Source organism: Lissotriton vulgaris, chromosome 4_1, assembly GCF_964263255.1.
Source record: "Lissotriton vulgaris chromosome 4_1, aLisVul1.2, whole genome shotgun sequence".
NCBI classification, from domain to species: domain Eukaryota; kingdom Metazoa; phylum Chordata; class Amphibia; order Caudata; family Salamandridae; genus Lissotriton; species Lissotriton vulgaris.
In genome coordinates this window covers 767,208,648-767,352,826 of record NC_141691.1, presented here as the reverse complement: position 1 = coordinate 767,352,826, position 144,179 = coordinate 767,208,648, and positions in this window count along the sequence as shown.

Genomic DNA, 144,179 nt, shown 5'->3' with positions numbered 1-144,179 from the left:
GAAGAGCAACCAAACCTGGCAGATTACTGCATAACTAGCCCGGGGGCAAGGGGGGGGGGGTGCTAGTGAGTGGGGGCTGCAAAACAAGACCCCAGTAACAACACTTTCTGCCACAGGTACAAAACCAGCCCCCCCCCTTAATAACCAAGTTCTCTAGTCTTCTCAGGTATTTCAAACAACATTTTTTACATTCACATGTCTGCCATTTCCTTACATCATGTATATGTTGATGGGAAACATATAGGCTAAAACTTACTTTACTACAAACTACTCCATGGAATAAGCAGAAGTATTCCTCCTTCTTGAAATATGCTTCTTTGTGGTATGTTAATATTGCATTCAATGTATTTGAAACGTAAGCCAGATAATTGTTCTCTGAAATGTAAACCATTGTAAGATAAATGTAGTTTGTTTTTGCGTCTGAGCTCATGTGAAAGCAGGTCTGAAGTCAGAGCTGCAGAATTATTGGTTAGACAGTTTACCCCCACATGCGTCTTCTTATTTTTTATCTGAGAAGTCTTCTTGAGTGGAGAACACTTCATTTCTCAACCAATGTGTTGCATGTTCATTGATTAAAGAAGTGTGAATTTCACTCAGATCTCTCAGAATGTCTTCTGCTCATTTCTTGATGGCTTTCAGGGACTTTACTCCACAATACTTCTACAACTCTGTCCAGGAGCATTAAGGGGGCCATGTGGAAAGCACAAATTGAGGCTTTTCTTTTCAGTGCTCCTTTTTTGAGGGAGAGTGATTGTTTCTAAAACATGTTGGCCAGCTGCTAGGCGGGAAAATATTGTGAGATCCACTGATTGGCCCTCTGCTCCTCCTTTCACAACATGTGTTTGTAAACCTGTATCTCATGCTTCTCTCTTTGTGCTCAAATCAATTTGAATTTGCTGAAAAGGAGCCTCAGGTTTTGACTTCATGAGAGGATTCTCCAAGTTTTTAGAGTAGGAAAGCCCTCATTTTATTAAACAAAGGGAAATAAATGAGTGATGGGTAGTTCACTTCAATTAGCCATTGGTTATGACGCTGGGCGTCAATACAGCTCATCATTTATTTGCCCATCGTGTCACCTCAGACAGAAACCTGCTACATACAAATCAGCCTTGGTCATGCTCCAATAGGAAGAGTCCAGCCTGAACTACTGGGAATCGTGCCCTGTGAACAAGACCTCAAGCAACCCCAAACCGGGTGAGGCCTCGTTAGTAGCGTGCAGCTCGAGTCCTGTGGAACAGTGATCACGTGACCCATGTCTGGGATCCATTGCACTTTGGATGTTGCACAGAGGAAAACAAAAAAGTGAATGGTGGATTCCGTGTATCACCTCTAGCTCTGTGCTCACTGTGCATTATTTGACAAGGCACAGAACCAGACCCTTGTAACAGCTCACATATGTTGCAGCCAGGGAGACTTGCACGTAGCAGGAAAGATGGAATGAGCTCTCAGAAAGTGGCCCGCTGTCCCAAAAACAATTTACCTTGGAAAAAGTTGGGCACCTGCCAAAACATTATGCCTCGTTATTCTGTCATACAAGTATGATTCATGATATATTGCTTTTAATATTACAGTAGGACATAGCTGGAAAAGGGCTTAGGTCAGGCAAACCATCCCTCGAATCTTGAGTAATTGTAACAATTATCTGAGAACCAAACTTTGCAGAAACGCAGAATCCAATTCATAATACCAGCCAGAGGTAGGCTGACCTCCACCAAGGTCTTTCCCACCAGAGGTGGAACCAGCACAAAAACATCAGATTGCAGAAGTAACATGGATAAACAGCGAAACCCTTAGCTCAAAGGTAACAATGCTGAGACAAAAAAGCAACTATGAGACAACTAATCATCGCCAAAACCATGAATCCATTAGAAATTAAAACATATAGGCCCCCACTGAGGTGTAGGGTAGCCAGACAAAGATGACAACATACAAGAAACAATGCCCAGCAAGCATTTAAACAAGGGCAGTATGGAGGAATAACAACATGTAACTTCAACCCAGAGGGAAAAAACCCTCTACCTTGATGCCTTATAGGTGCGGCCCGTAGCACGCTACACAATCTCAATATATGAGTGTTGTCAAAAGATGACTGTTAGAAATTGGATTTCTGGTTGGCTAAGGCTTGCGCCAAAGCCAGGCAGAAACCACCATTCTAGTCAGGGCAAGGGAGTTACACGCTGAAGATAACCCCTGCTCACCCCCTTGGTAGCTTGGCACGAGCAGTCAGGCTTATCCCAGAGGCAATGTGTGAAGCGAGCAACACATTCACAGCAACAACACACTAAGCACATCAAAAAAGGAACTCCACACAAGGATATATTCAAAATAGCCTTTGTATTATCATAAAACACATTAGAATAGTAATCACATGGGGGGCATGGCTTGTGCCCGGCGAGGATGGCGGCTGCTTTGTGACTATCTGGAGCCGACAGGGGTGTAAATGGGCCAATGTGACACTCTGCACACCCGCATTGATTCCAAAACGGAGGATGAAGTGTGCGAACCTGTCAAGACTCCAAGGAAGTCCATTTTGAGCTTTATCCAGCTCTGCTACTAACCTTAATTCCCGAATGAGTGATGGTACGGCTTTACGGAGGTTGTGCCTGCCATTTTGAGTTGTCAGAACTGTCGCTTCTAATGGGGTTCTCCTGTCGTTACACCCGCTGTGCGCGTATGGAGGATGAAGTGTGCGAATCACCAAGAAGCCAAGGCATTTTTTCCGGAGCCTCTCCCAGGTCTGCAATTTCAACTTTATTCTTCATATAGGTAGCAGCACGGCTTTATGAAGAGTGCGCCCGCATTTTACAACGACCGCTGACGGAGTTGTCTCCAATGCGGTTTCTGGGTGGCTGCATCCGCTGCTCGCCCAGAGGATGAAGTACTCGACTTAAATGTTTGTCAAAGGGATTCTATTTTAAAGCTTACTTCAGACATGTGAAACTTCGTCCCTTCACGTAGAGTGCATCTCAGCTCCGTTGAGCTTCTGCCTGCTACTTTGATCTTTACTCTCTTATACCGCCGATTGAGCCTCCTTCCAATGTGGTACATCTATTCTACTCTACATTTTACAAATGAGTGCTCACTAATTTAAAGAAATGCCTTCTACGATGTTTGTTTAGCATTGGGTCCATTGACTGTAACTCTGTGGTGTTTGCTGGAGCAGTTGTTTTCAATGAGATGCCTCTCACAGGTCTCGTCCTTTTCACAGATGATTTGTGTGCTCTCCAAGGCTATGAAAAGGGTCCATATTTACAGGATTTTCAAGGCCTGCAAGAATCTCTCTTATCACAAACTGGAAATATTATAACTTCGCTGAGACTTTGCTTGCCATTTTTGTTTTTTTTTCTCTTCTATTGTGGACGGAGCCTTTTTGCATCAAGACATTTCTATGTCCTCCTCACAACATCAAAGTGCTCTATTTAAATGATTTTTCACAAGTTATACTAAGTATCACCCCACCGTTTATAAGTTCATGGTACTCTGTGGTACTTTGTATATGAACTTGATAGAGCGCCTTGAATGTACTTTTGTCTCAACTTTATTTTGCTTCAATTATGCAGTCAACCGGTACTAAGGCTTAAATGAGCAAATATTTCCTTAATTGTTGATTGCTCTTTACTTAAACAGTGCACGTTCTGTATTTTTTTGTGTATAATAACTACAGCGCCTTTTCAGTGTGCCTACTCTTAATGCGGCATTAGTCGAATATAGGCCCATTTCAACACCTGTTTGATAAGTGTGCACTTTCTTCTTAAACCACTATCAGTGGCGCAATTGTATATTATTTTGTCTCTATGGGGTCAGTTGGTGTTATGTGCAGCTTAAGTTTTTACTTCAAACTAGTTCACGTTATCAGTGCCTAGCCATGGATGACTCTGCCACTAACTCATCCAGAACCTCAAGGACATCAGCGACTGCTGCTTCCTCTACTATAATGAAGACATCCACTAAGAGGTTGAAGAAAGACCCTCCTTCTCCTCCGAAACAAACTTCTTCGGTCACTATGGATTTACTGTTGGAAGATATTTGAGCTCTACGTCCATTTATTGAAGAGACCAACTCAGCGCTTCAGGTTCTCATTGATAAATGGTCCAATATGGAGGAGCGTGTCACCACGTTGGAACAAAGCGTTGACTCCTTGTCCTCTTTGAAGTCCAAAGTGGAGTCCCTGTCTTCTCAGGTACTGCTGCTGCATAAGCAAGTGGAAAATTTGGAGAACAGAAATAGAAGGAATAACCTTCGCATTTACAGTCTGCCCGAGGAGACGGAGGGTTCAGACTCTATCACTTTCTTTAAGTCATTTCTTCCTCAACTTCTTAAACTTCCGGAAAGCACTAATCTGAATATTCAAAGGGCCCATCGATTAGGTTCAAGACTACATACATCATCCTCATCTTCAGCCAGGAAACCAATAGGGGTGATTATATACCTTCTGGAATACACTGATTTGTTGAAGGTCTTATCTGCAGCTAGAGCACTAAATAGAATCACTTGGTCTGATAATTCCTTATTTTTTTACGCAAGATTGTGCCAAACCAGCGGCAAATCATCGCAAGGAATTCCTATCATTAAGGCCCCAGTTACGCTCGATAGGGACCTGCTATGGTCTCTTTCATCCCTGCCTTTTTAAGGTGACCATAAACAACAAGGCTAATACTTATGAGGATCCACTACAATTAAAAAGCTTCCTTTACTCATTTCAGGCTCACCCGATGGAAACTGCTCCGTCATCACATTCCAAATAGTTGTTTGCATTTGCATTTCTATCCAGTATATTTTTCTCTCCCCCAAGCCTGCATTATAGTCATGTTTTACTCATAACGTATTAAGTTTTAAGATGCACAGTAACTTATTTTCTTTTTAATGTCTTTTGTATCTGTTTGATATTTCTTCTTTTTCATTCACAGATCCTTCCCGCGTCCTTCTTTTTTCCCCTAGGTTGTGTGTCCTCCTCTCCGTCCTCCCTCATGGGTCTTGAGCATGTCATTATTCGCTGTGGCCTTTCATCCCTCCAGCTTTTGTATGCTTTGGATTTGTTGTAAGTCTTTTGTCTTCATATCTTTTCTTTTTCTATATATTATATTCTTCTTTTCTCTTTTCTCTTTCCTCCTTCCTTGGTGTCTCTAATCATCTACCTTAGCATTTTTGCTTACCTTTTCTTATCCTCCAATGCCTCATGACATGTTTTTCCACTATTACTCCTTATCTTACCTTCTCTCTTCCTATTTATCCTCATTGTCTTTTTCCGCATTATTGGTTCATTGCTCAATATGGTTTTATTTGTTTAAAACTTTGCTTCTTTTTGTATGCACCTTTGATGCGGCGGCTATTCCGCCGCAGCGCTAAGGGGGCGGGGGGCCGCGCGGCACGCCCATGCTGGTGACGGAACCGCTCCGTCACCAGCCTCGGTTGAGCTGTGCTCATGACGGAGCGGTTCCGTCATGGCCCCGCCCACTCAATAGAATGCGCCGTGCAGGCGTGTCGGGCGGGCCATGACAGAACTGCTCCGTCATCAGCACAGCGCCACCGCGGCTGATGACGGAGCGGTTCCGTCATCAGCATGGAAAAGGCTAAGAGACAGAGGGTCTTAACTCATTTAGCCAAACTGGACACTGACATTGCGTGCATACAAGAGTCTCATTTGTCAGCTGAAGAATTTGTAAAGTTGAAGAGAAGTTGGGTAAATGAAGTTTTCTTTTCTCCAGGTGATGGCAAACGTAATTGTGCCCTTATTTTTTTTCGCAAATCCCTTCCCATTAAGGTACTTTCCCATTGCTCTGACCCAACAGGTAGATGAATATTTGTCAAATTTCTGATAGATAATGTTCCACTCTCCTTGTTGAACATATATGCACCTACAGCAGGCGATCCCTCCTTTTGGAAATTTCTAGCATCACAAATAACACAATGTTATGAGGATAATTTTATTCTTGCAGGTGATTGCAATGAAATCTTCAACCACTTTATTGATCGACATTCTTTATCTTCTTTTATTCCTCGCAAATCTCACAAATTATTCACACAAATAGTAAAACAACACAAACTGATAGACGCTTGGAGACTTTGAAACCCCACAGTAAGAGAGTATTCCTTCTACTCCCCGTTGAACCATACTCAGTCCAGATTAGATTATTTTTTCATTTTCCAAAATGTGGCTCAGTCACTTGTGAGGGCAGATATTGGCTCCATTTTAATATCTGACCACGCACCGGTTTCTATGCATCTTTATGTGTAAGGCAAACCTAAATTTACTCATAAATGGCGTTTTAATAACTCTCTGCTTTTGGATCCAGTTTTCACATCATCTTTTTCTTCTTTTTTCACGAATATATTTTCTTTAATCAAACAAGCAGTACACCATGTAGTTTGGGACGCATTTAAAGCTTCAGCTAGAGATTTTATTATCAAATATGTTTCCAATAAATGTTGAAAAGCATGACATACTAGTAATGCCCTTTTAACCAAAATTAAAGCATTGGAACACTCCTACTATTCCTCTAAATCTAAGGACTGCTTATCCAATCTTCTTAAAGCCAAATTTCAGTTCAATCGGGATACGACCAACAATGCCTCCAATTATCTGCTAAGATCTAGTGCCAAATACTACCGTGGCTAGAATAAAGCAGGTAAATTACTAGGCAATTATTTAAAGGTTAAACAAAATAGGCTCAACATTGAACCTGTGTACTTGGAGAGGGTTCTAACAGCGAACCGATCCCGGATACAATGGGTCTGCCAGGTGGAGGTGTTTTTGGGATAGTATAAATCAGTGGTGTTCGTGGTTAATCCGGATTTAGGAATTCATGTTCTTTTTTGGAAATCCAACCTTTTTCTAAGGCATTGGCTGTTAGAGTACTGATAATTTTTCTCGGTCTTGTAGTGGGGTCTCTGTTGATTTTTTTGTAGAACTTGGTGTCACTCAATAATGTGAAGCATGCTGTTTGGTATGCGCCTATGTCTTGAATCGCTGTGGCTCCCCCTTTATCTGCTGACTTGATCTTCAATTCTGATTGCTTCTTCAGTTTTTCCAGTGCGGTGTGTTCATTATTGCTCAAATTGTTATAGGTGTTTCTCTGTGGTTCAAGTTCTTCTACTTCTTTTATCACTAGACCAGAAGATTACCATCGGTATTCGCCACGTACTCTCTCTTAACCTTAGTGTAGGTTCCCTCTGCCCAATTTGAACGGACCATCATTATAGTTATCCTGGTAGATCCCCTGGACATCATGCTACCTAATAACTATCTCATGCCACCTCCAGTAATAGTTTGAGCGGCTGATAAACATATACATTCTTTGTCGATCTTGGAAATGCAATAATTATATGCATCCAATTATTAACCACCAACAATTGGAAATGCGTAGAACCCTACGACATCCTATATACACATTGCCCATTTCATCAGTTACCACATGAAACTTTTGTGAAATAATTGGCCGTTCACTTAATCAGGCATCATGTGTGGTCATGTGTTATTAATAAGTGCTTAAATCCATCTCATACTTCAAACACCTATTGAAGCACGCTATACCATTTATTTAACGGTGCCACACGATGTATTAAAGCCGCTAGCAACATGCAATATAGTTGGAAGGGACACATCGAGAATATGGGACTACATCTCCCATAATTCCCACCACCCACACGGCACTGCCGCTGGCCATGACGTCACTTCCACAACAATGGGGAGTGACACACCTCCTCCCTGCTGTCCTAGGAAGCTTGTTTCGGGTCCAGGGAAGACATGGCTTGGCAGTTCGGGCTGGACTGTTCCCATGAGGCACAGGGTTAGACTGATTTGCATATAGCCATGTCTGAACTGGGGTGGCATAGTGGGCTAAAGAACGGTGATGGATTAAACCAAGATCTTTTGACTGGGTGTGAGTGTTTGATTGATTCAGATGCTCCGTCCATCACCACCCCCTTTTGTACCGCTTTTGGCCACCATAAGTGTGGCAGGGTATGCTCAGACGTGAGTCCCTTGCTCACTTTGCCACTGGATTCAATCAAGCCGGGCTGAAGACGGCTGGAATGCTAGAAACCGGTCCTCGGAAGCTTGTTTCCGGTCCAGGGAAGACATGGCTTGGCAGTTCGGGCTGGACTGTTCCCATGAGGCACAGGGTCAGGCTGATTTGCATATAGCCATGTCTGAACTGGGGTGGCAGAGTGGGCTAAAGAACGGTGATGGATTAAACCCAGATCTTTTGACTGGGTGTGAGTGTTTGATTGATTCAGATGCTCCGTCCATCACCACCCCCTTTTGTACCCCAAAAGAAATGATGGCCTAAATGTTGCAGCTGACGCTAAGTGCTGTGCAGCTGGGATGCAAAACGTGGACATGGGAACTCACTGTGCCCTAGAATCAATATTCCCCCAATGTTGCAGCTGCCTGCACTGGTGCGTCGCAGTTGAGGGCAAAATGAAGGGGCCCTGGCATGACTGTGCCCTTGGGGCCTCACTGGGGCTCTCTAAATCTAATTGTCCCCATCGGTGGAGCGGCCCACTCTCTGGCGGGCCTGCTCAGGCACTAGGCACTGTGCCTTGACTGGCACCAACAACTTGTGCCATGAAGTACCCCCAAACCCTACTCTGGGACTTTGTCGAGTAAATGGCCCGCACTCATAGGAGCGGCCCACTCTCTTTTGCGGGTCTGCTTGTTTTAGCAATGGTTAGGTTAAGCATTAGCAGAAGAATGCCTTCATTTGAGCCCCTGTGTGGGTATAAAAGGACCAAGCTCCTTCCAGTCAGTGTGCTACCTCATACTCAACCAAAGGGTGTTGTGTGAATGTAGTTCCACCTCATGAGGTTTAATAAACTTTCTCTTTTCTATTCCAGTTTCTGTGCCAACTTCTTGCTATTGGTCTAAGGACTTTGTGTAGAGAAGGGCGAATCCCTTGCCCTGGTAGGCCTGGCTGAGGCTTGCTACTACACGCTCAGAACTAGGAATTTGCACCGGCAATGTGCCATGCGGCAGCTCTACTCACGGGGATTGGCAGGCTCTCCTCCCTCCGAGCTCTGCTGCTCTCTGTACCTGCAGGGCTCTTCGTTTGCTGCTTGGAGACTCCGTGAGCTCACAGGAGCCCCGCTCTGGATCCGGCTGCATCCACGAAGGCGGGCTGTGCTCCTGTCTGCCGGAATCTTCTCCCTACTTCACCCAGGCCCCCTCCTGGGACGCCGAACGTCAACATGGAGCCTGAGAGACTCCGTACCGATCTCCAGCAGCGGGACTCCCTCCCCGGCAGCATCTTCCTGGTTAGGCCCTGCCCACAGTCAGGCAAGGCAGCCTAGCTTTATGGTCGCCGCAAGATCGCGGCGGCCGCTATATGGGGTAGGCACCTGCTCTAATTAAAATAAACATCGAGGTGGGGTGGCAGCACTATGCGGGGTAGGCACCCGCTCTAGTTAAAATAAACATTGAGGCAGGGTGTGCACCCTCGAGGCAGGCAAAAATGCAGGGTGGGCACCCGAAATTCGAATATCAGAATAAGCAGGGTGGGCACCCGCTCCTCGGCATCACAGGGTAATACCTACGATGGGGATTCCCTCTCAAAGGGACTGCAGCTCAGCGGTGCATAGCCCACGCTCCTTTTCTGAGGAAATCAAAAATAAAGTGCTCACAGGGTGCAAGAGGCAGTAACAAGTCCTGAATATCCTGGAAAAAGAACAAGCCCACGCAAAATGTTCCTCTAGGTCCAGAGGCACAGCTGGGCCCAGGGAGGCCAGCACACAGGGTCCTCCAGCAGGGAGGTATGCCCCCATGGCGGTTCCTTCAGGGCCCGAGCAGCAGCACGCCCCCAAGTCAGGTACAGCATGCCTGCATAGAAAGATTTCATGGGGTCACAGCCCCTATACTAACACTCAGATTCTCTTTGTTTGTAGAACAGGACATGGGGGAATCAGATGCAACTGGTTTAGGGGGATTTGGAGCACTTTGGGATTTGGAGCACTTTGCTTTCCAAGCTCCTCTTCCCCTTTGTCAGGTGGGGAGTAGATGATCAGACACACCAAAGGGGGCAAAGCCAGCATTGTCCAGGCTGAGCACAGTCCTATTCAGAGCCAGGGGATTACTTCTCCCACTACTCACAGCACAGATGTCCCATTTAGCCTAGTGCTGACTCACCCTGCCCCTCCTGGAGCCACACAAACCTCCCATTCCCTGTCACTCACAAGCCAGACAAGCAATTCGCATCAGGCAGGCAGACACATAGCACACAGAGATGCCAACTTATAAAAGTGGAATTTCTCAGATAGTCATAATAAATCTGTGCACGCCATTGCGCAGCATTTATTATTACATATTCATACATACTAAACTCGCCCACGCTGCTCCTCCCATATCAGGAATTACCACTGACACACTGATCAGAGAATCCCCAAAGCATTACCATGGGAGGGCCGGTCAGTTTCACTAATGTAACACGGAGAGCGCACACACTTTACACTGAACCACAGTGCTAAAGTGCCCAGAGGCCTAAAACCACTAACACTATGTCAGAGAAAAAGGCAAAAAGTTTAGGGATGAACTTGCCAAAAGGACAAAGTCCAACAATGGCCAATATGTTAAGAGCATAGCATGACAGCTACCTTGTTATTTAGTAATTAATGTTTATTTTCTGTTAGCTGTAACCGCCTACTTCTGCTCAATATGTTGAGCTGGAACTTTGAATGTGATGTTGTTGTTGTCCATGTAATATATAAATATACATGATGACAGTTTCTGATGCATTAAGTTTTACAGCAACAGTCACATTACTGTGTTTATCTAATGATGATCGTAAATTGTAATTTTATAAATGTTATACATTATGAAGGCAAACATCTGTTTTCCCATCCCATTCAAAAGCCAACAAAACTGATCTAACGTAAGTGTCAATTAAGACGTTTTTAAAGGGACCCAAACACTCACCAGAAGTTGCACTGCTTCCTTGATTCGAGGTTCCTGCAAACACAAAAAAATATTTAAGCAAATATCACTATTTTCACAAAACTCTCCCACTCTCTCTGTGTGTATGTCAGCACACATTTTTTTGCATGACATTATTCCTATTATAATGCAGTATAAAACAAAGGATTTGTTTTCATGTATGTTTTTTTTAAGATTGTTTAATTTTACAATCAGCTTCTAGAATTTTGTTTAATACACGATCTATTATTTTAGAGTCATTCTTTGTTAAGTAATAATAGTAACTATCTGTCAATAACAATTGTGTTTGATGGGCATGAGTTGTTTGGTTTTGTCTGATATTTTGCTTTGAAAAATGCATATGGGTAATGTAAGCAAGTCCTAAAGCCCTATCACATTCAACTATTCAAATCTATGTTATCACAGTCTTTTTCTTCTTCTTGTGGATTTGCACGTGGCCACATTTGACATCAGATTTCACAAATGTAGTGGTTACAAAGTGCTAGTGATCACTCGGGCACTAGGTGATAATTGCCAATGGACAGCACGTTTACCACATTTTTGCATTTTAAAAATGATCTATACAAAACTTATCCTACAATTCACAAAATAAAGTTTAAGATCATTTTTAATCCACAAGACCTGCTTAATTCTACTTACCTAGTGTTGCACTTAGGCCTTCTTTCTGAGTTGTTACATAGTCTAAAAATGAAATAGAAATGCAGTTGTTGATCATTAAACACAGATCTGCATATCTAGCAGGTTAGGAAAAGCCATACTCTTTTGTTGTGAAATACATTGTGCCCATAGAAATGCAATGGTATGTTCTATGAAATATCCACAAAGACAATTCTTGCCAAAGCCAATAGGGTTCGTGTTGGTTACCCGCCATTTGGATTTGTAATTGCTTCTTATGTTTAGTTATGGTCTTTGAAAATTAGTCAATTGACCAAGCTGTATGCTGTTGTGGCCGGAAGTACAATGTGAATGCTATAATAACAGGCCAATGAATGAAAAGGGCTGGCTGAAAGCCTCTTTATGCATATTACATATATAGAATGTTAGTAAAATGATTAGAGCATATGGTATCATTTTATTCATGTGTGTATAGCAATGTGGATGATCTGTGTATGAAATTTGCAATATTGAACATTCATATAAGGATACATCAGGATGCCTGTGGTACAGGGAAGCAAATATGATGGTCAATCATGTATTCTAACATATACATTAATCAATACACACGTGTTCCACTCTATTGAACAGACAAACAACCTAGATCTTTACTCTCTTCTGTATTTTATGATGAGTATTGCAATATTCATAATGAAGTCATGAAGCACTTATTTTATGACATGTATGTCAGGGAAAGAAATATCAAACGTTGCTCTGAAGGTGTTATGTGGGGTGTATTCATTGTATCCAACTTAAAAGGTACTCATGTAAGAATATGCCTCTTTTTGCATAATCACATGCATTGATTTTGACTGACGCTGTTGATTTTGGACTTTGTACACTGGGGCCTTACTAATCAGTCCCCAGTTAATGTGCTATCACCTCTAAACCGTGTCAAGGTGTATATAAACCTTAACTGGGACATATACCTGACCAATAAGTCCCTTGTATATGGTACCCTGTGTGCCTAGGGCCCATACGTTAAATTTAAATAACTTTGGTGTGATATGGGTATGTTCTGTTTGCAATACAAATATTAGACATCATAGATTGATGTGCCAGATTCCACTCCCCTCCACTCTCATCTCGTTTTAGACACGCAATCGCATGTGCACCATGAACTTAACCATTCTCACAAGAAGCGTTTTATTATTCTTTATATAAGTTTCCTTCCCTTTTGTTTCCTTCCCTCTTCGTTTCTTCCTTTTGTCTCTCCCGTTTTATTCTAGCAGGCAACTTTTTCAGGCTATACTTCTACGGTCCTGATGATGATCCCATTGTTGTGTGAGGGATCGAAACACCTTCGACCATTTCTCCTTGACACTGTATTGTTTATATACCTACTGTACGTTGTGCAATGGCACCCTCTATATGTTATAGGCCTCACTGTGGATTGTTTTAGGGACACTAAAGGCTATGCCTGACTTTTTTTAATCATTTATCTTGATTACTGTCCCATTTCCTATGTGTCCTTTTAATTTCATTATTTAAATAAATATAATCACTTATCCTATTGGGATCACAACAACGCAGTCTTTATTATATGACTGTGTAAATTATACCATTCATGTAGGTAGGGGACCGCTGTTCCTGGACCCCAGCACTTGTTGTGCCATGACTGAAGTGACCATGTAAAGCATGACTCAAAACCTGCCAGAGCAGCCTAGCTGCACAGTTTTAAAACTGCAAATTCAACCTGGCAAATACAGGACCTATTCTGTTGCATCCTTCTTTGCTAAATAATGACATTAAATATATGTCAACAACAATAGTCTTTGATGCAAATGAGTGCTTCATTTTGTGCAATGTTTGGTTTTTAAAAAGCAATTGGTTAATTTGTGTAAGTCCTTGACCTCTTTCACAGACAGTTTAATCTATGTTAACACACTCTTTTCCTCCTTGTTAAGAATTTGTATATGGCTTGTAGCAGTTGACAATTGTGATAGTTACATAGTGCAGGTAATCACTTGTCCAGTGGGCAAGGGCCACCAAGAGAACTCTTCTCTATCAAAAACGCATCTTATCCTACAATTCACAAAATTAACTCTCTAAATATAAAACGCATAATATCTCCACGTGACCCACTCCAATGTTTCTTACCTCGTGTTGTACTTGATGCCTGTTTCTGAGTCGTTACACTCCCTTAAAACAAAATGAAAATACGCATATTGATATTTAAGGGGCATATTACCAAGCAATAGCGATAATTATCGCTATTGCTTGGTTAGAGACAAAAAATTACCGCTGAGCTGCGGCGATTTTTATCCCAGATAAAGGTTTATCGCAAATGCGATAAAAAACGGCCGCAATGCATGAATATCACTGAAAAGTCAGCGACATTCATGCATTACCGAGCTAATGCTCTTAGCCATGTTATCCACCTTCCATTGGATAACATGGCTAAGAACTGCTCAGGGCAGGTGTTAGCTTTTGGAGATATTCGCGCTTAGCGCGAATATCTCCAAAAGTTGGTAATAGGAGATAGCGATGTTAGCAACTGTTTCCAGTCGCTAACATCTTGGCACGCCCACTTTGCATGTCATTAGTGATAAATATCACTGACATGCAAAGTGGGGCCCAAGATGGTGTTAGCGACAGCTAGGTAATAGGGAGATAATTTTATCTCCGCTTTCTTGGCTTTTAAAGCCAAAAAAGCGGAGATAAACCCCCTTGATAATATGCCCCTAAATTTGCACATCTGGATAGGTCATGGACAGCTATACTTGATTGTTGTAAAATACATTAAACCCATAAAATGTAAGGCTATGTTCGATTAAATATCTACAGAAACAGAGGATGGCAAAGCTAATAGATTGGGGGTTGGCTTCTCTCCTGTTGTCTCAAAAAGAAGACATGGTCACAGCAGTTCCTTGCCCTGAAAGGAACAATTTTTTGTTCTGTGCCCTCCTTCTGAGAGAACAGAATGCAGTATTTGACAGTGAAGTTAGCCAAATGCAGATTTTAGTTGACAAATTGATCATGCTGTAGTGGGCGGACAAACAATGTGAATGGTACAACAGACCAATGAATTAAAATTGCTGCCTGAAAGCTTCTTTAGGTATACATATCCAATTTTAGAAAAACAATAGATATCTTTTCTTTTTCTTACTTATGTGGCCCAGATATTTTCTCATACAGCCATTGTAGGAAAGCCTCCTTTTTTGTGTTCAAAGATTTTTATTAGGAGCTGCAAAGAGATACATCAGTACAAGAAAGAAATTAAGTACAGTACTGTAAGAAAATCATAAGAAAATGAAGTATAAAATTTGGTACTAGCAAAGCAAACCGATTCCAGTAAAACAAGCAAGCCCAGTAAAACAAATAAGGTTCCACATATAATGTCCAGCAGGCAGATAGAGGAGAGTTGCGTCCAAAGTTCCACGACGGCTTGTATAACATGACCTGGGGAGAAATTGGCACCACCACACTAGAGCAGAGGCATCATGAGTTATGCATTTGCGTAAACCAAACCTATATACATAGGAAAGATGTACATAACAGCTATGATATGAAACGCTCCGAGTACCAAGTAACCACATTTCAAGGAGGTTTGAATGAGTCAAAGTGATCGTCTAGTGAGGACCAAAGTTTCCTGAGTGGCGGTCTCCATGGGGTAGAAGTTAAGGATATGTTGTCCGCACCTCTTAAGTGGGAGACCCAATTCAACCACTGGGGAAAAGAAACTTCGTTTGTGCTTTTCCAGTTATTAAGTATGATTTTGACCCCAGCCGTCAGCAACAGGTCCAGTAGGGCTTTGTCATCATCATTGAGTGTGACGGCTTTGGCAAAACCTAGAACAAGCGTTGAAAATTCTCTTGGTAGGGTGACATGGAGGACTTTATTTATGAAACTAAAGATTCTGTCCCAATAGAAGGTAACACAGGGGCATTTGAAGATTAGGTGTTCCAGATCTCCTCCCTCACCCGTACAATTCCAACACGTGTCGTCGGACCTGATTTTATGTAGAAACAACCTCCTAGGCGTCCAGAAGGCCTTATGAAGGAGACAGAACTTGGTCTGTGACAGTGTAAGGCAAATTTTGTGGTGAGTGGTGGACTCCCAAGTGCTGGCCCAGATTGTGTCTGAGTTAGGTGTGGAGGAGAATGAGTCCCAGTATCGTTGGAGAGGTGCATTTAGGGTGGACGATTGTGGCCGCATTCGTTTGTACAGTCTAGAGGCTTGGTGCCCCAATTTGTTAAGAGAGGTGATTAAACCTGGGCGGGAGGGAGTGACAGCCTTCAGGTTAGCCTTCGCTAGTGCTACTTTAATGTGTATGAAGTTATAGAATTCGACATTATGGAGTCGGAACTTATCCTGAATTTAATTAAAGGTTAGTGGATGCGAGTTTTCGACGAGTTGGTGCGGGAATATGATACCAGGCGGGGTAGTTTAGAGGTTTCCCTTTGTATGTAATGGCAGCAATATGCCATAATGACTCCCAATACGAGTGACGGAATTGTTGCGGAAGGTAATTACTAACTTTTAGAAGAGCCAATTTAGTACTTTTGAAGATAGGGCCCGGACCTAGGCTGGGACGGGGTTTGACGGTGAGTAGGGCGCAGGTGCTGAGACTCTTCAGTATAGACTTTTCCACAGAGAGCCACACTGGGGTATAATCAGGATGGGAGGATATCCAGTGCGACCCTTGTTTCGCTAAAAAGGCGGTTTGGTAAATTTTGTAATCCGCCAGATTGACTCCTCCTAGTTTTTTATCTAGTCGAAGTTTTCTTAAACTGATTCTGGCTTTTTTGCCCTGCCAAAGAAATGCCGAGATGATTTTATATAATTTGGTATGGAATTCTTTGGAGAGGAAGAGTGGGAGCATCGCGACAAGGTAGTTAACCAGGGGGGATATCATCATTTTTATTGTTTCAATACGGCCCCACCAGGTGATGAAACGGGTTGACCATCCGTCCAACAGACTTTTGATTTTGTCTAGGGTTTTGTTTTCGTTATGTTTAAGGGTACTCAATAGCTCATCAGTGAACTCAATCCCCAAATATTTAATCACGCCTGTTTGCCAGAATAGGCCGGAATTGCCCAGCACTTCTCTTGAAGTGTGGATATTAAGAGGTTTTACTTCGGATTTATCTCTATTTAATTTGTAGCCGGAAAGGGAGGAGTATTTGTCTATTGAGGTCATTAGCGCAGCAATGGAGTTAGCAGGGTTTTCCGTCGCGATCAGAATGTCGTCCGCATACGCTGCTAACTTGACGCGCGAGTCCCCAAAAGAGATACCCGCAATGTCCCTGTTATTTTTGATATCTGTAAGGAGGGGTTCAAGGGCTAATAGAAAGAGAGCTGGTGAGAGAGGGCAACCCTGTCTGGTACCTTGGTATAGGCGGAAAGGGTCCGAGAGGGTGCCGTTTATAGCTATCCTGGCAGAAGGGGCAGAGTAGAGGGCCATCACCATCCTGATAAAGGGGTCGCCAAGGTTGAATGAGTGCATGCACTGACGTAGAAAAGACCACAAGACCTTGTCAAAGGCCTTTTCCGCGTCTAATGTTATCGCCACCATTGGTACAGGAGTGGACTTTGCCTTTTCTAGAATGTGACATAATAATCTCGTGTTGTCGTTAGACATCCGTTTTTTTAGGAAGCCAACCTGCGAGGGGCTAATTAATTTGTGGAGGATGGAATTCAGGCTGGTCGCTAAGATTTTAGCATATATCTTGCAATCTAGATTTATCAAGGATATGGGACGGTAATTTTTAGTGAGTAGTGGGTCCTTCCCTTCTTTGAGTAATACTATAATCGTGGCCTCACTCATTGAAGGGGAAACACTGCCACTGACAGCAGTAGAATTATAAAGCTTAAGGAGCGGAGGGCTAACTTGGTCTGCAAAGGCCTTATAGAAGGGTGCAGTGAAGCCGTCTGAACCTGGGCCTTATTATTCTTCAGGGTGTTAATTGCTGCTTTGATTTCTGAGCTAGAGATTGGGGAGCCCAGATGAGATCTGTCAGCTTCGGAAAGTTTTGGAAGGTGGAGTGAATTGAGGTAGTCCGCGCAGGCGGATTCGTCGAATATTTTGACATTTTTGTAAAGATCTTCGTAGAATGCTTTGAAAGTGTTGAGGATGTTTGACTGTTTAGTATATGTGACGTTGCTGGAATCTTTAATGGACGATATGGTAGTCAATTTCTGTTTGTGTTTGAGGTAGGAGGCCAACAGTTTCCCGGCTATGTTGCCCTCGCATAGTTTTAGGGCCTTGAAGCGATTAATCCATACTCCCGCCCGTTTGCTGGTGATGGTCTTGCATTCGTATTTTTTCTTGGTTAACGTATCTAAAACTATAGAATCAAGCGGGTTGGATTTGTGTTGGGCTTCTAGTGTGCCAATCTGGTGTTCCAGAGACTCTAGTTCTTTATTAAGCGCCTTGTTTGTCCTGGCCCTAATGGTGATGATGACCCCGCGAATTGTGGCTTTCAGAGCATCCCACAGGGTGCTAGGTGTAGTGTTGGGGGTGTTGTTTATGGAAAGGTATTCCTCAATAGCGTTTGATATTATTAATTTGTTTGTGGGGTCTGAGAGTGTCTCATCATTAAAGCGCCATCTCTTCGGTGGGAGGATCGATCTGGAACCAGCCATTTTGGTGCGGATACAGGCGTGATCAGAGACTAATTTGGGGGCTATTTCTGTCTCCTCTATAAGATGTGTGAAGGGGCTTGAGACCAAAATGAAGTCGATACGGGAATAGGAGTTGTGTGGTGCAGAATAAAATGTGTAATCCCTACCGTCTGGATTTTGTAGGCGCCATGAGTCTTTCAGGTGGTATCTGTCACATAGACGAAGGAGGGCGTCATGCGAGCGGGAGGGGTGCAAGGCACACTTGGATTGTCTTTAGAGAATTGGGTCAAGGGGGAGATTAAAGTCACCCCCCACTATCAACAAGTCATCCGTAGGGATAGGTTCTAATGAGCGGGCGACAGAGTCCCAGAATTCCAGGTCGTCTGCGTTTGGGCCGTAGATATTTAGTACATGAATGGGGTCGTCTTCCCTTAGAAGGTTCGTAATGGATAGTCTGCCTACATCGTCGTGGGAGTGTGAGACTAGAGTAAGGTTAGTTTTTTTCGCAAAGAGGGTGATAACCCCTCCTTTTTTGTGAGATGCTGGTGAAGACAGGATGTGTGACGCCCAGTGGATGTTCAAGAAGCGGGGATCATCCTCGGACAGTTTGGTTTCTTGCAGTAAAATAATGTCCCCCTTGGATTTGGAAATATACTTGAGAACTTTCCTCCTTTTTACCGGATGGTTGAGGTCCTTAACATTAAGAGAGACAATTGTGAGATCATCGGCTAGTGAGTTTGTCTTAGCCATTTGGGGTGAGGAGCATCGCTGAGAAAGTGCGCTGTGATCTAAGGGAGACAATGGGTAGCTCCCCCAATTGCTCAGCGCGGTCAGCGTGAGGGCCATTGAGTGAAGGTACAGTGGACTGCAACGAAATGCATTTGACAAATGTGGAACATAAGAACAAAACAATACTTAACATAAAGAAAGAGTAAGGCACTTTGAACTCTTTTAGCTCCATTTTCTCCCCTCCCTGCCCCCCCTCCCCCAACCCCCTCCCCCTGTCCCACCCTCCCCTCCCCCCTATACGTACATCGGGAGTGTGACGGCAGTCCTGTGCATGGCGGAAATCAGGGATACATAGATGGTAGCTAGAAGCTTCCCTAGACTAAGATAAGGTAATGTTGGTAATAGCTTCGGTAGTTTTACAAATTTTAACCAGTACAAGCTGCCTTGACGTTGAAAGGAGAGACCTCTTAACTATAACAGTGAACATGGGTGGTGATTGGAGAGCAAAGGCATTAAGCAGTAATGCGAAAAGGATATAACTATAGCACATATAACTATCCGTGTCGGTGAGCCATAAAGAGCAATACAGAGCAATAAAGATCAGCACTATTACAACAATATTACAACGTTATACACGAAAGAACATCAGAATATTGGGGCTCAAGGCCTACTCACAGTACAGATGTGGGTACCTGCATCCACAAGGAAATGTCCAGCAAAGGAAACATTGGCCCGCTACTATGAACAATTTGGCATATTACGCTGGAGGGCGAACATTGAGGCGCAGGGCAACATTTATGGGAGTAGGATATTAAAGGTGGAATTGAAACTAGAATGACAGTAACACATGAAATTGGGCCAGATTGCGAGTGAGATCAAGTCTTCCTTTTGTTCGAGAGGCCGGACGCCAGGTCCATTTCTTGTTCGCGACGGTCTTCAAGAAGATCAGCAAGAATTTTGAGGTCTGTGAAGAATCTCGGTTGACAGTTGAATACAACCCTGAATTTCGCTGGACCGGCAAAGGAGAAAGGAATGCTTTTGGATCTTAGCTTGTATCTGAGCTCCAGGAAACCTTTGCAGATTGCCACCGTATCTCTTGAATAGTCTTGTGTAAAGATGATTCTATGGCCGTCGTATGGAGTGGTTTCTTCTTGCGAATTGGAGGATCATCTCCACGTGTTAAAATCTGAGTGGTTTGCAAATCAGTGGTCTGGGGCCATTGGAACTCTTGGTAGCGAAGGTAGGGATCCTGTGCGCCCTATCCAATTTAAGGCCGTGTGGGAAGTCCAATTTGGTGATCATGGGGATCCATGATTCAAGGAATGCCACGCAGGAATCTGCATCTTTTTCTGAATTCTCCGGTACGCCAAAGATCTTGATGTTACCTCTTCTGTTCCTGTCTTCCAACTCCGCGTTGTGGCGTTTCAACTCTTCTGTGGTCTTTTCTAGGCATTTGATTTTGGAGACTGATTGTTTTGAGATGTCCTCCATGTCGCTTATTCGTTGTTCAGCCGCGCCCAAGCCTGTGTTAATTACGTTTATATCAGCTCTGATCGCAGTGAGCTCAAGTTGAATAGAGTCGGTATTGGATTTGGTGGATTTAGAGAGTTCATGTAGATCTGCCAGTTTCCTGAGAATCATTTCCATATTGACTGCCATATCGGCTTTACTTTTGATGGGTGAGTCCAAAAGTGAGTCTGGTTCCGCCTTTTTAGAATTATTCCTGTCCTCTCTGTTCGCCATTTTTGCCTGATGAGTGTTCTCGTTCGCTGGGAGCCTGCTTGACCCTAAAGTGCTGTAGGAGAACACCACTGGATGACAAGGCTGAACACCTTTGCGAAAAGAGTTGGTCTCAGGATTGCTATCTGCGTCTGGATTATGTTCACGTTTGCTGGTAACCAGCCAGACCGTAGGCGTTGTAGGAGGACACTGCTGGCTGATGAGACTGGGCACCCACGCAAAAAGAGAGTCGGCTGCAAGACTACTTATGCGTCTGGGAGCACCTGAGAGGATGGGACCAGGTTCCAAGGCATGAATGACACTAGTTACTGCCTACGGAAGGGCAGGGAGTGTACAGAGTAGTATGTAGGCGCAGAGACCAATCACTGCATAGTAGATGAGGTGCGCTGCTCTCTTAGTTCATGGGTGAGAATCTCCACTTTGGGTGTTAAGATGCAGCCATGTGGCAGTGAGGTCGGTTAAGGATCACCACGTGGGCTTAATGGCTCAGGCACAGGCATTTCACAGACAGAAGTGTCGAGGCAGGTAGGGGCTGCACATACCTTCACTCGGAGGGAGGCTAAGGCTCTGGATGGCAGTGGATGTTCTTGTGGTGCGTCCAGAAGCTCCCTGAGAGTCGGGGCATGTGATCCTCGTGGAGATCGTTTACAACGCCGCCGCCATTTTAGGGTCAGGTGCGTTGAGCCGGTTGAATTCTGCACAGCTGATCTCCTACTTTCCTCCGACGGCAATCGAACACTTGAGGGGATTTTCAGGGCTGAGTTGTCTTTACCGCCGGCTGAGGACGTCCGATGACATTCAGAGCACTTTCAGCGCGGCTACCCTAAGGCCAGCAAAGTCCCCAAAAAGCGTCCCCAGAGAGATCTCAGGGCATCGACGGGTGCAGCGAGGGTCCCGGCGCAGGTACCTTTGATTTGGACCGGATCGCGCCGCTGGGAGCAGTGGTATCACAGAGCTCGCTCCCCCTATCCGCGGAGCACTCGGTTTAGGCAGCCATTCCTCGTGCCGTCCAAGCCACGCCATCCAAAAGCCTCCTTTTTATAAGGTCGTCCCCATATGTTTTTTGCTCCAATGCTGACAGTTATTACTTTAAAAGTGCACTGGAGCTACTGCCAAGGCCCCAGTGCCAGTGTTCTCTCCTTAAACACGATGTACAAAATTGGTACTCCCAATTGGCTAGGACTTTAACCACTTGTAAGTCCCTAGTAAAGTGGTACCAAGGGTACCCAAGCGATGGGTGTTGAAGGGGTCACCAGGGCCTGAAGCAATATTTGTGACAACCTGAAGGATCCAAGTAAACAGATGACAGCAGGAGGTAGGGCACAGTATATTAAAGGTACGGGCATAGAAATACAAGTTTATTTGTCCCCATAGTAGCCCTTATCATTATGTACTACTATAAGTGATTAGCTGTCCATAGGATAACATGAACTGGTACCCGGTACATGCAAGGTTACCACTCCATTATGCTACTGCCATATATGGTTATCTTTGGACATGTCTGGACATGCCTCCTCAAACCAGACATGATTCCAATGTTGAGTTTGATGTGGCATGCACCCCGGTGAATATATTTCAGGTTGCCAACATGGTTGTCCCAGCCTTTCCTGTGCTCTGGCCTGCAGCCTACAGCTGCCACCTTCCAGACAGTAATCTGATCTCCAGGCAGTGTGAATACTCTCAGGAGTCAGAGAAAAATACCTGGCCAGAAAGGAGGTTACACTTCCCTCCGTTACAGGATGGCTAGTGAAGTGGCACATCAAGGTGGTGAGCTTCAAAGCATTTACTGCCTCTTATATGCACGCAGGCTCATTCCCAAAGGAAGGAGAGAGCCTCCCTCTGCCCCCAGGCACATTTGAACCCAGGCAGTCAGGAAAATTGGCTGGTCAGAAGACATACACGTTATACACCCTCCAGAAGGCTAGCCACACCCCTAGGGTGGGCTACCTGGTCTGTATAGCCATGTAAGGTTTCTGTCATTTTTAGAAGTAGCAGAACATAGGATTCTGGGTAGCAAAGTTGACACACCCTCAGTTGTGGCCATGCCAGGGGCGGACTTGGTGCTGGGGCAAGTAGCTTATTGGCCTTTTGAACCCATATCCCTTACGGTTTGATCTAAAGTACCTAGGGTGGTCTTCCTTGGTGTGGTTTACAAGGGATCCAGTAATTTGTTTATGAAAAAATATCTATGAGGTCCACAAAGATATGACTGAAGAAAAAAATACACAGTCACACTATGCCCAAGGAGAATACTTGTGATGTCTACAGAGATAAGCAAACGAATGCAGAAAGCTATTTAGTTTCATGTGCGTTCAACTTGGGTGAGGGGTTTAAGTATGCAGATAGGTTACACTGATACCAGAGAAATTTGTTGTGCGGTCTTTCAAGGTGAAATTTAATAAGCATTGTAATCAGAGATGTTGAAATACATTGAGTATTTGAGAGGAAAATCTGGTTGTGTGTTAGTTTCTTAACACAATCATGTTTGTAGACAATCAATTAGACAAAGGATAGAAGCATGGTAAATATTGTTAGTTAGGTAGTTTTTGGTATAAAGTAACAAACATATTTCCTCAGTTAATAAAGAATATTCAGAAATGTTTGTAACTGTGAAAGCTATGTTTTTGCACCATAACACACATATCTACAGCACAGGGCATGCAGGAATATGATTACACCACTCCCCCATCCTGATGGAACTTTGGCTCCCCTTACTGATCCGCATCATCTTCACTCACAAAACCATAATGACCAGCATCCCTCACCACCTACCCGGTCACAAGGACACAATCAAACGGCAGACTAAGAAGTGTAAAAAAAAGAAAAAAGAGAGCATGCCTTTTCAAATCTATATACACAGGATCTGGAACTACAGCTGTCCCATTTTAGAAAGAGTTGCAATATCAATTCTTAAAAAAGTAAAAACACTGCAGCACAATACATTAACTGCCTATAACTGCCTATAACTAGTCCTGGGCATAGTCTCTGAAGCAGCACAATACGTAGCTTCACATAGTATACTTTGAAGTACAGGTAGTACTGTGTAGTGTAGCTGATGGCACTATGTACTTGTCTGCACTGTTAAATAATTGCAAATGGCATGCTGCACAGTGCCAGTTATGATAAAATAATTATCTTTATATGCTAAAGAACATGTAGTACTTTCACAAAAGTGAAACTGAAAAATTAGCAAACAGTGAGAGAGGTGAGGATTTTGGGATCCTTCCTAACCTAGGGAGAGTACCAAGCTGATGCCTTGAAAATAATAAGCAAATCTTATTGAACGATTCGGTGGTGGCCCCATCCTCTTAGGACCACCCCTAGATCCTCACTTGTCCCAGTCACCCGAGGCGGAAGCCGGGTGTGGGCGAGTGACAGGCATAGCGCTGAACACAAGCGAATTTAAACAGTTTCACTCGTTTTTAACCTATTGTGATTTGCACTGTATTTTAAAAAAGCTGACTACACACAGCTGACTACTAGGTTCTGTGTCCTTTTTGCTGCTATTTTCGCACTCTGCACTTTAGTCTCCTGGCAGGCACCTGAGGCGGAAAGCCGGGTGACCTCAGTTCTCTCAGCACTGCATTCACTTTTCCCCTACCTCTGATTCCTTCGTTTGTTGGTGCCGTGCTGTCCTGCCTGCTGTCTCCCCAGCCTTCCTGACGGCACATCGAGGTGCTAGGGGATTCTCTGGGACCTGCAGGCGCGCGTTTCTGTGGCGGCCATCTTGGGGATAGGCAGTTTGACGGGCGGCTGACTAGTGGTGCAGACTCGCCCCGGATGGCCAGCGACGCCTTAATACTGCGAGAAGGCAGAGCCCAGGTTAGATCCTCACTTGTCCCAGTCACTGAGGCGGAAGCCGGGTGTGGGCGAGTGACAAGCATTGCGCTGAACACAAGCGATTTTAATCTGTTTCACTCGTTTTTAACCTGTTGTGATTTGCACTGTATTTTAAAAAAGCTGACTACACTAGCTTCTGTGTCCTTTTTGCTGCTATTTTCTCACTCTGCACTTTAGTCTCCTGGCTGGCACCTGAGTCAGAAAGCCGGGTGACCTCAGTTCTCTCAGCACTGCATTCACTTTTCCCCTACCTCTGATTTCTTCTTTGCTGGCGCCGCGCTGCCATGCCTGAAGTCTCCCCAGCCTTCCTGACGGCACATCGAGGTGCTAGGGGATTCTCTGGGACCTGCAGGCGCGCGTTTCTGTGGCGGCCATCTTGGGGGTAGGCAGTTTGACGGGCGGCAGTCTAGTGGTGCAGACTCGCGCCGGACGGCCAGCGATGCCTTAAAACGAAGTGCACTCCCCTCTGCGCAGCGGACGCGTGCTGCGGAGGCACCTAAGGAGCGCTGAAGGAAAGCCAGTCTGCGCCCGTTAGCATCCCGGAGGCGGTCGGGTGCGGGCCCGGCTGGGTGGGTTAGCATTCAAGATGATAAATATACCAGGGTGCTCTTCTTTCCCTTTGTCACACTAACAGTAATTGCATTAAGGTCTACCCCAAACCGTCCCGGTCAAATAACAGGTGTTCGGCCTGTGGCTGGCAACCAGGTCAGGGTCATATCGCTTCCCTAACTCCTCCGTCCAACAGCACTAGCTGCCTTCGGCTTAACACAAGGTCTTTAGGCAAGCACGCGCTTGATGTTTATAACCTTCTGATAGAATCCAGAGCCGACTGTCTGTTCCTGACAGAGATGTGGCTTGGTGAGGGTGCAGGACCTTATATTGCCACTGCCATCCCCCCGAGCCATGTCATCCATAGGAAAGACAGAGCCAGTGGGAAGGGGGGTGGTGTTACCCTAGTTATCTACAGGCGCATCGCCTGCTCTGTCCTTCCCTCGGATAACATCACGGGGTGTGAAGTACTTGCCTTCTCCCTCTCCCTATCACCTCAGCAGTCATGTATAGGACTGTTGGTCTATAGGCCCCCTGGCCCTACGGGCACTTTTTTTGAAGACCTCGACTCCGTGATCTCCACACTATGCCTCAGGTCCAACCACTGTTTGCTCCTTGGCGATTTTAACATTCATATGGACAAGGTTGATGACCCGGACAGCATTAAGCTTAATGACATCATCTCATCCTTCGGTTTTGTTCCGTACCTTCGGTCCCCCACACACTGTAAAGGACATACATTAGATCAACTTTTTTCTACAGTTCCGGTAGTTCTGATCGCCCTTGCTCCTGTGCTGTGGTCCGACCACTTTTTAGCAGAATTTGAGATCCCTCTCATAAAAAAGAGTGCAGATAGCGGACAATGGCGCGAAGCGCTTCTCTCGAGAGCCTTCCACCGAGTCTCCCCAGCTATGCTGTCAAAGGCCTTAGAGACCTACCCATGCATGTTATCAGGCTCACTGGAAACGGACCTCGATCACCTCCAGGGTTGGCTGACCCAATGATTTGCCGACCTAGCCCCCCCCCCCCCCCACCCCCTAGGACACTATGGGTGAAATCCTCTGCCCTTGGTTTTCCTCGGCTCTTGCCGACAAGGTAAAAAAGCCGAAAGGATTTGATGTAAACATTATGATGCCAGCTCTAGGGAAACCTATAGGTCAATGACCACGACATCACCGCTAGCAAAAAGTCCTATCTGGCTAGCAGAATAGATGAGGCCTCTAACTCCTGCAAAGAAATTTTCAGGATAGTCAAGGATTTTATCTCCCCTCCCTGGACCAATCCCAAAATCTCGCATTCCGAGTCCTGGATTTCCGAACTCGCCGATTTTTTGCCAACAAAATTAGGACTATCCAGACTTCCTTTGGCACCTCCAATATGAGCAACACTCCAATTCTATGGTCTCTGGATCCCTCTCCGACCGCGTCAGGGCCTTTCCTCTGGAACTGTCCTTCACTGTCCCTCCAGTCCTCTTTGGACATCCTCTCCAAACTGAAATCGGGCTCACCTCTCGACCCGTGCCCTGCCAAATTCCTTGCGCAATTGGCCCCCACCCTCAATCACCTCATCAACCCGATCCTTAACCTCTCGCTCAGCTCAGGTGAAGTTTCTCAGCCTTGGAAACAGGCACTCATTTTGCCTTTACTTAAGAAAGCCAACCTGAACCCTGAATCCCATGCCATCTACAGACCCATCTCCCTTCTGCCTGCTCTTGCGAACATGGTTGAGAAACACATCCACACTACCCTGTCCCACTTTCTAGAGACGAACCATATACTAAACAAATCTCAGTCTGGTTTCCGCTCTAATCTGAGCACCGAAACTGCTCTGCTCTTCACTTTCCTTTTGCAGGCTCGCACGGAAAAGGTCCACGCTATCTAGCGCCCTGCTCAGACCATAAGTATTATCTTACGGTAATAACCTGCTTGCAGTCGCCGCCTTCACTTTCACACACATATCACCACCCTTGACCTAATTCCCACTGTATTTTTTCACAGGCTCACCTTTATTGAGGATCAACTATGGTTCCTTGTCAGTACCCGCCGATCAAGCCTACTCTATAAACGCTAGGCTTTAATGGTAATAATTGGTTTGCTACCACCGCCCTTAATCACTGCTCCTGCTCCATCTCGTATGTTCTAATTCCCAACCTACCTTTTTATAGGTCAAATTGGACCGACCAAATTGGTGTTGCCATTAATCCTTCCAGATGCCTACGCAATTTTGCTAGGCTAACACGGTAAACTCAGCACCCTTACCTTTGTTTTATCAAGTAATCGGTTATTTATAATTCTCACATTATAACTCCTTCCTCATAGGATATAATCCGCATCGACTAATTGGAACTTGAACGCCAACTGATGCGTGACAGCCACGTCTTGCCTACGGTGCACCGTCCGTTGAAACCGGAACGCGATTTTTGCGTCACGGTTAGTTCATAGCCTCAATTATTGACGATATTTGGCCAACACTTCCCCATCACGCCATTTTTGCTCAAACACTGCGCACTCCGTCACTGAGCACAAAACCTTAGTGCACAACGCGGTATGCCTCATATAAGTCGGCAACTTTGTACACTCCAAATATGAGCACACCGCCACCCGTGCCCTTTGGAATAAATAACTGCATGTGCACTTGCTGCACTCTGCATGTAGAGAGTTGCTTCTGACTAGCTTTTTAGCTTTTTACTATATAAATAATCCATGAAAAACCTTTCTTTTTGTTTCCCCTTCTTCATTTCCTCCTGTGTAAACCCTACAGGCTCACTCGACCAATCAGGCAAAGCTCTTCATTATAGTCCTGAAGATGATCCCACTATATTTTTGGAGATAGGGATCGAAACGTTCGTCGACTGTTTGTGCAGTACTGCTCTTTCTATAATTTGTATTTTCCATGGCAGTTACTGTGGGTTTGAGCTTAATTAAAGTTTCTATTGTACTATAAGCCACCCTGTTCTCCTCTTTTGCCTGTTATTTCTTTCCTTTCTTATTTTTTCCCCATGTATTGTCCTTCTTTGACTTGGTACAGGCTTGTGCCCAGTTATCAATGTGTGACTTGTCTCACCTTATTCTGTATATAACGTTAATTTATGTTCAAAATAAACACTTCTATGTCCGGCTGGACACTGAAGAAGAAACAACACACAGTCCTTATTTCAAGCCTGTGAAAATTATTCCTTCAAGTATTACTAAAGCCTAGGACCTTTGTTAAATAAAAATAAGTAGTACTACCCGTGGTCCTTGGCCACTATTACGGGTTCCCTTGTACCTTGATACCTATGTTCCCTCCTGACAGTGATTCGGGGGCTGCAAAAAACCTAGGTATTTAGGTCGACAACTGCCTCTCCTTCAGGGGCCAGGTGTCAGGCCTGGCTGGCAGATGCTTTGCGATCCTGAAGATGCTGAGGAAGTTCCTGCCGCTTCTATCCTTAGAACACAGAAAGACCATGGTGCAGGCCCTGATTGGCTCGCGCCTTGACTACGCCAATGTTCTGTACCTTGGTCTGCCGGACTACCTCTTATCGCGTCTCCAGGTTGTGCAGAACTCTGCAGCCCGTGCCATCTTTGGCCCCATAGGAGAGCCAGGGCCACTGAGCTCCTCAGAACTCTTCATTAGCTGCCCATAAAGAAGCGGATCGCTTTCAAGGCCCTGACCATCACTTTTAAAGCCCTTCATGGTATTGGCGCCCACTATCTCCAGAAATGGATCACTTTCTATCTCCCTTCTAGATCCCTACGCTCCTCGACTCAGGCCAGGGCAGTCACTCCTAGGATCTATCGTGCCCGCTGTGGGGGGCGTTCTTTCAAACATCTTGCTCCCTGGCTGTGGAACGATCTGCCTCTTTCTCTCAGATCCAGCTCCAATCTGCTGGCATTTAGGAAAGATCTGAAGACCTTGCTGTTCATGCAATAACTCCGCCCCTTCTATGCTACACTCTTTTCGCTCGTCCCGTTCTTCTCCCACTCTAGACCTGTGAGGCTCTGACAGCACCGGGACACTCCTTTGGTTGGGATTGTTTTTTTGTCAATAACTGTGCTTGGGATGGTCCTAAGAGGATGCGAACACCACTGAAGTTCAACAAGATGTGCTTTGTGTTCAAGGCATCTGCTTGGTCCTCCCCTAGGTTAGGGAGGACCCCAAAATCCCACCACTCTCATTGCCTAATGTCTTCAATGAAAAAGTTCACTTTTGTGAATTGGTTATATGTTTTTAAGCATGTAAAATTGCTTTATCAAAGCATCTGAGGATGTTGTTGTTTAATTCTATGCCCAGGGTTACCTATAACCCAACTATCTCTTCTGTCACTCTTTGACCTTATGACACATGAGCCTTCCTCTGCAGGAGGAACCCAGATTTATTCAAATAGCCCGGGCTATGGAGCAGAGTCTCAAGCTTGTTAGAAACAAGACAGAGGAGGGCGCTGCTTTACTCCGCAGCTTAGAAGCCTTTTATACTTTTTCATTCCAGTCTTTTGGCTGTTAGTTCATTGTTGAATCAGGGCACTGTTTGCAGTTGATAACAAGATCTAGACAACGTTTGTAGATGGTGACCTGGTCAAGGCTTGGTACACAAATCATTGTTCACTCGGCTTGATCAAGGATCAGTCTTTCAGGTCATTGTTCACTCAGCTTGATCAAAGCCCGGTCTTTCAGGTCATTGTTTATTCACCCGGATCAAGGCCCAGCAGTCAGACCATTGTCCAGATAACCTGATCACGGTGTCAAGGATGTTTACCAGGTTGGGAGCAGGAGATGGAAAACAAATCATTCACACAGGGTGTGAGTGTCTCATGGCTTTATGTTGAACTGCAAAGAACAGGGGGGGTTGGGTGTGTGACAGTTCCTAGGCAGAAATGCAGGCTGCAAGATGGCTATTGTCGTGTTAGTTAGATTTTCCTCAGGCATCAGCAGAAACAACCAGATGGGTCGTTTGGAAATGTTTGACATGAGATGGCAATGAAAAAACAATGGAGTCCCGGTACAAATGATGCCGATCAGAAGAACACTTTTCCTCACTTTTCTTTGATTCTCTGCAGTGCACTGTCTGTTGAGTAGGTTTGGGTGTATATCATAAATGGTGCTCCCCTGAAGAAGCAGCCCCCTGCTCTTGTGACAATTTCTCACCCCAAAATACCCTACATTTCCTGATATTCTGTGAACACTTTATTAAATGCAGGAGGAAATATTTGCTGCCAATCCTCCGAGAGGCAGGATTTTTACAAGTTAGACCGGCACTAGTGTACCTAAAACAACTTGGTTCACCAAAAATAATGTTTCATGTTGCCTGTTTTTTAATTGCAGCAAATCGAATAAGGAGGAGAAATGTCACATTCCCACCACTCTTAAATATCTGTGATAAATAGATGCCTTGAACATGTATACTTAAGTTTATAAGTCATGAAATGAGTTTTAAGTTAAACATTGCTCTATTTCTATGAAATTTTTAATCTTCTTGAAACCTATTGTAACTGTAATTAACTGTACATTTTTTAACTCAATATCGTCGTAATTATTTGTATGTTTATATGACTGTGCTTTTTGTCTTTATATGATATTAATTTATCGAGAATAAAGGAATTGACTGACTGACTGAGTAGGTTTGCCCGATAGCAATAACATGTACATATCCATAAATGATTAGATTCATGTACAGTGTTGTGTGAGTTTTAGTTTATTTTGTATGATAGAGTGTGTGTAATTTTTTCCGATAGAGGGAACAAGCCCAGTATAAAACAATAGTTCTTCTTATCTTTGGCAGAATCCTTCTTCTGTGGAAATAACCTGTATCCCTATTTTACTGCTCCTTACTGCGAAATTTCAAATGCCACAATATCGGACACTCACTCTTGAATCCAATGTGTTTTTCTGGGGGTAGCTTACTGTAGACACTGGCTAATAGTGTCTAGCAATGAGTAGAGCAATTACACATAGCATACTTCCTTTTGTGATGAGGAAAGGAAGATCCTGGTTAGAAAGTGAGCAATTAAGGCCAAACCTGCAAATGTTAAAGTAGTGGTCACTTTGAGGAAAGGAGCTTTGAGAAATCAAGCCACTTTTAAAGAAACCCTACCTTAACCTCCCTTGCTTGAGTAACTACAGGTCAATCTTGTTACCTGGAGACTACAAACTTTTAGAAAAACATGTCAACCAAAATCTTTCCTCCTTCTGTGGATATAAGGAAGTTCTCCACCCTGCCCAAATAGGTTTCTGATCATAATTCAGCACTAAAAGAGCTTTGCTTGCAGTGCACAAGGACCAGAGGCATCTTCTGAATCAAGTAGAATCTGCAGCCATCATCCTTTTACACCTCAGTGCTGCCTTCTACACCATAGACCATCATACTCTTATTCAGAGAATCTCAAAGGGCAGAGATCTAGAATGTCTCTCCTCTTTCATGGAGAATATAACTCTCCAGGTCTGGATCAGTCTCATCACTCAGATAACCTTCCCCTTAGGGCTCCTCCCGCACCCCCACCCTTTTCAATCTTTACATGCTACCTTTGCCAATTTTGTGTGATCATTTGGTTTGTCACTGGGTTCCTATGCATGCGAACTGCGTAGTGCACTGTGCAAAATGCTGTTCGCACTGATTGCACAGTGCCAGATGCTTGTCCGCACTGTGCAATCAGTGCAAACCGCATATTGCATAGCGCAAGCGGTCGTTTTCTGCGGCTAGAGAAGATTTCAACTCGAGCGGCAGCTTTCTCAACGCAGACTAGTAGTTTCTCATTGCGAGCGGTCACGAGCATACGCTACCACTCGCAATGAGAAGCCTGACCTCCCGTGTTGATAATCTCGCCGGACCTTTATTTTCCACGCTCGCGATCGGCAACTTGATGTTGCAGATCGCGAACAAGGAAAAAGTCTCTCCGGGTTGTCATTTTGCTCGCTTGCGGTTGCCAACTTGACATTGAGGACCGCGAGCAATGAAAAAAATGACCGCCTTGCGTGTTTGCATTGTGCTATATGCAATTCGCATAGTACGAAGTAGCGTAAACTTCACAAACTACGCGAGCGTAGCGTGGTACCGAGCCCAGGGTTAGACAAAAGTAAAGCTATGCTGCTGGGCAACAATTTCTGCAGCAGTGTCCCGAGCCCTTTGCCAGTGTGCTAGAGCAGGCTGCCTAACCCAAATAGCTCCCTAAAGAGCCTTGTGATGTGGTTGTATTCCAGTCTTACAATGGACCATTAAGGCAAAAACTTGCTGACAGCTCCTATCGAATCTTGTGATTGCTGAGCAAGGTTCTTAACCTTCTTCCTTTCACAGCCAAAAGAGTGATCGCCTTCTACCTTGCTTCAACCTATTATGTTGTCAGAGGTTGCAGACCATGCACAATGCTGATGCATGACTTCTTATGAACATCCTCAAACAAGTGTCTGCCACCAGGGCTCACCGAATGGCACTATGAGTTCAGTTCAAGACCCTATGCATTATACACATAGCAATCAATAAAAATGGCCAATCACTGTTAAGACCTTTCCCCTCCCCATATCTGCCTGGGAGACCTCTTAGATTGCTTTGAGCTCATCTAATAATGTCCTAATAATCCATAGAGCTTGGTGGGGTGGCCTTCCCACCTCTTTTCTGGTGCCTAAACCTTTGAATACCCTACCTCTGGAACTGAGGCTACTGGAGCACAAACTTTCCTTCCGCAAAGTATTGAAGATCTGGCTGCTCAGCAATTAATTTCCTCACAGCTACTGATGACTTGCAGTGTTTTTTGCAGTGCTGAGAGGCCTTCGGGTTGCCATTCTATAGAAGCATCTGTTTCACCAGAGATCACATACTTGAGAGACCCATGCCTCTACCTCATGCATTTTAGATGCTGAGCTGGATTTCGATTTTGCTGGCTTAGATGTTGATCTGTGTCACAGCACAAGTGCTCTCCGTGAAAATTGTTATTATAATTGGTCCTCCCTGATTGGCATATTTGATTTACTGGTAAAGTGCACTGAAGTGTGCCAGGGCCTGTAAATCAAATGCTACTAGTGGGCCTGCAGCACTGATTGTGCCGTCCACATGGGTAGCTCTGAAAAGGTATCTAAGACCTGCCACTGCAGTGTCGGTGCACAGTTTGTAAGCCACCAGACCATAACCTTCAATTTTCCTAAATGTAAGGCACCCATATGATGGGCCCAAGATAATCCTATGGGCAGGATTCAGTGTATTTGAAAGGTGGGAGATGTACTGGTCTGTGTGACATGCCCTAATAGTGAAATACTGCCAATTTCGTTTGTCACTATTGAAAGGCTATCTTGCCCCATAAGATAGAATGGGAAATGCTTTGTAACATCTTATACATAATGACCCATTGGGATAAGATGGAGTAATAAAGTTCAGGCTCTCTGAACTCAGAATTTAACCCCTTAAGTGCTGCCTCGGTGCATTGGCCGACGGCAGCACTACCTCCCCAGTGCTGCGCACGACCATTGGACGTCCATTCAGCACTAGTTCCAATGGACAGCGCAGCACTTGGGAGGAATGTTTAATAGCGTCTATGAGGTTAATAACATATTTTAGTAAATATGGTATTTAAATTGTGTGTTTGAAAATGCCACGTTTAGAAAGTAGGCATTATCTTGTTTTACCATTCTGTGTGCCTTTGCCTGTTTGTGTATTGACTATCTGGTTTTGGAGTGACAGGGGCTGGGGATGTGCATTCACTGTAAATAGCCACTGAGGGAGTTGAGATAGACCTGGCCCTTCCCAATGACTCATAGCTGAGTGGAATAGTACATGGCTGCATTTAGAGTAGTGGGAGATTTCCTTGCACCTGAATAAGGTCTGTCTCTATTGTACAATGCTGGGTCCACCCCCTGTGGTCATATAGCACACGTGAGGACAGAACTGATTTAGACTGGGCTCAAAGACCTTTATACATAGGGAACATAGACATGTCATGGTATAAGTATTAGGTCTAAAACCCCTGAAAATAGATCACTTATGGACTCAAGAGGTACCTTTGCCAAGGAGAAGAACTGAAGAGCTGTGAGTGGTACTGCCCCTTTGCTGTGTGCTGTGTGGGATTGGCATGTAATTGCTGTTTCTGAAAAGGAGAGGACAGAGACCTTTGCTTTGAATATGCTTGAAGAAGATCTCTAAGGACCTGTGTGTGCTGGCCTCCTGTTCTCCAAGTTTTGGGGACGCAAAGACTTTACCCCCAGCTCCTCTGAAATCTGCTGCTGAGAGTTCTAACCTACCAGGAGGTGCCTGTTCCAGTTCTGGGCCTCTGGAGGTTGTTCCTGCTGTTGGGAGCTGGGGAAAACCTAAGATCTGAAGAAATCGATTCATCGCTCTTCCGGCAGCTGCTTTTCCAATGCCAATAACAAAATACAATTGTCCCTCGAGGTGCCATTTCAGATTAATTATAATTTAAATTCAATGTCACATTCATGATCATCAATTCAATTTATCCAGGGAAATATATATACATATATTCCCGAATGTATCAAAAATGATATGTTTTTTATTCAACTGCACTTATTTTTATATCATTTGATGCCTGGCAACGGACGCACTACTGCAATTCACAGACCTATTAACAGTAGTGTAAAAAACAGTGTAAAAAACACCTTTTGCTGGGGTTATGGACAAACAAAATACAATATCAAATGAAGATCAAACATAACATTTCATCAAAATATACAGTCTAAATAATAGACATATAAGTAAAACGATGTTAGGTTTCGACGTTTCGGTCCCCCGTTGGTCTAATAGATCCACAGGACCATCATCAGGACGATGTTGTTGCACATATACATTTAATCACAATACTTCCAAGGAATCTCCACGCATTGCCGCACAGCTGCCGAACCGACGCACTGCCTGTCGCCACTGCAAGAACCGACGCATCAAGGGATCGTGGCTGAAGAAACCAACGCAACACCAGTCAACGTCAAGCATCAATTGCTGACTCATCCCGGATTTCCACTCATCGTATCTCTGCAGCAAGTTTCACTGAAACATCACTGATGGACCAGAGTCGTCTTGGAGTCAACGCATCCCTTCCTCCTACAGACCGGATTCGGTGCATCACTTCTCCTTTATACAGCAGAACTGTTGCATCGTCTCCTCAAGGTCTCAGAAATTGATGCATTTCTTTGGTTCTCAACGCTTCCCATCTCTGCGGCTGTTTGGCCTTGAGAATTTTGACGCATCTGCTGGCACTTTGTGAGAAATCACGCATCCATAGTTTTCTATGGACCCATTTGCTTGAAGCCTTTGAAACGTCATATTCTTATTGCATGCATGTTGGATTGTTGTTGTTATGGTCTTGTTGAGTTTAGATAAAGATACTTTATTTTTCTGAACTGATATGGTGTCCATTGAGGTGTTATCACTGTATTACTGTGTCTTTTGAGTACAAATACTTTACACATTGCCTCTCTGCTTGTTCCAAGCTACCCAAGGGGTGGTCATGGGTTATCTAAAGTGATTATCCCCCTTATCCTGACTAGAAGCAAGAGTCCCTATTTGCACAAAGGTACCTACAACTGCCAATTAGAGATCCCCATTTCTAACAACCTGCTTCAATGAGTGCCTCGCCAACAGAAAATAATGACCACTTCTCTCCAATTTTAAAACACACAAGGTCTTCTCACTAGCCTATTGTGCCCTCAGATAACCTGGGACCATTGTAGGAAGGCAGGACATTCCAGACAAATCTGTGGCAGGAAAACTCCAAGTTTCTCCACATCACAGTGGGTATCAGGCATAAGAAGATGACCTTCAGACCCACTATTCAGTGCATTCCTTGACCTGTGGATAATACAGAAGGACTGCCCTGCTACTAAATGAAGCTACATTGCTTGAGGCCTGCCTTGCTATCTGAGAAGGAAGACTGGACCTGCACCCTTCACCACAGGTTGATATGTCTCCATGGATCACCTGACTGACCTCCTTTTCTGAGCCACAGGGACACAGACAGCTCCTGAGGTCTCCCTACAACTACCCAGCTGACCTGCTGCATTGGACTTGTCAGGACCTGCTCTGCTGTACTCTGTTGGAGTGAAGTCCTGATCCCCAATAGGTCCATTGCAGATCCTGGACCCTAGGGATGGCATTATCTAAGCTCCTTTTAAAAGAAAAGGAGAAATTCAGAAATGTAGGGCTCTTTGGGATCCCAGACATGTCAGGTTGCTTTAAGAGCTTACCACCGGTGCTGACTACCAGTGTGAATGTCAAATAACTGATTACATATTTCTCCATTTCTGTAAATTGTTGAGGGATTTTTCTTGTGTTGCCATTTCACTTAAATACTGTTTGAGTGCTGTATAAGTTCTTTACAAAATGCTTTTAAGTTAGGCTTGACTACTTTTGAGCCAATGAACACAACAAGTCCTAGTTCTCAATGCAATGCTACTTAGTGATACATAGACGTCACTGGTCGCTAGTAATTCACACCAGGGAGTTCCTTAATCTAGGGATACTCATGACATCTCAATCAATTGCTTAATTAAAAAGCAACCTTACTCTGATCTTGACATTACAAGACAACACAGAACTCACGAACACTTTGGACGAACAAAAAATGTGTGAAGAGCAAGATGGCACCTCACGGGCGCACCACCAATGGGACCCCTGGCTGGTACTCACCAGGATGGCCCTGTTATCATCATTGGTGCCATCAAGCTTTAAAGGAAACGTGTCTCAGCCCAAAAGTAACAGTGCGTGATGCAGTGAACACAACTTATATGTAACAAAACTAACAAACATTTAAACATGTAAACATATAAGATACTGCGCAACAAGGGCTTTAAACTTTACTTGTATTCCCTTCTTCACTGCGAACAGTAAGACAAAATATAAAAAAGAAGAGTGTGAAGACTACCTATCACTTCACACCCCACTTACAGCCGACATGTTTCATTGCCATGGTATAGATCAGGCAATTTCCTCAGGGCCACCCGAATTGAATGCCACTGCTAGAGGCACTGTGCTGCCAATGCTGTAAAAAACAGACAGAGATATCTAGGGTTACCTTGCTGGTCACCTCACTGTAGTGCCAACATTGACACTCTTGCAGTCTATCAATCACGCTATTTCAATTGTAGAATGTAATTACCCTGCATGTAGTTTAACCTCTCATACCAGCCAAGAGGATGTTTCTATGCTGTCATTCGAGCTGGAAAATATCCAATGGGGTAGCGTTTCTATCGGCTTGAGATTCAAAGGGGCGGGGGAGCACCATGTGACGAGGGGCACCAATCCGGAAGACCGAATCATGACCAATGAGGAAGGGCGATTAACGGAGCAAGGAAAACAAATAGAGCAGCTGTGACACTCGTTCGGCGTTCGAGTAGTGAGTAGACGCCGAACGATTATACTCCTAGAGGTGAGGTCAGAAAGGTTAACGGAATCGATGGGGGAAGCCGACTTACACGGGTAAGACCGTTCTGTGGAGGGGGCTAACTTCTGATATCAATTCCCTTCGCAGCAACTGCATGAAAAGGAGATAGGATACCGCTCACCAATGGGGGCATTTTCCTAGCGTTTTTTCCTCTTGGCTGGTATGAGAGGTTAAACTACATGCAGGGTAATTACATTCTACAATTGAAATAGCGTGATTGATAGACTGCAAGAGTGTCAATGTTGGCACTACAGTGAGGTGACCAGCAAGGTAACCCTAGATATCTCTGTCTGTTTTTTACAGCATTGGCAGCACAGTGCCTCTAGCAGTGGCATTCAATTCGGGTGGCCCTGAGGAAATTGCCTGATCTATACCATGGCAATGAAACATGTCGGCTGTAAGTGGGGTGTGAAGTGATAGGTAGTCTTCACACTCTTCTTTTTTATATTTTGTCTTACTGTTCGCAGCGAAGAAGGGAATACAAGTAAAGTTTAAAGCCCTTGTTGCGCAGTATCTTATATGTTTACATGTTTAAATGTTTGTTAGTTTTGTTACATATAAGTTGTGTTCACTGCATCACGCACTGTTACTTTTGGGCTGAGACACGTTTCCTTTAAAGCTTGATGGCACCAATGATGATAACAGGGCCATCCTGGTGAGTACCAGCCAGGGGTCCCATTGGTGGTGCGCCCGTGAGGTGCCATCTTGCTCTTCACACATTTTTTGTTCGTCCAAAGTGTTCGTGAGTTCTGTGTTGTCTTGTAATGTCAAGATCAGAGTAAGGTTGCTTTTTAATTAAGCAATTGATTGAGATGTCATGAGTATCCCTAGATTAAGGAACTCCCTGGTGTGAATTACTAGCGACCAGTGACGTCTATGTATCACTAAGTAGCATTGCATTGAGAACTAGGACTTGTTGTGTTCATTGACTCTGTGAGTGGAGGGCGTCCTAGGTCTGTCTTTCCCTCTAGACTCCTTTTTTGTATGCAGTACTTTTGAGCCAAGCCAGGAAGGTTAAGGTCAGGTTAATTTGCATACTTTTGTGTTTTAACCTGGCAAGGATTGTGGCTGTTGCTTGAGAAGGGCTCACACCTCTCTCAACCAATTTCTCAGAGAAAGGTAAATTTCATCTTTGACAATGAGTGAGACCCGAGATCCAGATTGGGCGGTGGATTTTAGATTACTTGATTTTTGGAATTGTTTTGGTAGAAAGTCAGCCACTGGCTTTAAACTCTGTTTCACAGCTGGTTAGGAACACGGCATAAGGAAGAGAATTACAGTCAATGTACTTCATTGTCACATTTGTTTAGACTCCTGCGCCTCAATGAATTAGATCATGGATCTAGTAGACCATGGGTACACCCATTTTCCTGGTGGCTGAAAAGTTTGGTCTTTAGAGTGACCAAGGACTGCACTGATTCCAGTAGGGCAGAAGTTGAGTGTGCTGGGGGGGCATAAAATGGTTGTAGGGGAAGCAAAGCAGATAAAATATAGTGGCTGGACTGCATTTTACAATGTGGAACCACAAAACTAGGGAGGAATCCTGGCTGCCCACTTGAAAAAATTGTGTGATCCCGGCAATTGTTTTATTTCTATTTCCCTCATTTTTTTTACATGCAAGAGGACCTCGAAATACTATACTTCAGGATGCCTGCTGTACAAAACCATCTCCTGTGTTTCAATGTAATCACTATTGGCATTGTTGTCAAAGTGTGGGGGGGGCACAAACAGTTCTAAATTCCTTTTTCAAAATATCACTTAAAAAATATACTTCTTGCTATGATGTGATTTACTAAGGTGTTTCTGCATGTTAATGAAATATACTTTTGAAGAGACTGTTAAATAAATGTTTGGTGTTTATTTAACTTTTTTTTAAATGTTAGTGTTGAGTTATGTAAAGAGCAACCCAGTGCAGCTTTTTTGCCCGCATGCTGCCCCCAGGCCATATTTTGAGTCCAACTGTAGTAGACCAACATTATAAAAAGGATTTTATCTTATCAATGGGTATCCAATTACCCCAACTACTTATGTCTCAAATCAATCAGTAAAATTAATCATTACCATCTAACTGTTGAGAACACATGAAACACTGTGAACTAATTTATAAAACCTCATTTATTGGAGTGAAAGCTACAAATACTATTCAGAGTAGCAGTTGAGGTTGTGGAAAAGTGGTGAGGCAGTGCAGGGGTACAGGGCGGTGACAATAAAAACATTTAAAAAAATAACTTGCCTGCTGGCCACGTCATTGCCGCTCTTCTGCTCCTCTGGCTCCACTGTAGCACAGGCTGAGGCACCCAGACTCCCCTACGGCCAATCCACATGCTGCAGTCATGCTGCCGGCAGCATGAGAGCAGTGCTGGGATTGGCCTGAGCGGCCTGTATTTATGCTCCAAGAAAGACTTGGAGCATGTGCCTGCTGTCTCCAACCCAGCAACACAGCTTGGGTGCAAAGACCACACAGTGCGCATGTCGGTTTGGCCGTCCTAAGATGGACGGCCAAACCCACATGCACACTTGCAGCATGTGCCCACCATGCCTCCTCCCTGACTGCCATTGTATTGCCCCGCTCCCAAGACTCAGTCCTGTTAAGAAAAATAAATTGATAATACATTTATTTTTCAAGTTTTGCATATAGCTCAGTTGTAAAACAAAGACACACTATTAACCACAAAAAGTAAACATATTGTAGGCCAATTCAATCATTCTGGGATTTCTGTTAATACAAAGTTAAGCTTAATGTTTCACTAGGTAATGTGAATGTGTAGCAACTATGTGTACATAGAAATACATTAAGAGACCTCAACATAACTTTAAATGTGTTTTCTGCAGACTGATTCTTATTAGTATTATTTGGGCCTATTCACAAAAGCAATTTTGAGTACTGGAAGTATTACTTACACAGTACATACTATAAAATTCTATGCAAGTCTATCTCATATCGCTGGACATCTCCGCCATGAGTGCAGAGATCTCTGCATATAGACAAATACGTGTTGCAAATTGGGTTCTGCCCCTTCATTATGCCTAGATTTTTTTAGCTTTCTGATCACCTGGTGTGTGTCACGTGGTGTATCATCCACATGTTTACTGTCAGTGTTCGTCTTTTTAGAAAAGGCTGTTGCAACACAGGAATAGTAAGGGGCACTTTGTTGGTTACACATGTGCACATGCGTATGCACAAGTGTGGGACTTCGTGTGGGAGACTGCTGTCACAGTGCACAGGAACCCTGGCGCAATGGGGGCTCTACAAGATTACGTAATCACCTGGGAGAGGCCTTATAAGAGTAACATACCCTTATAAGGATTGTCATTGGGGTATATTTACAATAATTGCCCCAATGCAGTTTTGACGTTGCTTAGCTGCAATTTATTTTGTTACTGCTGTCTAGCGCCAAAATCCATTTCCATGGTTGTGACGTATTTACAATACATAGTAACAGGGCATTAGGATCATGTAGTAGCTGTGAAAATTGCTGCTAACTCTAATGTCAAAACGATAAAATTCTCGACACTAATCGCTTGCATGAAAAATGTGCCTGCCGGCCAATTAGCGGCAAAACAAATCACGTTAGTCAGCCCAAAGTTACTTTTTAGCCTCTCGAGGCAAAAATAGCTGACAAATACTCTTCTAAGTAAAAAACAAACAAAACACCAGAATGTAGAATGAAGCCGCCTGGGCCAAGTTCAGCACAGGTCAACAACCCTCCAAGCTCCCCCCAACAGCCAGAGTCCCGGGGGAAGAGGAAATACAGAATCAGGGCCTCATTTCTCAAAAATTGCATATCGTTGGGAAAAAAACAGTGATGCTGCACTTTTCAGTGCACTATGCCCGGAAGCGTGGATGGGCCTGTGTTGAGACCCGGAGTCTAAGGTGCCGGTGCAGTGGAGTTACTGCATCCTGACAGTGTAGGCAGGCCACGTTGGGCCAGTGCCTGTGGGCTGCGGCAGTATACTTTGAGCATCAGCCTATCGCCCTTACCTTGTGGCTAATTCTGGCAGGTTGCATAGGGACACATTGCTGACCTGTGTGAGAAGACTGCCTGGTGCCCCTTGGAATTGTGATCAGTAGAGGCATTCCTGTGCACCGACATGGGGAGGTCTGCATTACATAACATGCTCCACCACTACACTGGTGTGCACTGAGGAAATTGCTGATGATGGGCAGCGTCACTCGCATCACATGCTGAAGGAGGTGGCGCAACTGGGAGCTATGGAGGGTGAGGCCCCTGAACTGCACCAAACATGTGTTGCGGGAGAACTACAACTTTGCGCCTAAGAGGGCCCTGTTGCATCCCCTGCATCAGGAGGTTCCCCAGCAGACTCGGCTGTGACTGCTGTACCCAGGCTGGTGAAATCCAGCCAGGCTGGGACTCCAGCTGGCTGAGTCACAGATTTGGAACAGCATGGCAGATTGAGCCCCAGTGTTGATGTTCAGGTGAGGAGAAGTTGGGAAGCGGAGGAGGCATATGGTCAAATTGGGCACAGCCTAGCTCCTGTGGGTGGCGCACACAATGCCCTGAGTAATCCCTGCACTGCGGAGGACCCACATTGCCGAGGACACGTACAAGACTGGCAGGGGGCTCCACTAACTGGCTCAAGTCACTGATATCGGCTATTAGTTGCAGTGGATGCCAGCAGTGCTGGGGTCGGATAAGTCCCAGGCCCTTGGCCATGCAGCTGGATCCGTCATTTCTTGCTAGGGAACTGGGGAACACTGAATCTGGTTGCCACTTTTAGATTGGAGGAGGCGACCAGATGGTGCTACCTTTCCTCACCACTTGTTTTTGGGTGTATGGGGGACTATACCTTATTGGACTGGCTCCTCCCACAGTGCAGCGCCATCTGCTGCTGCTATCCCCATCTGCTGCTGGTTCCTCCGACCTTGAGGTCTGGAGCTTGAGGCCCTCCTCCACCTGCAAGGCTCCTGTCTGCACCTTATCCCTGGTGGTTCAGTAGTAGAGCGTCACTGCTCCGCTGCTTGACTGCCCTCCTGTCCCTCTACTCTGCTGTTTCTGTCCTTCTGACATGGGGGAGGTGTCGACACCAGGCCGCTCCTCTATGTTGTGGACCTGCTGCTGGGGGATGCTGGCCACCCCGGGAGGTGACAGCGGACACCCTGGACTTCAAACTAGTCTCTGTACATTGGCTGTGGGGAAAATAGGTACATCCTTTGAACAAACACGCATTTTCCTTGAGGGCCGCATCAACAAATCACAGTCGGCTTCAACCTGGAGCACGTTGATCATCTAAAGCTGACTGACACAGTACACAACATTGAGCAAGAACTGGTCGAAATCCACCCTATTACTCGAAACGCAGCGTTGAAGGTACAGCAGCTAATGGCATGTGTGAAGTCACTAGAAAGAAGGGCAGAGGATGTGGAGGATGCAGAGATCTCCTCGCAGCAGAACAACATGCGGTTGGTGGATGTGCCAGTGGGAGCAGAAGGAGCTGATGCAGTGGCATATACTGAGACATGGTTGAACGACCTATTGCCAGCTGGTGCACTCTCCCCATTCCTTGTTGTGGAGTGGGCCTATCGAAGGCCAGCGAGCCATCAGCCGCTGGGGACAGGTCCCAGACCCTTTCTCTTCTGCCTCCTACAGGGATTGTGATGCTGTCCAGAGGGAGGTACACAATCTGGGGGAGGTGAAAGTGGATAATGTGGCATAGTCTTCCCTGACTATGCCACAGTGGTCCAGAGGCAGAGTGGGTCGTTTCTAGTGGATAAGCAATGCCTTCAAGAGTTGGGCATTAAATTCTCTCAGACTGCGAGTGGTCTCAAATGGTAAAAGAAGATTCTTTGACACCGCTAAACAGGTCTTGACCTGGCTGCAATATAGTGGTCACGATGTGCTGCGGACAGGGAGTGAAGGGTCTGCGCAACAAGCTGTTATTCTCGGAGCCAGTCATAGTGGGAGGCAAAGGAGGAGCAGGCATTCTCCGCCACAACTACAAGCTACTCCCAGTCTGGAGCAGGTTATGTGAGAGAGGCAGAAGGCACTGCATGCATCGGTTGACGATGCGTGATTGCACTCAGAGACAGGATCCCAACACTTGCCCTGAACGTTCACCTAACGACAATGGCTCCACTGCGGCATGGCCATCCGGTGCGGAGTCTGGGTTGCCACAGGACCTAATTTAAGGTTGACCTAATTTAAGGTTGAATGGTTGTGTGTCTCTCCTTCTTCTACTGTTCCAGACAGCTCTGGAGAGTCTCTGGCTTTCTGTGATTCCTGGTCTCCAACTTCCTGTTTCTGAAGTTCTGGTCTACAGAGGTCAGGAATTAGAGGGATCATTTCCAGCCACCCAAAGAGAACTGAGCAGTTGTTCAGGTGAGTGACCCATGACAGGGGTGGTGGTGATGGTCTCCTTGGTGCTTCAGGTGAGTGATGCATGACAGGGGTGGTGATGGTCGTCTCCTTTGTGTCCCTAGCTGCACTGGCACCGCTGGAATGGCACTTCATTGATGTTCCAGTTGTGCAATGTGCCACACCATATTTACAAGGCCATGTAAAGCCCTTTTATGTGGTTTTTGATGGCCTTGTAAATGTGTGCCTCTTTCATGCATTAAACTGCATGATGTGGACGTTCCCTTCCAAAACATATGGAATATGAAGCATTCCCAAATTTACGAAAAACTGAAAACTGAAAATGTGTCCAAATCTGACACCACCCCTTAGGGGGGATTTGGGAGGCTCGACGACGATAAATGTTTTTATTTCTCCTCTTTTTTACCTTTTTCTATGTGTACAACATTATGCAGCAAACATAGAAAGAGGAAATCACCTGGAATGATTGATTTTGTGCATGAAGGGACACCTCCACTCAGCTCCACTACGCTGGCACCCTTGCACCATGGCACAAGGGTGCCTATATTGACGCATGGCAGCCATTGTGCGCCAATTTAAGGGAAAAAGACAGAAATTAAATCTATCTTATTCATAGGGCACATTCCTGCCCTTTTGTTTGGTTGCAGAACAGCCCAGCAAGATTCTTTGCAGTGCTGTCCAGCACAAAACCTCTTGGTTGTGGAGCCGGCGTAAGGGGCAGCGAAGAGGGACTCTCCTGATAGACTTGCAGCAAGGAAGCACGAGTAACCCCTACGTTATCATGGACTCATGGAGTAACAAACTCTAAACCAAGCAGTCAGCTAAATAGCGGTTGTTCTGTAGGTACATTGATATACCTGCACTCGTAAATTTCACTTTTTTAGAAATAAAAAAAAGCAGAAATAGAAAAACGTGAGTAAGGTGGGGATTTGTGTATCCCAGTCCTGAAGAAGATGTTTTTACATCGAAACATGTTGACACACACATAGGAGGTGGCGCACATAGGTAACGCCAATACCTCCACCCTTTTTAATAGTACCAGCCCGGGGGCCAATTAAAGTTTTGTTGCTACCCCACGAGCCAGGCACTTTTTAATCTCACTTACTATTTAAACCCCACCACAACACTCACTTACACTCTCCCTCACTAACACCACACATAGTCAAATCAGTGCTCCCACGCAACCGTCGGTCGCAGCACGCCGCATCCCATAGAGGGATGCGAGGACCCCGATGATGAAGCATGACACCAAGGGGCCTGTTGGTGTGTGAGGGGTACCCAAAAACAACAAGTGTGTTCCCAACCACAGTAGGGACACATATTTCAAAATGCAGCATTATCTAAATCTTTTTACCAGATTATTTAAAGAAGTGAATGGCATGGATGGTTTTACTCCACGTGGTAGAATTTGTCCACCAGACTCCCTACCATGCTATCTCCTGCCCAGCTTAGCCCCGCCCTGAATCCCCCTGCCCCAGCCACACCCCATCCATCTGTGTGGCCCCCGGTCAAACCCCAGACTGTGTGTTTCGGCCCCTGAGGGAATGTTTTTGAGTACCCATGACCTACAGAGACCATTGCCATCTTGAATTGCAGTGTAACTTGTGCGACCTGTGTGAATACACTGCACTAGATGAATCAAACAAGGATAGTGAGGACGAAATCTAAGGGGTCCCCTTGTACCCTAACATAATGGGGCCTTGGAAGGCTCAAGCAACGAAGAAGACCACGACACCTGAGAACACAAAGGGTCTCACTGCCTTTATGTGGGGGCCAATAACCTCTTTTCTCTTTCCAATAGATCATCATCCTTCCGTAATAGAGGGGTAAACAGCAGCAACTTAACACAAGTACTTTTAACCTCCCCTTCTTATAAACATTCATACCGATGCTCCACTCTCTGGCCTCCTTATAAACTGTCATTCAGCTGCGAGACACGCCTCAGACATCGCCGACTTCATACTAAGTCATAAAATGGGTGTAGCTATCCTTACCGAGTCATGGTTCAATGATTTGCTCATCTCCTTACCTTGATTTATTGGTCCCACCTAGCTATAACATCATTACACTTGTTAGACAAATAAAAAAGGGGAGACATTACATACATCTACCGCTCAGATTTTCTTGTCACAGAACTCCATGCAGAACCCACGGACTCCTGTGAATCTCTTGCTCTCTCCATTACCAACAACACTACTTAGGTATGCAAATTACACATCTTCTTCCACCCCCCATCTAAGAATGACACTTTCATGGATCTCTTCATGGAAATAATCACTGCTAAGGTCTCCCCCACCCCAATGACATTTTCCTTGGTGACTTTAATCTGCCTTGGAATGACCGTAATGATTCCCAAGGTAATGCTGTCAAAGTCTTCCTCACTGACCAATCACTCACCCAGGCATGCACCCTACATATCCACACAAAAGGCACCACTTTGGATTGGATAATTGGTAAGGCATCAGAGGTCAGGCTGAATTCAATTGAGCAATGCAACTGATCAGACCACCACACCTCACATTACCTTCACATTACCTGACTACCGCCTGAAATGTCTTGGGCAACCGGTGAAACCAAAACGCTGGCTCAGAGACACTATGGGGCTCATTACGATGGAGTAACGATCGCCACAGCCGGGCCAGCGGTGGCAATCGTTACGCCATCATAAGGAGAATTATCCACCACCATATTACGATGGCAGTGGGAATTGCGGCGAAAGAAAAGTCTGTCCAATGCTTTTCTGCTGGCAGGCCATCGTTACGATAGCCTGCCAGGTGGAGCAGGCGCTCTAATATGGTGGCAGTGCGTAGCAGGCACCTCCAGCCATATCAGGATGTCGTTTTTTAAAGGCCTTTCCATGGCTGTGATGCGGGATTGGCGTTGGGGGCTCGTTGCAGGCCCCCTGGGGGTTGTGGGTTGGGGGGTGTACTTGCTACATGTCACTGCAGAAAGTGGCAGGCACCTTGTGGTACCTAGTAACACAAGAAAGGGTACAGAGTTCCCCGGGAAGAGTGAAAAAAGTAGAGTGCGTGTACTAGAAGAAGGGGGGAATCCCCTTGTTGGAACTAAAACTCTCACACACCCAGGTAACTAGGTGTCATGCTTCATCATATGGGTTCTGCTCCTTGTCAGACTGGCGCTGCAATGTCTGATGGGCTCCCGAAACCAGGGCTCCTTATCGGAGATCTTTTGTTCCGGCCATATTGTGCATGCGTGTGAGAGGGCGGGGAAGTGTAGTCGTGGCGTGAAAGGTGAATTAAAAAAGGTGGGTCAGTCCACATTTTAATTTATTCGTGTGGTTGACTCCCTTGATTAAAAAGGTGGGAGGGGAGATAAATGCCCTGAATTTATCGGAGCATATTAACTACTACCCTCTGGTCAGGTCTGGATTCCCCCCTTCTTCTAGTACACACACTCTACTTTTTTCACTCTTCCCGGGGAACTCTGTATCCTTTCTTGTGTTACTGGTTGTTGGACTCGTACACTGGACCCTGTTAAATATTGTCCTACTCCAGTCCCTCCTTTGTTCAAAAAAAAAACCTTGTGGTACCTGTCATGTGGTGCAGTGACATGCCGTGCATGCGATTTTAACATTGCGGCGGGTGCTGCTGTAAGCAGCACTCGCCGCAATGTTAAAAAACATAATGCGATCACAGGGTGGCCGTCTCATCCTAATTCGTGGTGTGGGACTGCCTCAAGTCAGGCGCCCATTCCCAACACTGCGAAAGCATCCTTCACCCTCCCTAATCTTTTTAAGACCTCACAGAGCACTATAATGCGACAATGACTAACATCTTGGATGATCTGGCCCATTAAAGCTCAAAAGACAGAAACCCCTGGCTCAGTGGACCCCTCAATAGCGAAAGGCAAGCTCTCCGACTTAGAGAAAGAAAATGGAGACAGCACCCCTCAGACTCCCATCTCAACCTTCTCCGCCAGGCCAGAGATACCTACAAAAAGAATATCCTCTTAATTCAGAACTGGAAAATGCCAAGTACAGACTCTGCAAACTCTTTGAAATAGTCAAACTTCAATCAAACAAAGAAGTGAAATCATCAAAAGAAACAACTAAGGGCTAGATGCAGGTAATTCCCAAATACCAATTCCCTAATACCGATTTTTACTGAATCGGTATTGAGGAATCGGTATTTGCGATGTCGGAACAAATTTGGTAAAAATACAGATTCAGTAACATTCACTAAAAATTTGCGATTTCATGGAAATCGGTAAAAAAAATTGCGAAAACCCATTACTGAGTCCGTATTACCGATTTAGTAATTCCGATTCGGTAAATACCGATTCAGTAAATTAAAAAATCTGTATTTGTTGAATCAGCCAATCCTGAGCAAGCACATGACCTTCCAACCAGGAAGTGGCCACACCCATGCAGGTGCACTGAATCTGTAGCCATTGGAGAGACAGGGAGCGGGAGCTACAGCAGAGGAGCTGCAAAGCCAACACCCAGCTCACACAGAGGAACTGAACCATGGCCGCACCTGAGAAAGGGAAGGATGCTGCCAGGAGGAAAAGGAAGCAAAAGTTTAGTGGAAGGAAGTTAGAGGTCCTCATTGAGGAAGTAGTGAAAGACCATGACCAGCTCTTTGGTAAGACATCACTAAACGTCCCTGAGTCCCAGAAAAGGAGCATTTGGATGGCAATCCAGGAGAAGATAAATGCAATTGGGGTCACACATCGCACAACTGAGGACTTAAAAAAGAGATGGTACAACCTGGAGACACGTGCCAAGGAGAGGATGGCTGAGAGACAAAAACAGGCGAGAAAGACAGGTGGGGAAGCCCCACAGTGCCTGCTCCTGCTGCCCTAGACAAACTGGTAGAATCCACCCTCCAGCCAGAGAGCGTCAGTGGCATTGGGGATGTGGATAGCCCTGCTAAACCATCCAAGAGACAAGGTAAGTTGCATGTACAGCATGCTGTCACCCCTCCCTAACCCAATCCCCCTGCAACAATCCCATTCCAGACCATGTTTTATGTAAGATCAGCAATGCATCATAGGAAATGTAGTCCCTATCAATGGGTAGCAAATCAGCCTTTCCCCAATAAGCATAGGCAAGTCACACACATCAATGGATGAGATAGCAGAGGACAGACAGCTAGAACGTCAGTTGTGAAATTTATCTGCACACAGTTGCTGCAAGAAAAGTGAGTAATAGTGCATTCTGCATCCACAGGTGGAACAGTGCCACAGGCTGCAGAGGGGGAGACTGTTGAGGCCCCCAGGGAGGAAAACAGAAGGTAGGAGGAAGTCATGTCACCTCCAGACATTGCACCAACAACCCCACCACCAGGTCATAGAGATACACAGTGGCTCCACTCCAGGAGATAGATGCCACAGAGGAGGACAGGCAGGAAGCCCAACAGACAACACCGGGTGAAGATACACAGCCAATTGGGGCACAGCCCCCGTGGTGGAAAGCATCACAGGTGCCCATAGACGGCGACAGAGGTCACAGAGTCCTGATACTGAAGGATCAAGTGTCTTCTAAGGACGGGAGGGCCAAATGCTGAAAGTCCAGTGCCTGCAGAGGAAGACACTGAGGGCCATTCAGAGACAGATGTTGGCTAACAACAGGAAGGTGGACAACATGAAGGAGGCCATCTACTGCCTCAACAATACTGTGGCGGAGGGAATGAATGAAGTATCAGAGGTAGTGAGGCATTTATGTGGCAGAATGGATGGGGAGCGTGCTGCAAGGCGAAGAGACAGGCAGGTAATTGCAGGCTTCACAAAGTCCGTGAACAGGCTGTGCAATGCGACCCACGTGCTAAGTAGGAGATCTGTGGCCATGCAACTTGAGATGGCAAATTGTAGCCGTGAGGTTACCAAGGGCCTGGTCACAGTCACCCGTGCCGTAGAGGTGATGCAGACTAACCAGATTGCTGCCACTGGTACAGGGGATGTGGAGGAGAGTGAGGAGGCAAGCAGTGTGTGCATGGGTCTGCTGCAGGACACAGTGCTGCTGAGGACAGTGTGCATGCAGAACGTAGCACTGGTGTGCGGGGGTGCAGGAGGTAGGCACGGCCCTCTAATCACATTCTGTTGTTGGTGACATAACCCTTTTGAGCACATAGCTGGTGTTATGGTGTGCTGGACAATTGCCTGTTGTAAGGTATATTAAACACCCTGACACAAATGCATTACCTGGGTTTGTATCATTTTTTGTTCTGAAATAATTTTGTTTGATATCTGACCATCTCTGTCTCCTATCTGCTGCAGCTGCGCTGCTTGCTGCGCTGTGCTGTGGCTGTGTACCTTCCTCATCCTCATCCTCCTCTTCAGAATCACACATTTCCACATGTGTACCCTTCATAGTGGCAAGGCTATGAAGGGAAGGTGTGCATCCGCTATAACTCTCATTTGTTCAGCAAATCATTTTCGTCCGCCAGCGAGAGTGCACCCCAGATGAGTGAAGACAGATTATATGAACATTCAAAAATATCACTTTGGAGACGTCTTACCGTCATACTGTTTCTAGCTTATTCTTTGTATGACACCTTAAATCAGCTGCTTCAAGTGCAATTTGAACTGACATCTCAAATGACTTCTATATATTCAGCGAACTCTTACGTTTCACAACGGGGTTGCTTTGTATTGTAACATTTTACTGTTTTTAAGTTTCACTACGTATACTCTGGTCTGCTTATTAATTTATGAATACTGTTTAGTTTACATTTCGTATTCTCGGTTTGATACATGTGGGTTTGACCGTCACGGCAAGGGAAGTGCATTATGGGATTTTGAGTAGTAACAATGCTTGAAGGGGTTGGGTTGTAGTTCTGACCACGTCACTTAATTGGGAACATGTGCGAGTGTAGGATTTAAGCACGGCTTGTGCAAGAGGTTAAAAGGTGAAGACTTTCCAACATTTTTTACGAGACATGAAAAGGTTTAACATGCTGGGTACAGCTCGCACAAGGTAAATGGGAATAACTAAAGTTTATTATTTGGAAAGGGGAGGTTTCTTTTCTCACTTTTTATTGTTTAGTATAAGCTATGTGTATGTTAGTTAATCAAAATAGGTTTGGATTCATTTTTTTAAAGAGTTCCGTTTCTAAAGCGGTTGGCTAAAACTGTTGTCTTTGAATCTTTCACAGTGACCCCCGACGAAGAACCAAAAGGTTCGAAATGCATTGGGTTTTTAACAAGTGTTGGCTATGAAATTTGGACTACTGCACGTGCCAATGTAAAAGCCTCGATAGGCGACAGAAGGCATTTGAAAATGCGAAAATAAAATATTTTGGTCCACATCGATGTCTCCGGAGTGATTTGACAAACAAATGAAAAACATGGTTTAAAGTGACATTAATAAATTGGAGGATTTCAGAGAACGTGGTTAACTTTGAAAAATTGGGTTCACAATGGAACAGTTCCTACCTTTAGCAGTGCAACAGCAGGGAACGCAAACCGCGGTACCATGTTGATAAGGCTATGCAGCATGGCACATACAGCTATGCTTTTGCAACACACCAGGGGCTGATACTGCCGTGCACCTCCACTTTTGTGTAGGCAGCGGAACCGGCTTTTGAGGAGTTCAAATTCAACCACACTGCGTGTCGATCTATGTGCAACATTGTATCTTCTTTCACTTGGGGTGGATGGGTGCAGGTACGGAGTCAGGATGAGAGAGCGCACCGCATAGGCACTGTCACCTGTGTGTGAAAAGTAAGTAAGTAATTCACAGTCTACAATCGCAGCAACAGGTGTATACTTCAGGGGGTGTCACATGTACTTACCTAGCAGGTAGCCTTTTCCAAATTCACCTGCAAGGAGATGGGTATAGATCCCACTGTTCCTGAATATGTATGAATCATGGGTGCTCCTTGGAAATTTTGCAACTATGTCGGGGATAATGTTAGACGGATTACATAAGACCTGTACATTGATGGAATGTGTGGACATGCAATTGCGGTAGATGTACTCAGACGCAGCAGGGGGGCAGATTAGTATATGTGTCCCATCAATGCAACCAATGACGTGTGGGAACTGGCCTTCTGATAAAAGTCCAACTTGGTCTTCAGCAGTTCTGCCTGTGTGCTGGGGAATTTGATATAGTGTGCCTTCCTTTACAAGATCAAAACACACAAGATGATGGACGGAATGTTGCACAATGGCAAAACATTCACCCCCACTCAAAGATCTGGGTTTAATCCATTCTTATTTTGCTCACCAAGCCACCACAGTTCAGACATGGCCATATGCAAATCAGTCTTGACCCTGTGCCTCATGGGAACAGTCCAGCCCGAACTGCCAAGCCATGTCTTCCCTGGACCGGAATCAAGCATCCTAGGACTGGTTCCTGGCTATCAGCCGTCTTCAGTCAGGATAGCTTGACTCCAGTGGCTTTGTGAGCATGGGACCCACGTCTGTGCATTCCCTTCCCACATAGGGTGAACAGCAAAACACACAAGATGATGGACGGAATGTTTCACAATGGCAAAACATTCACCCCCAGTCACAGATTTGGGTTTCATCCATCGTTATTTTGCTCATCAAGCCACCCCAGTTCAGACATGGCCATCATCAGCCAGGCTTGCTTGAATCCAGTGGCAAAGTGAGCAAGGGACCCACGTCTGGGCATACCCTGCCAACTTAGGGCGAACAAAGCAAAACCAAAGGATTCAAGAAAGCCTGGCTGATGAGGATTATGAATCCAAACCGGTCCCAGGATACTTGTTTCTGGTCCAGGGAAGACATGGCTTGGCAGTTCGGGCTGGTCTGTTCCCATGAGGCACAGGGTCAGACTGATTTGCATATGGCCATGTCTGAACTGGGGTGGCAGAGTGAGCTAAAGAATGGTGATGGAATAAACCCAGATCAGTTGACTGGGGGTGAGTGTTTGATTTGCTCAAACGCTCCGTCCATCATCCCCTTTTGTATCGCTCCTTTACAACATAGCATCCTGAAAAAACACGACAGGAAAATTTGTTAGACTCCACCTGCCACAACTATTATCCCTTGGTAACTAATAGATGCCAGGAGGTGCAGGCAACAGAGTACCTGTACATGAGTGGGTATTGCGTGCGCCCTTGGTGTCTGGTGCTCCAGGAGTGGGTGCAGGTACTGTATGAGGTCTAGGATGGTGTCTGGGTATAGCCTGTACCTCTCATGGATGTCACCCTCAGTCAGTTGGAACAGTGTTACATGCAGGCTGTACACGCGCTCCTCCCGTAGCCAGATCCTCAGTCCTGCTGCTCGCAAACGTAGATGCCTTGCTATCACGGCGAGGGCCACAATTGTGGTCACACTGTTGCATTTTAGGGCTGTTTTTATGCAGTGCACCTGATTACCACCACAGTCAGTGCTAATTACCGATTTTAAATACCGATTTTTAGCAAATTCGGTATTACTGATTTCTGGTACATCGCATTACCGATTCCTTCTTTACCGATTCAGTATTTTTGTCTGCCAATCGGTAAATAAGGAATTGGTAACTGGTTTCCATTATTTTTACCGATTCCTTATTTCCGATGCCGATCGGTAATTCCTACATCGCACATGGCTAAATACCGGTCGGTAACGCTGAAATTTACAGAATTTCGGCATTACCGACCGGTATTTAGCCACCTACATCTAGCCCTATATCCCTAATAACCTGCAATGAATTCTCCTCCTTCGGCACAACCAAAATCAACTTGCTAGGTAAAGAACTCAATGCTACCTCAAACTGCCCTTTTCGTCCTATTGGAGCCATTCTCCCATCTCTCACCACTTAACAACACCCAAAAACAAGGCTCACTGGTCCAACTTTGCACTTTATGTTGATTAGTCCATTCCTAAAATTCTAACCTCTTTAAAACTGAACACCCACTTTAACGACCCTCTCCCCTCCAACTACTTGGCAGCGACCTCCCCAATCATTGTTACCATCTGGACTACAATTATTAACGATTCCCTTGTTCAAGGGTCCATACCCGACTCCCTGAATACCGGGCAAGTCATCCTCATCCTAAAAAACCCTCTCTGAACCCGGGAATTCCAGACAGCTTCAGACATATTTGAATATTCCTCTTCTTGCAAAAGTGCTGGAGAAATGTATGCAGCTGCAACTAAGCCAACACATCGCTGATTTCCATCTATTAGACGATTTCGAATCTGGGTTCAGGTCTGGGCATAGCACTGAAACCACTATTCTTCACATCATAGACGTTGCTCTCCTAGCCCTTGGCCAAGGCAAAACCTGTCTCTTGATCCTCCTGTATCTCTCCTCAGTTTTCGACACAGTCAACCATGAGAAACTTCTTGAATGCCTCAAACACTGGATGGGCCTAGGAGGTACTGTCATCAAATGGTTTGGTTCCTTCTTCCAGAACCGCACCCAGAGATTCTTAGTCAACAACACCTATCTGCTCCTTCCCCTATCTCTATCGGTGTCCCTCAATGCTCTACTCGGTCCCCTACCCTCTTTAATCTCAACCTTGAACCACTAGCTGAAATTCTTCGCACAGCCATTATCTCATCCCACATGTACCCTGATGACACTTAGATATACATCAAAATCTCTTCTCTTGAGCAGATTACCAATCTGAATGATGTCCTGAATTTGACTGTTCAATGGCTCGCCAACAACCAGTTCAAATTGCATGCCCAAAAAATGGAGTTCCTTCTCATCCCCCCCAAAAATCCAATGACATTCCCGAATGGATTAACTCGATCACAGCACTCAATTGCATGCCTACCATAGTTGATTCTGCCAAATCGCTCAGGATAACCTTGGACAGCAACTTGAATATGCGTGAACATATCAATTTGATGGCCAAAAGTGCCAGGTTCCATCTGAGCTACTTGAGAAAACTAAAACCATTCCTTGATACTATAAACCTGAAAAAAAAGCAGTTCAGGCATTAGTTATCTCCAGAATTGAATAGGGTTGCTCTACCCTATCTGGACTACCAAAGACGTTGACAGCCCCGCTAAAAGCTTGCCTCAATAAAGCAGCTAGACTCTTATCTGGCTTAAAAACATTTGACCACATTTCACCACATCTGAAGGCCTTGAACTGGCTTCCTCCTGAAGGCAGAATCCAGCTCAAGCTGGCCTGCATCACTCACAAACATATGTACACGAACACCCCGAAGTATCTCGCCCATAAAATTGTGATATCTGGGTGAACCAGCATCTCCAGGTCGGCTAGAGACTGTGTGCTCCAGACACCCTGCTTCCGCAATGTAAAATCTTATAACCAAGCTTTCTCTGAGGTCGCGCCAAGAATCTGGAACTCACTACCTCCCTCCATTAAAAGAATTCCTACATTGTTGAGCTTCAAAAAGGAAGCGAAAACCTTCCTAATGAGCAAATTCCTCCATTGCGCATTCCGCCTTTCATGGCCTATGTTTCTGTGCATAATGTCCTGTATTGCTTGGCCTTCTCCAGGTATCAATTGTTTCTCTTGTTTTATTGCTGACATGTCGCGCACAGATGTTGGTACTGTACAATTTATTGTAAATAGCTTTGACTTTTGTCCTACTGTAGTCAATTCCCTAACCCCATCCTAGTATTTTGCCTTTGACTATACTGTACACAACGTGTTTATCCATGTAAAGCGCTCTGATACCCTAACGGGTCATTTCTGCGCTATATAAAACCTCACATAAAATGAAATTTAAAAAAAAACAGAAACCGTATAGCGACAGGGGAGAGGACGATGTGGATGAAGAAATAGTAATTGTAAATTAATTTACTGTAATGTATTTGACTAACATGACCCTTTTCCATAACAGGTTAAAGGTTAATGGGATAGCTTGTGCAGTTGTTGTCAAGTTTTGTTACCTTACTTACTTACGAATAATTGTGCTTTGTGAAAGTTGACGATTGACTTATCTGAACCGAACACAAGGTCCTGACAAGAAAGAAAATAAAGAACTAGTGTTTCGCCCTCTATGGGCCCTGTGCATGGTAACATTCAGTCAGACTTACAAGACTTACAAATACACAGATGTTAATGTTATTACGCCCTCTTGGGGCTGACTCTATGGTGCAATGCAATGCTTTTCCAATGTAATGCCGCTACAACCTGTTTTTGTACAATTACAGTTTAATGCCAAAAACATAAAAGAATGAACAAACACAAGAGGCCTTCTTTATGAGACACCACCTAAAGTGGTACATGAGTGGCCTCATTCATCTTGAGTAAGGCCTAGTAGCACAAATCTCTGCATCACCTTAATCTGCGCCTGGGAGGCGTTCCATGGGCGTACCAGTGGGTTTTCCCATGCAACAACCATGGATTTTGATGCTGCCCCTCATTTACTAAATCATGTAAACATTTGGAAGCACCAAATCCTTATGCTTCCTGAGGTAATGAATATCTTTATTTCTCCTTGCTTTTTCCTTAATGTGTGCAACATACATAGAAAGAGGATTGGTTTTTTTTCAAAAAGTTGCTCCTTCCTGCACAAAAACAACCTTGCATGCAACGGAGACACCCTTGTACCATGGTGGAAGAGTGCTGGCGTTGGTGCTAGACTGCTGAAATGGCACAAGCGCAGGGAGAAAGAACATGAATTCACCATAGTGGATAAATATGGTGCATTCCTGCCCTTTCACTTTGGCATAGGTATGCTACTGAACAAAGGAGAGTGCTAAGATAACTGAAACCAAATCACCGGAAGGCTCCCTTTGACATTCTAGTGTTTAAGCCCCCGACAGTTGTCAGTGAGTGGTGGATCTGAGACCCCAGGAGCTGATGAGACCAGTGGCTCCTGCATGATGCCATTTTGGATAGTCCCAGCATACTGTGCAGGGGGCCATTTCTAATGGAAGAGGGATGGGAGAACAGTCACTTGAGCCATTGAATCATCAAGCTTTTGAAGATATACCTGTGCGCCTATGAGACCCGAGAAGACTGTGGGCGTATTCCAACAACTCCTGATAAAATGTGTTTTTGATTGCTAGTGATAAAGTATAACATCCGGAAACACGTGTCTAGAGATGAACAGAAGTGCCTGCACAAACTCTGGTGAAATATTACTACTAATATTCAAGTAAGCGCTAATTGTGAACTGCCTTCACCATGAATTGTGAGCTGCCTTCACCAAAATGCAAAGGAGCGAACTGTGCAGGGATGTGAGGCAATGTGCTCCCATCTCTCTTCTGCTAAAAAAGGTTCCCTTGAGCCAGTGAGGTGACAAGCTTTTGGAGAAGCTCCTGTGCACCTGTGAGAGGTACTTAGAACTGAGAAGACCGTGGCAGCCTTCTCAGCAACCCCTATTTTATTTGTGTTTTCTCTCTACTGATAAAGGATGAAATCCAGATACACATGTGTCTAGAGATGAACAGAACTGCCAGCACAAACATAATATTACTACTAATATTCAAGGAAGCACTAATTGTATACTGCATTGCCCATACAGTAATACTAAAAAAGAGATATTGAGGGAATTTGAAGGAGGCATATAGGAAGGAACATATGAATACTAAAACACACCAACAAAGAGTAAGACAATTACTTGTCAAAAGATTTACACCTAACTCATCTACATTAATATTTCTAACAAAATAGCCTCAAATCTAATCCGGCCAAGCTTGGAGTAAGCTGCGCTCCACATATGGTCAGTCACTTAAACTCTCAACATGGTTTCATTGAAATCAATGGAGGTAGGAATAACACTAACATCAAATAAGGAAACATAGGAAAATGAATTGAAACAGAGTATTGTATGGCTCTCTAAATTATAGTAAACTGTTCTAAGCACGCATGGCAGCTCAAAGGCAGTAGAACAGGGGTCTCCAAACCGGTCCTGGAGGGCCGGATCCGTGCAGATTTTTAAAATTACTACATGTATCTCAATGGGGATATCCCAAAAATCTGGCATGGATCCGGCCCTCCAGGACCGGTTTGGAGACCCCTGCAGTAGAGAATCAGGAAGAAAGAGTTTCTGGTTAAAGGTCTCATTGCTACAAGCCCAACCAATGTAGTGCAGAGAGTTATGCTTTGTAAGGGTTAGCAGTCTCCTGTAGAAGTTGTTTTAGGTCGAGCTTTAGGGATATGCTTTACAGGTTCCTGGGATTTAGTGTGAACATTGGGAACAAGGTTAAAAAACAATGCCCCTTGTTATTTTGTTCTGGTCCGGCCACAGCACCCAGACAAAACATACAGATGCAGCTGTTGTTTGGGAATACGTACTTTGGTCTTATTGGAATACACAGATTGGTAGGGGACACTTGGAGAGGGACCTATCCAGGGAGAAGAGCATGACAGCACCTATGATGTAGATCTACCATCTATAGACTGAGGTACGGGGTCTGCAGATAACACCAAAGAGATCTTCTAATATATAATCATCTTGTTTCGATACATATGGAGGGAGGTTAGGCTAAGCTGTAATTCACTATGACAGCTCCTTTTATGCTTTACGGACTACTTTCTAAAAATGTGTGAGTTAATCTCATGGTTGAAAAGAACTTACCTGGTTCCATTATGGGTATACATCTGGATCGTTTTAGCAATGGTGTTCCTCTTCATGTGGATTGGATTTGTGACTGTCTTTTTCCTTTTATTAATGGCCTCTACTTGCCTGAACGCTCTACTGTAGAACTGGTTAACGGAGAACTGGCCCCTCATACTTTTTCGCATAGACGTAAAAGAGACCACACCCTTGTTAATATTTTCGATGTACGGATCTTTGATGGCATTATTTGGGACTAAATTCCATTCAATGTATATGGTTCGACATAGACCCTGCAAATTTCATATGTCTTCCGTGTTTGCTTGAGTGATGTTGTTTTACCTGGCATGCATTCAGATGATTGGGATGTGAATCCTGTTAATTCTTTGTTTTCTCATTTACAATATTATACTGTTTTTGATACAGATGACCTATATTTGAATTCCGCAGACAGATTTATTTTTCTATCAGAATTATTATGCTATCAACATCATGGCCATCACTTTGTTCACAGAACTAGTACTCAGCGAACAGCTTTTACTTATACACAATGGGAACATTGCCCAACGCTATCTAAAGGGAGATTTCTTGACAGAGCAAAATAAATGTATGTATTTTACTGGTTACAATCTATCCTACCCAGCATTAAATTATTTCAAATGGAATGTTTCCACATTAAACAAATATATGCTTACCCAGACTAAGTTAGTTTATTCTTCATCCTTCATAGCACATCAGTCCCTGAATTGTTGTGATTGTTGGAAGGACACTATCGATTTAAAGTCTATTTGAGGCACCACATTTAGGCAAGTTCAAGGTAGTGAATCCTTGCATCATGCATGTCTAATACCATCTCAATTATTATTTTTAAAGCAGACAGTCCAACAAACTACATGTTTTGGTATGGCAACTACTAAAAATTTAAATACTCCCTCTATTTCATCTATGGCCCAATATGAGACGTGGCAAACACATACTAACGAAACTATGGAAGAATGAACTTGCATAATACAAATTCTTCTATGGTGAATAGAGAGGATTGGTTACCATGGCCTACAAATACTAATGCATGCCATTTACGCTGCATAAATGGTACAAATGGGTTTACCCAATAGAGATCTGATCCACGTTACCCCCATTGACTTATATTTACCACTTATTCGGTTGGTAAATTATGTCAACAATGGTTGGAGCATTCTACACGGTCGTCTGTGAAGAACCATCTTTCCCTTTTATCAGGTGACATTGATCTTTCAGATTTTCCTTTAGGTCCAGGGTCCTCTCGCATTAAATGTTTTGTTTATGCCACATATAATGAAATTTTAGAAGCTCTAACAAATGGAAGCAGCAGTACTCTTACACAAAATAGATCAGGATAGTTTGGAAAAGGTTAATGCAGTAGTGGAGGAAATAATACACCAAGGGCAAGATGTAGGTAATTCCGATTTACCGACTCTTAAATACCGACTCATACCGAATCGGTATTTAAGAGTCGGTAAATTGGAAGGAGGCAGATGTAGGTAAAAAATTACCAATTCTGTAAGAGTCGGTATTTACCAATTCTGTAAATACCGAATCTGTATTTCCCATTGATTCCTATGGGCCTTGAAGCCCATAGGAATCAATGTGAAGTACAGATTCGGTATTTACAGAATCGGTAACTACCGAATCCTGGCAGGGGGGAACGGTATGTCACTTTGACACCCTGTAGCACCCCAAATGCAGGCTTGTGTGCCATGTGGCACACAGACATGCCCTAAGGGCATGTCTGTGTGTCACATGGCATAGGCGTACATGCACAGATGTGCATGTACACTGGAATTCAGTATTTTACCACACAATAGGATTGGGTGATAAAATAAGAAATCCTAAGGGCCTGTGGCACTGCAAACTGTGCCACCTACTGTAGCAGGAATTCCGTTCTCCTACAGAACTGTGCTTAGAGACCTGGAATCTCGGTGAATTATGATGACTGAAAACTCACCTCAGTACCCAAAAATCCCCTTACCGAGCTAGCTACAGTGTCTCATTGGTCATAACAAACTCCCAATGCTTAGACAGACCAGAACATGAACTTAGATTACCTCAGGTATCGTGGAACACATGAACACTCTTTCGTTATATAATCATTTCAAACCAGAACATGGAGTAAAAGAGGACACGTGCATGTTTAAAATATTTATTTACTAATGCAAGGTTCTCAAACGCAGTATCTTGTACAATACTGGCAAACATATTATAAGCAACAAAGTTATCAGCATAGTTACTAGTCCATAAAAGGCGAATGGTGACAGCATACTAAGATGCTGAAATGAATAGGAATTAACATTACCTAACTCACACCCTCCCTATTTAGCATAGTATTTTATATCTATGAATGTCTCATTTGGGTTTTAGCAGGGCGGGCCCATACCTCAAAATCTCAGTGGCAGAGGATCACATCATCTTCCACCAGCTCTCTGCATGCGAAGCACCATCAAGTGTGTTTCGTGTGTGTTCAGCACAACAATATAAAACCCGCCTAGAGCCAGATTTTGGTAGCAGCATGTGTGTTATGTCTATGGAGGTGCGAATATCAGACCTCACAACAACATCGTGTCTAGTTATCCTTGCAGCCTTCAGCACTCACTGTGCAGACAGTGTACCGAGCAAAACTGATATCAGAGCAATAACATATTACTTCTCAAGTAAAGCATGAAGCTCTTCTGGGTCGAAAGCTAAAGCAACAATTATGTATCGTGTGCAAAATGAGGCAGAAAGGTAAAATGATGTTTAAACATTTAATAAGCTCATGCTAACTTAACACAGTATATAGAAAAGAATTAGCTATATGACACCCCCCCCCCCCAATGATCCGAGCACGGACAAAATCAAGGCAAGATAAAACCAGAGCATGGGCATAACATGAAAGCAAAGTTCAATAATAATGAGCTAAGCTAATCTGAAAAGGCATACATGATGGCCTATAGTGGCCAAAATAAATGGTTCAAAATCATCAAAGATAATGTCAATAGGCCTGGGGCGTATAATGTCAATAGGCCTGGGGCGTATAAAAAGAACTCAGCGTAAGAAAAAGGTACCATAAAAAAAATACAAACTGGTACGTGCCTAAATAATAAAAAAATGTTCAGAGGCATCTCAGGGTAGTACTGTATACGCAAAAAATGCAGCAACAGCTTCTAAAATGAAACCACTGTCATCATCCGAAAACAGTTCAGCCATCCCATTAAGCAGCGGAAAAGAACATACGTGCTCCTCCAGCATTGGATCCTCTAGCAGCATCAGAGGACAACTCGGTGGGTTTTCAAGAACTCTCTGGGCCAAGAACTTATTCGCCGCTGCGAGTATGTCCCAATGACCCATTAGTCCATGCATCGCTGCCAAGGCCATAATCCTTTCGCCAGAACAAACCAACTCGTGAGAATCTACGGGGCTCATCAGATGATTAAAGTCGACGTCAGGAGACACCGTCAAGCAGAGACACAAATCAAGGGCCCATTCGAAATCGCAGCTCAGGCACTGAAAAACAGGCTGGACACATGTGAAATAGGAAAATTGAAACGATAATCCCAAAGCTGTGCTTAAAGTCGCAAGCGGCAGGGTGCCATAGTAATCAAGCATCTGGTTGTGAAACAGCAGTAGGAGGGGCTCTGCGGCTACCAGCGGAGGATGGGCATCCATGTTTAATAAAACAAAATATAATCAAAACGCCTGCAGCTAATGCCAGCAAAACCGGGAAGCCACCAAACAGACTCGAAAATATAGAATGGAAAAAGCTAGGGATGATTCCAAATATCTTCTCGAATGAAGTCAAAAGACCACTGCTAACTAATTTAAAAAAGTGAGCCAGGCCAGAAGTGGAGGAGGCATTAAAGATTTGGTGAACCAGCTCGCTGAAATGTAACGGTAAAGCAGTATTCAAAAGGGCCTGCACTTCTGTGCGCGTATTAGCTATGTGAAGGACGAATGTTTCACGGGCCGAACTCAGGGCCACTTCTTTTTGAGACAAAAGGGCTCTTATTCTAGTCATACCATTGAACTCTGCTTTCAAGGTTGGGATGCGCGGCCAGATGGATACAGCTGAACTCCCATGCTTAGGGGGAAACAGAACGTTTTTGTAACAGACGACACGCTCTGATACAGTTACCACATAAGCGACCCCTTTAATTAAACCACAACACTCCTCGTTATTCAACAGCAAATAACTACCATTCGCCAGTAAAGTGAATGTGGGAACTATTGCAGGAACTGGAGTCCCTTTTAAAAAACAGGCTAAATTAGGCCGGTGCTGATTACAAGAACCATGTAACTGGATGTGTCTGCATATCAATGAATGGTCAGGAGACTCTGTGCATTCTTCCCCATTAAGATACACTTCTTTCCCGTCTTTCAGGCATCTATAAGTGAATGGAAGAGACCACGCCTCGTGGAGGAATGAGTTCCCTAATGGTTCATATCTCCCAATAGCTATGTACCGCATACAATTAGTAAACTTGTACAAGGCAAATGGTAATGTGATTAATCCGTGGATAAGCCACGTTGCAGCAGTAGCTTCAGCTACAGAGAACGGTAAAGATTCCAACCTCTCAATGTGTAACATGGAAAATGAAGCATCACGCATTGAAAGCATGCGTTGTTTGTGAGTTAAATTAAAAGAGGCAAAAAGAGAGGAAACGTTCATGTAACTCTAAGGCACACAACCAGCCTTAAGCGTCTGCAGGGTCCAAGCAAATTGCATAATAGAACGCAATTAATTTTGACCATGGTACAAAACAGACACTTCATCATGTACGATGTCAACAACAGAAGATACAATATTATTCAATGTATAAATGCGGGAAGAAAGCATGTTAATACTGTTATCGACAACTGCAAGCACTTTTTCTAAATTAGCTTGATCAATTGCTCTTAGGCGCTTAGCAGCCTCAACCTGTGAAGTTTTCCAGATTTCATTGTAAATTGCATAACTCCATCTTTTAGATCTACCATTAGCCGGGCCCTTTATGAAATCATTTAAACCCACATCATCAGTCAGCTTGGAAAGATGTAATTTAACAGCAGCTAATGTAGAATAATGTAGCCAATTCTGACATAATTTGCCAACTGAGTAAGTGGTGACAGTATGGTCAGCATCAAAACGTGGATCAGGCCTGACTTGTGTAAAACCTTCAGTTAAACCTAAAAAGCGATTTTGGCAAGAATCAGAGCTTCTGTGCCACATCAGCCAACCACTCGGATCCAAACTGGATATATTGAAGGATGAATTGTGCTTTAACGTTTGCAATTCTCGAATGGAAAACTGTGTAAAATTATTCCAACCCGAATATTCTTCTAAATCAGGAACAGAAGGGGTATTTAATTTTTTTGAAGTAGCCAATCCAAAGCATGTTGTCTGGAAAATGGTAGAATTTAAAAAGAACATATGATTTGGGATGAGACATGCACGGTGCAAAGCCTCAGTGCCTTGTACCTGCCAAATTTTAGAACCCCAAACTGATATAAGGTCAATGGTTTCCTTCCATAGCTCATAGCCTTCTGCAGCTAACTTCTCTAGAAAGGACTTTGAATACAATAATTTAGTATTGGTAAGTCTAACTTTGGACATGGGCTTTTGTGTCATCTTAAAGTAAAAGGACTCAGGACTTGATAGATTAAAGTCGGTAAAATAAGTGTACTTTTTCAAAAATGTACTGGAGCTGCCTTGTAACGGTGCCGGGCAATGTTCCCACTGTGTGTAATTTACAGTACCCCTTCTGGAACTTGTTTTATGCAAGAAATGGTTACCAAAATGTTGGAAGCAAAATAAATCACCATAATTAGCAGATTCTAAATACAAATCTTCAGCATCAAAGGCAGCATAATATTTCAAATCAGAAAATAATGATTCCACGGCCTGAACATCCCAATCATCAGAAGATATGTTTTGTTTCACCACATCCCCCATGTTCACTCTGAGTACATTAGGGACATTAACCACTTCAGTTGGGCCATGGATTTGAAATTTAACTGCATCCCACACAATCCCATGAAGAACCGGCCAAGCAGTGATGTTTACAAAATTCAGCTCTCTCTTCAATCTGTGTGCAGAATGGGACGAGGAAAGGGGGGCCAAAGCTCCATTAAGATGCTGAATGCATGTTCTCTCCTCGACATAATGTCCATCGATCAGACGAAAAAATAAAACACAAAACCAATTGACATAAAAAGATACACTGAAAAAGCACCAGCCAAATATACGTCCATGGAGGGATCAAAAAATGTTTTTTAAATAACGTGGCATATGTTGCTAGACGTGAGGGTTTCTTTGAATTTACTGAAACAGAGTCAAATGAGAATCGGGATTCTGTGGTCAAACGTGTCTGTAAATCAGGCATCGACAAATCAGCAGGATAGGCATAGTCTATGTCATCAATGTTATTAACGTGATAAGTATTTAATAAAGGATTGGAAATGGCAGGCATCTCAAGGGCCACTTCTGGCTCAGCATTAGAAGTAGTGGCCAACACAGAATTTCTCACAATCGAAGGACAGGAGACCGCCGGTGTCATACTATGAAGAATCAGCCACCCTGTGTATCTTGACATTGTCAATTGTCAATTGAGATAAACCTGTTTTCCTTACAACCTAGAAGTGGTGGTAAAATGACTGTAATTGTGCCCTTTACTCCAAGAACGGGAACCGGTGCTCGATAGGAAGGACCAAATTCTTTCTTGTTATCGATCTTCTCTTGAACCAGTTCTCCAACTTTGGGTAGCCAGCCAACTAACGGGATCTGCAACGCATTATCCAATGTGGAGGGCAAATGTTCCTTTGCAAGACTGTCTCTTATCTTTTGCACAGTCTGTAAAACATTGGAATGTTCATCTATGTCAAAGGAGGCAGCAACAGCCACCGAGTCTAGACCGTCAAGGTCCGGTACATACATCTTGATACCAAAGAGCATTTCGTACAGGGTCCACCCACCCAGACTTGGACCCCCAACGAAATCATAGCATCCTTATACGCCTTAGAGGCGAAATCTGGACCCTGACCTGAATGGAAGGTTTTTTGTAGATTCTGTAAAACATTGCAATGTTCATCTATGTCAAAGGCCGTGGCTTGAGCCACGCAGTCTAGACCGTCGAGGTCAGGGACATACATCTTGATACCAAAGAGCATTTCGTACGGGGTCCGCCCACCCAGAGACCTTCTAGGGAGATTATTAAGAGCACGCTGCACGCCATTAAGGTGGGCTAACTAGTTTCTGCCAGTGCCTAGAACTCGAGCTGTCAAAGATTGCTTTAAGTCACGGTTCATTCGCTCCACTACACTATTACCCTCAGGTTTGTATGGAGACGAAAACTTGACTTGGACCCCCAACGAAATCATAGCATCCTTATACGCCTTAGAGGCGAAATCCGGACCCTGACCTGAATGGAAGGTACCACAGGCAAAAATCCCTACAAAGACACGCAAATCTCTTATGACAGTCCGTGAATCAGCGCTGCGATGGGGCCATACCCACACAAAGCGTGTGCATGAAGCAACTGCTACTAAGATCTACTTATAAGCAGTATCAGAAGAAAAAGGACCGCAGTGATCCAAATAAACGCAACCCAGTGGTTTATTAGATATGTACAACTGTGTCTGTGGCGGACGCGCAGTAGTTGAAGGCATAATCTGCTGGCAAATGTCAGATTGAAGGACATATTCGCGCGTCTGTTTGTACAGTCCCCGCCACCAGAATCGTTGTTGTAGCTGAGTTACAGTGGCTGAGACGTTCGCATGCGCAGACGCCACACCTTCATGCGCTGCTGTAATCAACGTAGCCCTGCAATCCAAGTTAGGAATCAGCCGTTTGCCAACATCAGGAATTTTCACATAAGGAACCTTATCGGGACTTAAGTGGTATGTGTACTTCGAAGGGAACCCCGCAGGATATTTACCTCCCTTCTCAGTGGCAGCAACTGCCGCCAAGATGTCATCATCTATTTTACTTTTGGACCTTGTAACTGCTGCAACTAAGTATTTCGATACTGCAGATTTCGCCGCTTCATCAGCAAGCAAGTTACCGACAGCGTGGACTCCTACACTCTAATGGCCGAGAGTATGAATCACAAACACAAGTGGCAACCGCTCTTTAAGCTCAGCCACTCGGACCCAAATCATTTTATGTTTTATTGTGCTACCCTTGGAATCACGAAAGTCATTCTGAATCCAAAAGAACAAGTTCTCATTGTAAGACTGGACACAGTAGTAAGAATCACTTACTATTAAAGTTGTCACACAAGGATCCGCGTACTCCAATGCAAGCATCAGAGCACGAAGCTCTGCTAATTGAGCAGTGCAGTCTCCTAGTGTCTGCATGTGCACGACACTGGACTTAGACTCATCGTTCACCATGGCACCGACCACAATGGCGCATGCGGAAAAGTAGGCATGTTTAGAGGCATGCGCAACCTGCGCCGAACCATCAGTGTAAATGAAGCAATGCAAATCCTCCAGGGGTCGCACTGCTAAAGGAGCCGGATGAACGAATTCATACTGTAAGTACTCCTGCGACCGCAATGAGGCGTCAAAAATAAACGTGACATCCTGAGATGTCAAGGGCGCAGCCCATTGAATCCACTGAGGGTGCAAAGCTTTAGAATTTGGTACACTGGCTTTTGTGACTGCCTCCAAGGCAGGACACGGGGTAACAACCAACATGCGCTTTCCCTGTGACAGGGCTTGTTCCTTAAGAATTGCCATCTGCACAGCCGTCAAAACTTTCTCCACAGTGGAAAAGCGCAATTCAGCCGAAGTGTACAAGTGTGACTTGTAAGCAATAGGTACTGTGTCTCCTTCATTAAAAGTCAGGTACGTGAAATCCACCATCCCAGGTATAATTCTTATTACCAGGTTGATTTGGTTATCACGAGTCAGTAAGAATTTAGAAGCGAGCAGATCAGCTTGCAAAGACTGCAGAATAGCCAAATGCTTTGGCAGCCAGCATGATTTGGAAAAAGATGGTTGTATCAAAGCATACAACGGCTTGATACGCTGGGCATATTCTGGAATGTATGTCCTCCCGATATTCAAGAAGCCCAGTAATGATTGTAATTTTTCCAGTGTTGTCGGAGCGCGCAATTGTGCGCATTTATACAGGAAGTGAGGAGCCAATCCCTTTCCCTCATTGTTGAGATCGTAGCCCAGAAACAACACTTGCAAAGTTGAATTTGTAACCTAAGGTGGCAAAGGTACAAATAATCCAGTTGACCCAACACAGATGCTCCCAAAGTTCGTCGTCTATGAGATATATGTCATCCACATAAGAACAAGCATCTGGGTCGATTCCCTCTAATAGGGAGACAATGCGGGCAGTGAAAATCCCAGGACTATTCTTATAGGCCATAGGCAAACGCCGAAATTGTTTATAGACACCGCGGCAAGTAAAGGATGTTCATTGGGAACTTAGAGCATCCAATCGATGGGCATAAAAACCGTTGGAAATGTCAAGCGTGGTTTTAAACCGCTTACGCACAAGACTATTCACTAGAGCAGAGCCATGGGTATTCTGTACTGCACAGTTACGGCAATGCGAGTTTAAATGCCGGTAATCCAATACCAAACAAAATGAACCGTCTGGCTTGTTCACAGTAAAAAGAGGGTTATTTATTGGTGACACACAGGTTTCAATCACACCTTGATATTCTAATTGTTCAAGGATAGCCGCGACGGAAGTCTTTGCTTCTCGCCATATGGGATATTGAGGTTGAGGTTGCGGCTGAGACCGTAAAGGAATCTCATGACATGGGGACAATCTATCCCAACCACATTGATTGCAGTACACAGCCAGTGCTAGAGCCAAGCCCACTCTTATGCAAAGTGCAGCGCATCCTCTTTCGAGACTGTGTTCGCGAAACTGGAGAGGATTACCTCCTCCTCTCGCGGAGCTGCGAGCACAAAAGGTGGGGGTCAGTAAGCCTCCGAAAGCAAAATGTCATATGTAGACTAAAGATTTTCCCAAAATACCCCTTTTATGGTTCGCTGTATGTCACCCTCGATTAACAGGACAATTTCAAAAAGTCTGTCAGGGGGAGCAACTCTGGTATCAGCTGTTTCAATGACAACATAAGTATCAGTCGCTTTCACCTTCAGTAGTGGACGGAGGGCCTCTCTCACTATGGCAATCTCCGCCGCGCTGTCCAGCAAGGTCAGAGCCCACGTCAGATTCCGAAGCCGCGTTCTCACTATCTGGGGCATATCGATGCGCTGTTAAGGCTGCGACGTTCTTCTTGCCAAACTGCGGTCTCTTAGGCGTAGAGCCCTCCTGCTTTTTTGCACCGTTCCTCGGGCGGGGCTGGTCACGTCCTTGCTGGCCACCCCGACCCCTGCCGCCCCCTCCACCACCGGTTGTCGGGCCGATGAGTCCTGAAAGGAACGAGGAGAGCGTTGGTCAGAAGCCTGAAAACGGTCATAAACACGTTCCGACTGCGCAGGCAACGGAGACGCAGGACGAGAACTCTGGGTCTGTTGTTGTTGCTGTTGCTTACCCTGTTTCTGTTTTTTAGGCCAATTTTGTATTTTGGACTTGGGCTGAACATCCGTTTCCGAAGTTTGTCCCTGGGCTGCTTTTTCTCCTTAACAGAAAAAGGCTTAAGACCCTTGGCATTGCGACCCACGGTTTTATAAGCCGCCACAATGATCTTCGCTAACTGTCGGGGTTTCTCGGCCTCGGGAAGCGCCGCCAACGCGTTAGCAACCTGAAAGTTCACTGTATCTCCCTTGACATTCACAAGGATCAGATCGCAAACCACATCAAAGGTGCCACACAGGCGCATGCCCAACTCAACGGCAGACTCCAGTCCGTGATCATCTTGAACACGATTAAGGACTGAAGACAGTACGGACACAGACGGGGTGCCGTAGCACCTCGCATAGACCGCTGCAAAAGTCTTACCCCAGCGCTCACAGTCAACGAGCTCAGGGGCCAAATCTTTCGGTAAACTAAGCATAAGAATCCGATGTTTTTCACCAGGAGTCGTATTAGGAAACACTGCTTCCAGCTGGTCAAATTTCTCGGCAAGCTAGAAAGGAAAATCATCCTTATCCTGGGGCTACTTGCCCATGACCGCATTTACCATGACAGGACTGATTTTTAAACCACCCTGCCCGTCCGGAAGCGCCGCACCCCCCGGAGCTCCACCCGGAAGATTACGGCCCATGTAATGCACTAAGGCTCTAATCATGGCAATCGCGACTACATGTAGTCTTCGGAGTTCAGCCAAGTTACAATTGCCGTGTAGAGGATGAGGGGTAAATCCAGCCAAAACAGGCCAACTAGCACCTGGAATGGACAAAGGACCTAACCTCGGAGCGGTTAAAGAATGGGGTAGGGCGCCACCAAACCAAACTCCATGCTGCCAAACGTCAATAGGAACTTTCTGTGCCCTGTACGGAGTATACTCATTAGGTACAGCTGTAGGAGTGTACGTGTGGAACACACCAGAATTAGCGTCCACTGCCGGAAATGTCACCCACGAATAAAACAGTTCGTAAGGATAAGCATGTTCCGCACTGACCACCATGATCACAGCCAAGCCTTCCAAAGGCACATTGTACATCCGCAAATGATCTCGCACCGCAATGCGACTATGCTGCGGAATGTCCACGGCAGCCATGACAGCACAGGAAATACGAAAAACAAAGTAAACTTTGAGGCACAACTGGGTAGTAATTCAAGGAAACCTTCTTAGTAAGAATCAAGCTTGAAAAGACCTATTTCAAAATAGGTAGGTTTGTCCGACACCACTGTTATCCGGAAACGGCAGTGAAGGGGTTAAGGAATGAATGATATACTACTCGAGTGTCATGATATAAGGCCAACAACGTATGGGCGCCATGTAGCGGGAATTCCGTTCTCCTACAGAACTGTGCATAGAGACCTGGAACCTGGGTGAATTAGGATGACCCAAAACTCACCTCAGTACCCAAAATCCCCTTACCGAGCTAGCTACAGTGTCTCATTGGTCATAACAAACTCCCAATGCTCAGACAGACCAGAACATGAACTTAGATTACCTCAGGTATCGTGGAACACATGAACACTCTTTCGTTATATAATATTTCAAACCAGAACATGGAGTAAAAGAGGACACGTGCATGTTTGAAATATTTATTTACTAATGCAAGGTTCTCAAACGCAGCATCTTGTACAATACTAGCAAACATATTATAAGCAACAAAGTTATCAGCATAGTTACTAGTCCATAAAAGGCGAATGGTGACAGCATACCAAGATGCTGAAATGAATAGGAATTAACAATACCTAATTCACACCCTCCCTATTTAGCATATTTTTTTATATCTATGAAGGTCTCATTTGGGTTTTAGCAGGGCGGGCCCATACCTCAAAATCTCAGTGGCAGAGGATCACATCATCTTCCACCAGCTCTCTGCATGCGAAGCACCATCAAGTGTGTTTCGTGTGTGTTCAGCACAACAATATAAAACCCGCCTAGAGCCAGATTTTGGCAGCAGCATGTGTGTTATGTTAATGGAGGTGCGAAGATCAGACCTCACAACAACATCATGTCTAGTTATCCTTGCAGCCTTCAGCACTCACTGTGCAGACAGTGTACCGAGCAAAACTGATATCAGAGCAATAACATATTATTTCTCAAGTAAAGCACGAAGCTCTTCTGGGTCGAAAGCTAAAGCAACAATTATGTGTTGTGTGCAAAATGAGGCAGAAAGGTAAAATGGCGTTTAAACATTTAATAAGCTCATGCTAACTTAACACAGTATATAGAAAAGAATTAGCTATATGACACTACATATGGATTTACACAATCGGTATATTTACCGATTCGGTAAAATACCGAAGTAGTAAATTTACTGAATCGGTAAATATACAGATTCTGTAAATTCTGACCCACCTACATCTCAAAAGCCAAATACCAGTCGGTAACGGCCAAAATCGGCCGTTACCGACCGGTATTTGGCTACCTACATCTGGCCCCAAATCTTTAATGCATCTGATAGGGTGGGCCTAACCCACTTTAGTAAAGAGGTGGGGTTCAGCCTCGTAACTTTGTTTCAGACTATTTTTGGAGTAATCCCTGCCTTAATTCATTCAATTTTTTTCAGTGTTTTCTGAGGATTTCCCCTACTTTTCCTCCTGGTTTGTGATGCCCTTGTACTACTATTATTATTCTGCAATGGCTACTCAATGTGTAGTTTTCCAAGCCAGGCGCAGTTGCAGCTGCACCATAAGCGACTATTGGCTAACCTTCTGTTATGCCTACCTGTGCGCAACCTGTGTTATACTGCATCAGGTGCAATCAATGGGCCCTGCATCTATGGGCCCTGGATGTCTGCCTCTCCACCATGTCACACCCTGACCTGGATTTTGACCTATGGATGGGTCCATTGATGTTCAATGACAAGGACTGTTCTGTGGTTATGCTGCTTGTGTACGATCCTTTACTTGGGCTTGCGGCCGAAGTGAGTCCCTGCGCCCATGCACAGAGCCTCTTGGATCTGAGTTTCATCGAAGTCGACACAGGTTGTCCTGGGATTCTCCTGACATTCACTGAATGTGAGGAGCTGTCTCGTGGCCCATAGGGACAATGTTGTTTTTCACTAACTTAGCATGGGCACGTTGTAGCTTGCCTGCTGCTTTTGCACACGTCTTTACTTTTGCAATAATTTCAATGACTGCTTTCACACCAGAAATTATTGCTGTGTTCACTCTCTGCATGTTCCTGGGATTGAAACTGAACATTATGTGCAAGGTTGAACAACAATCCTTCTTGTTATGTAGTTCAGGCCAGATCTTAGCCCGCAGACAAAACATACTGATGCAGCTGTTGTCTGGACAACATACTTTGGGTTTTATTGGGGAACACAAATAGGTGACACGCACTTGAAGATGGACCTTTCCAGATAGAACAGCAAGACAGCACCTATGATATAGATCTACCATCTATAGGCTAAGGTATGGGGTCTGCAGACAAAGCCCAGAGATCTTCTATTATATAATAATTATTCTTCTTAGCAACACGCGATCACGTAGTATGTTCATTCCTTGAAACCGAGAATGAACCCACCATCACTTCAATGTGGAACCTTCCACCTATTGTGGGTCACTTTAGATGTGGTTGTTGCAAGGCCTGCCCTGCGACCATACAGACAAAGGAATTTGTTCATAAACAACTACGAGTAACACCTAAGTCACACACCAACTGCAACACCACCAATGTGGTATACTGCATTATTTGCCCGTGTGATTTACCTTATGTTGGACAGACACAGCAACGTGCAAAAGTGCGGTTTTTACAACACTGCAGCCGTGTCAGGTGCAAGGTGCAAGGAGCCCCCCTGGTAGAACACTGCAATAAAGAAAACCACTTACCTGAAAGCCTGAGGTGGGTCATACTAGAACAGGTGAAACTGGGCCCTAGGGGCGGCAATATAGCCCCCATTCTTAATGTCAGGGAACTGAAATGGATACATTTCTTTGATTCTGTACAGAATGGGCTCAATGAATCTGAAAACACTTTTGCTCAACTGGCTAATCTCTAAATCTCACTCTATCATTATAAATCTGTCTTCCATTTTTGATCATACTCTGTGAGTTGGCATGCATTCAACCACCATGTCGGTAGGTTCATGCGGACAAGCGATTTAGCAAAATCATTTTGTCTTAATCTTTTGCTCTTAAATTTGGAATGTGTTATGACATGCATTTAAACCGCCATGCCGGTAGGTTCATGCTGATAAGCGATCTAGCGGAACAAGCTACCAAAATCTTTGGCTGTTTTAAATTCGGAATGTGTCATGCATCTAAACCGCCGTGTTTGGCAGGTTCATGCAGGAAAGTAATTCAGTGCAACGTAATACACTACCCGGAGGGGCTCTCTGGTTAATCTCTAAATCTAACTCTATCATTATAAATCTGTCTTCCATTTTGATCATACTCTGTGAGTTGGTATGCATTCAACCACCATGTCGGTAGGTTCATGCGGACAAGCGAACTAGCGAAATCATTTTACCTCAATCTTTTGCTCTTAAACCTCAAATTTGGAATATGTTATGACATGCATTTAAACCGCCATGTCGGTAGGTTAATGCTGACAAGCGATCTAGTGGAACAAGTTACCAAAACCTTTGGCTGTTTTAAATTCGGAATGTGTTATGCATCTAAACCTTGTGTGGCAGGTTCATGCAGGAAAGTAATTCAGTGCAACGTAATACACTACCCGGAGGAGCTCTCCCCCCCTTTTTAAAACAACCCGATGCTTTCCCACAACGGGATGGTCACCTAGCAACCGCCGCTAAGTAGTCTTTTTTCTCACTCCATTGCAGCATACTTAAGGTTACCACGCCCCCTCCCGCCTTACTTCCTGGTTACGGGAGACGCCATCGACCTCGAGACCTCCCTGTGGACCCGGCAAAATTGTGCTAACGGGTAAGCTCGTTCTGCGAACCTTTTACCAATCCTCTGTTGATCCCTTACTAAATGGTGAACGGACAATTCATTGGTCCCGCTATTTCATTTCCTTTTCCTAGATATGGACTGTTGAACTATCCCAGCCGTCTTTCAGAAAATAAGGTAAAGCCCGCAACAATCTCCCAACCTACTGTTGGTCACTGAACTGTGTAATCGTAACGATCCTGACCCACTTTTTTCGATTTTTCGATCCCTTCAGATTATTCCGGAGCCATTTTTTGGCCACCCCTGTTACTCTTTGACCTGTACTTTGCGGCAGGTAAATATGTTGCACCTTTGTTGATAACACGCTTCCCTTTTTAGTCCTCAGTGTTTTTAATGCATTTTCCCGAGCGGTTTCTCCCGCTACGGCTACATAGGGACTTGTAGCCCTTGATGATTAATTAGTTTTTATATTTTTTCTAACCCTAGGAGGTTTGCCCATCCCCCTTCCCCCACATGTCCTGATGAAGACCCGCGCTGTAAGGATCAATCATCCTACAAAACCTTGGGTCGAAACGTAGACTGCTATCTACCTTTGTCAACTCCTACCATCAGCGTGATTTATACAGCCTAGTGGGAGCTTGAATATACAACAATGTTCTAACTTGTGTATATCGTATGCGACCCCGATTGATGGGGATCATTGATGAATGACTTATACATGAATTTAAATGTATGCTTTATGTCACAATTGAATGTAAAGTGAGTCACATCCTTTTTATTAACTTTACCTCGCCCCTTTTTTCCCTTTCTTTCTTTGGGCACATGAACAAATGATAAGTACCTATTTATTTTGGTTTTTTAAAACTCTACTATGATGATAGGAGTGCACTGTGAATAAAACACTGCATTTCGAAAAACATTTCCGATTTTCTTTTTTGATTCTCTGTAAAAAATTCTTTACATTTCTATGTTTTCTTACCTACTCCATACCAGTTGGGGACCCCTCTGTCTATAACAATAATATTTTGTCTGGCAGATCTTATTGTGGACAAGAACAAGAGTGCGAGCGAAAGGGTGTGTCTTGTTACCGCCACTCCTGAGAGATCTGGGAGTGTTGTGACCTGGAGTGTCTAATCATTTGTTTCTCTGGGAGTGAATAGGCGAGCAAGTGAGACACTTCAGCTAGTCAGTCCTGGGTTAGTTGGTACTAACGTGGTAGGAAGACCCAGTCCCTCTACACAAGGTCCCATATTCATGCTCATAGTTCTGTATTTGTGCAGAATCTCTGCAACAGAGCATGTGTGCTCATTTGGGGTGCTCAATTGGATGGCATCCCTGTTTACTTTGGAAGCTTCTGACTAACCCTGGTCATAGTTTGCATAGTAGCGCTATGCATAGCTATGCAAAGTGCACTTAGCACTACGCACGCTAAGCGTAGCTGCGCGAACTGCGTAGTGCGGTAGGGAAATGCTGTTTGCTTTGATTTCACAGTGCCGGATGCTTGTCCGCACTGTGCAATTATTGCAAAAGGCATCTTGCACAGTGCAAGCTGTCATTTTCTTCCGCTCGAGTAGATTTGTACTCGAGCAGTAGCTTTCTCAACGAGGACTGGTAGTTTCTCATCGGGAGCGGTAGAGAGCATACGCGACCACTCACAATGAAAAACCTGACCTCTCCGCTTTGAGAATCATGCTGGGAGGTTTATTTTCCAAGCTTGATCAGTAACTTGATGTTGCTGATCGCGAACGATTTAAAAGTCTCGCCGGGTTGTTGATTTTGCTCGCTCGCAGTCTCCAACTTGACGTTGAGGACCGCAAGCAAGCAAAAAATGCCCGCTACGCTACACATTTTTGCACTGTGCTACATGCAATTTGCGTAGTGCGTTGTAGTGCAAACTATGCACGCTCCGCAAGCGTAGCGTGGTACTTTCGCCCAGATTTAATTCTGACACCTTACTGGAACTTATGGCATTCCACTTTGTCATATAGATATGCTTTGCCTATATGCTGTGTTAGGTAAGCATGAGCTTATTAGGAGTTTAAACGCCATTTTACCTTCCTGCTGCTTCTGCACACGACACATAACTGTTGCTTTAGCTTTGAGCCTAGTAGAGTGTTTTGATTCACACGAGAATAATATGTTGTCACTCTGATATCAGCCTTGCTTGGTGACCTCTGTCTGTACAGTGAGTGCTGAAGCCTTCAAGGATATCTCGACACAGTGGTTGTTGTGAGGTCTAATCTTTGCACTTTCCTAGACATAACATACATGCAGCTGCGGCCAAATTCTGGCTTTAGGCGCGTTTTATATTGCTTTGCACAGAGCATAAACACACACTTGATGGTGCTTCGCATGCAGAGAGCTGGTGGAAGATGATGTGATCCCTTACCACTAGGATCTGAGGTATGGGCCCGCCCTGCTAAAACCCAAAGAGACCTTCTTAGATATAATATAATATACTAGTTAGGGAGGGTGAGAATTATGTGTTGTTTGACCCTATCCATTTTAGCATTTTATCATGCCTTCACCTTTTGTATTCTATGGACTAGTAACTATGCTTATTACTTTGATTCTTATAATATGTTTGCTTGTATTAGTTAAGATACTGCGTTTGAGAACACTGCATTAGAAAATAAACATTTCAAATGTGCACGCGTCCTCATTTACTCCTTGTTCTGGATTGAAATAATTGTATAACGAAAGAGTGTTCATGTGTTCCACGTTACCTGAGGTGTTCTAAGTCCATATTCTGGTTTGTCTAAGCATTGGGAGTTTGTAATAACCAATGAGACACTGTAGCTAGTCTGGTAGGGGATTTTGGGTACTAAGGTGAGTTTTGGCACACCCTAATTCACTGAGGTACCAAGTCTCTATGCACAGTTCTGTATGAGAACGGAATCCCTGTGACATGGCGCCCAATCGTTGGTGGTCTTATTATATGACACTTGAGTAGTGCAATATTCAGTCCTTAACCCCTTCACCATTGGTTCCGGTTAACCGTGGTGTCGGACAAACCTATCTATATTTACATAGATCTTTTCAAGCTTCAATCTTTGTAAACAGTTCCCTTGAATTACTACCCAGTTGTGCTACAAAGTTTGCTTTGTACCTCTTTCTTTCTGTGTCGCTATGGCCGCGGTGAACATTCTGCAACATAGTTGCATTGTGGTGCGCAATCATTTGCAGACTTATAATGTTCCTGTGGATGGCATGCCGTAATTATGGTGGTGAGTGCAGAGGTAGCTTACCCTTATGAAATGTTTTACCCGTGGGTGACCTTCCCAGCTGTGAAAGCAAATTCTAATGTTTTCGAAACATACACTGCCACGGCTGTGCCACAAGAATATACTCCGTATAGGGCACAGGAAGTTCCTATTGATGCTTGGCAGCACCGCGTATGGTTTGATGGCACCCTACCCCACTCTTTGACAGCTCAGAGATTAGGTCCATTCCTGGCAAAATTGGCCTTTTTTTGGCTGGATTTACACCTCATCCTCAACACGGGGCATGTACCGTAGTTGAGTTACGACGACTACACGTAGTCGCTATTAGCGTGATTAGGTCGTTAGTGCAATACATAACCCGTAATCTCCCGGGCAGGGCCCCAGGAGGTGCGGCGCTTTCTGCCGGACAGGGCGGCATGAAGCTCAGTCCCGTGATGGTCAACGCTGTGATGGGCAAGTGCCCCGAGGATAGGGATGATTTTCTTTTCTGGCTTGCAGATAAGTTGGACCAGCTGGAAGCAGTATTTCCTAACACGACTCCTCGTGAGAAACACAGGAGTCTGACAATTAGCATGCCGAAAGACTTGACCCCAGAAATTGGTGACTGTGAGACATGGGGAAGAACATTTGCGGCAGTCTATGCGAGGTGTTACTGCACTCCGTCTATGACTGATCTGCCAACGGCCCTTAAGCGTGTTCAGGATGAGCACGGACCTGAGGCTGCTGTTGAATTGGATATGAGCCTTTGTGGCTCCTTTGATGTAGTTTGCGATCTCATACTTGCTAATGTCAAAGGGGATGCAGTGAACTTTCAGGTAGCCAATGCTTTGCTGGTGATTCCCGATGTCGAGAAGCCCCGACAGTTAGCACAAATTATTGTGGCAGCTTATAAAACCGTGGGCCGCAATAGTAGGGGTCTCAAGCCTTTTTCTACTAAAGAGAAAAAACAACCACAAGGGCAGAAGTCAGAATCTGACGAACAGCCCAAGACCAAAAAACAAAATTGGCCAAAAAAAAAAAAAGAGGGAAAGCAACAACAGCAGAGACAGGAGTCTCGTCCTGCGTCTCCATTGCCTGCGCCCACAGAACGTGTTTATGACTTGCGGGATTGTGCGATGATAAAATCACCTGATCGTTTTCAGGTTTCTGATCAACGCTCTCCTCGACCGGTGGTGGAGAAGGCGGCAGAGGTCGGGGTGGCCAGCAAGGACGCGACCAGCCCCGCCCAAAAGAAGGTAAAGGCAAGCAGGACTATTCTACATCGAAAAGACCCCAGTTTCAGGAAAAGAAAGTCGCCGCTTTAACAGCGAGATATGCCACAGATAGTGAGAACGCAGCTTCGGAATCAGACATGGGCTCTGACCTTGCTGGACAGCGCGTCGGAGATCACCATAGTGCGAGAGGCCCTGCGTCCACTACTAAAGGTGACAGCGACTGATCGTTATGTTGTTGTGTAGACAGCTACACCAGAGTAGCTCCTCCTGATAGACTTTATGAAATAGTTTTGTTCATTGAAGGTGACATACAGCGTACCATATAAGGGCTATTTTGGGAAAATCTTACAACTACCTATGACATTTTGCTAGCGGAGGCTGACTGGCCCCCACCTTTTGTTCTCGTAGCTCCAAGAGGGGAGGAGGTAATCCGCCCTAGTTTCGCGCACACGGTCTCCAAGGAGCATGCGCTGAGTTTTGCAGAAGAGTGGGCTAGAGCCCTTGGGCCGGCTCTGTACCGTAAACACTGTGGTTGGGATAAATTTTCCCCACACCACGAAATACCATTCGGGTCTCAGCCACAGCCTCAACCTCAATATCCCATTAGACGTGAAGCTAAGGCTTCCGTTGCGGAAATCCTTGAACAATCGGAATATTAAGGAATGATTGAAACATGTGTGTCACCAATGAATTACCCTCTTTTTCCTGTGACCAAGCCTGACGGATCATATCGTTTGGTATTGGATTACCGGCATTTAAACTCCCATTGCCGTACCTGTGCAGTACAGAATACTTACGGCTCTGCCTTGGTGGATAGTCTTGTGCGTAAGCGGTTTAAGACCACGCTTGACATTTCAAACGGTGTTTATGCCCTCCATTTAGATGGTCTAAGTTCCCAATCGACTAGCTTTACATGCGGCGGCGTACAAAAACAATTTCGACGTTTCCAATGGGCTATAAGAATAGTCCAGGCGTATTTGCTGCCCGCATAGTCTCTCTCTTGAAGAGAATCGACCCTGATGCATGCTCGTATGTGGATGACATTTATCTCACAGACAACGAACTTTGGGAGCATCTGTGTCGAGTTCAATTTGTAGCTTTGCAGATTTCGGTTACAAATTCAACTTTGCAAAGTCGCACATTGCAGAGTACACAGTGTTGTTCCTGGGCTATGAGCTCAACAATGAAGGTAGAGGATTTGCTCCTCACTTCTTGGAGAAATGCGCACAATTGCGCGCTCTGACAACTCTGAAAAAATTACAGTCTTTGCTGGGATTTTTGAATTTCGGGAGGACATACATTCCGGAATATGCCCAGCGTATCAAGCCTTTGTATGCTTTGATACAACCTACTTTCACCAAATCGTGCTGGCTGCTAGAACACTCAGCTATACTGCAATCTTTGCAGGCTGATCTGCTCGCTTCTAAATACTTACTGACTCATGATAACCACACCAATCTGATGATAAGAATCGTCCCTGGGGCGGTGGGTTTCACTTACCTCACTTTTAATGAAGGAGACACAGTACCTATTGCCTACAAGTCACACTTGTACACTTCGGCTGAAATGCGATTTTCCACTGTGGAGGAAGTTTTAACAGCTGTACAGATGGCGATTCTTAAGGAACGTCCTCTGTCACAAGGAAAACGCATGTTGGTTGTTACACTGTGTCATGCTTTGGAGGCAGTTACGAAAGCCAGTGTACCAAATTATAAAGCTTTGCACCCTCGGTGGATACAATGGGCTGCATCATTGATGTCCCCGGATGTCACATTTATTTTTGATGCCTCCTTATAGTCGCAGGAGTTTTTGTAATATGAATTTGTTCATCCTGCACATTTGGCTATGCGGCCTTTGGAGGATTTCCATTGCATCATATACTCTGATGGTTCGGCGCAGGTTGCGCATGGGTCTAAACACGCCTACTTTCTGCATGTGCCATTGTGGTAGGTGCCATGGTGAACGATAAGTTCAAGCCCAGAGTTGTGCACATGCAAACTCTAGGGGACTGTACCGCACAATTGGCAGAACTTTGTGCTCTGATACATGCATTGGAGTACGCTGATCCTAGTGTGACGACTCTTATTGTAAGTGATTCTTATAATGAAAACGTGTTCTTTTGGATTCAGATTGATTTTCGTGATTCCAAGGGTAGCACAATAAAACAAAATTATCTGGGTCCGAGTGGCTGAGCTTAAAGAGCAGTTGCCACTCGTGTTTGTAATTCATACTCTCAGTCATCAGCGCGTGGGGGTCCACGCTGTTGGCAACTTGCTTGCTGATGAAGCAGCGAAATCAGCAGTATCAACATATTTCGTTGCAGCAGTTACACGGTCCAAAAGTAAGATTGATGATGATATCTTGGCGGCTGTCGCTGCCACTGAGAAGGGAGGTAAATATCCTAAGGGGTTCCCTTCGAAGTACTCATACCACTTAAGTCCCGATAAGGTTCCTTATGTGAAAATACCTGATGTTGGGGAGAGATTGATTCCCAATTCAGATCGCAGAAATGCATTGATCACAGCGGCCCATGAAGGTGTTGCGTCTGCGCATATGGGCGTGTCTGCCACAGTGTCTCAATTACAACAGCATTTTGGTGGCGGGGACTGTACAAACAGACTTGCGATTATGTCCTTCAATGTGACATTTGCCAGCAGATTAAGCCTTCAACTGCTGCGCGTCTGCCCCAAACACAGTTGTTCATTACTAATAAACCGCTAGATTGTGTTTATTTAGATCACTGTGGTCCTTTTTCTTCTGATACTGCATATAAGTATGTCTTAGTCTCAGTTGATTCATGCACACGCTTTGTGTGGGTGTGGCCGCACCGCAGCGCTGATTCACGGACTGTCATAAGGGATTTGCGTGTCTTTTTAGGGATTTTTGCCTGTGGTACCTTCCATTCGGATCAAGGTCCTGCTTTCGCCTCAAAGGCGCATAAGGATGCCATGGCTTCGTTGGGGGTCCAAGTCAAGTTTTCGTCTCCATACGGGCCTGAGGGCAACATTGTAGTGGAACCAATGAACCGTGACTTAAAGCAATCATTGACAGCTCGAGTTATCGGCACTGGCAGGAACTGGCTGGCCCATCTCAATGGCGTGCAGCGTGCTCTTAATAATCTTCCTAGAAGGTCTCTGGGTGGGTGGACCCTGTACGAAATGCTCTTTGGTATCAAGATGTATGTACCGGACCTTGACGGTCTAGACTCGGTGGCTGTTGCTGCCTCCTTTGACATAGATGAACATTCCAATGTTTTACAGACTGTGCAAAAGATAAGAGACAGTTTCGCAAAGGAACATTTGCCCTCCACTTCGGATGATGCGTTGCAGATCCCGGTAGTTGGCTGGCTACCCTAAGTTGGAGATTTGGTTCGGGAGAAGATCGAAAACAAGAAAGAATTTGGTCCCTCTTACTGTGCTCCAGTTCCTGTGCTTGGTGTGAAGGACACAAGAACAGTCATTTTACAACCACTTCCAGGTCGTAAGGAAAACAGGTATATCTGCATTGACAATGTCAAGATACACAGAGTGGCCGATTCTTCTTAGTATGACACCGGCAGTCTCCTGTCCTTCGATGGTGAGAAAATCTGTATTGGCCACTGCTTCGAATCCTGAGACAGAGGTGTCCCTCGAGATGCCTGCAATTTCTAGTCCTTTATTGAGTACATTGCCTGGTACTCAACTTGATGAAACTGACTACACTTACCCAACTGACTTATCGATGCCTGATTTACAAACTCGTTTGGCCACAGAATCCAGATTTTCATTTGACACTGTTTCACACACATCAGGAAAGCCCTCACGGATTGCAGTCTATACAAGTTTATTTAAAAAACATTTTTTGATTCCCCCTTGGACATATATGTGGCTGTTGCTTTTTTTGATTTACCTTTTTATGTCAATTGGTTTTGTGTTTTATTTTTTTCGGTTCGTCAATGGACACTATGTCGAAGAGAGAACATGCATTCGACATCTAAACGGAACATTGGCACCCCATTCCTCATCACATTCCACGCACAGATTGCGGAGAGACTTTGTTTTTGTTAACATCACTGCTTGGCCTGTCCTGGATGGGATAGTGCGGGATGCTGTTAAATTTCAAATCCATGGCCCCACTGAGGTTGTAAATGTCCCTAATGTGCTTAGAGTTAACATGGGAGATGTCGCTAAACAAAACATACGTTATGATGATTGGGATGTTTAGGTCGTAGAGGCATTGTTCTCTGATTTGAAATATTATGCTGCCTTTGATGCTGAAGATTTGTATTTGAAATCTGCTAATTATGGGGATTTATTTTGTTTCCAACACTATGGTAACCATTACTTACATAAAACTAACTCCAGGAGGAGTACTGCAAATTATACACAGTGGGAGCATTGCCCAGCTCCTTTGCAAGGCAGTTCGAGTACCTTTTTGAAAAAGTACACTTATTTTACTGACTTTAATCAGTCCAATCCTGCTTTATTTTATTTTAAAATGACAGAAAAGACCATATCCAAGGTTAGACTTACCGATACCAAGTTATTGTACTCAAAGTCCTTTCTAGACCTGCTACCTGTTGGAGGCTACGAGTAGTGGAAGGAAACAGTTGACCTTAAATCTGTTTGGGGTTCTAAAAGTTGTCAGGTACAAGGCACTGAGGCTTTGCACCGTGCATGTCTCATCCCAAATCATATGTTGTTTTTTAATTCTACCATTTCACAGACAACATGCTTTGGATTGGCTACTTGTAAAAAATTAAATACTCCTTCCTTCCCTGATTTGGAAGAATATTCAGGTTCGGTTAATACTACAAAATTTTCTATCAGGGAGTTGCAAACTCTATTGCTAAATTCGTCCTTTAACATATCCAGTTTGGGTCCCAAAGGTTGACTGCTGTGGCACAGACGTGCAGACTCGTGCCAACATCCTTTTCTGGGTTTAGCTGATGGCTTTACACAGGTCAGGGTCGATCCCCGTTTTGAGAATGACCATTCTGTCACCACTTATTCAGTAGGCAAATTATGTCAGAGTTGGCTCAAACATTCTACCTTGGCGTCAGTTAAACTGCATTTATTATTATTATTAATTATTATTAAATGGGTTTTATTAAGCGCAGACAACCCGGAGGCCTCGTAGCGCTGAGTGTGACTGGGGGACAGGTGAAGGCGGTGTGATTTATGTGAAAAGGAGGGTTTTTAATTCCTTCCGGAATTTTAGGAGATTAGGTTCACCGCGCAGGGAGACTGGCAGAGAATTCCATGCCTTAGCCGCATTCTAGGAGAAGGAGCGGCCTCCCCATCTGGCACGTTTGACTTTGTTGGTGGCCAGAAAGGCTGTGCTGGAACGCAGCGACCTGCGGGGGAGATATGGGGTGGCCAGCGAGCAGATCATTGCTGGCGCTTCCTTCCACATAGCCCTATGCATAAAGCACATGGCTATATCTAAACTAATTGATGATGTTGATTTGAATGATTTCATAAAAGGCCCGGCTAGAGGTAGATCTAGAAGATGGATATATGCAGTTTACAATGAAATCTGGAAGACGTCACAGATTGAGGCAGCTACCCGCCTTAGGGCTATTGATCAAGCTAATTTAGAAAAAGTGCTTGCGGTTGTGGATAATAGCATCAACACGCTTTCTTCCCGCATTTACACATTGGATAATATTGTGTCATCTGTTGTTGATATTGTGCAAAATGAGGTGTCTGTGTTATACCATGGCCAAAATCAAGTGTGTTCTATTATGCAGTTTGCGTTTACCCTGAAGACTCTTAAGTCCTGGAAAGTGCCTTGGAATTACATGAATACCTCCTCTCTTTTTGCCCCGTTTAATTTGACTGGCAAGCAGCGTTTGCTTTCAATGAGAGATGCATCTTTTTCCATGTTACACATTGAACGATTAGAGTCTTTACCATTCTCTGTGGCAGAGGCCACTACTGCAACGTGGCTTATCCATGGATTAATAACTTTACCATTTGCTCTTTTCGAGTTTAAAAATTGTATGAAATATTTTGCCATTGGCAGATACGAGCCTCTTGGTAGCTCCTATTTGCAGGAAACCTGGTCACTTCCTTTTACATACAGATGCCTTAGGGAGGGAAAGGAAGTTTATCTGAAAGGTGAAGAGTGCACCGAAACGCCAGATCACTCATTAATGTGTAGACATATTCATTATACGGCTCTTGCAATCAAGACCAGCCTAATTTAGCCTGTGTTTTGAAAGGTACACCCGTGCCCGCTATCATCCCAACATTCACATTACTGGCAAACGGCAGTTATTTACTTTTAAAAAATGAAGATTGCTGTGGATTAATAAAAGGCATTGTTTATGTCATTAAAGTCAGTGAACGGGTGGTTTGCTGTAAGAATGTTTTGTATCCACCCACGCATGGGAACTTGGATGTTTCCATCTGGCCGAGGATTCCGACCTTGAAAGCAGAGTTCAATGGGATGTGTCGAATAAGAGCCCTATTGTCACAAAAAGAAGTTGCCCTGACATCTGCTCGTGAAACATTTGTCCTTCACGTAGCAAACACCCTCACAGAGGTGCATGTTTTATTGAATACTGACCTACCATTGCATTTCAGTGAACTGATTCATACAATCTTTAACGCGTCCTCCACATCGGGGCTGGCACACTTTTTTAAAGTAGTTAGCAGTGGTCTTGGGATTACATTCCAAAAGATATTCGGAGTGATTCCTGCTTTCTTTAATTCAATCTTTTCCAGCCTATTTGGTGGATTTCCTTTTTTACTGGCGCTGGCTGCGACCGTTCTGGTGCTATTTTGTTTTATTAAAAATGGATGCACATCCTGTGTTCCAAGACAAGCTGTCGTGGTGTTGTAAATCAATGGCGATTAGGTTAAGCATTAGCAGAAGACATGCTGTATTTGACCATTGTCGTAGCAATGGAACTGACTCCATTTTGGATTTGTTGCAGCCATTTTGTCTGCCACATGTTGCCATGTGCTCATCATGTGCTTTGTCCTACCTCCTTGTTAACTGTGCCAGAAATCTGCCCAGCAACAGGCTATATTTAGCATCCCCCACTTTCAGCATGCCCAGGCATGCCCAGTAGGGTCTGCAGCTGTTACTAATTAGTTCCAGATAGGAATGTGTTTACTAGTTTCTGAAAACTGTTAACTCCGCCCACTCATCGATTGTGCCTTCCAATATGCCCTTATATGTACATAAAACTTGCTCTTGTATTTTGTACCGCCTTCTTTTGAGCCCCCTCATTGTGTATAAAAGGGGCCATGTGCTTTAACTCGGTGTGCTACTCTATGCAATACTGAAGGGTGTTGTGTGGACTATAGTACCACCTTTAAAGGTTTAATAAACTATGCTTTTGTATTTTCCAGTTTCTGTGCCAACTTCTTCCTATGGTCTGAGGTCTCTGTGCAGAGAAGGGCGAACCCCTTGCACTAGTAGGCCTAGCTGAGGCGTGCTTACATTAGCTGCTGGCACTGATTCACAACAGGATGCTTGGCTACTATGGTGCGCTGCCGCTCGACACCTTAAGTGCAGCTTATGGATTATCGTTTCGATTTTCCTATTTTACATTTGCCCAGCCTGTCTTTCATTGCCTGAGCTGCGATTTCGACTGGGCCCTGGATTTGTATCTCTGCAATGTGGTGTCTCCTGAAGTTGATTTTAATCGACTCATGAGCCCCTTAGTTGCTCATGAATTGCTTTGTTCTGACGGAGGGATTATGGCCTTTGCAGCGATGCATGGAATACTGGGTCGTTGGAATATATTCGCAGCGGCGCAAGATTTCTTGGCACACAGCTTCATTGAGAACCCACTGAGTTGTCCTCTGATGGTGCTAGAGGCTCCGGTAATTGTTATGAATGTATGTTCTTTCCCGCTATTGAATTGGATGGCTGAATTGTTTTCGGATGATAACAGTGACTTCCTTTTGGAAGCTGTTGCTGCTTATTTTGCATATTCAGTCCTAGGCTGAGACCAATCGAGGCCTTTTGTTGAAATTGAACTTTTTCGTAATTTTTTGGGGGGGAATTATGAAAAACTTTTTAAGTCCCGGAGCTATTGACTTTGATTAAAGCGAACACTAAATTGTCATGATAGCGAGATTTTGATTTTTTGGGGGACGAAAATATTTTTTTCTCACTTACTTAAATTTGAGCTGACTATCGTTCTTGAACTCTGCATTTCAAAAATGAGCCCCTTATCTTATTTTATCTTATCTTATCCGTGCTCGGATCATGGGAGGGTGTCATATAGATATGCTTTGCCCCTATGCTGTGTTAGGTTAGCATGAGCTTATTAGGAGTTTAAATGCCATTTTACCTTTCTGCTGCTTCTGCACACAACACATAACTGCTGCTTTAGCTTTGAGCCTAGTATAGTGTTTTGATTCACATGAGAATAATAAGTTGTTACTCTGATGTCTGCAAAAACCAGAGGTGATGGACAGAATGCAGAACAATGTCATACATTCACCCCAGTACAGAGATCTGGGCCTAAAAACGATGGATTTGGGCCCAGATCTCTGTACTGGGGTGAATGTATGACATTGTTCCGCATTCTGTCCATCACCTGTGGTTTTTGCATTTGTCACCCCGAGTGGGATGGGTATGCTCAGACGTGAGTCCCATGCACTCCACACCACTGGATTCAAGCAAGTTGGGCTGAAGACGGCTGGAATGCCAGAAACCGGTCCTCAGAAGCTTGTTTGTGGTCCAGGGAAGGCATGGCTTGGCAGTTCCGGCTGGACTGTTCCCATGAGGCACAGGGTCAGACTGATCTGCATATGGCCATGTCTGAACTGGGGTGGTGTGGAGTGCAAAAAAACGATGGATTTGGGCCCAGATCTCTGTACTGGGGTGAATGTATGACATTGTTCTGCATTCTGTCAATCACCTGTGGTTTTTGCATTTGTCACCCCGAGTGGGATGGGTATGCTCAGACGTGAGTCCCATGCACTCCACACCACTGGATTCAAGCAAGCCGGGCTGAAGACGGCTGGAATGCCAGAAACCAGTCCTTGGAAGCTTGTTTCCGGTCCAGGGAAGGCATGGCTTGGCAGTTCGGGCTGGACTGTTCCCATGAGGCACAGGGTCAGACTGATTTGCATATGGCTATGTCTGAACTGGGGTGGTGTGGAGTGCAAGAAAACAATTAATTTAGGCCCAGATCTCTGTACTGGGGTGAATGTATGACATTGTTCTGTATTCTGTCCATCACCTGTGGTTTTTGCATTTGTCACCCCGAGTGGGATGGGTATGCTCAGACCTGAGTCCCATGCACTCCACACCACTGGATTCAAGCAAGCCGGGCTGAAGACGGCTGGAATGCCAGAAACCGGTCCTTGGAAGCTTGTTTCCGGTCCAGGGAAGGCATGGCTTGGCAGTTCGGGCTGGACTGTTCCCATGAGGCACAGGGTCAGACTGATTTGGATATGGCTATGTCTGAACTGGGGTGGTGTGGAGTGCAAGAAACCGATGAATTTAGGCCCAGATCTCTGTACTGGGGTGAATGTATGACACTGTTCTGCATTCTGTCAATCACCTGTGGTTTTTGCATTTGTCACCCCGATTGGGATGGGTATGCTCAGACGTGAGTTCCATGCTCTCCGCACTACTGGATTCAAGCAAGCCGGGCTGAAGACGACTGGAATTCCAGAAACCTGTCCTCGGAAGCTTGTTTCCGGTCCAGGGAAGGCATGGCTTGGCAGTTCGGGCTGGACTGTTTTCATGAGGCACAGGGTCAGACTGATTTGCATATGGCCATGTCTGAACTGGGGTGGTGTGGAGTGCAAAAAAACGATGGATTTAGGCCCAGATCTCTGTACTGGGGTGAATGTATGACATTGTTCTGCATTCTGTCCATCAACTGTGGTTTTTGCATTTGTCACCCCGAGTGGGATGGGTATGCTCAGACGTGAGTCCCATGCTCTCTACACTACTGGATTCAAGCAAGCCGGGCTGAAGACGGCTGGAATGCCAGATACCGGTCCTCGGAAGCTTGTTTCCGGTCCAGGGAAGGCATGGCTTGGCAGTTCGGGCTGGACTGTTCCCATGAGGCACAGGGTCAGACTGATTTGCATATGGCCATGTCTGAACTGGGGTGGTGTGGAGTGCAAAAAAACAATGGATTTAGGCCCATATCTCTGTACTGGGGTGAATGTATGACATTGTTCTGCATTCTGTCCATCAACTGTGGTTTTTGCATTTGTCACCCCAAGTGGGATGGGTATGCTCAGACGTGAGTCCCATGCTCTCCACACTACTGGATTCAAGCAATCCGGGCTGAGGGCGGCTGGAATGCCAGAAACCGGTCCTCAGAAGCTTATTTCTGGTCCAGGGAAGGCATGGCTTGGCAGTTTGGGCTGGACTGTTCCCATGAGGCAAAGGGTCAGACTGATTTGCATATGGCCATGTCTGAACTGGGGTGGTGTGGAGTGCAAAAAAAAGATGGCTTTAGGCCCAGATCTCTGTACTGGGGTGAATGTTTTTTGCGTTACTCTGATATCAGCCTTGCTTGGTGAGCTGTGTCTGTACAGTGAGTGCTGAAGCCTTCAAGGATATCTCGACACAGTGGTTGTTGTTAGGTCTGATCTTCGCACCTTCCTAGACATAACATACATGCAGCTGCAACCAAATTCTGGCTTTAGCCGCGCTTTATACTGCTTTGCACAGAGCATAAACACACACTTGATGGTGCGTCGCATGCAGGGAGCTGGTGGAAGATGATGTGATCCCTTACCACTAGGATCTGAGGTATGGGCCCGCCCTGCTAAAACCCAAAGAAACCTTCTTAGATATAATATAATATACTAGTTAGGGAGGGTGAGAATTAGGTGTTGTTTAACCCTATTCATTTTAGCATTTTAACATGCTTTCACATTTTGTATTCTATGGACTAGTAACTATGCTGATTACTTTGTTTCTTATAATATTTTTGCTTGTATTAGCTAAGATACCAAGGTAATCAAGTGGAAGAAATGGACACTTGTAACAATTCTAAACCATTGGTTAGAAATACTATGGTATCCTCAAAAGACCCAATGTGTGCTGGTGTTGCGGTATATTTCTTTCATCCGCCCCTACATTGTGGTTTTCGGCAGTTATCATCGGATACCATAGAGAGTGTGGGTGCCTGCCTCATCCAGAGGCTCCTCTAGTCTAGATTGCAGTGTCCAGAGATGAAAAATAGGGTCAGTGCAAAAAAAGAGAAAAGGATAAAATAAGATCAGCACCTAAAAAGATTTTTAATGAATTGGTGGAGATCTTATATTAAAAATGAATGGGTACTTGTCCTAGATCGAGTTACTGGATCTAGAAGTGTGGATTTCCAAGGAGTGTCGACATGTTTCAGCCCTCTTTGCTCAACGGAGTCTATGGGACTTTCGTCAGGACAGAGTGGACAAACAAACATAGAAAATCTACTCACACTATTTGTGTGGTGTTCAAGGGTTGATTTTTGGAGGGTCAACATTCACCACTCGAGTCTTATTAACCTGAAAAAGAAAATAGACACAGACATATTGTACAAGGATAAATATCCTACACACTCACAGTATTTAAGGAGCAGGGGTACTGGCCCCGTAGTAAGCTATAGTCAAAACTACTGGGTGAATGCATATTAACCAAGTTTAGCATGTACATTTAGCACGGTGGAGTAAAACCTGGAAAGGCAGAGGAAAGAGGGAGGGAGGCGAAAGTGAGCAAATTGTAGGTAAAAAAACACTGCGATGTTGTGGCAATGAGCAGGATATGACTAAGTCATGGTAGTGGATTATCAACATCATGTGGAGCTTAATTCTGCGCTAGGACCTCTAAGAAAATAGAAATCACTATGCCAAGGTACCGGATTATTAAAGCAAAAAACTGTATTTAGAAATAATTTCAGAATGAGAAATTGAAAGGTGGCCCTTCTAGTATCAAGGTGTTATTAAGGTAGAAGTTGTTAAAAACCTTGTGTAGAGAAGCGCGGAATAGCGCCTGGGTCCCTTCGTGGTTTGTAACAAACAGCGCAAATAAACGCTGAAAAACGATCACTCGTAAAGCTATATCTTAAACTTACCCCGATTTGCAGAGTAATTAGCTTTCTTCGGGGAGGCCCAGAGCTGGAAGAAAAGGGTGAGGAGAGGTGAGAATCTCCTTACCTTCTGGGAAGAAAATACTTCCCTGTCTAGTGGATGCCGCCATTACCCGCGTGTGTCGGAACATTCGCTGCTTGTGCTGACTCTGCCCCCGGATGTGGAACCTGCATCGGGGGAGGCGTTTTTAGCGGAGTTTTTTTGAAGAAACAACTTTATTGGCTGTAAATGGAATTAGACAGCGGTAGTGCTCGTATATAGTATCGAGAGGCAGCCAAACATTTGAGGTGAAGAAAAACCTGCATCGAGGCGTTTTTAGTGGAGTTTTTTTAAAAAATGACAACTTAATTGGCTGTGAATGGAATTAGACAGCGGTAGTGCTCATATTAAAAATCAAGAGGCAGCCAAGCAGTTATGGTGATCTGTGAGTACTCATTACACAAACTAGCTGCGTGAAGAACATTGATGGAGTATTATCATGATGCTCAAAAGGCAGCCCGATAAGTTGTAGCCATCTACTTGAAAGTATTTAGCAAACTGGTGAAAAGAGGATGTCAGAATAGTGATGACATAAGTACTTAAGAACAGGCAATAATAGGGTCAGGTTGGTTGTTCATATAGACAATGTTGAGTTAGTGGGCAGCAAACTGGTGCCAGGGGACATTATTGTTCAAGCCCGTGACATTGGTTTTCAAACGGTCCACCCATCTCTGTTCTTTTTCATACAGTTTTTTCTCTGCATTTGTGGTTTTTTCAGTAAGCATTTCGATGACAGTCCATCTGATGTCATTACAAGAATGACCCGCCTCCACAAAGTGGGCACACAGTTTTGTTGTTGTCTTTTTAAGCCGGATGTTGCTCCTATGTTCCCCTATTCTGGTTTTGACCTTCCTGCACGTCATTCCTATGTACAGTTTTTTGCAAGGACAATTGGTAATATATATTACATGGGAAGAGTTGCAGTTCGTGTGTTGTTTTTGGGTCCATAAAAGGGTCTCTGACAGTTGTAATTGTTTTGAATGAGTAGTGTATTGGCAGGCTGCACAGTTACCGCATGGATAATGGCCACTAACTGGTGACATAGTAATGCTTCTGGTTATCTCTTGGGTTTGTACGTTTTTAGGTCGTGTATGGACCAACGTATCTCGCAGATTTTTAGTTCTTCTATTCGCAAACCGCGGTCTTGGCCAATTGAATTTCCCTGTATTGAGGATTTTCCAGTTCTTATTAACCAGTTTTTGAACCTCATAGGTAGATGGGCAAAATGTTGTCACACATGTCATGAGGTCCGGTATGGGGTCTTTGGGATAGGTTTGAAGGAGACATTCTCTGGGTAAGTTATTCGCACGTTTCATGCATTTGCGAATGGTAGTTTGAGTATAGTCTCTTTGTTTTAATTTGATGCATAGTTCCATTGCTTGGGCCTTATAGTCATCTGTCTTTGTACAGTTACGTTTTAAACGTAAAAACTGGCTGTAGGGCAAGTTGTCCCTCAGCGGTTTTGGGTGATGACTTTTGTAAGAAAGTAAACTGTTTTTGGCAGTGGGTTTGGTATATGTTTTTGTTTTCAACGGGTTATCTTCTGCAAAGATCGTGAGGTCAAGAAAGTCTATGGATGAATTGTTGGCCATGTATGTAAATTTTAGCCAGGGATCCCTCTCATTCAGCCACCTTAAGAAAAGTTCCAGATCGAGTTTTATATCCCAAATGAGGAGGATATCGTCAATGTATCTCTTCCAGTATAAAATACTGGAAGAGTACGGATTGACCTCATTGAGTACATGTTGCTGTTCGAAGTGGCTAACGTACAATCCAGCCACCGAAGGGGCGAAGGCACTGCCCATAGAAGTTCCGTGGTTTTGTAAATATAGAACTCCGTTAAAGTCGAAGAAATTTTCTTTGAGTGCTAACTGACAACACTGTAGGATAAAATGTCTCGGTGTGTTGTAATTCCACTCTTCATTGTAAAGGACATCTTCCAGCATTTGTAAGGTGTCGTCTTGGGGTAGGCTGGTATACAGCGACTCCACGTCGAGGCCTACTAGAAGCATTGTTTTTTGATCAAAGGGTATGTCCTTGATTTGTACCAGTAGGTCTCGTGTGTCTTTAAGATAGGTTGGTGTCTTTTGCACCAAAGGTTTGAGGAATTCATCTGCGAATTTGGACAGTGGTTCAAGTAATGATCCTATACCTGCCACGATCGGGCGTCCTGGTGGTGCAACATGTACTCAATGAGGTCAATGAGGTCAATCCGTACTCTTCCAGTACAAAGACAGATGACTATAAGGCCCAAGCAATGGAACTATGCATCAAATTAAAACAAAGAGACTATACTCAAACTACCATTCGCAAATGCATGAAACGTGCGAATAACCAACCCAGAGAATGTCTCCTTCAAACCTATCCCAAAGACCCCATACCGGACCTTATGACATGTGTGACAACATTTTGCCCATCTACCTATGAGGTTCAAAAACTGGTTAATAAGAACTGGAAAATCCTCAATACAGGGAAATTCAATTGGCCAAGACCGCGGTTTGCGAATAGAAGAACTAAAAATCTGCGAGATACGTTGGTCCATACACGACCTAAAAACGTACAAACCCAAGAGATAACCAGAAACATTACTATGTCACCAGTTAGTGGCCATTACCCATGCGGTAACTGTGCAGCCTGCCAATACACTACTCATTCAAAACAATTACAACTGTCAGAGACCCTTTTATGGACCCAAAAACAACACACGAACTGCAACTCTTCCCATGTAATATATATGGCCAATTGTCCTTGCAATAAACTGTACATAGGAATGACGTGCAGGAAGGTCAAAACCAGAATAGGGGAACATAGGAGCAACATCCGGCTTAAAAAGACAACAACAAAACTGTGTGCCCACTTTGTGGAGGCGGGTCATTCTTGTAATGACATCAGATGGACTGTCATCGAAATGCTTACTGAAAAAACCACAAATGTAGAGAAAAAACTGTATGAAAAAGAACAGAGATGGGTGGACCGTTTGAAAACCAATGTCACGGGCTTGAACGATAATGTCCCCTGGCACCAGTTTGCTGCCCACTAACTCAACATTGTCTATATGAACAACCAACCTGACCCTATTATTGCCTGTTCTTAAGTACTTATGTCATCACTATTCTGACATCCTCTTTTCACCAGTTTGCTAAATACTTTCAAGTAGATGGCTGCAACTTATCGGGCTGCCTTTTGAACATCATGATAATACTCCATGAATGTTCTTCACGCAGCTAGTTTGTGTAATGAGTACTCACAGATCACCATAACTGCTTGGCTGCCTCTTGATTTTTAATATGAGCACTACCGCTGTCTAATTCCATTCACAGCCAATTAAGTTGTCATTTTTTTAAAAAACTCCACTAAAAACGCCTCGATGCAGGTTTTACTTCACTTCAAATGTTTGGCTGCCTCTCGATACTATATACGAGCACTACCGCTGTCTAATTCCATTTACAGCCAATAAAGTTGTTTCTTCAAAAAAACTCCGCTAAAAACGCCTCCCCCGATGCAGGTTCCACATCCGGGGGCAGAGTCAGCACAAGCGGCGAATGTTCCGACACACGCGGGTAATGGCGGCATCCACTAGACAGGGAAGTATTTTCTTCCCAGAAGGTAAGGAGATTCTCACCTCTCCTCACCCTTTTCTTCCAGCTCTGGGCCTCCCCGAAGAAAGCTAATTACTCTGCAAATCGGGGTAAGTTTAAGATATAGCTTTACGAGTGATCGTTTTTCAGCGTTTATTTGTGCTGTTTGTTACAAACCACGAAGGGACCCAGGCGCTATTCCGCGCTTCTCTACACAAGGTTTTTAACAACTTCTACCTTAATAACACCTTGATACTAGAAGGGCCACCTTTCAATTTCTCATTCTGAAATTATTTCTAAATACAGTTTTTTGCTTTAATAATCCGGTACCTTGGCATAGTGATTTCTATTTTCATAGAGGTCCTAGCGCAGAATTAAGCTCCACATGATGTTGATAATCCACTACCATGACTTAGTCATATCCTGCTCATTGCCACAACATCGCAGTGTTTTTTACCTACAATTTGCTCACTTTCGCCTCCCTCCCTCTTTCCTCTGCCTTTCCAGGTTTTACTCCACCGTGCTAAATGTACATGCTAAACTTGGTTAATATGCATTCACCCAGTAGTTTTGACTATAGCTTACTACGGTGCCTACCCCTGCTCCTTAAATACTGTGAGTGTGTAGGATATTTATCCTTGTACAATATGTCTGTGTCTATTTTCTTTTTTAGGTTAATAAGACTCGAGTGGTTAATGTTGACCCTCCAAAAATCAACCCTTGAACACCACGCAAATAGTGTGAGTAGATTTTCTATGTTTGTTTGTCCACTCTGTCCTGACGAAAGCCCCATAGACTCCGTTGAGCCAAAGGGGGCTGAAACATGTCGACACTCCTTGGAAATCCACACTTCTAGATCCAGTAACTCGATCTAGGACAAGTACCCATTCATTTTTAATATAAGATCTCCACCAATTCATTAAAAACCTTTTTAGGTGCTGATCTTATTTTATCCTTTTCTCTTTTTTTGCACTGACCCTATTTTTCATCTCTGGACACTGCAATCTAGACCAGAGGAGCCTCTGGATGAGGCAGGCACCCACACTCTCTATGGTATCCGATGATAACTGCCGAAAACCACAATGTAGGGGCGGATGAAAGAAATATACCGCAACACCAGCACACATTGGGTCTTTTGAGGATACCATAGTATTTCTAACCAATGGTTTAGAATTGTTACAAGTGTCCATTTCTTCCACTTGATTACCTTGATATCTGCCCTGGGAAATAAATGGACATTTATTCCTCCTCCCTACTCTCTTGATTGTATACATTAGCTAAGATACTGCATTTGAGAACACTGCATTAGAAAATAAACATTTCAAGTGTGCACGCGTCCTCATTTACTCCTTGTTCTGGATTGAAATGATTGTATAACGAAAGAGTGTTCATGTGTTCCACGTTACCTGAGGTTTTCTAAGTCCATGTTCTAGTTTGTCTAAGCATTGGGAGTTTTTAATAACCAATGAGACATTGTAGCTAGTCCGGTAGGGGGTTTTGGGTTCTAAGGTGAGTTTTGGCACACCCTAATTCACTGAGGTTCCAAGTCTCTATGCACAGTTCTGTATGAGAACGGGATCCCTGCGACAACTTATCACACAAAGTTTTGCCCCGGATGATGCTCTGTTATTGGATATATTTTTGCGTAACATTTTTTTTTCCCCATATGCTCAAGGTCCTGCCTTGGACTTTGGTTTCAATTTGGCCTTCCGATAAGATGCTTTGGCTTTGCTTACCTGTGACTTCTGTATTAGTCCTCTGCTAACTACTGACCAAGAGGAGGGTGTCACGGGTGTCTCAAGGCTACTGACCTAAGGGTGCCCACACCCTTGGTGTGCTCATCCCACATGTGGAAGTAGGCACAATCTCTAATCCTGATTGGAGAGTGCCTGCCATCTGCAAGATGGTGGGCACTGAAGAGTGGTCTTCACCTTGCCTCCCCCACCTGAGGGGTGGATTGGCAGAGGTGGGCACACCTTGTGGGCTGCGCTAATTTTTCCCACCTGTTTCCACACCGAAAAAGTGCTGAGACAGTAAGGGCGCTGCTGCTGATAGCAGCAGTGGCCTTGGGGTCATGGTTTCAAAGGCGGCAAAGCTTTTGAAGCTCCTCTGACACAGATGGTTCTTCTTTGCCTGGGCGATGTGTGCCCAGGAAAAGCTTTGTTTCTGGGCTTAGGGGTCCAGAAATATGTCTTGTGGTGGCAGGCTGGTGTGTACCAGTCAAGGAACTGGCCATTTTTCAGGGGCAATCTCCAAGATGTTCTCTGAGTGCATTTTTCATTAAATCCCACACTGGCACCAGTGTGGGTTTAATGTGCTGAGAAGTTTGATACCAAGCGTCCTAGTTTTCATTAAAGCCATTGTGCTGTGGATTCATAATGACAAACTTCCAGCACCACATATGCTTAATGGCATTACTGCACTTACAATGTCTAAGATTTGGTCTAGACAGTACCGGGCTCATGCACCTCATGCACCTGTACCCTCACCACTGGTATAGTTCACCCAACTAGAGGGGTGGCTCACCTATGCCAGGGTTCTAGGCATGGCACACAGGGATGTGTGCCAAGTCGACTCAACTTTGTTCTGCACCAAACCACGCAGCCTGCAATGTCAGTGTGTGTGTGTGTGTATGTGTAAAGGTACAGTGCTTCTAAGGGAGGCACATTAAGTGCTGCAGCCCTTAGAGGCCTTCCCTGGCAACAGTGCCCTTGTAACCCATGGTGCCTTTTACAAGGGACTGACATACGGCCAGAGAGGTGCCAATTGGAGGTACATGGTACAGTTTTGGGAAAGAACACAGGCCCAGGGAACCTGATTGGCAGAGACCCAGGATAAATCAAGTCAAAGTGCATCAGTTGTCTGGCAAAAAGTGGAGGGGTTACTGTGAGAAGTTGGCCTGGTATGTGATGCTCACTAATTCTAGTGATCACCTTGTACCATGCCAAGCAACCCTTATGAGGATCGGTTGTAAGTCAACCTTATAGACCAGTTATCCTAGTGGTAACGTGGACAAAGTAGTTTTACGCTAAACTCTGAAAGGCATGTGAATCCAGCTGTATTACCATACACAACCCCCTTGAATACCAGATGAAAGGACACCACACAGATATATATTGAAAATATATATATATTTATTAACTACAAATATCCCCTGAACTCTTTATGAGCACAGAAGCACAAGCGTTAAACAAAACACAGTTTAAAATACACACAATTTGCACAATATGGATGAGCCCTAGGGGCCACCTAAACCATATACTAAGAAAGTGGTATAAGAGATACCAATCGAAAAGGGAACAGGCCTAGGGCCTTGGGAATCGCTGGAGCTGATCGGGAGTAGCAGTGACTAAGTCGGGAAAGGACCGCGGGATTCGGGTGCAATGTTTAAAGTGCACGCACTCACCAATACAAAGTCTATTGTGTGTAAAAGTTACAAAGTTAGATAGTTAGGAACCTTACGAGTGACCTAGAAAGCTGAAACTTGAGACACAAGCCCTAGAGGTGTGTACCAGTGTGTACCAGTGTGGGAACACCGGCATTGCTGAGTTACCTCACCCACAGGAAGCGGGTGCATAAGGTCGAAGTAGTGTCGGGTTTCGTCACGCTGGTCGATGGTGCTTGGAGATAAAGATGCTGCAGGCGGCTCGATGTGAAGAGTTCCGGTGGATCCAACGGTTGAGCTGAAGTGTTGAAGACCTGAAAGCAGAGGGGACAATGTTCAAAGTCACTAGCCAGTGACTACCGTGGAACCAGATTGGAACCAGGCGATGTCGGGTGCAAACAGGCATTGAGGTGTAGCTTCTCTCTGCAGCCACGTGGACACGAGGGGTCGAGGACGTCCAGCAGTCAATCACGACCTGTCCCACGCAGGCTTCTCGCTGTTGGCGTGTCGGCAACTTGATTGCAGCAAACAGGCCTTGGCTAATGCAAGCCATGCAGGAATCGAAAAAGGCTTTCTACTCGGACCAGCAAGGTCAGAGCGGGTGCTCCTTTTTACAGGAGCAACCAGACCCGCAGTGTAGTTTGAAGGTTTCGTCACCAAGATGGCCGCTGACCACGTGGCAAGTGGCCGGGATGGCGCATCAAGTGGCACAATGCAAAAGGGCCCCACGTAGATCGTGGAGATGCTGGGGGGCTGATCTTCGGTGCAAGGGCTGCTCGGTGGTAGGGCTTCTCAGTCCCTAAAGCACAACGTCGAGGGTGCCTCAGATACTGGGAAGTCAGCTCTTCGGGGGTCTTTCAAGAGGTCCGGTCCCACGTCTCTCGGTGCCTCCATGGGTCCCTTCTTTGCAGGGACTGTGGACCGGGCTGTGAGAAGTCTGGGAGTCTGGGTCTTGTCAGGCTCTGGGCTCGGGCTCCGGCGGGAGGCGGCGGCAAAGCAGATGTCGAGTTGCTGGATGGTGCCTGTGTTCACAGGGTGGCCACTCCTAGGCCACAAGGGAGATACTCTTCAGTCTTCTGTGCAGCAGAATGTCGAAGTCCAGTCGTCTTCTTAGTTTAAAGTTGATTTCAGGATGATCTGAGGTGCTCTGGCACTGCTCCCACTTTTATTCCCAATCTGAGGGGTGGATCACCTGCTAGGTCCCTCCTCTGGGTGGGACCAGGAAGAGAGGCGGTTACACCCCCTTTCCTTTGTCCAGCTCCTCACCAGGCCTGGGTCTGGAAAGTCCCAGGACCGGTTTGGACTGGCTTATGCACGGGGACACCTTGTGTGCCCCGGGCATGTCTCAATCTATTCAGCCCTGTCCTACCCAATACACAAAATCCTGTCTGGGGTGGTGCTCGCACCTCCCAAGGCAGGAAACCCTTTGTCCAAGCCTCCCTCGCTGGAAGGACTCCCAGCAGCAGGAGGTCAGACTTTTGTCTGTGGTGGCAGCATCCATTTTGTGATGCTGAGGCTCTGGTTAACTTTAACCGGGGTTAAGGCTACACACGTCGTGTCCCTCTAGAAGGGTGGAATGCTATCCCCGTTGACAGAACTGTTGCGGGGATAGTATTCCAAATCGTATGACACCTTACTCGACATGTTTTGATAAAGCCAAACCAAAGTTAGCATATAACCGCGAGGATTATAATGCACTTAAGAGTATATGGTATGGCAATATCCTGGAACAGCTAAGGGAGTGGTTCCCAACAGCTGCAGACAGGCTCAGCTCATGCTAGAGCACCATCGCACATGTAACCACGCACTCTGCCCCCAGGATTGCAGGGGCCTTCCATAGGAATGGCTTATAGGTTAACATGTGTCCAGCTAAGGTTAGATATAGGGATACTATATAATAATAATAATAATACTGAGTTTTATAGAGCGCAACAGCTACCTCCGTAGGAAGTGTCCCGGCGCTGGCATGGGCAGTGAGAGTCATAATGCAAGAGAGAAGAGATTTATTGCGTGAAAAGCCATGTTTTCAGTAGGCTTCTGAAGCAAGGTTCGGAGGGTGCTTGTTGGATTTCCTGTGGCAAGGTGTTCCAAAGCCGTGCCGTACTTACGGAAAAAGTTCTTCCACCTAAGCGCGCCCTTTTCACTCGAGGAACGTGGAGATGGACCTTATAGCTAGACCTTAGGAGTCTGGTCTGAGAATATCTAGGCAGTCGTTTTTTTAAGTAATTTGGGCAGGTCCCATGAAGGGCTCTGTAGGCCAAGGTGAGCGCCTTGAATTTTATGCGACTTGCCACAGGCAACCAGTATAGCATGCGCAAATGGGGAGAAATGTGATGTCTAAAAGGGACCTGCCTGAGTAATCTAGCCGCTGAGTTCTGCACGATTTGCATCTTTTGCAACAAAAACTTCGGAAGGCCTAAATAGAGGCCATTGGCATAGTCAAGCCTTGAAGTGATTGTGGCGTGGATCATCGTTTTGCGGCAGCTCACTGGGAGCAGTCGGAGAAATCTGCGTAGGCTCCTCAGTTTACCAATGCATCCTCCAACGACCTTCTGTATCTGGGGAGCAAAGGATAGGCCATTATCCCATGTAACCCCCAAATTCTTTGCCTTTATGCTCGGAGATGGAGCGGGACCCATCTCTTCCGGCCACCAAAACTCAGCGGGGGGGTGGTCGCTTGTGCCAAAGAAGATCACCTCCGTTTTGCCTGCGTTTAATTTCAGTTTGTTGGTATTCATCCAACAGGCCACGTCGCGGAGGCAGCCCTTACAGTTAGAAAATGCTGCCTCCGAAACCTCAGAGAATGGGAAGACCAGCTGGGTGTCATCAGCGTAGGAAATTGCAGTGACTCCCCAATTGGCAATCAGTGTGAACAGCGGAGCCAAGTAAATATTAAAAAGCAGCGGGCTCAGGGCAGAGCCCTGTGGGACCCCGCAGTTCAAACTCCTGGAATCTGAGGAGAAGGTACCAAGAGCCACCTTCTGCGATCTGTTGGACAGATAGGAGTGGAGCCAGCCTAATGCCTGGGCTTGGAGGCCGATCCCAGCCAGGCGTTGTAATAGCCTGTCGTGATCCACCGTATCAAAGGCGGCCGATAGATCCAGGAGCACCAGCATTGCCGATGCTCCTGAATCCAGCGACCACCTGACTGACTCGGCCACCTCAATCAGGGTGGTCTCGGTGCTGAAACCGTCTCTAAAGCCTGATTGTGTTTCATGCAGAGCGTTACTGTCCTCCGTGAATTTATTTAGCTGCCGCTGGATTAATTTCTCAAGCATTTTACCCGGCGCTGCCAGTAAGGAAATGGGACGAAGATTACTCAAGTCTTCTGGGGCCCCGTTTGGCTTTTTTTTCAACGGGAGTAAAGTAGCATGCTTCCAGCACTCAGGGAACACTCCAGAAGAAATGGACACATTCCATATGTGCTGGAGAGTGGGTGCCACAAAATCCGCCATCACACTCCAGAGTTTCGGTGGGCAAGGATCATCAGGAGATCCTGATTTGCAACTGTTAATTTCCTGTATAACAGCTTCACGTGTGATTGGTTGAAATTGGCCCAAAGTTAGTTGCGGCGCTCTATACTCCATGACATCAGATTTAACAGTGCTTACTGCAGGAGTGAAAGAGTCAGATACTTTCAGAATTTTGTTCTCAAAATATTCAGATATAGTATCACAGAGTTTGTCAGACGGAGTCACATCCAGCTCAATACATCTGGGTTTAAAAATAAGACTGCACTATCTTGAACACTTCTTTGCTAGAGTGTTCTGCTTGCTGGATGGAGGTGAGGAAAAAAAGTTTCCTCGCAATTTTTATGGATTTGTGCAAAGCGCGGATGGCGGCCTTGTAACGTGCCTTCGCCAAGCTGCAGTAGTCCACCCTCCAAAGTCGCTCTAACTTTTTGCAGGCGGACTTCTCCGCCCTCAGTTCCTCAGAAAACCAGGGAGCGGAGGGGGAGTCTCTGCGGGACATAGCCCGTTTAGCTGGCGCAATGGAATTCACCATATCGCCAATCCATTTTGACATAGCCACTGCATCCTTATTAACATCAGATGAGAGTACAGGAGGGTTGTGGGCCAGGACAGGACCTATGTTTTCAGGGATCAAGCTTTTCCACTGCCTCTTCAAAAAGGAGCGTCTCCCTGTTTTGGGCCCTGACCCGGGTAGCCTGACCGAGAATGGGATTAAAGCATGGTCCGACCAAGTTAGCTCTAGAGGTGAACCCACTACCAGATCATTCATATTGGAGTAGATTAGGTCAAGCATATGGCCTGCTTTGTGTGTGGGAGCTGTGCTGCATAGTGTCAAATTAGCGGCATTCAGTGTTGAAATAAGCCGCTCAGCAAGTGGACAAGCCGCCGCCTCAGCATGCACATTGAAATCCCCTACAGCTATAAAGTAGGAATGGAGGACAGAGCTTTGGACAATGGCGTCAATAAGCGCCAAAAGAGCTGTATCTGTGCCGTCTGGAGGACGGTAGATAACCATGCCTGCCAGGGATTGGCGGGGATTGATTTGTAGGCAGAAGAACAAGCCTTCCAACCCTACAATTGTAGTGGGTAATGAGGACGTGAGTTTATAGCAATCTCTGAAGAGAAGGGCCACCCCCCCGCCTCGCCTCCCATCCCCTCTATTAGAGAAACACATTTTATAACCAAGTGGCACCGCTAGGGCGATGGTAGGCATAGTGTGTTCATTCAGCCATGTTTCGGTTAAAAACATCGCATCCCACTCACCATCCTCAAGCAATAGCCAGATGTCATCGGCGTGTTTGGGCATGGACCGGCAGTTTAAGAGTCCCATTTTCAAGCTGCAACAGCTTGAGTCAGGCCGGTCAGCAGAAATGTAAGTGGAGCTAGAGCCAGAGAGAGTAACCCAGCTCAGCGGGAAACCGCACAGCGAGCAGACCTGCAGACTCTGATCAGCAGCTGGATCCAATAGGGCTTTGCAAGGCAGCTTCGTATTTAAAGCAACCAGCTCCTCTTTGGACCTATATCTAAGTAAGAGGTGATTACACCAACTTACCCCAGCTGAGTGATCAGCCAGTTGTGTCAAATATGGAGGCCAGGCCAGGGGTGGCACAATACATGCTGCAGCCCCTGGTAGGCCTTGGAAACACCTATGCCCTGGGTACCTAGGGTACACTGTTATCGGGGGCCAATAAGGTGAACCAGTTCCAATTCGTAATGCACCTAGGGTGCATTGGCAGTAATTTAGAGAGAGAACAGCAGGCTGTGGGTCTGATTAGCAGGCCCACAGCCACGTTAAGTCATAAACCAGTGAAGCAAAAAGCAAAAATTTGGGGTGACCATAGGATAGCAGACCCTACTCTCCTACACAACCCCCCCCCCCCCCCCAAACACAGGGACATTAGACTAACCTTGACCAGTTGTGTCTTCATGTTCTAAGTGGAAGTACCTGGAGAGACCATCTGCGTTGCCATGGTCAGTCCCTGGGCGGTGCTCCACTGTAAAGTCCATCCCCAGTAGGGAAATGGACCACCTGAGTAGTTTGAGGTTTTCACCCCTCATCTGATTAAGCCATAAGAGGGGCTTATGGTCGGTCTGAATCTTGTGTGAGTGCCAAACAAGTATGGTCTCAACTTCTTCAGGGCCCACTCCACAGCAAAGGCCTCCCTCTCAATAGCTGACCAACGTTTTTCTCTGGGGGTCAGCCTTCTGCTAATAAAAGCAATGAGCTGGTCTTGACCATCTACATTCAGCTGAAAAAGCACTGCTCCCACTCCCAACTCAGAAGCATCTGTTTGGACAATGAACTCTCTTGAGTAGTCAGGACTCTTCAGGATAGGTGCAGAGCACAAGGCCTTCTTCAGGTCCTCAAATGCCTTTTGACAGTTTACTGTCCACTGAACCTTTTTGGGCATCTTCTTGGATGTCAGATCATTAAGAGGAGTCACAATGGACCCATAGTTCTTAACAAACTTCCTGTAGTACCCAGTCAGGCCCAAGAAAGCTCTGACCTGAGTCTGGGTAGTTGGAGGGGACCAGTCCTGGATGGTCTGAATCTTACTCTCCAGGGGTTGAACTTGGCCTCCACCTACAAGGTGGCCCAGGTATACAACCTTACTCTGCCCTATCTGGCACTTTGTTGCCTTGATAGTGAGGCCTGCCTTTTGCAGAGCCTCAAGCACTTCCTTCAGGTGGACCAGGTGATCCTCCCAGGTGGAGCTGAAGACAGCAATATCATCCAGATATGCTGCGCAAAAGTCATCCAACCCAGTGAGGACTTGATTCACCAACCTTTGGAAGGTGGCAGGTGCATTTTTCAAACCAAAGGGCATCACCACAAATTGATAATACCCACTAGAGGTAGAAAATGCAGTCTTGGCTTTAGACTCCTCAGCTAACCTGATTTGCCAGTAGCCAGCTGTCAAGTCAAATGTGCTCAAATATTTGGCAGAAGCCAACTTGTCAATGAGCTCATCTGCCCTTGGAATAGGGTGTGCATCTGTCCTGGTGACAGCATTGAGTCCTCTGTAATCCACACAGAACCTCATCTCTCTCTTGCCATCTTTGGTGTGAGGTTTGGGGACCAGAACCACTGGGCTAGCCCAGGGGCTCTCTGAAGGCTCAATGACACCTAATTCCAGCATCTTTTGCACCTCAGTCTTTATACAGTCCCTGACATGGTCAAGTTGCCTGTAAATCTTGCTTTTTACAGGAAGACTGTCACCAGTGTCCACCACATGGGTACACCAGTTAGTCTGACTGGGTGTCAAGGAGAACATATGCCTGTATGCCTGCAGAACTTGCCTGCAGTCATTTTGCTGATGTTCAGTGAGGCTGCCATCTATGGCCACACCATCAACTGAGCCATCCTCAGGGTTCTGAGTGAGCAGGTCTGGGAGAGGGTCACTCTCTTCCTCCTGACCCTCATCTGTAGCCATAAGCAAGCCCATGTCTTCCCTGTTGACATATGCCTTCAGTCTGTTGACATGGAGCACCCTGTGGGGGCTCCTGGGAGTTCCTAGATCCACCAAGTAGGTAACCTCTCCCTTTTTCTCCAGAATTGTATGGGGTCCAGACCATTTGTCTTGGAGTGCTGCTGGAGCCACTGGCTCCAACACCCATACCTTCTGTCCTGGCTGAAACTTAACCAAGACAGCCTTTTGGTCATGCCAAGCTTTCTGTAATTCTTGGCTAGCCTCAAGGTTTTGGATGCTTTTTCCATGTACTCAGCCATCCTGGAGCGGAGACCAAGTACATAGTCCACTATGTCCTGCTTAGGCTTTTTGAGAGGTAACTCCCATCCTTCCTTCACTAGACATAGGGGTCCTCTTACAGGGTGCCCAAACAACAATTCAAAGGGGCTCAAGCCAACCCCCTTTTGAGGGACCTCTCTGTAAGCAAACAAAAGGCAGGGTAGAAGGATTTCCCATCTTCGCCTGAGCTTTTCAGGTAATCCTTTGATCATACCCTTTAGGGTCTTGTTAAATCTTTCAACACACCCATTACACTGTGGATGGTAAGGAGTGGTGAACTTGTAGTTGACACCACATTCCTTCCACATAGCTGTCAAATATCCTGACATGAAGTTGGCACCTCTGTCAGATATTACCTCCTTAGGAAACCCCACTGTGGAGAAAACTCCAAGCAAGGCCCTGGCCACAAAAGGAGCTGTTGTGGTCCTAAGTGGAATTGCCTCTGGATACCTGGTGGCATGGTCCACCACCACCAGTATGAATCTGTGCCCAGATGCTGTAGGGGGATTCATTGGACCTACAATATAATTCCCCCCTCTTTCAGAGGGAAACCCCACCACAGGTAGTGGTATCAGGGGGGCCTTTGTGGTGCTACCTGCTTTACCACTGGCTTAGCAGGTTACACAGGAGCAACAAAACTCCTTGGTGTCTTCAGACATGTGAGGCCAGTGAAAGTGAGGGACAAGCCTGTCCCAAGTCTTATTCTGGCCTAGGTGTCCTGCTAAAGGAATATCATGGGCCAAGGTAAGTAGGAAGCCCCTAAATTGCAGAGGTATAACCAACCTCCTGGTTGCACCAGGCTTGGGGTCTCTACCCTCTGAATAAAGGAGTCCATCATCCCAATATACTTTATGGGCACCTTGAGCATTCCCAGCAGCCTCAGCAGCAGCCTGCTGTCTGAGGGGTTCAAGAGAAGGACAGGTTAACTGAGCCTGCCTCAAGTCTGCCCTAGAAGGTCCCCCTGTCCCCAGAAACTCAACCTGGTCAGGTTCAAGTTCTTCAGAGACAGTTCCTTCAGGGGTCTCAAGACCAGCTTCCTGTGAAGGCTGATCCTCACTTGTAGGCAGTTGGGAAGGCACAGCCTTTACCCTCCTGTTCTTCTTCTTGGAAGTTTTGGACCCACCCTCTGCATTAGTTTGGGGCCCTGTTGAAGACTTCTGGTCTTTAGCGTTCTGCTCCCCACCCTTCTGGTCTGTTTTCTTCTGGTCACCACCCTGGTTCTGGTTCTGGTTCTTTTGCTTAACTCTGGTTCTAACCCATTTATCTGCCCTCTTTCTCCAATTCTTGGGGAGAGGTCAAATCTGAGTCAACCAAATGTTGATGCAACTGCTGGTTCTGACAATTGTTTAAAATTTGTTCTCTCATAAGCAAATTGCACAATCCTTCATAGTCTGTAACCTTGCTTCCCAGCAACCATCCCTCCAGAGCCTAGGTGGCACACTCAACAAATTCAGACCAGTCCTGAGTCTGTGTCTTCTGGGTGTCTCTGAACATTAACCTGTACTGTTCAGTGGTTAAGCCTAACCCATCAATCAGAGCACTCTTCAGGACCAGGTAGTTTCTAGAATCCCCATCACTAACTGTGAGGAGTCTGTCTCAGCCTCTACCTTCAAAGGAGAGCCACAAGATTGCTGCCCACTGCTCCTGAGGGATCTGCTGTACCTTGCAGGCTCCTTCAAGTGCAGTCATCCATTTGTGGATATCATCCCCAGCTTTGTAGGGGGGCACAATCTTACTCAGGTTTCTGTTATCAAAAGACCGGTCTTTATCCTTGTGGATAATGCTGCCACCAGTGGGTTCTATTACCCCACTCTCTCTAGGCTGTCTTGCTATAGCAAGTTTCTCTTGGGCCAGGGCAACTTCTGATTCTTGTCTCTGGATCCTAAGCTCAGCCTCTCTCATTTTGGCCTCATGTTCCCTTCTCTGAGGGCTAGTCATCTCCCTTCTGGAGTGACCATGAGAACCTCTAGAAGCCTGGGAGGTATTGGAGTCACCTGAGTGATTCCTCCTCCACCTACGCTCCTGGTTAAGTCCACTTGGGTGTCTGAGCAAGGTCAGCCTTGCTTCAGTCCCAAATACACTTAGGTTAGCCTGGTTAAGCCTGCTGACTAGCACCTGGCTATTTCTGCCATCATCAGAATCACTGCTCCCCCCTTCTGTCTCCTCTTCCTCTTCCTCATCAGGCTGAGTACCTCCAGTGACTTGGTCATCCTCATCTAACTGGATTACAGGGACAGGGGCACCAGTACTGTCATCTTCAGTGGGAGAGCCTCCTTCAGCATTCCCTGTGGGGTCTGCTTTAGAGGTATTTAGAGCCTCAGACTGGTCTAAGAGCTCTCTAAGGTGGTCTGTAGTAGGGGATGGCCCTGTCTTCAGACCCCTTAAGACACAAAGCTGTCTTAGTTCCTTAAAGCAAAATATAGCAAATCCGGAAGGTGCCTTTGGAGGGTCACTCTCAACAGAGACATTCCCAGTGGAACCCTCTGCTCCAGACATTGCTCTAGTGGGTGGATATGTTGCAATCTACCTACACTGGTGTTTACCTACTAAACCTATCTAGTAGTTGTAGTCAGGGTGTGCTACTCCCTATCCTCTACAACAACTAAGTTCAGTAGAACTTAAGTATACTAGTCTTGTTTTATATGTACCTAACAGGTACCTGTATGATCTTTCAAATGATACTCTCAAAGATTGTAATGGTAAAACAACAGCAAGCTCAGATCCCAATCCGCTGCTCACCAATGTGAGAAGTTGGCCTGGTATGTGATGCTCACTAATTCTAGTGATCACCTTGTACCATGTGAAGCAACCCTTATGATGATCGGTTGTAAGTCAACCTTATAGACCAGTTATCCTAGTGGTAACGTGGACAAAGCAGTCTTAGGCTAAACTCTGAAAGGCATGTGAAGCCAGCTGTATTACCATACACAACCCTCTTGAATACCAGATGAAAGGACACCACACAGATATATATTGAATATATATATATATATTTATTAGCTACAAATATCCCTTGAACTCTTTAAGAGCACAGAAGCACAAGCGTTAAACAAAACACAGTTTAAAATACACACAAGTTGCACAATATGGATGAGCCCTAGGGGCCACCTAACCCATATACTAAGAAAGTGGTATAAGAGATACCAATCGAAAAGGGAACAGGCCTAGGGCCTTGGGAATCACTGGAGCTGATCGGGACTAGCAGTGACTAAGTCGGGAAAGGCCCGCGGGACTCGGGTGCAAAGTTTAAAGTGCACGCACTCACCAATACAAAGTCTATGGTGCGTAAAAGTTACAAAGTTAGATAGTTAGGAACCTTCCAAGTGACCTAGACAGCTGAAACTTGAGACACAGGCCCTAGAGGTGTGTACCAGTGTGGGAACACCGGCGTTGCTGAGTTACCTCACCCACAGGAAGCGGGTGCATAGGGTCGAAGTAGTGTCGGGTTTCGTCACGCTGGTCGATGGTGCTTGGAGCTGAAGATGCTGCAGGCGGCTCGATGTGAAGAGTTCCGATGGATCCAAGAGTGGATCTGAAGTTGTGAAGACCTGAAAGCAGAGGGGACAATGTTCAAAGTCACTAGCCAGTGACTACCGTGGAACCAGATTTGAACCAGGCGAAGTCGAGTGCAAACAAGCGTTGAGGTGTAGCTTCTCTCTGCAGCCACGTGGACACAAGGGGTTGAGGATGTCCAGGAGTCAATCACAAACTGTCCCACGCAGGTTTCTTGCTGTTGGCGGTGTCGGAAACTTAATTGGAGCAAACAGGCTTTGGCTAATGCAAGCCACGCAAGAATCTAAAAAGGCTTTCTACTCGGACCAGCAAGGTCAGAGTGGGTGCTCCTTTTTACAGGAGTAAGGGAAAGTCTGGAGCAACCAAACCGGCAGTGTAGTTTGAAGGTTTCGTCGCCAAGATGGCCGCTGACCCCGTGGCAAGTGGCCAGGATGGCGCGTCAAGTGGAACAATGCAAAAGGGCCCCACACAGATTGTGGATATGCTGGGGGGCTGATCTTCGGTGCAAGGGCTGCTCGGTGGTGGGGCTTCTCAGTCCCCAAAGCACAATGTCGAGGGTGCCTCGGATGCTGCGCATTCAGCTCTTCGGTGGTCTTTCAAGAGGTCCGGTCCCACGTCTCTCGGTGCCTCCATGGGACCCTTCTTTGCAGGGACTGTGGATCAGGCTGTGAGAAATCTGGGAGTCTGGGTCTTGTCAGGCTCTGGGCTCGGGCTCCGGCGGGAGGCGGCGGCAAAGCAGATGTCGAGTTGCTGGATGGTGCCTGTGTTCACAGGGTGGCCACTCCTAGGCCACAAGGGAGATACTCTTCAGTCTTCTGTGCAGCAGAATGTCGAAGTCCAGTCGACTTCTTAGTTTAAAGTTGATTTCAGGATGATCTGAGGTGCTCTGGCACTGCTCCCACTCTTATTCCCAATCTGAGGGGTGGATCACCTGCTAGGTCCCTCCGCTGGGTGGGACCAGGAAGGGGGGCGGTTACACCCCCTTTCCATTGTCCAGCTCCTCGCCAGGCCTGGGTCTGGAAAGTCCCAGGACCGGTTTGGACTGGCTTATGCACGGGGAGACCTTGTGTGCCCCGGGCATGTCTCAATCTATTCAGCCCTATCCTACCCAATACACAAAATCCTGTCTGGGGTGGTGCTCGCACCTCCCAAGGCAGGAAACCTTTTGACCAAGCCTCCCTCGCTGGAAGGACTCCCAGCAGCAGGAGGTCAGACTTGTGTCTGTGGTGGCAGCATCCATTTTGTGATGCTGAGGCTCTGGTTAACTTTAACCGGGGTTAAGGCTACACACATGTCGTGTCCCTCTAGAAGGGTGGAATGCTATCCCCGTCGACAGAACTGTCGAGGGGATAGTATTCCAAATTATATGACACCTTACTCGACATGTTTTGATAAAGCCAAACCAAAGTTAGCATATAACCGCGAGGATTATAATGCACTTAAGAGTATATGGTATGGCAATATCCCAGAACAGCTAAGGGAGTGGTTCCCGACAGCTGCAGACAGGCTCAGCTCATGCTAGAGCACCAGCTCACATGTAACCACGCACTCTGCTCCCAGGATTGCAGGGGCCTTCCATAGGAATGGCTTATAGGTTAACATGTGTCCAGTTAAGGTTAGATATAGGGATACTATATCTAAGTAAGAGGTGATTACACCAACTTACCCCAGCTGAGTGATCAGCCAGTTGTGTCAAATATGGAGGCCAGGCCAGGGGTGGCACAATACATGCTGCAGCCCCTGGTAGGCCTTGGAAACACCTATGCACTGTGTACCTAGGGTACACTGTTACAGGGGCCAATAAGGTGAACCAGTTCCAATTCGTAATGCACCTAGGGCGCATTGGCAGTAATTTAGAGAGAGAACAGCAGGCTGTGGGTCTGATTAGCAGGCCCACAGCCGCATTAAGTCATAAACCAGTGAAGCAAAAAGCAAAGATTTGGGGTGCCCATAGGATAGCAGACCCTACTCTCCTACAGTTACTGTAACAGAAACCCAGTTTTCTACAGGATATTTAATCAAATCCAAAAGTTCGGGCTGACCACGATGGAGCACTGTTTGGATACAGTCCAAGATAGGTCCCACTGAAATTTTACCTTTTTAAGTTTTGTGCCAAGAGTCCTGTTCGTGGAGAAGTTCACCAAGAGCAAGGAGAGCGTCATGGTGGGGCGGTGTGAATAGCGCCTGTCATCAAGGATGAATGGGCTGGAACCTCGCAATCACAAGCAGCAATACTTGCTGTGCAAATTGATGAACTTCTGCTTTCTTGCGCTCATCCGATTGTGCAAGCGGGGCAGTTCTAGAGTTATTGGGCCCATTCTCAATATTCTCAATAGAGAAGAGACCAAAAGATTGATTTCAGGAGCCAAAAACGGACTTGAAAGGCTCCGCTTGGGGGTGAGGAGATTGTTGTAGACTGGTCCAGGAGCTGTTGGGAGACTGTTATGTCCTGAGTCTCAGAGCAGGAGGCCAGCAGATTAGCCCTTGGGGTCACTCTGGGGTCCTGGATTCAATATGGGTTCCAGGTCCAGCTCTTTATCTCCAGGCACCAGTCCAGCAGGTCAGCACAGCAAGGAAACAGTTCTTTCAGAGCATTAGTCTGGCAGAGTGACAGCCCTTCAGCAGCACAGCAGTCCTTCTCTTTGGTAGCGTATCCACACGTCCTGAAGTGTACTAAAGTGGTGTTGTCAGCGGTCCTGTACTTAAACGCAGTTGTGCCTTTGAAGTGGGAAGACTTTAAAGACAAGCCTTTTAAGTGCACAGAGTCCCTGCCCTTCCCGCACTGTCTCCAGAAAAATCCTACTTTACCATAATTTCTGTCTTTAAATTGTGAGTCCACAGGCACCAGACTTAGGGTTCTTGGTTTCATCTCTTCAATCCAAAATGATTGGGGTGGCCCTGAAGAAAGGGCCGTTTCCAACAATTTTGCAAACGTGTATGTATTTGTGTGTCCTGTGGGTGATTGTTTATGTGCTTGTTTTTGAGTATGTTTTTTGGATTGTTGTGTGTTTGTGCATGCTAATGTGTCTGTTGCTGTTGATTGTATGTGGTTGTGTGTGCGTGTGTGTGTGTTAGCAGGTCTGTCAGCATGGCAGACAGTGCTGTTATAAGCTTTGAGGAGTTTAGGAAAATTACAGGGGGGCACGTGGCTAGTTGAAATAAAGCAAGACGAAAGTTTGTGCTCTTTGGCAACCATGGAGGAGATAAAGAGGAGAGGTGTAGAAGTGTGTTGCTTTCTCTCAGACAACTTATTTTTTCCAATAGATCAATAGAGCTAATTACTAATTAAAACAGCAGCAGGATGGCTGCCCATTAAATACGCTTGTCTGGAAACTGAAACCCAAAATACTGTGTCTAGGAATGACATAACGCCAGCCACCAAAAACTCACTCAAAAACAAGTTGGAATGTTGGAGGAAATGTTTCAGGGTAAAACCTGCAGCGTCTTTCAGCTTCAGAAATGAGCTTAATCGTTTTGTGCAATGCATTTCTTTACTAAAACCTAAATCATATGTATTATCATCGATAATATCATCACAAATCATCTGTTTTTGTCATTCTTCTCTATCTGCCTACCCTCAAGGGCACAACTCAATTGCTTGAATACAAAACACTGTATTTCAGTTTCCTTGTGGTTTTTTTCAAATGTGGGACTTTGATGATTTTGATCAATGCATGTAACAGAGGTGATCCACTCACACATAATTATTCTATTAGGGAATGGGTTACTAGATACTAGGACATTTTGTGCCATTAGTCGACAGGTAAGATAATATCCACAGCTCATTTGCTTTATTTGATTATGGGTTGTGTATTACAAAAAGTCATTTTTTTTATTAAAGAGAAAAGACTCACATCGTATTAGACACAGTGCACTGATTTCACTGAAAAAGGACAGGTACACAGTTCAGAGCATCAAAGAAACAGGACCACTGGTTCTACTGCTTGCCTTGCCATTTTCATTATTTGTTATTTTCAACAACTATTTAAAGCAGTAAATATAGTTAATTTATAATACAAACCCTACAGTCCTGTGAAAAAATCTGTTGCACCTTACTTTAAATGTTTTCCATAGTGTTTGTGATGATTAAATATTAGCTATCAATTAACTACCAGCCAAGAAAAACGCGTTTTGTAAGGAAATTTAGTACCTCAGGCTAGTGATAAAGACAGGCTTTATAAACCACGATTTAGAAAAATACAATATTCATGTTCCACTCCTACACTCCTTACCTGTTGATGTAATTGTCTTTTGACTTTGAAATGTTGCAGTGCCTGAAAACAGAATATAAATGCTCATTAGTTTTATTTAAAGGTTTTTGACATAGCACTGCAAAAAGCTATCCAGTGTACTAGAGCGCAATGCACAAAGATAGCAATACTAAAAATAGATTGTGAGAAGCAAATAATGAGGCAAAAGCCTGGAAATACAGAATAAACTTTAAAACTGTTATGAGTACAATACTAAAAACAATCCACAGATGCATAGACATGGGGAGAAAAGAAGGATGTTGATGTGTTTTATCTAGGACCCCGATCAATATTGTGACCTCATGCCCCTATACGGCTATGATCAATACATATCCCTATAATGGCATAATAATCAGAGCAATATTTCAGTAACTCGCCTCTGCAGTCCATGACACAGCAGAAGCCACTTCCTTAGATTCCTAGATAGCACACCGAGTTCTTTCAACATACCAAACCCCCAGCAACCTGGGAAAGCCCCGCTTGCTTTGTTTTGATTAGTAATAGAACTCCTGCGAGCACTGTAAGAACGACCAGTTCTTAGTGACATCTTTATTGACGTGTTATGTCCAAAAACTTACGTCAAACTCGGCACCTTTCAGGTATAAATATACCAACATTGCCTTAAGCAAGCACACGGTGGTGGTGAATACAGGAGCAGAACAGCTGTCCCCTTGCAGAGGGGCTACAGCAGATGCGAGAAGCCCACGGACGCTGCCCCCCCTCCTTGACGCGCTGAGAAAGACGCTGTCTTTTCTCCTGCCGAGAAAATCCAGCTCCGGCATTTTCAGCCTACCCTTGTGGGTGACTGGGATATCGGGTCCTGAGAAAGAGATATCAGACCTCCTGCATTCTATTCCAGAGGTACGGTGCTGACTAAACCCTTAGAGAGAATTCTTGAATCAAACTCTTGGCAAAACCAACTTAACTTAAACTGCTACTTACTTACTCCCTCCCACGTATTAGGCTTAGGTCAGGTACACCGGGGTAGGCGAAGTTAGAAGCACCAGTTGAGGTCGTTAGCGGTCGCTCCTCACACTGCTTCCTGCTCACATTGTGGTATCGTAGCGCTATACTGCCAGAGTGCTCTTTGCCTTTATAATCAGCAGCCCATTGCTCGCATTGCCCCGGCAACTATTTGTGCCTTATTTGTGCCTGACTGTATTTGAATCATAGCGCTATACTGCCTGCTGAGCTGCGCTTTAATTATTATTCGTTTGTGCATTGCTGCCTTTGATTTATTTTGTGCCTGATTGTGCCGGTGACGCTTCCCTTTTAATACCGATTGTTGGGGTCTCGTCCTGTGTGGCTTTTGGCTTGCTGCCATTTTGTTGTTTGTTGTTGTGCCTTCCCAGCCCGGCTCTCCACCCCGCTCCCGCCTCCCAGCTGCTCCTCCCTCCCACAGAAAAGTTAGGCTCTCCCCTCTCGACCCAGCGCTGTGACCGTCCTGAGCTCCTCAGAAGCAGTCGCTCCTCACGCTGCTTCCTGCTCACATTGTGGTATCGTAGCGCTATACTGCCAGAGTGCTCTTTGCCTTTATAATCAGCTGCCCATTGCTCGCATTGCCCCTGCAACTATTTGTGCCTTATTCGTGCCTGACTGTATTTGAATCATAGCGCTATACTGCCTGCTGAGCTGTGCTTTAATTATTATTCGTTTGTGCATTGCTGCCTTTGATTTATTTTGTGCCTGATTGTGCCGGTGACGCTTCCCTTTTAATACCGATTGTTGGGGTCTCGTCCTGTGTGGCTTTTGGCTTGCTGCCATTTTGTTGTTTGTTGTTGTGCTTTCCCAGCCTGGCTCTCCACCCCGCTCCCGCCTCCCAGCTGCTCCTCCCTCGCCCCACCCCCCTCCACTATCCACTTATGACAGATGCTTTTGCGCGCAGCGTTCACGCGCACCGGACGCGCCCTTTGCACGCCGAAGGTGCGCCAAAGGTAAGCCCGTATACGCCCGTCCGCGCCTGGACCGCGCCCAGCGCCAGACCCCCTGGCCCCGCAATACCCTCTCCGCCCGCATAACGTACGACGCCACAACCCTCTCAGCCCTTAACCCCGGCCGACCACCAAACTGCTACCAAGCCGCCCCAGGGCACACCCATGGACCCTTCACCTGCCACTCGTGCAAGTTCGACTGCATCACGACCCACACCACATCCACAAACCCCAAACAGAGCTCCGACACTAACCACCTGAAATGCATCCTGCTCAACACCCGCTCGGTCCACAGACACGCCATTGACCTTTGGAACCTACTCAACACCACATCACCGGACGTCGCCTTCCTTACAGAAAACTGGATGAACGCCTCATCTGCTCCCAACATCGCCATAGCCATCCCGGACGGCTACAAGATCATCCGAAAGGACCGCACCAACTAAACAGGAGGAGGCATCGCCATCGTCCATAAGAACACCATCCGCATCACAACCAGTTCCGACCATAACCTCACTACCGCCGAACACCTTCACTTCCAGATCCACACCGACCCCAAGACCACACTCAGAGGCACCCTCATCTACAGGCCACCAGGACCCCGCACACAATTCAGCGAAGACATCACTGACTTCATCGGCCCACAAGTCCTCCCCTCCGAGAACTACATTCTACTGGGAGACCTTAACTTCCAACAACCACAAACTGGTAGACGGAGGGTCCCAGGGAATATTTAATGACCACACAGTTACAGACCCCTAACCAAAAGTACAAATACAAAACAGAGTAACTGTGGGTCAAACAAAGTGTCTTAATGAAATGTGTCTGGATAACTAGGTGCGTGCTAATAGGGTTGTTAGAACAACACACAACAAGATATCGCACTATGTGGGAAGATATCCATCAGTTACTCACCCTTTGCCGCCCTGTCATCATTTGAAACACTTCCCAAAGTGGAGAGTCTTAGTTGTCGCCACTTCAACAAGGGAAGGGTGTTGTAATGCGGTAGGGGAGGTGCTGTATAGTAACTGAGGAGCAGTGCAAGAGTAAGTTAGTGAAAATCAAAAAAAGGGAGAAAAGTGCTCCATAATAAAATTGGATAATGAACGCTGAGAGACTTTATTCTGGTACTGTTCATTTCCAAGGTTAAAAAACATTTCAGTGCAAAATAACCAGTGAGTAACCCTAATAGTCACTGGCTTGTTGTGATGGTAGACATGTTTCTGCGGTAGTTTAAAGATCACTAAGTATCTCCCGCTTCTTCAGGACCTATAGTATTTGCTACTGCTCAGGGGTGCGATAAAAAAGGATTCCTGATACAGATATCACCTGTTCAAACCTGGTGATCCTCCTAATTGTGCAGGGGATGTCCAGGAAAGACGTCATCAAGACACAGACAACATAGATAAAAAGACACATACAAAGATAAAAACGACATTACCATGGTTAGTGTAAGTCATCTCATATTATTGACTCATGATATGGCATTCCTATATGACCAATTACCAATCACCGGACAATTTGAGTCCTCTTGCTCACCTATAGGGTAAGAGGAACGTGCCACTCCTCGCCTGGCTACAGCTCAGGAAGATAGTGCACCGCTCTATGATGTAGAAAAAGTGAGATGTAAAGCCAATAAGTGCTAGGCATGAAATCGCTTCATTTAGTCTTAATGAGATATCCTTGTCCATATTTATACCATGTGTATAAAATATCCCTCTTCATCATGTATCTCCAACACTCTCTTAGGTTTGCTCACTCTTGTTTGTTCGAATGTTATGGGTAAACAGTTATTTTGGTTAGTTCTTTTTTGAAAAAAATAACACTGAAGAAAACACTGAACAAATAGTGAATGAACAGAATACAGGTCTGAGGAATCCATCAACGTTTACACCTCTTAGTTCCACGGTCCCAGCGAAAGTTATTACTTTCGAAGAAGCAGTTCAACATGACGTACAAAACCTGTTCAGGGAAAGACAAAAAACGTTTGTCAATATCACCAAAGCTGAACAACAGGCACTACAAGAACTGTCTAAAGACCCTCTAATCACAATTAAACCTGCAGATAAGGGTGGAGCTACAGTCCTGCTCGACACTACTACTTACAGGGCAGAGTGTCTTAAACATCTGAGCGACAGTCGGTCATACCGTCGTTTATCTGAAGATCCAACACCCAGATTGATGACTCAGATTGGTCATCTGGTGGAAGAAGACCTCTCAGAAGGATGGATAACTCCCAATAAAGGAAGCTACCTACACAGAACACATCCTACGATGTCATATTTTTATATCTTACCAAAGATACAAAAAAAACAGAGACCACCACCTGGCCGGCCGATAATATCGGGTATCGGCTCATTAATGGAACCTCTTTCATCCTTTGTGGATGTTTTCTTGAGACCACTAGTACGGGTCATGCCGTCTTGTTTACAGGATACTAAAGACGTGCTAAGGCTTCTACCAGAAATTGAATTTGACTCCACATCGTACATACTACTGTCCTTTGATGTGGAATCGCTTTACACCTCGATTCCACAGGACGAGACCCTCAAGGTGATCGAACAGCTTTTGAATGCGAGTGACCTGGATTCCATCACGCCGGTCTGTTTGATCATGGATCTCGCATCTATAGCGATGAAAGAAAATTTCTTTCAATATGAGGATAATTACTATCTACAGACGTCAGGTACCAGCATGGGCAGCGTTTTCGCGCTGAGCCTGGCGAACCTTTACATGCACAAATTTGAACAGGACCATGCATTGAATATCACAAACCCGTATTTACCATCTGTACAGGTTTGGAAAAGATATATAGACGACATTCTAGTGGTATGGCGTGGCAGTGTACATGACCTCATGAATTTCCACAGCTGGTTGAACAATTGTAACAACTTTCTAAGGTTCACCATAGAATACGACCACCATTCGCTTGCCTTCTTGGATTTGTTAATAACTGTATGTCCAGAAGGACTGAGATCTGAGCTATATAAAAAGCCTATGGCTCGTAACTCGCTCCTAGAATATGGGAGTTGCCATCCCAAATCCTTCCGGGACAATCTTCCCTTTGGATAATTTTTACGTGTCCAACGCAATTGTTCAACAAGGGAGACCTTCAAAAGGCATGCCCAGGATCTGGAAGAAAAGTTACTTGACAGAAAATGATTCGAACATCAAAAAAGGGGGCCTCCAATAACAAACGGAGCCTTACTAGAACCGGCTCCCCCAAAGGAACAGAATGAGAGGATAACATGTGTGAACACATTTAGTACCAGATCCAATGCCATCCAACAGATCATTCGCAGACATTGGAAGATCCTCAATACAGGCCCTGAGAAGTTGGAACAACCCTTGTTTGTCTTCAAGAGAGGAAACAGTATTAGAGATCAGCTGGTTCACATGAGACCACGACCAGACAACATTCGTCAAGTCGGGACACTCTGGGACATGCCAGCAGTGACAGTAAGTAAATTTATTGCACAGTTAATTAAAACTCACAATCTAAAATACATAAAAATTGGTTATCAAACATTTAAAATAATTTGCGTAGTACGTATTGTCGATTAGTCAGTTAATGTACTTCGTTTAGATCGTGAGCTCAGAGATGCTCAGGGCAATGTCTGGCTATTGCACATTTACATCTTTTTGTGCTTCATTAATTCTTTTTGCCACTGCGTCAAAGTATTTTGTGATTCTGCAGTTTAGTTGGATCTCTTGTGGATTGAAACACAGTTTGACTGCCTGTCGGCAGGATCTAATCCCCTTCTGATTCCATGTTGCACGCAATAGTGTTCTCCTTAAGTCCATTAAACTGGGACAAATACATATTGTGTGGACTAGATCTTCAGGACCTGTTTTGCAGAGTCAACAAATTTGGTCGTCCTGAGTTCTCTTCCATGGAGCCAGATGAGGGAGAATTGGAAGAATGCCTAACCGCAGCTTTAGGAATTTTTCCTTAGTCTTCTGTTTAAATCCTTGATCTAAATACACTTGAGGCTTTAGAGTTTTATAGTCATTTAAGACTATCCATCCATGTGCCCTTTTTGACAGAGTTTCTTTGTCTTCCAGCAGGGATTTTATTTTAGTTACTTTTGTTACCAGCTTTTTAAAGTGTTTGTGGTCTGCTGGGCTATTCCAAAGGCCAGTCAGCTCAAGATTTTGTAGAGATTCCACAGATACTCTCTAGCGTGTGATCGTTCACGTCTTTGCAGTTCAGTCCAGAGGTGGGAATTTAGGGTGCCTGGCTCTGCGTTTCTGATCTTGTGCCAGCATTTTATGAAGCTGCCCCTTCTTTCCACAGTTTGCTTTTGTACCCCGAACTCCAGACGGATTTGTGCTGGTGAGACATAACTAGGAAGCTGGAAGATTGACCTATAAGTTCTGGTGATTACTTTGTCTATTGTCAGAGCGTCTTTTCCAAAAGTTGATTCGCTCCCATATGTTAATGTCGGTTGGAGACAAGCTCTCAGTACCTGCAGAAAAGGGTCGAGCGTGTGGTCAGGCAGAAGCTTCTTCAAGGGTTTCATCGCGAGGAAGGTCATGGTTCCTTTTCGGTGTAGCGACTCTAGTTGAGGTTTAAACGACCCTCTGCTATCCAGTAGGACACCCAGGTACTTGTAGCACGTCACTTGGTCCAATTTGTGACCATCCAGGAGCCAATCGTTCTTCCTGGCCTTCTTGTAATTCACAGCCATGATTCTTGTTTATTTCAAATTGATGGGTAAGCTGTTACGATGCGAGAATGAGCTAGTAGTGTTCAAGATATGTTGGAGACCTGTAGGAGTGCGGCTTATTAGGACAAGATCATCGGCATAGAGGAGATTGGTCAGCGTAATGTCCCCTAGCCGCGGGGCATGCGATTTAGTACTGTCCAGTTCCCCTGGTAGATCTGCCAGGTAAAGGTTGAACAGGGTCGGGGCTAGGACGCACCCTTGTTTCAGGCCTTTGGAGGTGATAATTCGCCTTGAGAGGTGCGTCCCGTCTCCCAGCTTGATCTAGAGCCATGTGTTGGTGTGGAGTAAGATGAGTTGCCTCAAGAGGGGGTGGGGTATCACCCATTTTTCAAGCTTTTGCCATAATTTACCCCTGTCCACATGGTCAAAGGCTGAACTGTAGTCTATGAAACACAGGAACAGCGGGTTTTTTCCTAGTTTTGCTGCATCTGTAAGTAGGGATAGAGCCATGATATTTGTGGAAGTACCCTGTCCTCTGCAGAATCCTGTTTGGGTCGGTGGAATTATATGCATTGTCTCTGCCCATGAAGTCAGTTCTTCTAATAGTATGCCAGCATAATATTTGGCCTCTATATCTAGTAGGGCTATCAGCCGGTAATTGGCAGGATTGCTCCTATCTCCTTGCTTATAGATAGGGTTTACGATAGATCCTTTCCAGGATTCCGGGCATGTCTCTAAATCCAGTGTGCACGAAAAGAGTGGCACTAAGATATTGCTCCAGAACTCGATGTCATGCTTGAATATTGACGATGGTATCCCATTTGGGCCTGGGGCTCCTTCCGCTTTCCCCTTCTTTATTTGAGTTTTTGTTCGTGACAGGGCATCACCCATGTGGCAATTGCGCAGCATGTCCACAAACTAAAAAATCCACAAGTATTGATATTGGAACAAGTAGAGCTTGGGAGCAAAGGCGCTTTACGAACTGCAATAGCAGCAATCTAATATACTTAATCACTTGCCCCTGCTCCTTAAGATACGTAGGGATGACAACTAGGAAAGTTAGAACGAGGATTTTCCGAACATAAAAGCACCATCCGCTGTAAAAAACAGGCAACTCGTCTAACTAACCATTTCTTGGAAGTCAATCACAAACCTACGGACTTCCAATGGACAGTACTGGAGCAACCCCTGATTCCTACTCACATCACAGACGTGTCCAAACACCTTTTCAAACTAGAACAGAAATGGGTGTATAAGCTGAACACGGATAAGGCTGGTCTTAATGAGGACATCCCTTGGATGTCTCTGTAATACCCTTGTACCACTCACATTGCAATATGATATGAATCGGATACAGGGTTGTAGTTATTTCTCCAAGTCCTGCACATCTATCAATCTCTGATGAAAGTATGCTGTCTTTAATATACCCACGACGTATATGCATGTTTACCTAAATCTCACCAAGTCCTGCACATATCTGATGACAGTATGCTGTCTTTAATATATCCACGACGTATATGCATGTGTATCTAAATTCCCCAGACGAGACACAACATGCCCTTATCTCTTTTACATCTCTAGCTCGCAATTCACATTCCATTAATTAATAGGTTTGTTCTGGATAAAATATCCATTATTGTGTCCCTATTACTTAATAGTTCCACTACGTGTGTACTAGGATTGGCAAATAATACAACGTGTCATCTCCAAACACATTACCACCGAACCCATTATTCGGTTAGTATACAATTGCCACGGTTCTCTGGGTGACATACGATAGACCTACACATAATATCGATGTGAAACACTTTACCACCGAATCTCTATACTTACACATAATATCGGTGTGAAACACATCACCACCGAATCTCTATTAGACCCATTACTCGGTCATTATACAAATGCTACTGTTCTGTGGGTAACATACGATGTACCTACACATAACATCGGTGTGAATCCGATATCGGAATACCAGCACAAACAAGCCCCGCTTAAAAACATCATTTCCCGACATACTCCGTCGCCGGAGTGTGACGTCATTTCACGGCGTGATCTTAATAGCGGATTTTGAGCATATACAAACTACATGTACCGGCATACTCGGCCGCGGGAGAATTACGTCATTTTACACTAGTACAAACTAACAAATAACGGTGACATACCCAGTCCCGGCACCTCCCCGAACAGCACAGACGGCTGCCGAGTGTACCGACGGGCAGGTAAGCCCATGAGTAAATGCCTGTATGTACCGAGCAAGTGAGTCGCGCACTGGGCGCCCCGCTAGAATGAGCAAATGTTTGGGTATACTTAACAATTTAATCGCGTACTAAGCGCAAACTGCTGAGAGCGCGTACAATGTGGTTTCCGACTGGTAGTAAGCCCATTCTATCCCAGCAAGTGAGTCACGCACAGGGCGCCCCGTTAGAATGAGCAAATGTTTGGATAAACTTAACAATTTAATCGCGTACTAAGCGCCAACTGCTGAGAGCGCGTACAATGTGGTTTTGATGGGAAGTAAGCACATTCTATCACGCCAATTGACTATATAGGTGTACTAAGGAAATTGTACACACAGGGCTTTACGTTGCTATGTATGAACTGAAAGGTCTTTAGTGTGACAGTATGAACAATAGTCACACATGTAGTCTTTGACCTCTTCGCCCAGATTAGAGCTGGAACATAACTGTTTACCCATAACATTCAAACAAAACAAGAGCGAGCAAACCTAAGAGAGTTTTGGAGATACATGATGAAGAGGGATATTTTATACACATGGTACAAATATGGACAAGGATATCTCATTAAGACTAAATGAAGCGCTTTCATGCCTAGCACTTATTGGCTTTACATCTCACTTTTTCTACATCATAGAGCGGTGCACTATCTTCCTGAGCTGTAGCCAGGTGAGGAGTGGCACGTTCCTCTTACCCTATAGGTGAGCGAGAGGACTCAAATTGTCCGGTGATTGGTAATTGGTCATATAGGAATGCCATATCATGAGTCAATAATATGTGATTACTTACACTAACCATGGTAATGTTGTTTTTATCTTTGTATGTGTCTTTTTATCTATGTTGTCTGTGTCTTGATGACGTCTTTCCTGGACATCCCCTGCACATTAGGAGGATCACCAGGTTTGAACAGGTGATATCTGTATCAGAAATCCTTTTTTATTTTTTGTCGCACCCCTGAGCAGTAGCAAATACTATAGGTCCTGAAGAAGAGGGAGATACTTAGGGGCAGATTTATGAAGGACTTGCGCCGTCGGTGCATCACTTTTTCCCATGTTAAAAATGATGCACCAGCGGCGCAAGGCCTTCATAAATCTGCCCCTTAGTGATCTTTAAACAACCGCAGAAACATGTCGACCATCACAACAAGCCAGTGACTATTAGGGTTACTCACTGGTTATTTTGCACTGAATTGTTTTTTAACCTTGGAAATGAACGGTACCAGAATAAAGTTTCTCTGCGTTCATTATCCAATTTTATTATAGTGCACTTTTCTCCCTTTTTCTGATTTTCACTAACTTACTCTTGCACTGCTCCTCAGTTACTATACAGCACCTCCCCTACCGCATAACAACATCCTTCCCTTGTTGAAGTGGCGACAACTAAGACTCTCCACTTTGGGAAGTGTTTCAAATGATGACAGGGCGGCAAATGGCGAGTAACTGATGGATATCTTCCCACATAGTGCGATATCTTGTTGTGTGCTGTTCTAACAACCCTATTAGCACGCACCTAGTTATCCAGACACATTTCATACAGACCTTAACTTCCACCTGGAAAAGAAAAACGACAGCAACACCACCACCCTTCTGGCCAACCTGGCCAACCTCGGACTCGAACAACTTGTTGATACCCCCACCCACTATGCCGGGCACACCCTCGACCCAATCTTCACCTCCAGCAAGCACATCTCCTTCAATCACACCACAGCTCTCCATTGGACGGACCACGGTTGCGTTCACTTGAACTACAAAAAGACCACAACCCACAACCACCCACAACCAATTCCCCGAAGAAACTGGAACAAAATTACCACCGACCAGCTCTTCACATCGCTTCACCAAAACCCTCCTGTCAAATCATCGGACCCAAACCAAGCAGCCACCAACCTCACACTATGGATCACCCACAGCGCCGACATACTAGCACCCTTGAAAAACCATCAAATCAAGCAAGGTAGCAAAAAAGCCCCCTGGTTTAACGATGACCTTAAGAAATCCAAGAAGTTCTGTCGCACCCTCGAGAAAGCCTGGAGAAAATAACCAACCACTGACAACCTGGCCACCTTCAAGAACGCCACCCGCAAACACCACCAACTGATCCGATCCACCAAGAAATCAGCATTCAAGGATCGACTTGACAACAACGCCCACAACAGCAAGGAACTATTCAACATCGTCAAAGAATTTACCAACCCCACCGCCGGCACCAACGACATCACTCCCTCCCAAGAACTCTGCGACTCCCTCGCCTCATTCTTCCACAACAAAATCGCCGACATACATAACAGCTTTGAAAACCAGTCCGAAGACCAGTCCACTCCACCCACCTCCGAACCAAAACACCCCTCTTACAACCTTTGCGCCTGGATCCCAATCACCACTGAAGACACTATCCGCCTGATGAACTACATCCACTCAGGATCACCAACCGACCCATGTCCCCACCACATTTTTAACAAAGCAGACTCCAGTATCGCACCCCATCTCCGAAACGTCATCAACTGCTCCCTCAACTCCGCTACCTTCTCGGAAAGCTGGAAACATGCCGAACTCAGCACCCTTCTGAAGAAACCCACAGCAGACCCCACTGAACTTAAGAACTACCGCCCCATCTCACTCCTCCCATTCCCTGCCAAAGTCATTGAAAAAGCCATCAACAGACAGCTTGCAGCCTTCCTCGAATCCAACAAATCTCTCGACCCCTCACAGTCCGGCTTCCGAGCCAAACACAGCACCGAAACTGCCCTCATCGCAGCAACAGACGACATTCGAACACTACTGGACAACGGAGAAACAGTTGCCCTCATCCTACTTGACCTCTCCGCAGCCTTCGACACAGTCTGTCATAGCACCCTCATACAACGCCTCAGCAACATCGGAATACAAGGAAAAGCATTGGACTGGATCATCTCGTTCCTAGCCGGAAGAACCCAGAGAGTCCGCCTCCCCCCTTTTAGATCAGAGGCCACCGAAGTCATCTGCGGCGTACCACAAGGATCATCACTCAGTCGCACCCTCTTCAACAAGTACATGAGTCCCCTCGCATCCATCGCGCGCCAACACAACCTCAACATCATCTCCTACGCAGACGACACCCAGCTAATCCTCTCGCTCACCAAAGACCCAAACACCGCCAAAACCAACTTACGCGAAGGAATGAAAGAAGTAGCGGAGTGGATGAAGAACAGCCGTTTAAAACTGAACTCGGACAAAACAGAAGTCCTCATCTTAGGTTCATCCCCCTCTGCCTGGGACGACTCATGGTGGCCACCGGCCCTGGGAACCGCACCCATACCTACGGACCACGCACGTAACCTGGGCTTCATTCTGGACTCCTCCCTCTCGATGACCAGACAAGTCAACGCCGTCTCATCATCATGCTTCAACATCCTACGCATGCTCAAAAAAATCTTCCGTTGGATCCCCACCGGAACAAGAAAGACAGTCACCCACGCATTGGTCACAAGCCGACTGGATTACGGAAATACCCTTCACGCCGGAACCACAGCCAAACTACAGAAAAAACTCCAACGCATCCAAAACGCCTCAGCCAGACTCATACTCGACATCCCCCGCCAAGCTCACATTTCCGGTCACCTGAAAGACCTCCACTGGCTCCCTGTCAACAAGAGAATAATGTTCTGTCTCCTCACCCACGCACACAAAGCCCTCTACGACCTAGGACCCGAATGCCTCAACACGCGCCTGTCCTTTTACACCCCCACCCGCCAACTACGATTGTCCAATCAAGCCCTCGCCGCAATTCCGCGCATCCATAGATCCACCATGGGAGGAAGGTCCTTCTCCTACTTAGCGGCCAAAACCTGGAATTCTCTCCCCACCCACCTCCGCCTTACACAGAACCACCTCTCCGTCAGAAAACAACAAAAAAGCTGGATATTCGATAAGTAAAGTACCACCCTCCCTCAAGCGCCTTGAGACCCTCTGGGTGAGTAGTGCGCTATACAAATATTGAACTTGAACTTGAACTTCATCTTATGGCTAAGAAACCATATCAATGCTTTTACAGTATTATTTCGTAATACTCCTTTTACTGTACGCACTTTTTATAATAACAAGTCTTGCAATTGTGGCAATTCATTTCTCTTGCATGAGAAAGAAGACTGCTCAATGAATAATATCTTTTATTGAAAACGCCCGTCTCTCTATTCTTAGCACCCTGGTGAAACTAAGAACGCACGTCTGACTGAGTGAAATAACCATCTATTGTTTCACACGACTCTAGAGATTGACTCTTATTCTGAGGAGCAAAGTTGTCATGTTTATGCGGTTGTCGGAAACTGAATCCCTTCTTGTCTGAGCCTGGGAAGCTGATCAGTTCCTATTCAGTCAAGAAAGTTTCCAGTGACCTATGAGCTAGCTGGCGCAAACCTAAATTAAGTCTAACATAGTCAGTAGAGACCTAGAAGACCACAGTCCTACGTCTACACTGCTGTTTATGTTATTCCAATGCGCAGGGCCTATAGGGAAAATAGGAACTACACTACATGGTGCCCAACGTTTGGTAAGGCGATAAAACTAACGCAAGACGTTAGAGTAACTCAGTCGTGCTTTTTCACACAGACCCTTTTTCCCGTAAATACTCCAATAGACGTCTGGAGTGGGTGAAAGGTTAAAATCCGCCGGAACTTAGTAGGAAGAGATTCCCATGTAGAGTTTCTGGTTTAGTCAACGTTGAAGGATACAGTGTTCCAAAATATTATGCACCTAATCTTTGTTTCCTTGAAAACAGTTCTGACAGTAAAATGCCAGATAGTGATGAGGAAAGGGATGCTGCTATATTAGTAAATCAACTGCAGAATGACCAGAATGCAATCCTTATTCCGGCAAACAGAAGAAAACTATAACTTCAAAACTTATAGAAAACGGACTGACAGCACAAGGTGGTACAGTCATTTTCGTGATAGAGGCACACGAATATCGGCAGACAGAGGTATTCTATTCTTGGATAAACTTTCCAGCGGCAAACGCTACAACACACAAGTTTCACTATTACAAAATAGAGGAACCACCGGAAGAGTACGCTCCTTTCGAGGAGATTGAAATCCCATTAAAATACCAAGAGCACCTGCTCTGGTTTAAAGGCGCACTAAAACATAATGATCACATTACCAGGCTCGGTCCACTAGGGAAACCAGGAGCAACGCGGCTGGTTCTAGCCAGCTACACTATAAGTAACAAGACAAGGGACCCTGAACCTAATGAAAGGATAAAGGGGAACAACCCACCGGGGAGTTCAACAATAATCAAAACATGACCGGGAAGTTCCCATTATTCTAAAGGACAAAATTGTACAGATAGTAGGAAATTGCCCACAAAAACACTGTCGGATATCAAAATTATTTTATTTTCATATATTTAAATAGATAGAAAAAACATTCATTTGTTCAAAAGGATTATAAACATCAGACACATTATTTAATATATACAGATTACTTTTGCCATACTGGCCCAGCGCCTGAAAACAGTAAACATAATTTACACATACCGTTCATACTCACAGGCATACACACATTCAGCCATCACCATGTAAATAGGGAGAAAAACACTATAGACACATTTAAGACCAACAAACAGGGGAAAGCGCCGACGCGCGTTTCGGAAAAAAGTGCCAATATTTAAAATTCCTTCATCAGGGTGCAGGTAAATTGCTGTTACAGTTCCATTTTACCTTGGCTGGGCAACAAACTGAAAACCGTAGTGTTTCTGTAACACACGCCCAGGTGTTACTTCATAGGGCTAGAGAGAGGAACATCGATATACTCGGAGAGGTAAATACAAAGAAAGAGGTACTCCAAGTTATCTGGATGTGCATACATAAATAAATTCAGGGGCAACAGACCGTGAGTGTAGAGGAGAATCTTAAAAAGGTGCATGCATCGGGTTCGTAATGATTTTCACGAGTCCCATGGGGTGCTTCAGGTAGTGTGTCCCCCGAATTAAGCTTGGCTCAAAAAGATGAAGAGTGATACGCTTGGGCTAATTCCTGGCGAAATCACGGAGAGGCTCTCCCGACGGTCTGCTGCCTGCTTCCACTCGGAGGAAGCAGGCAGCAGACCGTCGGGAGAGCCTCTCCGCGATTTCACCAGGAATTAGCCCGAGCGTATCACTCTTCATCTTTTTGAGCCAAGCTTGATTCGGGGGACACACTACCTGAAGCACCCCATGGGACTCGTGAAAATCATTACGAACCCGATGCATGTACCTTTTTAAGATTCTCCTCTACACTCACGGTCTGTTGCCCCTGAATTTATGTATGCACATCCGGATAACTTGGAGACGCTCTTTCTTTGTATTTACCTCTCCGAGTATATCGATGTTCCTCTCTCTAGCCCTATGAAGTAACACCTGGGCGTGTGTTACAGAAACACTACGGTTTTCAGTTTGTTGCCCAGCCAAGTTAAAATGGAACTGTAACAGCAATTTACCTGCGCCCTGATGAAGGAATTTTAAATATTGGCACTTTTTTCCGAAACGCGCGTCGGCGCTTTCCCCTGTTTGTTGGTCTTAAATGTGTCTATGGTGTTTTTCTCCCTATTTAAATGGTGATGGCTGAATGTGTGTATGCCTGTGAGTATGAACGGTGTGTGTAAATTATGTTTACTGTTTTCAGGCACAGGGCCAGTATGGCAAAAGTAATCTGTATATATTAAATAATGTGTCTGATGTTTATAATCCTTTTGAACAAATGAATGTCTTTTCTATCTATTTAAATATATGAAAATAAAAAAAAATTGATATCCGACAGCGTTTTTGTGGGAAATTTCCTACTATCTGTACAATTTTGTCGTTTAGAATAATGGGAACTTCCAGGTCAGGTTTTGATTATTCTAGCCAGCTACACACCACATCCAGACATTGAAAAAATGTCAAAAGAAGAACTTTTAGCACAGCTAAAATTAATAAATAAAATACACAGATAGTTAGTCCAATATGTAATGCGGACTGCAACAGTCCAAACAGCTGTTAATATTCCACAGCTAACCCCTCATCAGGGGAACACAAATAAAATAACATCACAGAACATACAATCATGTCTTGGAAAAACTCCCGCAAAACGGGAACAAATCCCTTTCTGGTTAGCACAGAAAATTACTCAAATAGAGGCAGTATTCCCGAATACTTCCCCTATTGAGAAACACAGAATTCTGACTATCTGCCTTCCAATGGGGGTCGCACTACATGTGGAGGATTGTGACACTTGGGGTACAGTCTTTGCTTCCATTTACACAAAAACGCATGGTGTTCCGTACATGACGGTAATACCAGATGTGCTAAAACAAATTCAGAATGAATACGGTCCAGAACCGGCTTTAACTCTTGGTATGAAATTACTGAAAGACTTCAAGCAGGTCTCGGCTATATTACTAGTCAACATAAAAGGAGAAGCAGCATCTGTGGGTGCACAGACATAATATAGAGTCCAAAATATCGTTTGGACGTAATATCGTGTATTTAATATCGAGTGGACAAAATATCGACAGGACAGAATATCGACTACAAAAATATCGTTTTTAAGGTAAGTGAAGTAATATCAACTGTAAAAAATATAGATAGTTAAAATATCGAAGTATATAATATAGATAGAACAATATATCCAATTTTTAATAATATATATTTTTTATAGTGTCTTTTTATGTTATTATATGTGTGGACATTGTGTATTTATGTTATAAATTATTATATTTAACGAATTTAGTTTTAATAATTTTTAAGTAATTTTAATCTGTAGCGGGTTGTGGGTTTATAGGGGAATAGGGTGGGAAGTAATTTAAATATATAAATTTATTTATTGATAGTAATTAGTAATTAATTGCTAATTATTCATAATTGATCATTAATTTAAATAAAATTGTTAATTAATTTAGAGTAATAGATTAATTGTTAATTATGTAAATTTTAATAATTTAATTCTGTAGCGGGTTGTGGGTTTATAGGGGAATAGGGTGGGAAGTAATTTATTTATAATTAATTAAATATGTATATTTATTTATTGATAGTAAATAGTAATTAATTGTTAATTAATTTATATTTGTTAAATAATTAATTTAAAATAGTTAATTAATTTATATTAATTGATTAATTGGTAATTATGTAGATGTAACTAATTTAATTTATGTAGCGGGTAGTGGGTTTATAGGGGCATAGGGTGGAAATTAAATTAATAATTATTAATTAAATAATAAAACTACAATTTATTTATTTGCAAATAATTGTTATATTTGTTTAAGTTATAATATATTAAATTGTTAATGTTTAATTAATTAGTATTAATAGGTGATTAATTTAAATATTTATTGTTATATTATTTTTTTTGAATTAATTATTAATAGATATTTTTTTGTAGATTTTTGAATAATATATGCATTATTTAATTTTCCTAATGTTTTATTCTCTGGAGTGGGAATAGTAATTTTAACCCCTACGCTATCCAACGCTTTCCCTACTGTTGCACCTACTGGAGTGGGAATAGTAATTTTTACTACTACGTTATCCAACGCTTTTCCTACTGTTACACCCACTGGAGTGGGAATAGTAATTTTAACCTCTACGCTATCCTACGCTTTCCCTACTGTTGCACCCACTGGAGTGGGAATAGTAATTATAACCCCTACGCTATCCAACTCTTTCCCTACTGTTGCACGCACTGGAGTGGGAATAGTAATTTTAACCCCTACGCTATCCAACGCTTTCCCTACTGTTGCACCCACTGGAGTGGGAATAGTAATTTAAACCCCTACGCTATCCAACGCTTTCCCTACTGTTGCACCCACTGGAGTGGGAATAGTAATTTTTACCCCTACGCTATCCAACGCTTTCCCTACTGTTGCACACTCTAGAGTGGGAATAGCAATTTTTACCCCTACGCTATCCAACGCTTTCCCTACTGTTGCACCCACTGGAGTGGGAATAGTAATTTGAACCCCTACGCTATCCAACGCTTTCCCTACTGTTGCACCCACTGGAGTGGGAATAGTAATTTTAAAACCTACGCTATCCAACGCTTTCCCTACTGTTGCACCCACTGGAGTGGGAATAGTAATTTTAACCCCTACGCTATCCAACTCTTTCCCTACTGTTGCACCCACTGGAGTGGGAATAGTAATTTTAACCCCTACGCTATCCAACTCTTTCCCTACTGTTGCACCCACTGGAGTGGGAATAGTAATTTTAACGCCTACGCTATCCAACGCTTGCCCTACTGTTGCACCCACTGGAGTGGGAATAGTAATTTTAACCCCTACGCTATCCAACTCTTTCCCTACTTTTGCACCCACTGGAGTGGGAATAGTAATTTTAACCCCTACGCTATCCAACCCTTTCCCTACTGTTGCACCCACTGGAGTGGGAATAGTAATCTAAACCTCTACGCTATCCAACGTTTTCCCTATTGTTGCACCCACTGGAGTGGGAATAGTAATTTTAACCCCTACGCTATCCAATGCTTTCCCTACTGTTGCACTCTTTGGAGTGGGAATAGTAATTTTAACCCCTACGCTATCCAACGCTTTCCCTACTGTTGCACCCACTGGAGTGGGAATAGTAATTTAAACCCCGACGCTATCCAACGTTTTCCCTACTGTTGCACCCACTGGAGTGGGAATAGTAATTTTAACCCCTACGCTATCCAACGCTTTCCCTACTGTTGCACTCTTTGCAGTGGGAATAGTAATTTTAACCCCTACGCTATCCAAGGCTTTCCCTACTGTTGCACCCACTGGAGTGGGAAGAGTAATTTTTATTCTTTTGTTATTGTACGTTAATATTATTGGCTATTATTTAAATATATTTTATTACTATATATATATATGTTTTAAGAAATATGATTAAATATTTTTTATTTTGTTACTTTCATTAATTATTTAATTATCATTAGTTAATTTAAGTATTCTTAAGTATATTTTAGTACTTAGTTTTTAATATTAATTTAATTTAATAGTGTTTTTAGTAAAGTCGATATTTTTAAAACTATATTTTTGTAAACGATATTTTAAACTCGATATTTTTGTACTTACCTGTTACTAGATAGAAACTCAATATTTTGTCAGTCGATATTTTTTACACAATATTTTTGCAGGTCGATATTTTGGCATTCGATATTATTTCAGTGATCCGCATCTGTGGCGATCCGCCAGAAATTGAAAGAAACAGATATAACAGATCAACCAATTGATCTTGCCAGAATAATTGAAAAATGCTATGAAGAATTAGGTAGAGATAGTTTGGGTGGGAAACCAGTAAAACCCCAACTACTTGAAAATCCTGAAAAATTATTTCTTAAAAATAATCTAAACACTCCTAAAAGAGCTGGGATGGAAATAAACAATCCACTCCCAAAGAAAAAGTTTTCCAGTCCAGAGGAAGGTCTCCTCGGCGGAGAGAAAGAACTCCGAATCGAGAACACCAGTCTCCCCAGAGGGAGCACTCTGAGAAAAGATATAACCTTAGAAATAGGGATAACTTGAAAAAACCTGATAGATATCAAAGTATTGATACACGTCCCTCTCGATCTTTTTCGTAGAAATCTGAAAGAAGAGGACGTCAGATCCAAGGGAAGTGCACACCAAGTCCAAAGACAAGGAACCTGCTCAAAGTAAAAAATTACAATTTCCAAAAAAGAAGGTAGCCAGTATTAGAGTAATCGAATATGCCGAGAATACTGAGGACACATCTGAAAAACGGAGAGTGGGCACAGACAATGCTAGACAGTGCAGCAGAAATCAGCATAGCTCACAAGATCCTGATGAGTCATCTGGAGACAGTGGACACGAATGAATACATTCAAGTAGATACCGCACACACCAGAGTTAGCGAACTTCATAAGATATACGAAATAACACTGCGTATAGAGGGAGATAAGACTAGGAAAATAAGGGGTCTATTTTGGGATAACCTCTCAAAAGGCTATGACATTCTGTTAGCCGAGAAAGATTGGCCCCCAGAGTTTGTCAGGGAGTGCCCTCATGGCGAAGAAATGATTATGCCTGCCTTCTCAAATCACATTCCAATTCACACTAAATATATATATGCAAGGAAATGGGTAGTAGCCCAGGCACCTGCATTATATAAGAATCATGTAGGATGGGATGAGGACTCTCCTCCTCACAAAATCCAGTTACAATGTCAACCAACTGCACAAAGGCAGTACCCAATTAAGCAAGAAGCTAAAAAATAGGTCAGGGAGATTTTAGATCAACTTGAATACCAAGGGGTAATTGAAACATGCACCTCTCAAATGAATAATCCTTTGTTTCCTGTCTCCAAACCAGACGATTCGTATCGCCTAGTCTTGGACTACAGACACCTTAACTCATGTTGCAAAACATTTGCGGTACAAAATTTGCACAGTGCTGCACTAATGAATAACATAGTTCGGAAAAATATAAAACGACATTAGACATATCTAATGGTTTCTTTTGTTAAAATATTGTACCAGAAAGCAGGTACTTGACCGCTTTCTCAATAATGGGGTCACAGAAAAATTTCTGTAGGCTCCCACAGGGATTCAAGAACAGCCCAGGACTATTCTCAGCCAGAGTAACAGAGTTACTACAAATGTATGATGATGAGGCATTATCTTATGTCGATGACATCTATCTCACTGACGACGACTTGGATACTCACTTGAAAAGTGTGAACACCATAATACTAGGGTTCGCAGCAGAGGGTTACAAATTCAACTTTAAAAAGTCACGACTTGTCCATCTAACTGTCCTATTTTTAGGATACGAATTATCAAGTGAAGGAAAAAGCCTAGCAGACAACTTCTTAGAGAAGTGCGCTGTACTCCAAGCACCAAAAACGCTGAAGAACTTACAATCGATTCTAGGCTTCCTGAATTTTGGAAGAACTTACATTCTAAACTATGCAGAGAGGGTTAAACCTCTCTACGAATTAATAAAACCTGATTTTAAACCAATCAACTGGACTCAGAGATCACTGCAAACAGACATGTTAGCTAAAACAAAATTAGAAACACGTGACAATACACGCAACCTTGTAATCCGGGTCATCCCAGGAAGATACGGATTCACATACAGAAAAAACATTCAGTCTTACAGAAAATACTGTAAAGGCAGTTCGAACTGCTGTAACAAGAGACCGAGCCCTAGCCCAAGGCAAAAGAATAACTGTTTTCACAGCAGAATCAGCCTTCAAGGCGCTTTTCAGCCCAGTAAATCTAAAAACAGTGGCCCTTGATCCGAAATGGATACAGTGGGAAAATTCTCTTGCTGCAGAAGACGTGACATACTATTTTGTCCCGAACATGAAAAAACGGAATGATTTAAAATATGAAAAGGAATATCTTCTGCCTATCGTAATTCTGCCTCTAGAACAGTACTCTTGTATAATCTATACAGACAGATTTGTACAGCATTACAAAGTAGATGATAAAACCTACAATGCAGCCTGCGCGATTGTTAAAGGTCGCTGGCTCTGCGGTAAATTCAGACCGAAAATAACAAAAACTGAATCACTGAGAAAATGTTCGGCTCAGCGAGCTGAAATCAGGTCTTTAAAGATGGCGCTTGAAAATGCCGAACGTGAATTCCCGACACTAATCGTGTGCGATTCGCATTTTTGCGTCAATTCTTACAATAATGAGTTGCAGAACTGGGTTCAAAATGATTACAACGATGACACAGGTGCCACAATCAAGCATAAAATGCTTTGGAAACAAGTAGTTCTTTTACAGAAAGAACCGCAAAAGACTCACGTGATACACACTCTGAGTCATCAACGTGATGGCGTTCACGTTGCAGGGAATTCATTGGCTAATTCAGCCACAACGGAAGCAACTAAACCGGCTTCCGTAGCAACAAAAAAGCGTTCAGAAAAATACATAGACGGGGAAACCATGCTGGCAGTAAAAACGTCATCAAAAGACAACTGTGCAGCACTACCTGTGAACTATCCACTCAATTATACATACGTAATTGATGCAAACTCCGTTCCTTTTGCTCGAATCCCTGGAGTGGGGGATAGGGTAATCCCAAACACGAACCGGAGAATCTTATTAATAGCAGACGCACACATGGGTGAAGGTCCGAGGCACAAACAGATGAAGGAATCTCTGATAGAATTACAATCAAAATTTTGGTGGCCGGGGATGAGCCTGCAACATTATAAATTTGTAAAGAGCTGTTCAGACTGCGACAGAGACCGCAGTAACGAGTCAACCGGAGTAATGCCATGGCCATTTCTGTAGGTAGCATAGGGCTATCTACACATGAAATCCAGTGTCCTATTAAGTTTTTTTGAGACTGTATTCACTTAAAAATGTGGCCCCAGCGCTCAGCTGACGCCATAACTGTTATAAAAGATTTGCGAGTCTTTATCGGCACATACGCAATTGCCATGCTTCATTCTGACCAGGTTCCTGCTTTTAGCTCTCGAGCTTATAAGGAGGCCATGACCAGCATGGGCATTGGATTGCGGTTCTCTTGTCCCTTCCATCCTGAGGGAAATGGGGTAGTGGAAAGAAAAAACCGAGACATAAAGCAATCTATAACGGCAAAGGTATTAGGTTCGGGTGATTGGTGGGTCCAGCATTTAACAAGTGTCCAACGTAGTCTTAACAACTTGCCAAGAAATTCTCTAAAAGGTTTCAGCCCGTACAAACTATTGTTCGGAACTAGAATGTATGTTCAGGACTTAGATAGTCTTGCTTAAGTGGTAGAAGATAAGAAAAAAGACTTTGACATCAAAGATCGTTTGGCTGTTTTACAGGACTTAAATGAAACAAGAAAAGCCCTGAGCAACATAAAGGTAAAGCAACAGCCAACCACCACTGAAGACACATCACCTGTTCCAGCAAGACCTGTCTGGATTCCAAAGATTGGGGATCTGGTCAGAGAGAAAATAGCGGTGAAGAAGGAATTTGGGCCTTCTTACAGAAAAGCAGTACCTGTCTTAGCAATCAACGGAACAAGATCAGTAGTACTACCGCCCTTTGCTGGTAACAAGGAGAACAGAGTTGTATCCATCGACCTGGTAAAACCACAATCATGTGGCCTATAATAAATACTAGGCCCAGTGGACTCCCAAGAAATAACAGAATACCCAAATTTGCTAGTATCCAAGAGGGTCAAACTGAAAGACTAATCACATTTGATAAACCTGCAGTGAATAAAAAAGGACTATGCAGAAATGCCATGGAACTTGTGCCGCTTGAAACCCAAATTGAAACAGTTCGTCATGAAACATCAGTCTACAATGATGTAGCATCAGAATGTGCTAATGAAAGGAAAATTGAGAAAACAATTCCAACAATCGACAGAACTGCATCTGGCTACTTCATCAATTTCGATAACTTTTCTGAAGATCAAAGCGAACCTGAAGTGATGCCAGCAACAAAGACTTTTAAAGAAAAAGCAACAGAACTCTTTCATCAACTCGAAGAAACCTATCTTATTTCTCCATGGTTAGAATTTTGGATTGGGCTAGGTGTATTTTTCCTCCTGCTTTGGCTCATCATGGTACTTTGCTTGGGAAAATTCATTGAGGGAAAATACAGTACAATGGACACAGCAAGTCAGAACATCAACTTAGTTCTGAAGCCTCACAAATCATCTCACATCGAGAAAAGAGAACTATCATCAGTGAATGTCACAGCCATTTCAATACCCGGCGGGGTAGTTTAGGACAAAACTGACTACGAAATATATGGCCCGGTCGAGCTCTTGAAATATCCTCATCAGTTTAAGGTTTCATTAAGTGACTTTGTAAAACCAAGTACATTCTCTGATGATTGGGATATTGAAAGTATAAATAATATGATGTCGGATTTAGTTTTGTCAGCAAAATTTACAGAACATGATTATTTGCAAGGTTCATCTAATTATGAACAGATGTACTGTTTTACCCATTATGCAGACCACTATTTACATAAATCTGCTCAACCTACAAATGTTTGTAGATATAACCAATGGGAACATTGTGCTACTCCACCTAAAAGCAGTTCAAAAACATTCTATGAGAAATTCCAATACTTCTCAGGGTTTAACACAAGTAATGCAGAAACATTTTATTATAAACTGTTAGATAAAACAGGGACAAAAACCATGCTGACAAATACTAAATTGATCCATTCAGAAGCATTTTATGAAAAAATGATTACATTTGGTTTTGATTTCTGGAAGAATAACATTGAAACAAAAACCATCTGGGGTAGAAAAGATTGGCAGGTACAAGGCCTAGAAGCATTATTTCGAGCCTGCATGATCCCAGAACAAATAATGTTCTTGAATGACACAATTCAACAAACAACCTGTCTTGGTCTAGCCAAGATTAAAGACCTTAACAAACCGTCTATTCCAAAGCCAATACCTGATAATGCAACCACAGTTATTGAAGTAGACGTATCCCATATCTTAAATGAAAACAGAACACATCCAGATGGGAAAAAGTGGTTAATCTGGCCCACAGACACGAATAACTGTCAAGACAGATTCCTGAACAAATTACAGGGGTTAAAAATGACCAGACCAGACCATAGATACTCCCAGAGACAACATCCAGGGATAGTAACAACATACAGTGTAGGGAAACTATGCCTTGAATGGCTACAAACATCCACACTGGCACAAATTAAGCAACACTTGTCTTTACTTAAAGATGGTGCTGACTTGCGAGATTTCATAATGGGACCACGCAAACAGCGTCAAAAACATTTCATAGCGGCCAGTATATATGCTGCTTACAACGAGGCATGGAAAGAGACTCAAATTGAAACAGCAGAGAAAATACGAGAAATTGATCGTATTAATTTGGAAAAATCACTTTCTGTTGTGGACAATGGGTTTATGACTCTGTCCTCCAGAATATATGCACTGGACAGTATTGTATCATCTGCTACTGATATAATAGACCAGGACATGCTAATGTTACAACATGGCCAGTCCCAATTACGTTCTATTGTACAGCTAGGCTGGACATTGCAAAACCTCCGTTCAGGCTATGTGCCATGGCGTTTAATCAACACAACGTCATTGTTCTCTATCTTTAACCTTACTGATAAACAAATCAGTTTGGTACAAAAAGGAGCAGACTATACAATCCTGAGCATCGAAAAACTTGAGAGGTTATCATTGACAATGTCAGAAAGACCTGTCATTGAATGGATAATACACGGGATATCACAATTCCGATAACAACTTTCCAGTTTAAAAATTGCCTTGAGTATATACCAGCAGGCCAGTATGAAAGGTTGGGTAAAGGATACATTAAGTCATCATGGAAATTACCTTATACACATACATGTTATAGTGACAACAACAAAAATGTATTTCTTAGTGGTAATGAGTGTAATCACTAAGCGGTATACTTTTGTGCCAAGGTATTAACTTGCATGGGGCCTGTGAGGGTACTTCGAATAACCTTTCATGCCACCAGCACGGCACACCTGCAACACAGATAGAGCCATTCTTTAGGCAACTTTCTAACAGGAGTTACGTTCTAATAACGGATCACAGCTGTTGTGGCTTGGTGCCAGGGAAAGCATATCTCTTAAGTGTCAGCTCCATGGTCACTTGCTGTATGCAGGCATTGTATCCAAATGGCCCTGGAGACTCAGTGGCTCCGATTTGGCCTCCTTTGAATATCTCGTCTGTACGAATTAATACTTTAAGCAGAATGAAGTCTGTGCTTTTGCAGACAACAGTGCCCATCACGTCATCAAGAGACGTATGATCTCCAAGTTGCAAGGACAACTGCAGAGATACATACACTTTTATCAACAAATTGCCCGGTGCATTTCACAGAAATGCTCAGCCAAATCCTAAATATGTCGAATGCCAGTGGTATCTCGAATGTATTTAAGACAATTTTTTCGGGACTGATAACACCATTCGAAGCAGTCCTGGGCATCTTTCCCAATTTTGTCCATTCGATCTTTGGCGGCCTACCACTACTTTTGGGACTCGTAGCAGGTATTTTATTATTGACCCTCCTGCTCTGATATGGCAAACCAAAACGCAGACATGACTCTGGCAAGGATGGAAGAAACGATCCTAGCAATACGCTACCGGGACCGCATAACTAAAGTCCTTGGACTAGCCCGGCTAAGAGATCTGAATATGACCTGGTTCCTTTCATTCAGACCTATATGGCCGACCTGCATCTTACCTGTGCTTCGATGTATGCTATGCGGAGAGGAATGCGTGTTAGACACCTGTCTTGCACTACAATCAGCAGTACCAATGGATGTCAATACTTTGCTAAGTCCAATAACGGCTCACACATCGTGTTGTCCCCAGTGGTTACCAATCCTGATGACGGCATTCGTTGAGACTCCTGCACTATGATTGGGTGGTGGCAGTGAAGCAAGAAATGAAAGCAACATCACCCAGGTACGACCTTCTGTGAGCATTGCTGATCCTGAAATCGATGATAGCAATCATTCTCACAACTGCCAAGTTATAGCATTATCGAACTTGGTCGAACTGTCACCTTAATATGTAGACCAATTCTTTGCGAGCCTGTCTGAAATGATGTTCTCCCCTGAACAGAAACAATAACTTTTTGGAAAACAATCCGGCACACAGCTTTCTCATGAACTCTAAATTCGGCCTTCAGCTTTGATAAACAAAAGCTACTGAAAAGTGTTTGGAACTATTTTTGCCCCGCTCACCATGAAATTATTTTTTCCAAAATATTTACCTTTTTTCTGGCACACGTACTTTGCTTAAAGTAGAACTATTCATAAAGAACAGAGCTTCTATTTTTATTAGATCCAGAGACAAAATATTACCTCAGCCTCTAGCACATTTTACAGCAATTGTATTTATATGTGATGAAATAGTCTCGCCCTTCTTTTCTGTATTGAGAGACGTTTCATGTGTAATTTTTCACAAAATCTTTCAACTGAATATATATGCAAAAACATTTTTGAATGATTACTCTGCTTAAAAACGTACAGTACCTATTATCATTTTCATGTATTTCATGTACACCATTTCAAATGCAAAATGTATTTTGGGGTGGGTAGGAATGCACGTGCATCTTATTGCTTAAGTTTTTAGTAATTGATGGACATAAATTCGTGGAGTGGGTGATGTGTTTTATCTAGGACCCGATCAATATTGTGACCGCATGCCCCTATACGGCTATGATCAATACATATCCCTATAATGGCATAATAATCAGAGCCATATTTCAGTAACTCGCCTCTGCAGTCCATGACACAGCAGAAGCCACTTCCTTAGATTCCTAGATAGCACACCGAGTTCTTTCAACATACCAAACCCCCAGCAACCTGGGAAAGCCCCGCTTGCTTTGTTTTGATTAGTAATAGAACTCCTTCGAGCACTGTAAGAACGGCCAGTTCTTAGTGACTTCTTTATTGACGTCTTATGTCCAAAAACGTACGTCAAACTCGGCACCTTTCAGGTATAAATATACCAACGTTGCCTTAAGCAAGCACACAGTGGTGGTGAATACAGGAGCAGAACAGCTGTCCCCTTGCAGAGAGCCCAGCAGATGCGAGAAGCCCACGGACGCTGCCCCTCCTCCTTGACGCACTGAGAAAGACGCTGTCTTTTCTCCTGCCGAGAAAATCCAGCTCTGGCGTTTCCAGCCTACTCTTGCGGGTGATATATCAGACCTCCTGCATTCTATTCCAGAGGTACGGTGCTGACTAAACCCTTAGAGAGAATTCTTGAATCAAACTCTTGGCAAAACCAACTTAACTTAAACTGCTACTTACTTATTCCCTCCCACGTATTAGGCTTAGGTCAGGTACACCGGGGTAGGCGTAGTTAGAAGCACCAGTTGAGGTCGTTAGCCAATGTATATATGAATGTATATATTTTATTAATTTTAACTATCTTATGGCTAAGAAACCATATCAATGCTTTTACAGTATTATTTCGTAATACTCCTTTTACTGTACGCACTTTTTATAATAACAAGTCTTGCAATTGTGGCAATTCATTTCTCTTGCATGAGAAAGAAGACTGCTCAATAAATAATACCTTTTATTGAAAACGCCCGTCTCTCTATTCTCTGCACCCTGGTGAAACTAAGAACGCAGTTCTGACTGAGTGAAATAACTGTCTATTGTTTCACACGACTCTAGAGATTGACTCTTATTCTGAGGAGCAAAGTTGTCATGTTTATGCGGTTGTCGGAAGCTGAATCCCTTCTTGTCTGAGCCTGGGAAGCTGATCACTTCCTATTCAGTCAAGAAAGTTTCCAGTGACCTCTGAGCTAGCTGGCGCAAACCTAAATTAAGTCTAACATAGTCAGTAGAGACCTAGAAGACCACAGTCCTACGTCTACACTGCTGTTTATGTTATTCCAATGCGCAGGGCCTATAGGGAAAATAGGAACTACACTACAGAGGAAAGTATTAACCATTAGTACAGTCGTCATCTTCGTCTTTGTGAGTAACAACTGCCCAAATTATCTTAGCACACTCTGAAAATGCTAATGTTGAAAAATTATATTATTGATCAACACAGGTAATGTACCAGTGATGCGCACCTTTTCTGTAGAAGAACTTAATGATAGTAAAGCTGTAAAATTCAATAGCAGCACAGCTTTGGAAGCATGTCTAACATGTCATGGAAAGGAAGGTTGCTAGGAGACCTTGACCTGCATTAAATAGGACTGTTATGTACATTACAAGTCGGAGGATTTAATGACATGGTACACTAAGTTTCTAAAACAAATGACAAAGTGAATGTGTTTTGAACATTATAGGTCCATCAAGATATTTATTTTATAAGCTATTTGATGTTGATAATGGCAAAAGCTAACACATTACCACCACACAGGGACTTCGACTGTAGGATAGATCTTGTACCTGGTGCCACCTTGCCCTGTAGTAGGATATATGCCCTAACCGTAAAAGAGAACGTACACCATAGAGAATATCTTGACGAATACCTTGCAAACGGCTTTATACGACATTCCAAATCACCTGTGTCTTCTTCTCCTGTTTTCATTCCGAAAAAGGGAGGAGAATTGCGCACGTGCATAGATTATAGAGCCCTGAATAACATAACCATTAAAAATAGGTATCCACTGCCTCTAATTCCCACACTTTTGGACCAAATAAAGAAGGCAACCATTTATACGAAATTGGATCTGCGTGGAGCATACCACCTTGTACGAGTACGAAAGGGTGACGAGTGGAAGACGGCCTTTCGCACCAAGTTTGGCCTCTTTGAGTATCAAGTTATGCCTTTCGGACTCTGCAACGCTCCCGCAGCCTTTAAATTTTTTATAAACGAGGTTTTGCACGAATTCATTGATGTATGCTGTGTAGTTTACATAGATGATATTCTCATTTACTCCAACTCTGAGCAAGAACATGTGCAGCAAGTTCGTGCTATTCTCCAAAAACTGCTTTCAAATTCCCTTTACGTAAAACTTGAAAAGAGTCTGTTTCACGTGTCTAAAGTGGATTTTCTTGGCTATGTCATCAGTCCCATGGGAATTGAGATGGATCCTAACAAAGTTAATGCAGTCAGTTCTTGGCCAAGTCCCACTACTGTGAAGCAGATTCAAAGCTTTTTAGGATTTGCAAATTTTTATTGCCGATTTATACAAGATTTTTAACAAATAATAACTCCCATTACTAAGTTGTTACGAAAAGGCGTAAAATTCCTTTGGTCAGCCCCTGCAGAAGAAGCTTTTCAAGAGCTAAAGAAGAGGTTCACATCAGCTCTAGTTTTGTCCCATCCAGATCCTATTCAACCTTTCATAGTAGAAGCTGACGCTTCACAATTTGCTTTGGGTGGCATATTGTCTCAAAGAGATCTGGATACAGGTCAAATGCATCCAATAGCCTATTATTCCAGGAAATTGTCCGAAGCCGAACAAAATAGGCAATTGCTGATAAAGAACTATTGGCAATTAAGGCAGTGTTTGGAGAATGGCGTCACTATTTGCTTGGAGCTCGTCATCCTGTAACCATTTACACAGATCACAGAAACCTTCAGGCCTTAAAATCTGTAAAGGCCCTTTCAGCCAGACAGTTACGATGGTCATTGTTTTTCAACGATTATAATTTCGTAATCACTTATCGACCAGGGAAAGAGAATCTAAAGGCTGACGCCTTATCCCGAATTGGGGATAAAGGACCAGATCAACCAGAAAAGATTCTTCCTGTAATCCCAACTTCTTGTTTTCAGGCAAGTCTATCCAATTGTGATATCATTACCGAGATTAAAAAGGCCTTGGAAGTAAAGCGTTTCGATCTCTGGAAAGAAGATCATCCTTTTCTTCAGGAAAAAGACAAGTTGTTGTTGGTTCATGATCTTATTTTTGTACCTACCGAATCACTTAGAAAGGACATAATTTATCTTCATCACGATACTCCTCTAACTGCTCATCCCAGTATCATGAAAATTTATGAGCTCATCAAAAGAGATTTCTGGTGGCCTTCGATGTTCCAAAACATCCAACAATTTGTAGAGACTTGTAGCATTTGTATTCAGAACAAAGTATCTCATCAAGCTCATAGTGGATTCACGATGCCACTTCCTATACCACCTCAGCCGTGGCATACAATATCTTTAGACTTCATTGTAGAATTGCCTGAAACCAAGAAGGGATTTACAACAATCCTAACGGTAGTAGACCAATTCTCTCGTATGGCTCACTTTATTCCCTTAAAAAGACTTCCTTCTGCTATGGAACTTGCCCATTTAATAATGATACATATCATTTGTTTACATGGCATCCCATCTGTAGTCATTTCGGATAGAGAATCTCAATTTATATCCCGAGTTTGGCACAATTTGAGTTCTTTGCTTCACATGGAGGTCAAACTGTCTTCTAGTTACCACCCTCAGACTGATGGTTTAACAGAACGGACCAACCAGACCATTGAAGAATTCCTACGTTGCATGCTGACTGAGGTATCAGAAGAATGGTCAGATCTGTTAAGTCCTTTAGAATTCGCCTATAACAATTTAGAACATTCCTCAATCAAGATGTCTCCATTCTTTTGCAACTACGGATTTCACCCCAAATGTATTCCTAAGCTAACAGACAAGGTAGAGTCAGTACCGGCAGTTTCTGAATATGTTTCTAAACTGTTTGCAATCCAAGAAGAAGCTAGATATAATTTAGCTAAGGCAAAAGGAACTCAAAAGGGGGCAACCGATAAACATAGAACGAAACAACCTGAGTACAAGATTGGAGACAAGGTATGGTTAAGTACCAAGAATTTAAAATTAAAGGGAAATAAGAAATGTAATCCTAGATTCATTGGTCCTTTTCCAATACAGAAGGTAGCCAATCCTGTTTGTGTAAAATTAGATCTTCCCCGAAAATACTTGATACACCCAGTATTCCATGTTTCTGGACCAGGGTCAGCGGACTCGATAATTCTCTCGCCTCGGTGCCCACTCTGATCAGCAATCACACTCGGCAACTCTGGGCACTAGCTTGCCTCATCTTCACTAACGGCCCCACCAGACCGCCGGGGATGCCTGGTCTCACCCTGGAGATACCCATTAAGGGACAATCTCTCAGGGAAGCCAGGAAGGGTTTTGCAGCGGTCGAAGCGCGGAGGTACCCCTTCGGGAGTGATTCCAGCGCTATATAAGCACATAATTAATTAATTAATTAATTTAAAACCTTTCCTTTTGAAGACCCGCCTGATCCAGTCTCCTCCCTCAGTTGAAATTGAGGGTCATCCAGAATTCGAGGTTAAATCAATCCTAGATTCTAAAAGCATCAGAGGAAAACTTTTCTACCTTATAGATTGGAATCGATTTGGCCCAGAGGAAAGATCATGGGACCCTTTGGAGCACTTGAAAAATGCTCCGAAGTTACTTAGAGCTTTTCATATTCGGCACCCTGACAAACCGAAACCTATTGCTACAGTTCTTGGGGGGATCTTGAGGAGGGAGTACTGTCATGAGGTAGAAACCCCTACAGGAAAACCCACCCCTTTCCCGTGCACCCAGCACGCAGCGGATTGTCAGTGTGATTGTGTACTGTGAAATCGTGATTTTCCATTTGCATTGAGACTAAGAATTGTTTCCTTCATTCATGCTTTTTCCTTTTGTTTCTGTTTTATTGTTTATTGCTCGCTTTTTCTTACATCTTGGTATTAAAGAATAGATCCTAATTCAAGATAGTGAAGTGAGCCTTTGCCTACACATTGCCCGGAGTGCAGGACACCAGCCTCTTTGCAGGTAAGGGCCTTGTGTACTAATTCCCAGCGCTGCACGCACGCACGCTGTCTGTGCGCAAAAGGGTGCGGCTGGGTGCGGTTCCCTATTTAAACCGCACCCAACCTTCCAGAAGACGCTTTGCCTTCCGCCCAGCTCCGAGGAAGGATCGCGCTTGGAGCCCCTCCAGGCCTCTTCAAGGTGAACGGAAAGAAAAGCGGCAGGAAA